This window comes from Microtus pennsylvanicus, chromosome 15, assembly GCF_037038515.1.
Source record: "Microtus pennsylvanicus isolate mMicPen1 chromosome 15, mMicPen1.hap1, whole genome shotgun sequence".
Taxonomy (NCBI): domain Eukaryota; kingdom Metazoa; phylum Chordata; class Mammalia; order Rodentia; family Cricetidae; genus Microtus; species Microtus pennsylvanicus.
The window spans coordinates 36,635,436-36,779,614 of record NC_134593.1 but is presented as its reverse complement, the minus strand read 5'-3'; the positions used below and the strand labels follow the sequence as shown (position 1 = coordinate 36,779,614).

At 42.8% G+C, this 144,179-nt stretch overlaps 1 protein-coding gene across 3 annotated transcripts; it reads right to left on the bottom strand.

Annotated features, from left to right (window-relative positions):
* Window positions 1–35,688: 35,688 nt before the first annotated feature.
* On the bottom strand, window positions 35,689–133,905 carry Epsti1 (epithelial stromal interaction 1). 3 transcript variants are annotated; one of them, XM_075949712.1, is made up of 11 exons: window positions 133,601–133,904; window positions 114,855–114,913; window positions 113,161–113,244; window positions 109,017–109,090; window positions 107,950–108,033; window positions 99,897–99,970; window positions 78,046–78,139; window positions 64,307–64,390; window positions 52,390–52,463; window positions 45,882–45,981; window positions 35,689–36,221 (listed from the first exon to the last, which is right to left on the bottom strand). In XM_075949712.1, exons 1-11 carry the CDS (start codon window positions 133,783–133,785, stop codon window positions 36,213–36,215), a joined length of 921 nt encoding a protein of 306 aa, XP_075805827.1. In that variant the 5' UTR covers window positions 133,786–133,904; the 3' UTR covers window positions 35,689–36,212. The 3 variants fall into 3 exon arrangements, with proteins under 3 accessions (XP_075805827.1, XP_075805828.1, XP_075805830.1); XM_075949713.1 differs by lacking the exon at window positions 64,307–64,390 and having other exon boundaries at window positions 133,601–133,905; XM_075949715.1 differs by lacking the exons at window positions 35,689–36,221; window positions 45,882–45,981; window positions 52,390–52,463 and adding an exon at window positions 57,411–57,491 and having other exon boundaries at window positions 133,601–133,905.
* Between the last annotated feature and the right edge of the window lie 10,274 nt (window positions 133,906–144,179).

Here is a 144,179-nt window from a genome sequence, read left to right as displayed (position 1 = left end):
TAAATCACACATATTTAGAATCAATTTAGCCTACCCTATGAATATGGATATAATTTTATGGCTTTTCATATCCATTCTTTTCTCTATCACAATGATTACTTATCCATGCCTCCTTCTAGTGACAAGATTATGATGGCATTTAAGAATAAATTTTAGTGTGTCTGCTTAAGGATACAGCACAATGCTATAGGATACGATAAGCTAACACGGTTACTATACAATATTCATCATCTCGTATAGCTGGCCCTCTATTTCCTTGAGGCCAAAGCAGATATAATTTAGACTTGAGCAATTTTTGAAGATTTCTAATTATAATATTTAATACCATGCAAATAGTAGCAAGAAAAATCGCACATATTCTGTCCAGATGCAGCCCCTCCTTCTGACCCCACTGCCTTCTTGTCTCTGGTTTCTCTGTCCTTTTTCTCCCGCGGAGATGGCCTCTTCTCCCTTCTCATGTGTTTGTTTGCTTCATCCACCTGTTTTTTAAAGACTCCTTGTTAGAGTTTCTTAAACCCCTTTCTGGTTTTTGGTAGTTTAGCAAATTATCATGTATACCTCTTCCTCGCCCCCTTCTACTACCTACAGTGCATTTCTTCAGGAGGACCATTTGGTTCCCTTTTAGCAATTTAAATTCAGTTAAAATTTTTCATTTACACTCTCTTGTGGATTTTATTGGAATTTCTTTCTTTTTAAATATTTATTTTTATTTATTTGTTGTGTGTGCACATGTGCATACCTTGTGTGTGTGGGTGCCTTAGAGGTTAGCAAAGGGCATTGGATCCTCCTGAACTGGGGTTATAGGTGAATGTGAGCTGCCTGTAGGGGTGCTGGGAGCCCACCTCAGGTGTCTTGAAGAGCAGCAAAGGCTCCAGCTGAAATTTCCTTTATGATGTCTGTGGGTTTGATAAAACCTAACATCTATCAGTTGTTTGTATGAAGACACGAGAACCGACATTTCTGGAGACCAAGGATTTCTGCCTTGGCTCAGAAGCACACAAATCTTGCCAGAGTTTTTAGGTTACCTTAGAGACTTCAGATCCCAGACTATAACTCCTAAGATTCCAAAAGCCCCATGAAGTTTGAAGTTGGCAAGCATTCCTCTGCCATCACGGGAGTCAAGTTCCTGGCATCATTCTTGTTTATTTCCTCTTACTGGTCCTCCCTCAGACTGATACCCTAGGAGATCAGCGATGCGTTAGGAATCCCGTGTCTCATCAGCACCATCCTCCTTCTCAGGATTTGGAAACTGTTAAGGGCTGTTGGCTCTGAAGCCTGTTGGTTTCTTCTACACTGGAAACAGAGTGGAGGGGGATCTCAGCTCCTCTGTCACTAGAAATTGAACTTGACTAATAGAACTTACACCTTGTCCAGACCACCTGCATCGCCAGCCTGGCAAACTCAGTGTCACCTAGACAGGAGTGAATGGGGCTGGTACACACATCACACTCTTCCATCAGTCAGTCTGCCACATCTGTCACAGCTGGCTATACAAAGTGCAGGCATGCGCACCCATTCTGTGTTTATTCTTTATCATAATATCCATAGGTGTTGTGATGGATTTGATACTATCTAAAAATAGACATTCTTCCTTTGTTGAGGTAAAGACAAAAGCTTCCTTTATAGGGGCTGGAGAGATGGCTCTTGGGTTAAAGATCACTGGTTGCTCTTCCAGAGGTCCTGAGTTCTATTCCCAACAACCATATGGAGGCTCACAACCATCTATAGAGGGATCTGATGCTGTCTTCTGACATAAAAATGTACATGCAGATAGAGAACTCATATAAATAAATAAGTCTTAAAAAAAGATTGGGAACTCATAGCAATTATGTGAGAAGAGTGGTCACATTTTCTCTCTACGTAGGACTTTTGTACTGCAGTGTAGACATAAGGTTTGGGCGTCTAACTTGGGACAATTATCACATGATTTTATTTCAATTTATTCTTCATTAAATGGAATTATACATGTCTTCTATTTTACATATGTGTGCATGCCGGTACCCTTTGGTAGAGTAACTTCTTTGGGAAACATTGCCCGAAGTTTCCACGAGTCTAGAATTGATTGAGTAATATGCCTCACTTAATTTCCTATGAGGGGCAAAAAGTCATAGGACACACAGAATTGATAGGTTACCTGACCTGGGCTTGAGGATTAAGGTTAGTTTTGTGTTTTTTTTCTTCTATCTTTTTTTTTAAAATTATTTAGTGCTTATTCATGTGTCTGTGTATGTTTATATGTGAGTGAGTGTGTGTGTGTGTGTGTGTGTGCGCGCGCGCGCGCGCGCGCGCGCATGTGTGTGTGTGTGTATATACCCATGGTGGCCAGAGGGGGCATCAGATCTCCTGGAACTGGAGTTACAAGTAGTTGTGAACTGTCTGCGGTGGGTACTGGCAACTGAACTCAGGTCCTCTGCAAAAAGCAGCAATGCTCTTAACAGCTGAGCCAACTCTTTGCCACAGGAAGGAACATTATTACCCTTCAGCAAAATGAGTCAGACAGAAAAAGACAAATGTCACGTGTTATCTCTCATTAGTAATCTATATTCTGAAAAAGGACATGAAAGTAGAGACCATCTGGAAAGAGGGGGAAGAGGAGGACAAGAGAGAGCAGTGCAATCAAAACATACTACAGCAGTCTATACACATACGGAAATATCATCATTAAACCCATTATTTTGCATAATTAATGCAAACGAATAAAAGTCAACAAAAGGGTCACTGTATTAGAAACTCTTTGTAGCACTGATGAAGCACCATGGTCCTTGTAGCTTATGGAAGAAATGGTTTATTTTGGCACGGTTCCAGAGGGAGAGTGTATAATGGTGGGGGGAGCAGGAGCTATTATCTAGAGTAGCGAGATGAGAGAGCATAACTTCAATCACAAACACAAGGCAGAGAGAAATCTGGAAGTTAGGTAAGACTAAACTCTCAACATAACACCTTGATCCCTGGATTTCCCCCAAGGCTCTTTCTCCTAAAGGCTTTCTAACCTCCGCAAACAGCACCACCCAACTGGGGACCAAGTGTTCAAACGGGTGAGCCTATGGGGGACGTTTCTCCTTCAGTCCACTGTAGTCACAAGACAAATTGTGAATGTCAAGATCTACAGATATTATTTCAATATATTTATTATAAGTTAATAAAATCAATGAAGTCTTTAAATTTGGAAGGCATGTATGGACTTCTATAATATTATAGAAAATATATAATATCATATGCCAAGAAGAACTGTATGGGCTTATATAAACTACCCTCTCCAATTCTTTTCCCTCTTACTTAAAATGAGGATAACCTACATCATAAGTGTTAGTTATGTTCCAGCTTCTTCCATCTTCCTCAGTAGGAAGTGAACTGAATTCAACTGAATTGGGCAATGATTCTTTCCTGCATCCAGGTATTGTGTACACACCCTAACTGACATGGATGAGACTCCACAGGTACAGAGTCAGGAGGCGAGGCTTCCGGTGTTTACAGAAGTGTATGCTGCGTGCACACCACCTCTGGATGGATTCCTTCCACATCAGGCTCATCCCTGGTCTCACAAAACTGCATTTTCAGCAAAACCACTCAGCATCCTGAGCCAACCAGAAAACTGAGGTCTTCCCTGCCCCTCTCGGGCTGCCTAGACAGAATGCAAATACAGCCTAAACATCTCAAAGGCAAAAAGTCAACATAGTCAAAAGAAAAAAAAAACAAACAAAAGAATAAAGCAGTAAAGGAAAGCACTGGCCCTGCTGCTTTGCACAAAGCAGACCTTCAAGCTTTGAGGCTGAGTCACCTCTTCGGCTGTGTCAGAATTGGGCACTTTCTCCATCCAACCCTGGGAAGCAGCAAAGAGCCTTCAGTCCTGCATATGCTAAGCCAAGGTCAGCCCTGGACAACTGAGAAAGACAAAGATAAAAGTTGTGAGGCAGAAATTGCATACCACCCTTTGCCAACTCTTGCTTTTGAAACTCAGAACTGCAAGCCGAGCCATATGGTTCCACACACCTTTTTGACTAATGCTTTTTCTCATGGGAAATGGCGCAATCGGGCATTCATTTGTGTTGCCGGGGATGGCTGAGTTTTTCTAAAAGCCCTCTGCCCTGCCAAGCCTACACGCTTTCTGCTGAAGGAAAACCTTGCAAGAACACATTCAAGAGTCATTAGTAGTCATACGCGTAAGCCTTCACACTTAGCCCCAGCTTTCCGAGCAGGCTTCCCTGTGGCTCCTAAATTTTTCTTCTTGCTGAGATTTCCCAGCATGCTCTAGGATTATCAAGCAAAGCCAAATATTAAGAGGAAAATTTTGAAAATCCTTCAGTGCCTAGGGTGGAATCAAATCAGAGGAGCTCTTCACTCTGGCACCAGGCAGCTGAGCTACAAACACTGACCCAGCCCACGCTGAGACCATCATGAGCAGAAGCCGAGAATGCAGCTTGAATACATTGCAGACTCACAAATGGGGGGAAATGAAATCTATAAAACAGTGGGAACATTTGCAGAAATAAAAGTTAATATTTATTCCGGGCATTCATCTGGACGTGATGTTGAGATGTTTCTCCCTCAGTGTTTCTTTCAGCCCTCAAGGCTTTCTGTTGGATAGAGTCTGAATTCCTCAATCACGGAAGCTTCGCACAGCATCTCACTTGGCAACTCAGCCCAGCTTTTGTCAAGGGGAGTACTGGGCCCGGAAAATAGCTGCCATTAGCGTGAAGCAAACCTAAGCCAAAGACGAAAACATGGACACCTGTATCCCCGGTCAGATGGATTTTATTAGGCCACGTTTTAGTGTCTTCTTTATGGATTCCACTTGGTTGCTCAGATTGTGAAAATGGCAAGATAAAGATTAAGAGGCTGTGTAATGTCTGACTTGTCGATTTTTCCACCTGGCGTTTCTTCCTTTTGCGGCATTTCCTCTTTCTCGCGGGGAGGGGATACATGAAATGGGGAAGGCCACCTGTCCTGCGCAGTGAACCAGAAGGGTAGGGGCAGGAAATCAGGGTGGCCTGGGTTTTCAAACAAGATTGCAGTACTTTATGCTCAGCCCGTGCCCTTAAGCAAAGTCTCATGACTCTCTGAACGCCGCCTATGCATAAGCTCTTAGAGAAAACACCATTCTTACCGAGAAAAACAGACTCTGAGGGTGGGTCAGTGGCTCAGTTGGTAATATACTAGCTGCATAAGAATGAAGACATGAGTTGGATGCTCCACCGCCCATGTGAAAAGCAGTGGGGTAGCAACTGGTGTTTGTAAATTTAGCACTGGGAAGCAGAGACAGGTAGATCTTAGCGCTCATTGGCCATCCGCCCTAGTGAAAATAGTGAGCTCCCAGCCAATGAGGGATTCCTTCTCCACAAACAAGGTGGGTGTTCCTGAGGGAGGACCCTTGAAGTTGTTGAAGCTGTCCTCTCACCTCCACACTCACACACACACACATCCACACGCACGCATGCACACACGCACATGCACGCACGCGCGTGCGCACACGGAACCTCAGGGATCAAGCTTCGAAATACAAAGTTGCACATCTCCCTAAGACCCAGTTTCTGAATAATATTCATTAACTCGAGTTTGTCTGTCCAGACTAACTGTGGGAATGACAAAAACGCCATCGTTGTGCTTTCCTAAATGATGGAGATGCATTGCCTGTACGCCACACACCACCACACAGAACACTTGAAAAGGTGCACATTCGAGCAGCAACATTTAAACAGATTGAGCATTTTGCTGGCGCATCAAGGTTACTCTTAAGGGACATTCCTCTTTTGTTTGCTTTCTGCTGCTGCATAAAGATCAGGACTAAGCCGGTTACCAGCGTCCTTTGCAGCTCTGCCTGGGTTTGCTCGTTTGTGCTAAGATGTCAGCAGTCTGGTGTGTCTTGGCTTTATGTTGTCACTGCAAATGTCAGGGCAGTGAAAAAATGAAAAGAGAATGCCTTTGGCCTCAGGAGCCCCCAGGGGGGTCCCAGAGACTCGCAAAGGTCTGCAGGTAACAATTTCAAAATCACTGCACTAGTATCTTAATATAAAGATATGGACTGCATTAGCCTCCAGAAGAGCAGATATCAAAACAAGGAGAGAACGCGGTTTCATAAAACGATCTAGCAGATGTCAGTATAACCTTATATTTCTCATTTGGTATCATCACCTTTACTTAGGCTAAACTAGTCAACAAAGGTATATGCTATATGTACAGGTTTCCAGCGGCTACCATAATACTTATTTGGCAGCTGACAACAGAAATTTAATCTGTCCCATATCTAAAGGACTTTGAAGTCTAAATTCTGCAGGGTCACAACCTTGAAGGCTCTGGGGAAGAATCCTCCATTGTTTTTCCAATGGCTCCCTGTCATATCACTCCAACTGCTGCTTCCATTACATAAGTTTCCCCTTCATCTCTCCTTCACACACACACACACACACACACACACACACACACACCATCCAGTAGTCTGCAAACTCTTCATTTCCAAATAAGGACATTGATTCCTATGGTAAGATTTGAACATATCTTTCTTTTGGATACGAAAAATAAGGGTACAAATTGCTGCCATTGTAATAATATGGTTTGGTAGGCGTAAGTATCTTTCTTGAAAACACTGCACTCTATACTGAAGAATTAATGTTAATTCTCTTTTGGTCTCCCCATTGTTGGAAATACTGAGCAAAACAGGGTTTTTTGCTATTTTTATACTGAGCTGAGGTATAATTGATAGCGCATATACCTTCCTTATTTACAGTGTATAATGTGGTAAGCTGTGATTTATGTATGACCCCACTAAATCATCACCATGATCAAGACAATAAGAACATCCAGAAAACCCAAAGTTACCTATGTATTCCTTTGCCATCTTTCATTTCCACCTTCCTCTGTTGCCATCCCATATCCCCAAGGCAACCACCGTCCTGCTTTCTCTTACCACGTTTTACAGCATTTTGTAGGTATATACCATGGAATCACAGAGTGTTACGTTTTCATCTGAAATTCTTCACTCAGCACGATTATTCCATGACCCAGTCAGTCCTCATATAAGGTCCAAGAATTCCTCTTCATTGCTCCATAAATTCCATTATATAGATACGCTACAATTTATTTATATTCCAGCTAATACAAATTCAGGTTTCTTTAATAATTGACTGTTATAAGTAAAACTGAATGATCCCAGTAAATCCTGCAAGTGGTGGGGACTTACTCCTATGGTCTGTCACGTATTTTGACTGTGAACCTAATAAACCTAACAAAGCTTTTTTTTTTTCTTTTCTTTTCTTTTCCTTTTTTTTTTTTTTTTTTTTGCTGGAAGTCAACACTTGCACTTTCTGTTTCTGAGAAGGTTGAGGGGCATCTTCTGGTATGAATTGTACAAAACCTTTTGTAAAGAACGATGTAGTATAAATCATGAGTCAAAAATAATAATTTCCTACTCTGAAATCATATTCTTAGAAATTTTGCCTCCTGAGTTAATCCTTTTTTATAAAAAGAAAGCAAAAACAAACTGGTGAATTTATTTATTTTCTACAGATCTGTGAATAATAGTAAAACATTTGAAGCAATCTAAATTATATGTAGGTTCATAAATAATACATATAAGAAAGGAGTTTTTAAACAAAATGCAAGAGTGTGTCAGATAAAACATTTAACCCAAAACCAGCACAATGTGAAATTTGTCTAGACTATGAACTCCTCAGTCATATAAAATTTAGGTATGCTTATGGATGCATTGTTACTTTATTACCATAGTGGGAATACAAATGATATTTCTCTGCTACCATCTTTATAGTTTGCCACAGCATTTATGCAATAATAGCCACACTCTTCTACTCCCACTGCAGCTACAACAACCACCCTCCACGGCCCCTGCATCGCTGGAATGCAGCTGCAATAACCACCCTCCACGGCCCCTGCATCGCTGGAATGCAGCTGCAATAACCACCCTCCACGGTCCCTGCATCGCTGGAATGCAGCTACAAAACCACCCCCACAGTCCCTGCATCGCTGGAATGCAGCTACAAAACCACCCCCACAGTCCCTGCATCGCTGGAATGCAGCTGCAATAACCACCCTCCACGGTCCTTGAATCGCTGGCTTTTCCTTTCTGATGGCGCACAAAGCTGACTGCATCCACTCCATCCCTTCCCTACCATGGATGAAAAAAAGCCTGGATGCAGTTCAGATCAGTCTACCCTGTCCCAACAACTTACTACACTTCAAATAGAACTCAAAGGCTGACATCAAGTAGTCTTAATGTTACAGAAGCCCGTTGCAACACAAAAGTCACGTGATAAAAGAGAAAGTGGGAAAGCTCAAGACTCAAGGCAACAATGCATCTTATCCTCATCTCTCACACACCTGGTGGAGGTGTAAAAACAACTCTGGAAAACTATCTGCAGTTATCTAACAAAGCAAAACACCATGCACACTCTGACACCATAATTCTTTCCCTCATGGGTATACTCAAGAGGGAAAAAAAAGTGTATGTTCAGCAAAGGTGTGTACTAGAACGGTGATAGCTGCCAAAATTGTAATAGCCTAAACTGGAAATCACTTGATATTTATTTTAAAAAAGGGTAAATGCATTATGGTAGAGACATTTGATAGAATACCATACAACTATTAAAATCTATAGTTATACATATGGTTATAAATATCACAAACCCTTAAAGATGCAAGAGTGTACAGTGTATGTCCACTTATAAAAACTAGACAAAATTAATTTGTGCATTTAGTGATCAGGAAACAGTTAGAATTCGGGGCAAAGGGCTGATGCTTACTGAAAGGAACACAAAGAGGCTCCCAGGGTGCTTATAACATACTATTTATCGATACAAGTGCAAATTAAATAAATGTGTTCGGTTTGCAGAACTCTGCAAGCTGCGTACTTTCATGTACTTTTCTGTAACATATATAATATTCCAACAAAAGTTTCTTTTCTGCAAAGTCCATAAGCCTTGTTAGAAGCTGTAAGAGCGTTACCAGGAGCTTTCTCTGCTATGTAGATACTAAAAGAGGGGCAGTTGGCAGTGTTGGTATAGTGTGGGGGATTTACAATGAGCTGGGACATCAGGGTTATATAGCAGGGTGCATCTGGGGAACTTTGTCACCAGCCAGGAATGGTTATTGCTAGTTATAGAGCCGAAAGCTCTCAATAAATTTCGTTTCCTCCATTTCACACTGGCCAGTGGTTGGCAAAGAAATAAAATATAGAATCAAGAAGGCTAGAATGCCCTCTGTGAGAATAAAATGTGCTGCCAATATGGCACGCAGCTGCGCCTCCATCCAGAGCTGTACGGAGCCCACGAGAGGTCCAAGCTGCTAGATGACTTGGAGGGCCAGCCGGCTTCTTCTGCCAGACACACAGCTAGAAAAGGCAAAGAGAAAATGGGCCTCCACTCAAGTCCCTGAGACAGTGGAAAGAAAACTTTTCTCCAATGGGGAGCCGATATCATCTCCCGGCTTCTAAGCAAGCTCTCCATGGGGCAAAGGAGAGACTCTATCCTCCTGGAGAAGCAACACTGTGTGCTAGTCCTTGACCACATTGGGCTGTCAGAGTTTCTACTACAAATTACAGCTCTGCGCTTCTCAGTTTTCAGTCTTATCCTTTCTGCTGATAAGGAAGGGCCATGGAGAGCTTTGTGGACAATGTTATCCTGTCTCTGGTGTGGCTCCGGAGTGAATAGGATCTGTAAAACTATAAGCAAAGTAAATGTGATCAAGGAAAAAGTTAAGTATTTCATGGTACATCCTATAATACAATGGAGCCACAACTTTAGAACTAAAATTATGTCATACACATGTCACTTCCCACTAAAGGAGACCAATCCATCTTACAGCGATGACACAATCTAAATCCAATGTAGAAATACACTGGGTCAACCTAGGCTACCTTATTGTACCAGGAAGTTTGGAAACCACAGCAACCTACCAGAGTCCTGTTGCGAAAGAGTATCTGAGGGGTCCCTGCCTGCCAAGGAATGAGACCATGTGAGCGTCAAACATAGTACCTTAAAACACATGCAATAAGTAAACAGAAATACAAAGACCATATTGATCACCACTAGAGGTTGTCAAAGAGAAGGAAGAGGAAGGGGAGAAGGAGGAGGAGAAGCTGTTGTCAAAGTACCGGTGGGTGCATCCATTATGATGAAACGGCAGGAAGTACATAGCAGTAGCTACTAAGTATTCACGCTGCGAGAATACCAGCTCTAGCCCATCCTCTATATTCAACAGAGAATTAAAGGAATCCCAGAGCAAAAGAATGTGTTCAATTGCACCACGAGGATGCAGCTGGCTAAATGGGAAAGACGGGAGGTTGTAGAAGGAAACTAAATTGGGTCATCAACAAGTAAGTTTCAGAAAGGAAAGGGAAGGGAAAAATTCCTGAGTGTCAGAGAATCCTACGTATGAGTCGGGTGGACCCCACTCACACAAGTCAGGAAGTTTAGAGAAAATCGGGGAGATTAGGATATGTCCTGGAAATTGGATAGTTTAAAGAATTATTATAAATTAGGCTGTAAGTGATATTGGTATAGTGCTATAATTTTGTTTCTACCACTATGTATCTACTTGTTAGTGATGTATACTAAAGAATGATGTTCTGGTTAAAACAACATAAAGTCTGGGTTTACTTTTAGGAAGTCTAGCAAAAATAAATACAAAGCCAGCTTGAGATAACATAATATTAGCAAAATGTCAATAAATATTGAAACAGGGTACCAGGCAATAAGGAACCTGTACATATTGTCACCATCTTTGTTTATGTTTTAAATTACTCTTTTTGAATGAAAATCTATAGAATGAATTGAAACTCTATCAACTGATTTAGAGAACTTTTAGTAGGGTCTCACTGTGTAACCCTGGCTAGCCTGAAACTTCCAATATATCCCAAGCTGGCCTCAAACCCACAGAGATGGAACTTCTAATATAGAAGACCCTGCCTCCAGGGAAGCAGGTGCTCATGGTACTGCTCACATATCCAGTCTCAAAGGCACAATTTCTTGTTGAGTCAAAAACCAAAATGAAGAACAAGTAGATTATATGATCTCCTTTTTAAAAATAAATACCTGGTTTTACAAATATGCATCAAGATTTTTAGGTTATATATAGACATATGTATTTGTCTATGACGTTATGAGCTTGAAGAATTATTTGAAGGTCCTATATTACATTACAAATATGGAAGTGGAGTCAGGAAGTGGTGGTGCACACTTTTAATCTCAGCACTTGGGAGGTAGAGGCAGGCGGATCTCTGTGAGCCTGAGGCCAGCCTGATCTACAAGAGCTAATTCCAAAGTGCTGGGATTAGAGGCGTGTGTCACTACACCCAGATACGGCTCTTAATTTTTAAAAATCATAAAATACGCTCATACTTCTGAAACCTAGTTGGTTTCTTAGTCCTGATGTCTTGGTAGTCACAGTAAACTTCTGATACCTGTATATAAGAGTTGTGAGGGCTTTCAGAACCAGCACGCAGTGAGCTAAAGTGGAGCAAATAGGATTGGGTGTGTGGCAGGGACTTTGGGACGGGGGGCTGACTGGAAATCAATACTTTAGGATGCACTGAAGCAAGCATCACTGTGGTGTGTGAGTGCAGACGGCAAGGAAACAAAATGGAATGTCAGCAGAGCCCACTGCGGACAGCAAACATCTCTTTCCGAGTCCATATGTCCAGCGGAAGGTGCACCAGCATCAGGCAGCCATGGAGCAGAGGACAAGCACTGACCAGGGAGTGGAGGTCTATGGCACCTGTCTTGCCTTAGCATCAATAGACACCAAGTGCAGACCCTGAAAAAGAACCTTGCCTTCCGTTCCTCCACACGTATAATGGGAAAGTAAATAATACTCCATCCACAGTGATCAAATAAGGCCACATGCATCTGCTTTACGAAAAAGGCCAGCTACCAAACACTAGGCATTTGGAAGTGTCAGGAAAAGTGATTGTACTCTTCCACGTATTTGTGTGTTCATGCACACCCTCAACACTCACATATATACACACAATAGGATTATGAGTAATTCATCTATAATTAGGCTCTGTATTTGGCTTCCCACATCTGCGAACAGATACACTAATTGCAGATTAAAAAAGAATGAAAAGTAGTGTCTAGATTGAAGATGTAGGCTTTTCTGCCATTGTTTCCAGAGTGATACAATGTCATCTAAAGATGATGTAACATATATGAGAGAATGTGCATAGGGTATATGCAAGTAGTGCCCTGTCTTACATAAGGAGCTTCAGCATCCACGTGATGGAGGAAGGTCATTGGTTAAATAAAAGAAACTGCTTGGCTCTCATTGGTTAGGAGATAGGTAGGTGGAGTAAACAGAACAGAATGCCGGGAGGAGGAGGAAGTGAGCTCAGACCCGACAGCTCTCCTCTCGGGAGCAGACGCCTCAGGAGAGACGCCATGCGCCCGGCTCCTGGGCAGACACACGTGATGAAGCTCTGAACTAGAATCTTCCCGGTAAGACCGGTGCTCACAGATTGTTAGAGATGGGTTGATTGGGATATCAGAATTAGCCAGTAAGGGCTATAGCTAAGGGCCAAGCAGTGATTAAAAGAATACAGTGTCTGTGTAATTATTTCGGGGCATAAGCTAGCCGAGCAGGCGGCTGGGGTGTTGGGGACGCAGCCCCGCTGTCCCTATTACTACATCCACGGACTTCCGTGGTACCCAGCAACAACTGTATTTGCATAAGTTTTATAACAACACAGGTTTCCTCAAAGATCAAGGACCCTAGATAGCTAACCAGTTACACAATATGGGAGTTAGGGTAATGTTGGAATGTAGCTGAGCCTTCTGTTTTGGAGATAGTCTCATTCACAGTTCTTAAATAACATTTATTATCTAGAGTAGGGTCTACAGTCCAGAAAACTTACAAAGCCAGACGTTATAGACTGAATTATGTCCATCAACTTCACACATTGAAATTCCAAACCCTAAGTGATAGGATTTGGATGTCATCAAGGTTAGGTAAAGTCACGGCCTGGAACTCTTGTAAAAGGGTGGATTAGTACATTTATTAGAAGACATCACGCAGTTATTCTCTAGCCGGGAGCGGCGTGGGAACAGGAAAATTGCCTGCCTATAAGCTGTGTGTGTGTGAGGGAAACCTTACCAGAGACTCAACCCCGCTGGACTTTGATCTCAGACACCCAGACTCCAGGGCTGTCAGAAAACAAGCGATGGTCACTAAATTCACCTAGTCTACCGGCTTTTGTTAGAGCAGCCTCAGTAGCCTGAGACAACAGTGAAAACTCTCTACCCCGTGTTCTCGCGATATCTGAACTCCAGGTAGTACAGCTGCATCATCATGGTGTTCGTTCATTTCCTGACCATAATAAAACCCTGTGCTGATTACTTAGCGTTTCCCTCTGTCTCTTTCCTTCTTCATACGGTGGGGGGAAACAGTGGGAACCTGCTTCGCAGATAGTCCCACGTATTTTGCCATGATTAGGCACATCCTGTTGTAACAATGATGCTACAACATCTGGGATGTAAGCTCTCCTAGAGAAGAGCCCTGCGACTAGAAAACAAAACAGAATGGAAACCACAGCCACCGTGGTTTTTCTATCAGCCTAGCAGACTAAACCGCAGATTCCATAACCACCTAGAGACTTTTATTATCTTCCTTAGAGTTGTCACCCTGAGAAGAAACAGAAGGACGTGACACCTCAATAAATGCCGGCTGAATGAGCAGCTGGATGATAAGCCGGAAAGAGCGGCTCGGCCGGGGAGGAGGGCATTTTCAGATACTGTGTACAGTACCTGTAAGTAAAGAAGAAGGCTAGATTTAAGAGATTCCAGAAATGTTTAAGCTGCAATTGAATTGATTCAACACAAAGCCACAAATGAGGGAAGACTAGGATAGTATACTATTCCTTGAACAACTGTCCTCTGTGTAGTAAGTATCCATTGGAGAAGTGTCAAGGCTGTGCTCCGTTATAAAGCTCGTTAAAGATGCTCGAACAACCGTAGGGCGGGGTTGGAGTCCTCATTTAATTTTAATACAATATTCTTTTGGCGGAAAGTTTGGGTCTATGACACAGCAGTGAGGTCGTCTACTGTGCTGGGTGACATTTCATTTCGTTCCTGGGTACCTGTGAAGAGGACTACACTAATTCCGAGTCTGGGACTACAGGCTGCTGGTCTTCTAGAAATGAAACTGTCATCTCCTAAAATGTACTCTTTATCATTTAATTTCTAACTGCCCGCTCAGCAAATCAGAATGACAAAGACAACCGCCATTTCAGGGCGGGTTGCCACATGAATTACAGAAACCCACCTCACTTGGGACTTTAGCCTTGTTCGTGGCGAAAGATGGATGAAAACGTAAATTTTAAAATACTCCCTCATTGCTTCCAGAACATGGGTGATTATGAGACTTTAATTTTGTTCTGTCTGAAATCGTAAGGCGAGGGCATACATAGATGGATTGCGTAGCTGCAGCCTCACAGCCTACATAAACAATCTGCATTGCTAGGCAAACCTTTTATGGCCTGAATAAGTCTGGAAGACAGTGAGAGCAGTAAGTGAGTTAGATTTAAAGACAGGGGGGTGATGTGTGGCTCCAGGGAGCTGCGGTAGACAGGGAGCCTGTACGTTCCATTACCAGGACCATAGGTGACCATCTTTCAACCTTATCACATGTCTCAAAACATCAGAGCCCAATTTCCACCTTGGATTAAATCATCTGATGAAATTTAGAAACGGTCCACTCCTCCGAGCTGTAAATAAGTCGCCCAGTTCTCTCCTCAAAACAAAGAGGGAAGAAATTCTCTGTTCTAGTCTTGTTAAGAAAACTGACCTTCTCAGAAGTTGGGACATAACTACTGTACTGGGCAATACCTGCTGGTCAGCTGTGACAGAAGCCACTCCAGCTACCTGTGTGGGAAGGGAGGGAAGAAGGAATATTTCTGTGAACCTTCTGTATGTTTATGTGGAGAGACAGAGTCCAGTTAGTGAGGAAGCTGATTCATAGCCGCTACCGCTGGATTTCTATACCTTAAACTCTGACTGGCAGGAGTAATAAACAGAATAGGAATAACAGGAGTCAATACGCTCTTGATGCTGCTGGCAGTGGGAGGCTTCATGGAGGGGCACTGCCTTGTAGGTCTGCCTGGTCCACATTGGGGATTGTTTCTTGAGATGCATCACCATCTTTTTGCCGATGACATTTTCTCATCCCCAAGTTTCCACCCCCTAATGATATGACTTTACATAGTACCTGTATGTAATGACAATCAAGCGTTATCTCCAACAATGACTGTGCTATGAGTTCTAGACTTTTATGTCCAACTTCACAGGTTTTTTTTTAATCCATTTGGGATGAAGAATAGCAATTGTTAAGCCAAAATGTAAAAAAAAAAAAAAACCCTCCACATTTTAGCAAACAGACCCTGTAGCCTAGCTCTCTGCTCTCAGTGACCCCATTGCACTTTATCCTAAACAGCCCATTTCATGAAAGAAAACAGATGCTGTAAATTGTGCTGCTCAACAGGATCACGAGATGCTTGCTCATGCGCCTATACATGACCCTACATCAATGACACTCACCAAGTTTCTTCCTTTAGCTGTTGTACAAAGAGCTCCGATTCCCTCCTCTTAGAATTAATTCACTTGCTCACTGTGTCTCTCTCCCCTCTGCAGCACTATTTTCTTTATTAAATGCTTAATCTCTGTTTTATGAAATACTTCCACAGACATGCTTTTGGCTTATTATTGCCACAACCTGTCAGTGGCCCGTGTGGAGAAGCTTCCCCTTGCCTCTCTCCACTCTCATGATTATGGTATTGGCTATCCAACGGGGTCAGACTCTCCTCATATAAACTCCAGAGCTTACTGCAAAATCTTCCCCAATGAAATCTTGCTGCCTTAGCACCAGCCCCTCACCCTGAGACCTCTCTGCGGTATTCTGGTGTGACGACCTCAGAGCTAGATTACTGCTGTAATGCTCACCACTCTCCCGGTCAGAGGCTGTCTGATTCAAGGGTGCTAGCAGTTTTATGGTGGCAGGACGTAGAGGCAGTAGTGAGCTTCTAACAGACCATAGAATCTTAACACCTTCTAGATAATTCCATAGCATCCCAAATACAGAACTAATCGCCTTCACTAGGACTCTCCATTTGAAAGCAGGCATGAAAGCTTACATTCCCCCCTACCTTCATGCTATATTTTCTATGTAACCAGGTCATGTCGTCATCTAGACAGAAAGAGCTCTCCTCCCTGACCATAATGCCTCAATTGGACTTGCCCCTGAGACTTGGGCACTTCATTTGACTTCCAATCTAGGTGGACACTACAGATGAGAAGGTCCAATCAATATGACCATTTTGACATCCTTCTAGAAAGCAACTGAGCATATTCATAGGCCAAACAGGTAACTAGGCTTCCTTAGTTTCCAACCCCACTCTCCTGTATCATGATATACAGCTAGGGAAACCAAAAGGCTTTCTATCAGGGCTTTATACCACTATCCCCTCTTCCCCAGTGCTGGTAATTATATGTCAACTTGACACAGGTGAGCATTATCTGAAAGCTCAGTTGAGAAAACGCCTCCACGAGTTTGGCTATCAGGCATTTTCTTAAGTAATGATTGATGTAGGAAGGGCACAGCCCATTGTGAGTGGCACCATCCCTGGGCTGGTGGTCCTAGGTTCTATAAGAAAGAAGGCTAAGTAAGCCAGGGAGAGCAAGTCAGTAAGCCGCACCCCTCCGTGGTCCTGTCCTGGTTGAGTTTCTTTCCTGATTCCTTCAATGATGAACAGTGATATGGAGGTGGAAGCCAAATAAAGCCTTTCCTCTTCGAGTTGCTTTAGCCTTGGTGGCTCATCACAGTAATAGGAACCCTGACTAAGATACTCCCTCCCAAAGAGAGATGCTATAAATTTAAGAGAATAAGCTGCGGATCCTTGGATTATCTCAATGGAAGATCCTAGACAATTTTCATCAAGCCAGACACTGGCGGCCAGAACCTTCCAAATTCTACTTGAGCCATTGTTCATGGACACAGAAATGTCCCAGAGATTGCAACCTATTTCTAAACATCAAGCTATGATTTGTCAGGCTAATCCTGAAGAAGCCCTCAAGTCCCTTTCCTTCCCTTGTCTATAGCCCACCCAATTAAGAGGAACTATGCTAGGGAAGATTGGTAAATAAATTCTACATGATTGCAAGCCATGTAGGTCAGTGGCCTCAGATATCTGTAAGTTCTGGTGGAATACCTTCTGTAGGCATATAGAATTCCCTCTGGCACAAAGGCATCTAGAAGGAATCACTGCCCTTATGGAACGTGTTATTCCTTGTTCCAAGCTCTCCAGGTCTTCACAGTCTAATAGCCCAAGTTTTTACTTCTAGTACTACCCTGGAAATGAGTGGCACTCTCAAAATCAAACATTCTCTGCACATTACTTGGCATCTTCAATCTTCTGGAAAGGTTGGGAGAGAATCTAATCCTTACGATATCACTCAGTTCACAATTAAAACCCAACTGCCTTGGCCCACTCCCCTCCAAAGGCACCTTTAAGACTGTGCATGACTCTCAAGTCTGCAGCTGACTTCAGCACCTTTAAATCCATTGCAGTGGGCGCTTCCTCCAGGCAGTACAGCCCCAAGCCTGTCCTCATCATCTTGGGGTGCCCCGCATTAACTCAGGGAATTGATCTGTTTGACAACTTCCCCACAGGACAAAAGACTGCTTCAACCTAGTAAGAGCAGACCAAGAGACTGACATCTCCAACTACAGCCAGGCTATGAAGCCTATTACCATGGGCTCATGTCAGCTACAGTCAGGGCTATGAAGCCTACCATCACCATGGGCTCATGTGTCCAGAGTTAAGATCATTCCAGGCCCAGAACTTCAAATGGCATGAGCCTCTGAGCCTCTTACAGAGCTCCGCCCTCCAACACTTTTAGATGCTAATGAGTAACACACGTTGTTTTTCTAATCTTTCTGAGTCCCACAGTGTGAAGTTACAAGCCCTCTTTTTTTTTTTTTAATTCCCTCAGTATTCTGCAAGATCCAACCCAGTTTAGAGAATGCATCCCAGACCTGTTCCTTCAGGAAGACTTCTTAGACTATTCCTGAACAAAAGCCATCCCTTCCTAGAGTTACCTCCATCTTTACTCGCTTAAATCAGCATCACACTGAGATCCTATGCTAGGGTCTTCTCATCTTCACAATGGCTATTGGCATGCTTCTCACCTGGCTTCCTGAAATGACCTCGTGATGCCAATTTTAACGATTATTGCTTTTGAAAGGTCCGTCTACTCCTTGCTGCTCTAACCTCTACAGCTGCCTCCCTTATCACCATGTATTAAAGCCTCATGATGTCCCCAAAGAACACATCTCAATTCTTGTAAAAGATTTCTGGTTTTTCCTGTCCTCAACTCCTAATGGGTGTTCCTTCAGGCCAGGCTGAATCTCAATCTGCTGTGCCCATGACATGATTATACCACAGCCAAAAGCAGTGCCTGCCTGGGCCTGAGAGAATGCTTCATTTATGTCAGTTGATTGGGGGCAGTCTGAGATCAGCTGGAAGATGAGCAAAGCAGATATCTGATTTAATACAGAGAGCGTGAGAGAGACCACTCCTCCAGTAGAGCACATGGGACTGGTACTTCCAGTTACAACTTCTCCTCGGTCTGCTCGCCAGTATAATTCTCCTCTCCTCCGCCGTTATTTGCTTAATTTTATGGTACATTTGGTATCTTCCAGATTATAGGCCATTAAGTTCCAGATGGCGTTGTCACGGAGATAGTAACCACTGCCGTCAGTATCTGTCTCCTATCACTGAGGATCTATCGGCCTCCAAGTGATGTCACAGTCTAGGCTTCCACCTCTTAGGGTAACGACTCTATGTTCTCTTCCAAATGGCATTCAAGCCTTTTATTCCCTGTGGTCCTACAATCCACACCAGAGTAGCAGTGCCAGCGAGGGCCCGTTGTTATCCCTACTTAGCTTCAAAGACACTCCATCCATTTTCAGTGGTTTCACCTTGTTGATCTTTTCAGGCAGTATAAAGACAAGACCAAAAGAAAAAGCAGGAATTCCTACACTTCAACAAAGAGACACTGACTATTTGGTGACACCTGACTCAGGCTGCTTGTGATGTCCTGATGACACATGGTACCTTATCACAAATGGCCAGTCTCCAGAAAGATAACGAATGCTGTAAATTTTCCTCTTAACAAGATAGTGGGATGCTTACTACTTACATATCCAGATATGGACACACTCCCCTTAATAGCATTTATGTACAAAAACTGTGCCTACTATGTCTATGTCCTCCCTGTGCTGTATTTTGGTTTGGTAAAGACATTTACCTCTGCACCTTAACTTGCTGTTATCAATCTTGGCACTACAGAAATCGCAACGTAAGCATCTTAAAAACAGAAATCCCAATTCTCATCCTTCATTTATTTCTTTGAAAAGTGTCTGCTCACTCGCTGAGTCATCAGATGCAGGATTCACCCTTGGTTATTTCCTTTTATCCACTTCTGGAAGCCCCAGTCCTGACTCCTTCAATAGACAAGTATAAACATGAATCAATCCTATCCATGTGTATTGTACAGACTATGAAACAGGATGTTACAAGGGAGGACAGGGCTCTTCATAGTATGGCTAGGAAGCTCTTTCAGAAAGGCAGAAACTCCTTTATCAGGGTTTTTAGAAGGTCATGCAAAGACCACGACATCTGTCATTTTAGGCAGAAAGAACAAGTTAGAACAACAAATAATCCAAACCACTACTAAAGGCTATTGAGCTCTAAAAAATCAAACAGGAAGTAAATACAAAAGCATCACACAAGAGTACATGTGTTTCATGGGGAGAAATGACCCTAATTTACAGTAAATAATATTATGACCTACACAAAAAATTAAACCACTTGATAGGCAGCTGGCGGATAATAAGAGATCTAACACTGAAAATTCTGGAGTGGTTGACAGGACAACCTAAAAGAGATCATAAAATTAGCACAAAAATGACAATGAAAGCCCTGGGGATCCTGAAAGAAAGAGGTGAAGTGAAAATGAAACCAAAATCATATTACTTTTAAATATTAAAACAAAGTCATTAAGATTTAAAAACTAAACGAGTAGGTGAACGAGCAGATGGGAAGCAGCCCAGGGGAAAATTAGTAAAGCGCAGAATAGATTTGGAGAAACAGCATAAGGCACAGCACAATCATATACAAAGAAATACGACGTTTGCACAAGTGATTAAGAAACAAAGAACTGAAGAAAATGTTGAACATTTATCTCATAGGATAACATGAAGTGTGTAGGGGGGTAACATTTGGGTTAACCAAACTACTTTATTCTCTTGCACATAGGATTGGTACAGATGCATCTGAATCGAGTCTTTCCCCAGGGAAGACATACATAATGAAGGGTAGTTAAGGTATTTGCATGGGATTGCTATCCTGGATTACATCATACAGATTCAGCAAGAGAACCCGTGCTACTGTGAGATCAGGGTGAGCACAGTGTGGAAGGAAAGAACTTTCAAAATCCCTTAGGGTTGGCTCGGTGTCTGTTTTCCTCATTTCTTGGCAGTGGGGAATGGCGGAATGAATTTGACATGACCATAGATGAGCCAGAACATCAGAGGTGGAGAGGGGCTGGGACCAAGCCCTGCTGATGTCTGGTCTACAGCTCTTCCCACTGTGTCTTCCTCCTTTTCAATTCTTCAATGTTGTGTACCAGGTCTGACAATGATTGAGAGCTAAAAAAAACAAAAGGTACTTTAACCTTCTCTCAACCGTGGTTGGAGCTCACAACAAAAGCAAACGCAGCAGCCTCCCTCTGGCGCCTGGGGTTCTAGCTGTGTCGTTTTGGCCTCAGCACCTCATTTGGAACAGAGTGGGCTTCCGGGACTCTGTCAGCCTGGTAGGCAGGAGGTTTCATGTTTTACAATTGGTATGAATAATCCTCTGCTCACACCGTAATGGAAAGTGAAGCCAAATAATCATGTCCAGGACATGCTGGAACCTGAAGCCAGCTGACCCTAAGTGACAGTAGGGTATGCTGAGTGATCAAGGCAACAGGCACCGTGATTAAATGGGAAGGATGCGCTGTGGAAAACACAAAGCATCATGGCATTACAAAAGGGCCACGTATGCAGACAAGAGGGATTAGATAATCTTCTTAAATACCTTTGCATTTTGAGTGCAATCCAAGGGAAGCCAACCAAACCAGCTCCAAAGATTCCTGGATCTTGCCACTCACCTTCCAAGCAAGCAGATTGTTCTTTCTCCATAGAAACAATGTCCGAAAGGGCACAGTAGATGGATGGCTTTTTCCTGTTTTGCTCAGGGGCCCTCTTGGTTACACCTGCTGTGTCAGCGTTTTACCACAAGCCGGCATTTGTCCCTGGTGACACCGAGCAAAGTATTGTCGGCAGGATTAAGAGCTGTATTGAAGTCAGTCAGGATGGGTTCAGCAGACTTCAGGAGGCAGTGCTGTGCCTCCCAAAGCACCTTCCAGAACAGACCTATCCCCAGTCACCAGGTGAGCGCCTGGCAGAAGGTCTCAGTTCTCGGTCTGTCTTATTTACTGTTCTATTGCTGTAACAACACACTATGACCAAGGCAATTCACGAAGAAATTTGGGACTCATGGTTCCAGAGAATGAGTCCATGACCATCATGGTAGGTAGCATGGTAGCAAGAAGGCAGGCAGTCATGGCTCTGAAGCAGTAGCTGATCAGTAGCTGAGAGCTTACATTTGAGACAACAACCACAAGGCAGAGAGAGACAGAGACACAGACATAGACACCACCACAGGACAGGGACAGATAGACAGACAGACAGACAGACACACACACACAGAGAGAGAGAGAGAGAGAGAGAGAGAGAGAGAGAGAGAGAGAGAGAGAGAGGGAGGGAGGGAGGGAGGGAGGGGAGAGAGAGAGAGAGAGAGAGAGAGAGAGAGAGAGAGAGAGAGAGAGAGAGAGAGAGAGAACTAACTGGAAATAGCATGGGCTTTTGAAACCTCAAAGCCCACCCTAGTGACAAACCTCCTCCAACAAGACTCTGCCTCCTAATCCTTCCCAAACAGTCCCACCAACTGTATGTCAGGCATTCAAATATATAACCCCATAGAGACATTTTCATTCAAAACACCACACACCTCTCCTCAGAATTGCTTGGGGTGACAAATTCAAGGTCACACCTTGTTCCAAGATACACATAACCAATGGCCAATTCATAGGAGACATAAACTTCACCAACCTTCCCAGATAACCACAAACTTGACCTTGTCTGAGATGGAATGACAGACCAGTTTTTCCTTCTGTCCAATCCTACAACACATTTCCCCTTCCAGAGGAGCAAATCCCGAGATTAGCATCCCTCAACACATCTGCTAGACTCACATCTCCATCTCGGCATCTCCTTGCTAAACTGCCTGAGCCCATGGCAATCATCAGCCCATGCTTTTTTTCCTACCACGGGTTTGACTGGTACATGTACGATGTGTGCAATGAACTGAATCATTTTAATGTTGGTTAAATCTGAGGATTTCCAGAGATAAACTAGTCGATCTTTGCCAATTTTATGAAAGCGTAGCACAAGAGACCCAAGTGATGTCATGTGCAGTTGCTGCTTCAAAGGCAGACTTGGTGCCTGTCCGTGAGCAGTCCAGAGAATATCCTCTAGCTGTCAGCTCCTTTGGGGTCAGCCTCACCAAGGAATGACCCCACTGAGGGACAAGCCCCTTCTAGGACAGTCCCCTGTTGGCATCTGAGTGAGCTGATGCAAAAAAGCCCAGTTACTTCAGCTCCCTAGGGGACACCTTCATATTTGTTTCCAGCGTAAGGCAAGCCATGATTTTGTCCAACCCATATCACAACTGTGCATCTCCCTTTACCCAGTCTGGCTTTTCCCTCCTTCTCCCTTGCTTCCCATGGTTCCTCTTGGCGTTTGCATCTCAAGACTTCAACCTGCAGCACGACCAACTGTGATTAACAGCTGCTTTCCATGGATAGCTTCTTGGGTGCTTGCTTAACACGTGAAGTGTCCTTGGGCACTGGCTTTCGGGGACAGTCAGGGACAGCTAACTCTTCGTCTGGGAAGAAAAGATCAATACTCTTATGCTCTTAAGCATAACAGGCAATTGTATCGTGACCTTGGGGCCAATTAGAGAGACGTCTGAATCCTGGAGGTCACTATTCTGTGCAGTCAATAGAAAACATGAGGCATTTTTTATCTAAGTGGCTGTGAAGCAGAACCTGAGCATCCTATCAGTTGACATATGAAGAAAGACCCTGTTGGCTCTTGTACAGTGACTGTAACATTAATGCCAGGCTGTATGAATCTAAGGCTGTTAAATGGTTGGTGTTTGATAACACATTTTAAATTTGAAATAAATACTTTGGAGTTAATGGAATTTTGAAAAAAAAAAGATGAAATGGAACAGTTAATAAAAAAAAATCAAATCCTCTGTCCATGAGAGAGTTGGTAAAACTATAAATTCCAAAATGCTTATTGCTGCTCATGTTCCCCCAGGAGACATGACATCGTTGAGCACACACTATCCAGAAGATACAAATCTATTCATATTACAGCACCTACTTCCATCGACTGCGCAGGAACAGTAGAAAGTATAAAACATGCTATTTCATTTTGGTCAAATAATTTTCCCCCTAAATAATTGCAGTTTCTGTTTCTCATGCACGAGAAAGTGAAATCGATAGAATCTAGGCACTACTCCAAGTAGTGGTAACTTGGCACACTGACTGTTCTGAGCTGAAGGAATCTGGGGAAGATCGCAGAAGCAAGAAGGTCACGGCCTCCTTCCACCCTTCTCCTTGATGATTAGCCTTAGCTAAGGTCGAGCAAGGACTTTCCGAGCCCTCCCAGAGGCCCATCGGTGCAAGGCACTTTCCCTTCATTTGGGGAAAAGGAATGCTTCCATCTCTACAGTCACAGACAATCTAACAAACAGACCTTGCAAAATAAATTGTGACAAAATATGTAGACCAGAAAGGATCTTGGAATTTGGTGTGGTTGCAATAGAATTCATTTCCATAATCAAGTAAATAGCGATACTTCATGGGCACCCAAACAGTAGCAGTTGATGAGAAATATATAAACAATGCACACAAACTGACATACTTGTTTTTCGTAAATTCAAATACAAGGCAATAGTATGTCTTCACTCTCCACTGTCTGCCTGACATAGGACTTTGCATTCATTTGAATCTTTGAAGAAATATTTTTTAAAAATCTATCTAAATGTCCTATAATGTTACTGGATGTTTTTGAAAATGAGTTTGGGTCGTGTTTATCCAAATCAGTAAGTAATGTTTTAGGAACATTTTCAATGAGCCAAGGTCCGAATTAGTCAGCTTTCAAGGTGAAAAAATTTCAAGGTGATAATTGAGATTATTAGATAACAAGGTCGAAAAGCAGCAAGACACTAAAACGTATCCCTACTGCCAAAAGGTAAATGAAAACCAATTTAGTAATGGACCTAGTTGGTTTTTATTTGCAGTTTATGAATTGCAATGACAACTCCTCTGGGGCAATGGCTGAACGGTGGGTTTTTATAAGATCGTAACAAGGAAATGGATCACAGGAAATCTGATTGGTTAACTCGGGTTACATTTCTGTAAGCAGCAAAGCAGAGAGGGGTTCCTTCTTTGCAGTGACAGGAATCTGTATTGAGATCTGGCCTGTTTCAGAACCTGCTTCATTGAAGCTTTGGTTTAATTATGCCACACTTAGTGTGAGGGATTCCATCTTGTTGTAGCTCGCTACAAACCTCCCTGTCTTAACATCACGAAACCAAGAAAAGAATTCAATTCATTCACTGTTAAAATTATGTAATTATCGTTGGAGTATCTCAATTTGTGGGCATATTTTTTTTTTCTTTTTAAGCAAAAGGAATTACAAACTGGCCATTGAGGGCTTAAAATACTTCACAAGACATTGTCGGCAATGAATTCAGACCCAGATCTCAGAGAGATTCGTGTTATTCATTCAATTCATTTGCAGAGTAAGTCTAGGTGGGAAGACTGAAGGAAGAAGGTAAAATGCCTTAATCTTATTCCTCTGGGCCAGGGACAGACAGGCTTCATTTAGGAATTACCTGGGGCAGGTCCACAGCCTGCGAGCTAAACTAGATTACCTGACACGACAGCACTCAACACTCCGAACTGTCATTCCTTTCTCATCTGCTTCAAGTGTGTCCTCTGGGAGTCCTGAGTCTGGGTACCTAAAGCCTATATTCCTCTTCTCAGGGCACAGCCACAGGTCTCACTGTCCCAGTATCACAGGAAGTGCCACACCCATCGGATGCTGGAGTAAAACCTACTGCTGTGATTTCTAACTCCCTAAGGGGAAGACAGACATTTGTCTGATGCTCTTATTTTAAATCATGTGGCTGGGGCAGAGTTGACGAAAACTAAGTCTTGCAAAATACAAATTAGGCACACACAAAAAAGAATATACAAAATTAATTTGGCAAGTAAAATATTGTTAGACGTTAAATCCTCCAAGTAGAGACTTAGATATTAGGACCCTTGAAAACAAACTAGAGCAGAGAATACCATGCTTTACCCCAACTGCACTAATTCAATTAAGTGTGGTACCCGAAGCACATTCTCAGACAAGCTCTGGTCTACAGAGAAGGTCAATCGAAGGTTCGTTTCAAATGTATCAGCCGTAAAATACAACTTTGAAGACAATTCAGATTTGGCACAGCAAGATCATATTAAGGGGAAAATCACATTCTTAAGGAAGATACAGTGATGTGATCGCTTGAGACAAATGTGTTTTTAAAAAAAGCTAAAGGAGGCGATAATCCAGATTTTGTTCAATGTTAGGTTTTTTTTAATTTATTTATTTATTAAGGATTTCTGCCTCCTCCCCACCACTGCCTCCCATTTCCCTCCCCCTCCCCCCATCAAGTCCCCCTTCCTCATCAGCTCAAAGAGCAATCAGGGTTCCCTGCCCTCTGGGAAGTCCAAGGACCGCCCACCTCCGTCCAGGTCTAGTAAGGTGAGCATCCAAACTGCCTAGGCTCCCACAAAGCCAGTATGTGCAGTAGGATCAAAAACTCATTGCCATTGTTCTTGAGTTCTCAGTAGTCCTCATTGTCCGCTATGTTCAGCAAGTCCAGTTTTATCCCAGGCTTTTTGAGACCCAGGCCAGCTGGCCTTGGTGAGTTCCCGATAGAACATTCCCATTGTCTCAGTGTCCTGAGTTCCTTGCTCATGCTCTCTCTCCTTCTGCTCCTGATTTGGACCTTGTGATTTCTGTCCAGTGCTCCAATGTGGGTCTCTGTCTCAGTCTCCTTTCATCGCCTGATGAAGGTTAATATTCAGGAGGATGCCTATATGTTTTTCTTTGGTTCTCCTTCTTATTTGGCTTCTCTAGGATCACTAATTATAGGCTCAATGTCCTTTATTTATGGCTAGAAACCAAATATGAGTAAGTACATCCCATGTTCCTCTTTTTGGGTCTGGCTTACCTCACTCAGGCTAGTGTTTTCTATTTCCACAAGGAACTCAGGACCGCGAGGGGTGCACTCACACACTGAGACAATGGGGATGTTCTATCGGGAACTCACCAAGGCCAGCTGGCCTGGGTCTTAAAAAGCCTGGGATTAAACCGGACTTGCTGAACATAGCGGACAATGAGGACTACTGAGAACTCAAGAACAATGGCAATGGGTTTTTGATCCTACTGCACATACTGGCTTTGTGGGAGCCTAGGCAGTTTGGATGCTCACCTTACTAGACCTGGACGGAGGTGGGTGGTCCTTGGACTTCCCACAGGGCAGGGAACCCTGATTGTTCTTTGGGCTGACGAGGGAGGGGGACTTGATTGGGGGAGGGGGAGGAAAATGAGAGGTGGTGGTGGGGAAGAGACAGAAATCTTTAATAAAAAAATAGTAATTTAAAGGTGTGTGTTCGTCTAGAGCTGATCTTCATATCTGGAAGGACCATTGACTAACAGTCATGGAAAAAAAGCTCCTTGTCCTCATGATGGATTTTTAAATGGGGGCAAGAGATGCCAGAGGTTTTTTTTTTTTCTTATCTACCCTTCACCTCTACACACACGCACAAATATAGACATCAAAGCATGCACACACACAAACACATATACATTCAAACAAGACTGAGAATAGAAAAGCAGCCCTGTAAGCAAGGGTTGCAGTCTATGGTTCACAAGCGGTGTGTGCAGACAAGCTAAGGGTGGCGGCTGAGAGCAAGCTTGGTGGAGCCATAACTAGGAATTATACAAGAGAATTGGGGTGGAGGAGAAGGGAAAGGGGCAAGGCAAGGAGAGGGAAAGAAAGGACGCTGTATCGTGTTCATTAAGTGTCCACAGTGCTGGTTTGATAAACAGTGCTTCCTTAATCTTTGCTGATTTTAAAATGTTCATATTTCTTCATCAATTTTCAAAGATACAGCAATCTTGCTTGGTAGTTATTTACTTTCGAAACTTGAAACCTTCCAATGCTTCCTGGCTTTTAGACTTTTGGCGTGTTTGGCTTCCTATAAGATTGGCACTACTTTCTTTATAGCCTTCAGTATTGGCTATTTGTGGATCTTCTCTGGGCATATCTCTTTGGGGGTGTGAGAGCCTCTTGAAACTGATATCCATTTTTTTCACTAGATGTGGTGGGTTCTCTGCTGTAATTTTGCTGAATAGATTCCCTGTGCCTTTGCTTTGCTCTTTCAACTTCTTCTTGAACGCTACAGTTTCCTAGATGTGGTCTCCTGGTCACATCCCAGGGCTCTTTGAGCATTGTGGCCGTGCTTGCTTTATCTTTCTTTCTTTCTTTATTTATTGGTGTTATAATGTAGTATTCTCTTGACCTTATCGTCCGTTCTGGACTTTCTTGCCTTTGCTTGGTCAGGTCTATGCAAAGTAGCCATTTCAAACCCCTCACCCTCAAGATTCAGGCCAAACATCATCATCTTCTTCACTGGAGATGATTTAGCCCTCTCCTTTGGACACCAGTTGTCCCCAGAAAAGCCCAGATTCTCTGTGCTATCTATACCTGCCTTCTTGTATATATTCCTTTTAATAAGGTATGACACTTACTCAGATATGATTCTTATTGTTATTGATTCTCCTCCAACACTGTAAGTTTCATGAAGGCAAAACTTATGTTTTATAAAATATCACATCCCCAGTACTTGGAAGAGTATAAAGATACATAATATAATGGAAAACAAAATTTCCCAGTTTAGAAAAAAAAAACTTCCCTTAGAGGTGGAAGAGGATTTAATGATGCTATTGACTAAGAACTTAACCAGAAAGTGTCACATTACAGAAAATCTGCCTAAAAAGATGCAAAACCCAGAGATGGATCATCTGCTTACAGCTAAGTGGATGTAGCTGCATTGCACAGGTTTACTGATGTGTAGTCCAGACAGAAGACGCTGTCTTCCAACACAGAATTAAAGCCTGTCTTCCTTAATGAGTCATTTCAAAGAGGTTGTTCTTGTGGTCTGAAGGAAGCTCTTCTGAGAGGCAGGCCAGGTGCATAGCTAGAGATTTGTGCACACAGAAAGAGACAGCAAAATAAACTCTGAAAGCAAAAGAGAGAATGGGGGAAGAATCTCCCAGATTTAATAAGGAGGACTATGACTCCCAGTTCTACTTTGAAACTGCTCTCTCCCTGTCTGCCCTTGACGTCTGTTGATTAAACAAATCACTAAACTCACGTGGCAGGCACTCAAGAGCCAAACCTGTGTCTTATTGACTTTCCTATGCGAGACCAGCACAGTGTTCATGGGAAGGGGAGAAAGGAGTGCATGTTTTCAGAGACTGTGAAGCCATCTCTAAACCAGGGACTTCGTGTGTTAAGGATGAGAATAAAATGTACAGTGGATACGCTGAGCTTATTATGAATTCTTAAATATCCATAAAGCATCCAGTTAGAGATACATCAGTGGATCGGGTAAGGGTTGAACTAGGTACCCAGGGTGCTACCCCACTCCGTATTTGCTTGTTCTGAAGTCCCTTGTATCTCTTCCTCTTCCATCAGCTACAGTTCTCCCTGCTCAGTTGGGTAAGCTCAGGCGGCATTTTCCCAGAGGCTCACTCTACAATTCATTCAGAGCCAGAGACATAGGCTCATTTACAGGGGATGCATGCGCTGGCATAATCTCGTCACCCATCTTCAGCTGCAGTTTTCTCTTAACAATGTTCGCTCTAGCCTGTTTGGTCCAGAGATCACTCTCCTTGACAGGGAAGACAGGAGCAAATGGAAGAAAAGGAGTTCTGCTTTCTCTGTGTCATCCATCAACATCACACCGTTTGGCCTCCAGCAGCCGGCCTCTTCTTGTTCCTGCTCTGAACTTAAAAGCCCTCCACTATCCTGAGAAACCTGAGCCTTTCGCCTCCAATGCATCTGTTCATTTTGCCTTTGGGGCCTGATCTACTGCCTGTTCGTTCTCTCTTTCTCTCTCTCTCTCTCTCTCTCTCTCTCTCTCTCTCTCTCTCTCTCTCTCTCTCTCTCTCTCTCTCCAATGGTGTGTTGGGGAAGGTACACACACTTATGTATGTGCCCACAGAGGCCAGCCGAGGCCAGAGGGAGCTTTCAGTCTTTCTGTTCTATCCCTCTCCACCCTTCTCCTTTGTGATAGGCTCTCTCACCGAATCTGGAGCACACCATTTCCCATCTAGGCTAGTTGAGCAGCAAGGCCCAGCAATTTTCTTGTCTCTATGCTCCAGCGCACTGGGAATACAGATTCATGGGGCCACACTCAGTTTTTATATGTGGACTGTGGACTGTGAACTTGGGCTCTTCTGTTTCCACTGTAGGTGCTCATACCTGAGGGCCATCCCCAGCTCCCCTCGGCTTCTCTTTCATACCAGTATTGGAGATAGGTTTCTCCACACTTTTTGGCACATGCCTTTTTACAATAAGAATCTCTTGGTGGGGTGTGTAAGATCCTGGTTCTAAATGTTGTCTTTTCTTGTCTTCCCTGTATATGAAAGGCAAAGGCAGAACGTCAAAGGAAACTGTAGTATATATTCATAATGGGGTTTAGTTCATCCGTAAAGAAAAACAAAATTATGTCATTGAAAGAAAATGGATGCAACTAGAAAATAACTATATAAATTAACTCAAACCCAGAAAGATAAATATTGCATGCATTTCCTCATTTGTGTTTATTAGATGATGTGGGATTTCCCTCTCTATACTGTGAATACCATTGGTTAATAAAGAAACTGTCTTAGGCCTGCACAGAGCAGAATAGAGAGGTAGATAGGCACACACAGGCAATCCCCAGCTACTCCAGGTTGAGACGGGCACTTCAGTGGTGTTCCTGAGTCAGGAACTAGTGTGGATAACTAAGACATTGTCTCAACAACCAAGTGTGTTATTTCCTGAAGAACGCATTCCATTGCCCGGTGGGAGACACTGCTACTGTGTTCTTCTGCTGTAGAGCAAGTGCAGGAGGAGAAAAGACTGTCCTCAGGCCAGGTCCCTGAGAGACTGTGTGAGCGGAGGAGCTCTGCATTTGCATGGTAGCAGTGTCACGGGGACGAGAAACAAAGTATTCATTAAGACACTAGGGAGATAAGGCATTGTTTATTGTGGTCAGATATGGGCATCTTATCCCAAATACTTCACATCCTGAAGAGGACCCAGATAATTTCCTTTTATGCCTTTTTCCTTCATATTTAAAACAGACTAAAATATAAGTATTTTAATGTTGACTTCAGAGTTCTTCATTCAAACTGTTCAATGTCAAATATCCCTTTCCTGTTTCTTCTCTTGGTCATAAGTGTAATCCTGGTTCCTAAAACACAACTGTTAACAATTCTAGCTAGCGCAGACTCTGGTGATGGTCACTGGCTTAGCATTTTGGGAAGAACAGAATGTCACTTGCTCTTTGGGGACTGATGGAAAAAGCGACTCCAGCACCCGGCCAGCGGCTGAGCGGCTGGCAAAGCCAAAGGGCTTTGACAAATTAGCTGACTGGCCGCTGTGTGTGCTGCAGTGCAGGTCTCCCTGCGTCGTCTGTCCCAGCAGATGGCACAATACCATGACAATAAATGTAACAAGAGTGTCTCCCCATTTGCCTTTTACACAAAGTTCTGCTTCTGAGCCTGTGCATCTGTGACCAGAAAGGGAAAATAAATCCTCTCTCTATGATGCTTTTCAACCCCACTATAGAGCAGTGGCATATTTGAAAAAGAAAAGGGCTCCTAAACAGAGCCCATTCCTTTCAAATAAAAAAGCCTGAAGCGCATTTATTCTCTGCAGTCTTTACAGTTATTTGAAAGGTGTCTTTTTTTAGCCTCATGGAAATGTGCTACCCAGCACCCAAGATTGCTTTATGCACGTCAGACCAAAGCTAGCTCCTGCCCGCTTAGTTCGAGTTAGAAACAAAGAGCCTGCAGCCTCCTTACTATTTTCTTCCATCTATGAGCTGTTAATGCAATGCTTATCCCCGCTTTCTGACAGCCAGGCTTCCACAGGTGCCTTTTCTTGGCAATAAAAAGCTATACCTAATCATGACCTATCTGCTTGATGCCTGCAGTTTGCAGGCAGGCACGTAGACGTGGTTTCGGTGGTTATGGGCTTTCAAAACTCAGTTGTTTATTTTAGCATGGATTATCATAAAATTTTGACTTTTGACCCAAATTTTTCATATTTATAAGAGTCAGTGTTTTATTTGGGGGAGTATATCTACACTTAATATACTGATAATATAATTTCTCATAGATAATTTTTGAAAGGCAACCAACGTATAGGCTGCACAGAATGTTTTGTAAAACAAAAATCAATCCAAAGATAAAATTCTGTGTTAGCTAGGAGTGTTGGTGTGTGTGCCTGTAATCCTGGTGTTCAGGGGTAAACTTCAGGAGAATCCTTGGCTCAAGGCAAACCTCAACTACATAGCAAGGACAGCCTCAACTACACAGTACAACCCTGCCTCAAGAAACCAAATAATGGAGGTATAGCACAGTGGTAGAGCACTTGCCAAGAATGCCCAAGACCTTGGCTCAATAACCAGCATAGCTAAAAAGTCTGATGCTTTCTTTCAACCTAAACAGAGAACATAAAGACCATAAGAAATATGTATCTAGTATAAAAAACAGAAAGGAAGAAAGGAAGGAAGGAAGGAGGGAGGGAGGGAGGGAGGGAGGAAGGAAGGAAGGAAGGAAGGAAGGAAGGAAGGAAGGAAGGAAGGTGAGCATCTCATCAGTAATGAGATGATCTATCCTATGTCACTCTGAAATAAATCTACAAGGAAGGTGGAATGCTTTTTTTGGCTTGGGTGGTCACTAGGCCAAGTGTTAATATGCATGTTTTAAAATTGATTGAATAAATGTTAAAAAGAAATAAAAGAATATGCAGGCATTGGTGGCACACACCTTTAATACCAGTACTTGGGAGGCAGAGGCAGGGGGATCTCTGTGAGTTTGAGTTCAGTCTGGTCTACAGGTGAGTTCTAGGATAGGCTCTAAAACTACACAGAGAAACCCTATCTTGAAAAACAAAAATGAAAAGGGAAGGAAAGGAAGGAAGAAGGAAAGGAAGGAAAGGAAAGGAAAGGAAAGGAAAGGAAAGGAAAGGAAAGGAAAGGAAAGGAAAGGAAAGGAAAGGAAAGGAAAGGAAAGGAAAGAAAAGGTTGGTAAATTGAAATACATAAATATTTCAAACTTCAATAATGGACATAAAGCTAAAATCTCCACAAAAATTAGAAGAATATACATGAATCATGTTTCATCACAGACAGATATTTTACAAACCAAGTAGGTACACATACTCACCTAAACATTCCTCTCCACGATGCTGAAGCCACTGAGCAGGAAGCACCATGGGAAGAAAAGGGTCACCTCTCTATTGACATGTTTAACTCGTTCTATAGGCAAAGATTTAAAAGTCACTAATTCTACTAGAGAAGGTACATGTACCAGGGTGCTGTTGCACACTTCTGGCCCTGGAAACTACTGGCAGTGCCTTTTGAAGAGAATGTTTTATCACTTACGTCAAGACTCCTATATTTGTATCTCCACATGATAAGTCAGTATGCCAGAGCTTAAAGTCCCCTAAGAGACAAAGCTCTGTGTGTGTCTGTGATGCTTTAACTCCAGAGAGGTTTAACTGATAGGAGGACCCACACTAAACATGGATGGTAGCATTTCCTGAACTATAGTCCCAGGCTGAATCTAAGGAGAAGTATACGAGCAATAGCATTCATTCCCATCTGCTTCCAACATGAGCAGCTGCCCCAAACTCCTGCCACGATGCCCTCCTCACCATGCTAGAATGCATCCTCCAACCATGAGCCTATATCAATCAATCAATCAATCAATCAATCAATCAATCAATCCTCTCTCCCCCATTCCTCCCTTCCCTGCTCCCTCCTTCCTCCCCTTCCTTCAACTGTTTTTGCCAGGCATTTATCACAGTGATGAGACAAGGAACCAAAGTCCATCCCACCAAAGTCATATATTCAAATCCCAACCAACCCCCACAGTGAGAAGCATCCAGAAATGGAAGCTCCAGGAGGAAGCCATCAGGTCATGGGGATAGACTTCATATGAGTGGGATCAGTGTTTTATAGAAAGGGCTCAGGATAGACCCCATTGCCTCTGCTACTACACGAGAACCTGTCAAGATGTCAGAAAGTGCCATCTCCACAGACGCCAAGTCTATGAGTCCCTCTTTCCTGGACTTTTAATCTTCAAAAATATGAGAAATAAATATGCTATTCATAAACTAACTGGACTCAGGAAGCTTCTTACACAGCCTGAATGGATTAAGATACCCATTAATGTGTATCATTTAAACCACCAGTTCAAACTCTAGGAGCTACACAGTCAACGGTCTACACAGTATCCTATGATACACATGCTGGGAAGGATCCAGAAGGATACACAACAAAGTTTGATTATAAATATCTAGGAACAAAACCTGAAATATTATCAATTTGTTAATTGTTAATCTGTACTAGTCAATATTTAGTTCCATAACACATAATTACTTTACGATAATTTGCTTCTTTCTAAGAAAAAAAGAGAAAGTTTTCTCAAAGCATAGAAATACAAACAGAACTTGTGGGTTTTCCTGTCCAGAGTTACCTGCAAGTCAAAATTTACTCCAGTAGGTTCAACAAGGCTGGTTAAAGAGGAAAGGCATAATTGTAGGCTTAATGAAGTGGTGGTTCACGTTTCTTTCCTAGTAACCTTCATCTACATACTGCAAGAAATTCCCTAAAAAAGAATACACATTTATAATCTCAGCCACGATGTTGTAATTTTCCATACCTGTACTTTAAAAAGAAAAGAGTGGAACCAGACACATGAACAAAATCTGTTGCGGAGTACAGAAAATGTTGTATACTAGAAAGCAGGTTTGGGGCAACTTCCCCAAGAGTCTTCAGAAGAAGAGAGTATCCTTTAACCTGCCCCCAGGTTCACAGTGACAGCCCCCACGCTGGGGGATACTATTCCTTAACACACACACCAAAACCTATCTGTGAGGGAGCCTGGCTGCCAGGCGTGGGGCTAAAGTGGCTGCTTGCCATGGCAGGAAAATGTCTGCTACTGGGGCGCATTTACAAATGGATTGGCAGTGTTTCCAGCACAGGCTGAGAGATTCGGTCTTCTTCATATATGACAGCAGCAAGGGTTTAGAACGGACAAAACATTGCATATTAGCATCAGTAGCAGCCACACAGTTTCTGTTGGCAGAGGACAGGAAAACAAAAATATCTGCATTTGTTTCATTCTAGAGAAATTGCCAGAACACCATTTGTTCTTATCCACCTTCAACCACCCAATATGGAGTTTTCTGCATGGTACCATTGCCCTAGGCATGAGCTATAACCCAAGCTTTCAAATCTCAGTGTTTCCCCGAACACAGAGATTTGCAAAACTAATCTAAATAGGGTATTTTGTAAAATAGATGATCTCTTGATGCTAAAGTCTTAATGTTTGCCAAGCTACCCAAAAACTCTATCATTGATCTGTCTATTTATCAACTACTTGTCTTCTATCATCTATCTATTCAGACATCTATAAATCTTCTATAACTTATCTATCATCCGAGTATCTATATATCTTTATCTATACCTATACACATGTGCATACACACATTTATTCATTCCTCCAACCTTCATTCTATGAAAGACTAAATGCAATGTACCTCGGAGGATGGGAAGGTAGCTGTGGGGCTGACCTACACAGTATAGGGATCAATATTCTTTTACTCTAAGAATGATGAGCGTGTTCAAGGTCATGGAACCTGAACAGGAAAGCCTATTCAGGAAACTAGACACAGAAAAGATAAGTTTCCTTCATACCCACAAATCAGATAAGGGGCTACAGCTGTGTCTAGTTAATTTTTATAAAAACACTGGCTTTCCAATAAACACATTTTTCCACTTTGGAGATCAGGGGCCATTACTAGTGAATGTATAAGGACCAAAGGACTACCCAGGAGTAACTGCTCACAGTATTTCACCTACATGGACTGTAAAAACAATGTTAGAATCAGACACTTTAAGAACTTTGCATTTAAAAGAAATGACCCAAGCCGGGCAGTGGTGGCGCACACCTTTAATCTCAGCACTCGGGAGGCAGAGGCAGGCGGATCTCTGGGAGTTTGAGGCCAGCCTGGTCTACAAGAGCTAGTTCCGGGATGGGCACCAAAGCTACAGAGAAACCCTGTTTCGAAAAACCAAAAAGAAAAAGAAAAAAAGAAAAGAAAAGAAATGACCCATTTATAGAGAATCAGTTTAGAATTTATTTATAAATTTGTCTATAAAAGTATAAGAGATCTCCATTTGCTCACATTTGTATCCTAGATTAAGGAAGTAGCAATTTAAAAAGACCCCAAAGGATCCCCAAACCTGCTGTAAGAATTAGTAAAGAAAAAAAAATAGTCAATTAGGAGACTCAAGCCTTCAGCATCTGCAGCTCTAACTACCCAGAATGTCATGTGATTCCCTTTTATTATTTTGCTAACATTGTTCTAATTATCCTTCTAATAAGAGGCAGGACTAATTAGGAAAACTAAGGTAGCATTGTGCTGGCAGTAGAGATTACACATGAGTCAGTAATGAGCCTCTAAATCCACACATAACTAATGACAGAGGGAAATTGGCCACCCACAACCGCTCAGCTGAGTGGGTGGACAATTGAAGTTAATCTATGAAGACTGGAGTCAAGCAAAATGCATGAGGGAAAATCATCTTATGAGGGCTGTCAGGGTCAGCTGATGAAGGCCAGGCAGAAGTTCCTATTTCTCATAGATCCTAGAATAAAAGGAAGACATAAATTACCACAAACAGCAAAATAAAATCGAGAGCCTGTACAATCCAAAACGGGGTTTCCGCAAACGATACTCCGTGCATCGGGCTCAGGTAAACCTTCTTTGTTTTTTAATGACTGAAGTCCCAGGGAAATGAGTTTAATTTCTAAGCCATGGGTGCATTTAATTCACGACATGGTCTTGGCTGAGAATGTAACGTCTCATCCCATGCCCTCTTAGTGACTGTGCCGCTACATACAGGTCCACGTGGGTCACAAACATTAGAGCCCATAAACGTTGGTACCTCCACAGGAACACAACAAGGACAGAACCTGAGTCAGTGAAATTGGAATGGAAATGTGTAATGAAGTCACACTGGGTCATACCCCAGAAATGTGACTTCTAAAGGGACTTTGAGGGTGACAGAGACAACTGTTGGCTTGTTGGCCCTCTAGGAGACTCAGAGGTCCTGTCAGTTCTTAACTGCCCTTGAAGACAAAGCAGTTAGGGATACAGCCCACAAAGTCTTGCCTATTACTGTAACTGAACCTACCACTGAGAGTGACTTTTAACATATTCAACACTAGGAGCCTCGTGAAAACTAAGGACCTTGAAAAAGAGAAAATGCATTTTTAAACTAGATAAGTAATTTAAAATTGTTGAAGAATAACTATATACAATAAGCAATATCAAACTATAATAAAATTAAGAACATTTAAGAAATAAAGATCAACCCTGTCTGTCATTCCATATGCTTATTGGGGCCTCCTGCCCAATAATCTGTACAACATATCAAGGATCTATACTTTCCATGGATTTTTTTCTACCATAGTTTCTTATTTTTGGCCTTCTTCCTTTTCTTCTCTGCCTTTGGCTTCCTACTGGTTCCTATGCTTCCTTCCAGCCATCATTGGGGGGCATAATTTTTTTCTCACATTCTTTAGCAAAGCTCAGTTGCAATCCATTCACTTCCAAATAAATGACTCATTTGTAATATATGCTACATACTAACTTTATTTGTTTGTTTGTTTGTTTTTTGGTATTTTCAAAATATATCCAGAATAAAAGAGCAGTTTCTGACACTCTCTTCTGACTTTGAGTTGGGGGGTCCTTTGAGGAATGGATAGTTTAAATTTTAATGTAGTTATAGTTATTTTTCTTTTGGGTCTTATAAAAATCCTTTCCTAGCTCAATTTCTACAAATAATGTCTTTAATTTTCTTCTAAAATCTAAAAAGGTTTTGATTTCTTTATACACTTGAATCCCCCTAGAGTTGGTTTGCATAAAAGGTGTCAGGAAGGTATGCACCTAACTTCAGCTGGGAAGTCATGGGTCCCAACAACATGTGTCGCAGAGCCCATGCTCCCCCAGGGGTGTGTTCTCCACTTCTCTGTCATACTTCAAAAGCCCACAAATGTTTGGCCTGCCAATGGCAACTGTGAGTCATCCTAAAAAACTAAGTCCTCGCGTAATATGTCTTTATTGCTTTCACAATTAGTTAAACTATAGACTGGGAACTCATTCCTATCTATTAACAGAGTCTAACTTACCACTTGTTTATTCCCTTTATTCCCTAGTGTCTTTCTGAAATGTTTTACAATTCTTTAAAAGGTTCTCACATTTTTTTGATCAGATGTTTTGGGGTTTGCTTGTTTGTTTGTTTGTTTGTTCTAAATGTGTAGAAATGAATTTAGGTTTAATATAATGGTTCACCCGAGTCTGGGCAGCTGGGAACAAACAAGCATCCTCCGACAACAGTGAGTCCTTATTTACTCTAATATGGATAAATACTCTTCAGGATTTCTGTGCTGGTGGTTGCATCATATGTTATGCAATTTATAGATTTGTTTGCCTTTTCAATATTTATACATAATTCAGTGGAAATGCTTTTACTGAAGTTTTGTTCTGTTACAGAGTTCTGACCTTATTATTAAATAAAGAAACTTGCCCTCTATTCCTCCTTTGATATAACTCTTGACTGCAAATGAGCACTTGAGTTTAACAAATGCTTTCTCTGTAGCTGTAGAAATGATCATACAAAATTTATGAGATATATTGTTTTAGTAGATTTGTTATGGCTACTTTTGTGATAAGCTAGTATCACAGTGAGCATCAGTTGTGAACTTGACACACTTAGGAAGAAGGAGCCTCAATTGAGGATTTGCCTCTATTGGTGGGCATGTCTGAGGGACATTTTCTTGATTGCCAGTTGATATTAGAGGGCCCAATCCACTGCAGGAAGTACCACCCCTAGGCAGGTGGGTCTGCGCTGCCTAAGAAAAGTAGTTGAGCAGATGAAGAGAATCAAGGTATGATCTCTGTTTCAGTTCCTGTTGATTTCCTGTCTTAACGTCCCTTCATGATGGACATAACCCATGAGCTGAAAGAAACCATTTCCTTCCCAAGTTGTTTTTGGTCATGCCATTTGGTACAGCAACAGAAAACCTAACTGGAGCATTACGTTTGCAGTTCTGAGGTAGACATAACTTAGTGAGGTTAGATTATCTAGTATTTTAAAAGGTCTACAAATTTTTATTATTTTTTAAAAATCTATGTTTATGAATAAAAGTCCTTTTTGTATTTTTTGAGAATTGTGTGCATGGCAATGCATTTTCATCATAGCTACTATTTCCTCCCTCTCCTATTTTAATCCATGCTCCCCAACATAGTACATTCTCAAATTCATAAACTCTGCCTCCATAGTTATCGCTATATGTACATACACTCTCTCTCTCTCTCTCTCTCTCTCTCTCTCTCTCTCTCTCTCTCTCTCTCACACACACACACACACACACACACACACACACACACACAGAGGAAGGGAGGGAGGGAGGGAAGGAAAGAGGGGGGAGAGAGAGAGAGAGATATTTATGGAGTTCGATTAGTGCTGCCTGTAGGTACTTTGGTTGACCTATCAAGGAACTTGGAAGAAAACTGACTTTCTCTTCCCCAGAAGCCACTGGCTCTCTTTAGCTCTTCAACGAGGAACAGCACCACCCATCTACGCTGGAATGTTGGCTGATGGGGTCCCCTGAAGGTCTTACGCAGGGGCTTCCATTGTTGGCAGTTCACGGGTATTATACTCTTGTCATGTCCAGAGGAAACTATTCCATACCAGTCCCCTTGGTCCTCTGGCTCTTCCCACCCCTTCTGTGATATTTCCTGAGCTTTAGATGAAGAGGTCCCATTTGGGGATGAACCCTACACAGTCACTCACTCTTTGTACACTTTGGGAAAGCCCAGCTTGTTTCATGGGTACTGGGGTCTGCCCCTCCTGAGTGTACGGCAAGCACTCTTCACTGAGCCTTCTCTCCAGCCCCTTGGCTGTCTTTAGTTGTGTCTTGGTTTTGCTCATTATTCCAAGTCTCGTTCTTAGTTTAGCAAATGCTTCCTGCACAGCTATTTTAAATTCAGTACCTATTCATTTTACTCTATCGGAATGTTCTCCTAAATCTTTTGTTGTGCTCATAATGTGAAATCTCAACAACCTGTTCTCTTGTGTGTGCAGTAGATTCTAGTCCTGGCTTCTTGTTTGGGGTGTATCAGCAAACAAAACAATCCAGGAGACGCATCCTTGTGTTCCGAGAGGTTAAAAACAGTCAGACAAGTGTATAAATAGATGTGTTAGGAAAATATGGCAGAGCAGTCAGGGTGCTGTGGGAAAATAAAGTGGGAAGTGGGAAGGACACTGCAAGTCTTAAAAGAGAACAATGTGGGCAAGCTTTTAAGATGATGGAATCAGAGAAAGCTCTTGAAGGAAACAGACGGCACAGATTCTTTCGAAGAGGCGAATAGAGGGAGACAATGTGTAAGGACCCCAAGTTAAAGCTGCCAGCGTCAGAACATCTTCAAACATCCACAAGGATGCTGATGTAGGTAGAAAGAGCCATGCCAGTAAAGAACCAGCAGCGAGACAGATTCCACTGCATGTAGCACCTGGGGGCCATAGAGAGGATGCTAGCTCTTACTCCAAGTGACAGAGGGAATTTTGTGAGCCCCTGGAAAGTTTTGAAGAAAAAATTGACATGCTGCTTTCTTACTGAAAACAGATTCCAGTTAAGTAATTGTGAGCATAAGAAAACAGCCCAAGTGTTGGGATTTGGGAGTACACTTGGAAGAGACTCCACAGAGGTGGGTGCCAGTGAAGGCGGCAAGAAAGATGGCACTGAAGTTCAGTTCTAGACATATGGAGGCTGAAAGGCCCATTATGTGATCTAGTCAGCACAGCTGGATGTGAAAATCTAGAGGAACGGGATTAGGCTGGGGACAGCAAGGTAAGGGAAGTGAGCAGAGGGGAGGTACTTAATTTCTTCAGGCAGAACAAAGCCACCAAGTTATGAATGAAATAGTCAGGAACGTGGCTTCCCTGGGGTACAGGAGATTTGGGGAAGGTGAATGGAGAGAACTGGCCATGGAGATATGTGGAATCCCAAGATAGGAGCATGACCTAGTGGAATCCCAGGATAGGAGCATGACCTAGAAACCCTTCCAAAGGAGGCAAAGGTTCACCTTGACAAGCTCTAAGAGGACAGAGGTAAAAACTGAAAAGTAGCCATGGGGTTTTGCACTGGGGACATTGTCAGTGGCAATGAAAAGATCATAAAAAAACAAACAGACAAAAAGCCTGCTGGTACAGTGGGCTTACATGAAAAAAAAAAAAAACAGAAATCCAGAGGCAGACACCTGTAATCCTAAGCACTAGGAAAAGACAGGATGACTGGGAATTGCACCCCAGCCTGAGCTACAGAGTAAAGGGCCTTTTTAAAAGTAAGAAGTTAAGACAGCGGCAGCAACATATCAATAAAATGTATGTTTGTTGGTGTTACACTCTTGGAATTGTCCACTCTGATGGAATGTTTGGTGTCTGGGGAGAGAAGGGTGTTAGCAGAACAAAGTGTCCCAGCAGGGAAAAGGGATGCTCTTGCTCTATAGTTAAGCAAAGTCTCAATATTTATAGGTGAGTAAAGACCAGGGTGAGATTGAGGACATTCTCACCTTTCTATCATATAACTTTAAAAAAGAGAAGAATCAAAACCACCTTGGACTTGGAGGTGCCTGTCCTGTTAAAAATGTTGACCCAATCATTGTCCCTATTCATAAGAATATGGCGGTCTTCCCTTTGATTTGTTGAATCTAAGCAACAATTTGTAATCCACTCTCCAACATTCAGCAGCATCACACAGTGAGCCAGCCCTGCGTGTATTACAACACACAATGAGCCAGCCCTGCGTGTATTACATCACACAGTGAGTCAGCCCTGCGTGTATTACATCACACAATGAGCCAGTCCTGCGTGTATTACATCACACAGTGAGTCAGCCCTGCGTGTATTACATCACACAGTGAGTCAGCCCTGCGTGTATTACATCACACAGTGAGTCAGCCCTGCGTGTATTACGTCACACAGTGAGCCAGCCCTGCGTGTATTATATCACACAGTGAGCCAACCCTGCGTGTATTACATCACACAGTGAGCCAGCCCTGCGTGTATTACAACACACAATGAGCCAGCCCTGCGTGTATTACAACACACAATGAGCCAGTCCTGCGTGTATTACATCACACAGTGAGCCAGCCCTGCGTGTATTACAACACACAATGAGCCAGCCCTGCGTGTATTACAACACACAATGAGCCAGTCCTGCGTGTATTACATCACACAGTGAGTCAGCCCTGCGTGTATTACATCACACAGTGAGTCAGCCCTGCGTGTATTACATCACACAGTGAGCCAGCCCTGCGTGTATTACATCACACAATGAGCCAGTCCTGCGTGTATTACATCACACAGTGAGCCAACCCTGCGTGTATTACATCACACAGTGAGCCAGCCCTGCGTGTATTACATCACACAATGAGCCAGTCCTGCGTGTATTACATCACACAGCGAGTCAGCCCTGCGTGTATTACATCACACAGTGAGTCAGCCCTGTGTGTATTACATCACACAGTGAGCCAACCCTGAGTGTATTATATCACACAGTGAGCCAACCCTGAGTGTATTACGTCACACAGTGAGTCAGCCCTGCATGTATTACATCACACAGTGAGTCAGCCCTGTGTGTATTATATCACACAGTGAGTCAGCCCTGCGTGTATTACATCACACAGTGAGTCAGCCCTGCGTGTATTACATCACACAGTGAGTCAGTCCTGCGTGTATTACAACACACAATGAGCCAGTCCTGCGTGTATTACATCACACAGGAGTCAGTCCTGCGTGTATTACATCACACAGTGAGTCAGCCCTGCGTGTATTATATCACACAGTGAGTCAGTCCTGCGTGTATTACATCACACAGTGAGTCAGCCCTGCGTGTATTATATCACACAGTGAGTCAGTCCTGCGTGTATTACATCACACAGTGAGTCAGCCCTGCGTGTATTACATCACACAGTGAGTCAGTCCTGCGTGTATTAAATCACACAGTGAGTCAGCCCTGCGTGTATTACATCACACAGTGAGCCAGCCCTGCGTGTATTACATCACACAGTGAGCCAGCCCTGCGTGTATTACATCACACAGTGAGTCAGCCCTGTGTGTATTACATCACACAATGAGCCAGCCCTGCGTGTATTACATCACACAGTGAGTCAGCCCTGTGTGTATTACATCACACAGTGAGCCAGCCCTGCGTGTATTACATCACACAGTGAGTCAGCCCTGCGTGTATTAAATCACACAGTGAGTCAGCCCTGTGTGTATTATATAACACAGTGAGTCAGCCCTGCGTGTATTACATCACACAGTGAGTCAGCCCTGTGTGTATTACATCACACAGTGAGTCAGCCCTGCGTGTATTACGTCACACAGTGAGTCAGCCCTGCGTGTATTACATCACACAGTGAGCCAGCCCTGCGTGTATTACATCACACAGTGAGCCAGCCCTGCGTGTATTACATCACACAGTGAGCCAGCCCTGCGTGTATTACATCACACAGTGAGCCAGCCCTGCGTGTATTACATCACACAGTGAGTCAGCCCTGCGTGTATTACATCACACAGTGAGTCAGCCCTGCGTGTATTACATCACACAGTGAGTCAGCCCTGTGTGTATTACATCACACAGTGAGCCAGCCCTGCGTGTATTACATCACACAATGAGTCAGCCCTGCGTGTATTACATCACACAGTGAGTCAGCCCTGCGTGTATTACATCACACAGTGAGTCAGCCCTGCGTGTATTACATCACACAGTGAGCCAGCCCTGCGTGTATTACATCACACAGTGAGTCAGCCCTGCGTGTATTACATCACACAGTGAGTCAGCCCTGCGTGTATTACATCACACAGTGAGCCAGCCCTGCGTGTATTACATCACACAGTGAGCCAGCCCTGCGTGTATTACATCACACAGTGAGTCAGCCCTGTGTGTATTACATCACACAATGAGCCAACCCTGAGTGTATTACATCACACAGTGAGTCAGCCCTGCGTGTATTACATCACACAGTGAGTCAGCCCTGTGTGTATTACATCACACAATGAGCCAACCCTGAGTGTATTACATCACACAGTGAGTCAGCCCTGCGTGTATTACATCACACAGTGAGTCAGCCCTGTGTGTATTACATCACACAGTGAGTCAGCTCTACGTGTATTACATCACACAGTGAGTCAGCCCTGCGTGTATTACATCACACAGTGAGTCAGCCCTGTGTGTATTACATCACACAGTGAGTCAGCCCTGAGTGTATTACATCACACAGTGAGTCAGCCCTGAGTGTATTACATCACACAGTGAGTCAGCCCTGAGTGTATTACGTCACACAATGAGTCAGCCCTGCGTGTATTACATCACACAGTGAGTCAGCCCTGTGTGTATTATATAACACAGGGCAGATACTGAGTTTCAAACGCTTTGCCCTCTTTTACGTTGTCCAGATTCTGAATGCTGCAGTACAGCAACATACATTAATCAATAAACACTGTGGATAAAATAGACCTATCCAAGATACACAAAAGTGCTTATGGTCAATCATCTTCAGTATGTATACTTTAATAGAAACTATCAATTTTAACTCCTAGCGGCCTTCTGAGGAGTCCTGCATATAAGCTTGTTAGTGCATTGATTTCTCCACAGTGAGCTTTTGTGCTTCAACTATTTATCAAGTTATTTATTTTCTAGTTTCCAGGTTAGAAAGCACTTGGTTTTTTTAACTGTATGTGTTTCTTTGGAGGTGGGGCACGCCACAGCATGCATGTGGAGGTCAGCTGACAGCTTGTGGGAGAGCACTCTTTCTTCCCATCATGTGGGCTCCAGGGGCCAAACTCAGGTCACCAGGGTTGGTGATGGCTTCATCCACTAAGCCATCTCGCCAACTGAGCTCTTGATTGTTTGGTTGGATTTTGATGATTTAAAAATATCTATCTGTTGTTCTCACTCCAAATACACACACACACACACACACACACACATATATATATATATATCACACTAGTGTGGGAAGTCCTTCTGTCTATGTGTTGATTTTATTGGTTAATGAATGAAGAAACTGCTTTGGGTCTATAGCAGAACTATAGGGAAACAGAGAAAGACGGGGAAAACTAAATGGAATGCTGGAAGAAAGAAGGGTGGAGTCAGAGAGAAACCATGGAGCCACTGGAGACAGATGATGGGAACTTTACCTGGTAAGACACAGCCATATGATGATATACAGACTAATAGAAATGGGTTAAATTAATAGGTAAGCCAATAAGAAGCTAGAGCTAATGGGCCAAGCATTGATTTAAATAATATGCTTTCTGTGTGATTATTTTGGGTCTAAGCTAGCCGGGCAGCCAGAAACCAACAAACAACCTCCCTGAGCAGCCAGGAACAAACAAGTGGCCCTACTCCAACACCACACACATACATACATACATGCACGCACACACACATACACACACACACACACACACACAAATACTCTTAAGTCCTCTTTCACTTGGGATTTAATTAAACTGCGAAACACATTGTGCTCTGTTCTGACCCTGTGCACATTGTAGTTACTCATTTTTTGAAGTTTTGTTGTTGGTTCAAGAATATATTGCACACAAAAACACATTAAACATATAGAATTGCGAGCGTGTTTTTCCCACAGAAATATGTAAGGACATTTCATCTTCTAAAAGTACCTTGGGCTATAGGGCTGTTTTAAAAAAATCATATTGTAGTGAAAAGTTAAATACTAGTTTCTTTGATGTGCTGGTTTCACAGGGAAGCCCCATTACTGGAGAGGAATGCTTAGTGTTTTCATAACCACATTTCACTTCAGATTTCCTTGGGGGGAAGAAATGTTCATTTGTTTTGGTTGCAGGTCTGGGCAAAAGGTAATAAAAAGCCTTCCAGGCCAGGCACATGCTGAGAACAAAAGGCAGGTGTCTTGTTGCTTGGTTTTTTTTTTTTTTAAACTGAAGCCTTCCTTTTCTCCTCCTTTTTCTCTCCTCCTCTTTCTGCTCCCTTTCCCCTTCCTCTCTCTTTCCTCCTCTCTCTTCCCTCTAGGGTATACTAATTACCCTAGCTGCCCCTCACAGTACACAATGATGATGATGATGATGATGATGATGATGATGATGATGATGATAATTGGGGGAAATTTACAATATATTTTTAAGTGCTCACTTATTCTTATTCTTTGACTTGGGAAGATGATTTTTTTTTAAGAAAAAAGAAAAACTCACCCAGTTGTTGGTGCTATTCATATTCCAACAGCCTCCAGACTGCTCGAGACCACCTGGTTGACTTTTGCCTTGGAGACGGTCCAGAAAAGCATTATTTACCCTTTAAGACAATGGAAAACGTGCATGAAAGCCTGCTGCAGGGATAAGAGATTTCTGAGAACCGAACGGGCTATACAAACTGGTGTGGGCTGCATCTTCCCTTCATCTTAGAGAAGATCTATAAAAACCTCGGTCTAGTGACAGCGTGGGGTCTGGTCACAGTCCCTTCCTAAGGCTGATAGAGGTGTGTTTCAAGCCAAAAGAACATCGCCTCACTCACTGAGTGGTCATCATCTTAGCTAGTGCTCTGGTCACTCAAGGAAGCCAAGGGATGAGGCAGGGGCTGGAGATGGAAGAGCCAGAAAGAACTAAGTGGGCGGTGAGGGTGGCAGAGAGCCCTGTGGCGGTGCTGCTGCAAGACAGACAGCTTCCACTTAAGCTCTATGGCGCTGTCAGTCATCGGGAGGAGAATTGCAAGAGGGGCACGTAGCAAGAAAATGAGCAGGCTGCTAGGGGAGAAAAGAAGTTTGAATATCAAAAGACAGAATAAGTACACCTTTCTCTGATTTTTCCGTCACGCTTACAGCCACCGACTTCAAAACTTAAACCTGAATTAATAAGACAATTACTTTCACAAAGGCTGCCAGCACAGTGGTGGTCTAACAAGCCCTCTATACCCATGAGGGGGCCACTCTAGGGCTGTCCGTGGGCACCAAAGGACACTGATGCTCTTGTCTCTTCTGTAAAACGACACAACACTACCACCCTTCGTATGTCCTCCTATACGCTTTAAATAATCTGTGGATTGCTTATAACATTTAATACCGTGTCAGTACTGTGTAAGGAATAAAGGACTTATTATACTGTAATTTTTATATTAAAGAATGTATTTCACTGTATTCTTTAAGGAATAATGCAGGGAAATTGTTACAACACATAGCTCTAGATACAGTATTTTTTTTTTCTGAGTGTTTTCAATTCAATCTCTTCAAGCCATGGCGATTTCTATAGATGGCTAACTGGGGGCTCACTTGATAATTAATCACTATTCTAAATAGTTGTCTTATGGGCATTTTGACACCGTCCTCTAGGTTGCCTCTGCATGGCTGAGTAGAGATGGGGACTGAGGAGCTGGGTCAAGAGCAATGAGTGACTTACAAACATAGGAGACAGACTAGGAAGTTCTTGGGGGCAGAAACAGCACCTAGCAACAGCATCTGTTCAGCGTGGCTCTGTGGAAGGAAGGGAAGGTAGGAACTGAGCACACTAGCCTCCTCTTCATTCATGGAAAGCAGAATTAGGTCCCGGTGGATAACCACAAGTTGCAACTCTCTGAGATGGGGGACCTGCCAGGAAAACAATGGCTGGGTGGCCCAGGCATGTAGGTTGTCTGAGCTCACTCAGCACCAGGCAAGATGGCAACTGTGTTGGGGCTCATTTTGATCTCCGAGGATTGACTAGCTGTTTCCCTACAAGTGGATTCCCAGTAGGCAGTGGCTGCTTCTCAGCTTTCTTGTTGTCACCCTAGAAACCTACGCACATGCCACAGCCTGGCTCCCTGCAGGACCTCACGTCTGAGTCACTGCTCTGACTCGCTCAGCAGGCAGGCTGAGAAAAATCTTACTAAATTACAGCTGGGAAAGCTAATGAGTGGAAAATGCCCTGTGAGCAACACAACCAAAGACATTCTGGAATGTGAACACTCTTGGTGCTGTTTTTATAATGTGTGTGTGTGTGTGTGTGTGTGTGTGTGTGTGTGTGTGTGTGTGCGCGCGCGCGCACATATCTACAGAGGGCAAAGGTCAACACTGGGTGCTTGCCTCAAGTTCTCTATATATTATTTTTTAAGACAATGTCTCTCACTGAACTTTGGGATGCTCAATTTGGCTGGACTGGATCATGCCCCAGTAGTGATCCATCTGTCTTTGTCCCGACCACACCCAACCCCTGGGGTCATAGATAGGTCCATCATTCTACCCAGGTGCTGAGGATCCAAACTCAGGTTTCCAAGATTACAAACACTTCATGGCTGAGCCACCTCCCCAATCCCTTTATCTAGGCTTTTGCTCGGTCATAAGAAGGAGTTTTCCTTAGTTTCCCCAATGCCCTCCCACCCCATAAAAGTCACGAGCTGTCTTAACTGTCTTACTAATCAATGTATTCTGAATTCACTCGTTTCCATGGCCACCATTCCAGTTCCCATCAGTATCACCTCTCTGGGTTACTGTCTCCATCCTATTCTATTTTTCCTCACGTAACAACCTCCACCCCTCCCCAGGTTAGAATAGAGATCTTGCCTCCAATGAAGGTTTGAGTAAGAATGGCCCCCATAGGCTCATATATCTGAAAGCTTAGTCACCAGGGAGTGGCACTATTTGACAGGATTAGCAAGTGTGACCTTGCTGGAGGAAGTGTGTCACTGGAGACGGGCTTTGGGGTTTTAAAGGCCCGTGCCAAGCCCATTGTCCCCCTCTCTGGGTACAGATCAGGATGTAGCTCACACCTACTTCTCCAGCATCACGCCTGCCATGCTTCTTCCCACGGTGATGACAACAGCTCAAACCTCTAAAAACCGTAAGCAAGCTCCAGCTGAGTGCATTCTAAGAGCTGCCTTGGTCACGGTGACTGCACAGCAATAGAACAATGACAAAGACACCTTTTGTCTGCCTAAAAGTCTCCAAGACTTGCTTCTCCCTGGCTTGAGAAGAGTCACTATCTTATGCAGGTTCATACTTCCCCCTTCGCCCTTTGTGCCAGCTTCCATATTCTGCTCTTTTCCTCCAGTGTAACCCAAACTTTGGGATGCAAAGTCCAGCCTTATTCCCACAATGGAGCCTCTGCGCTTGCCGTCCTGCTCCAGGAGGAGTCTCTGTCTCTGAGTTCTGTGTGCCTGCTTCTTCCTCATCCTTTGATGCTAGCTCTTCTGTGAGGCCTTGGGTCACCAGTCACCTCCACTTGTTCACTGTCTGGTGTCACTGTCATGGTATTCACCACCATTCGCAAAGGTCTCACTGTTCATTCATTGACTTCTGGTTCTGTCTTTTTGATTTGTATGTGGTTGGGGACTTTTTCTTTTTTTTGGCTGGTTCACCCCATTGCCTAGGATAGAGCCTTGGTTGAGTTTGCCCTGACAACCTACTCATGGAGTGAGTGAGATTTCTAGGCACGTGCTCCCTACGTCCATGGCTGTAGACAGAGGCTATGCTGTGAAAAACCCACCGGCGCGGAGTCCAAAATATACATGGCTCAGTGCCAAGTGCTCTGACTGGGTTTTCGTAAAGCAAGGTGGACAGGTTCCCTCACAAGCTTGGCTACTAAGAGGAAGAGAGACTGAGTTCTCCATGGTGCTTCAGGAAGGTCCTCGACTGGCTTACCCACTGCGGAATGGTCCATCAAAGACAAAGGCAGTGCACAGCTTGCTTCTCTCCATCAGCAACAAGAATCCAAACGTGGAGGAAAGGCTCCTCTTGCATTTTTGTGGACTAACTAGAGACTATACATTTCATTGCTGTTAAACCTGTGTTCTGCTCCCCACCAGGGGTTAATTTGGATTAAGAATTATTACTGAGAGATGGTTTGAATTTTTGGAAATCAATAGGGCTCATTCTGGCATTCACCTCACAGTCCAGATCCATCCGAGCCTTTGAATTGGTGCTCTGTCCGTTCTCTTTGGGGTTCTCAGGTATCTCTCTTTCTCAGGTGGTTATAGAGGGTCAGGGTCAGGTGCAGTTCCAGGGGTGCACACATTACAGAACTCATTGAAAAGCTCACACGGAATCCCACAAGCTTCCTATCATAAATGTCGGGTTGGGAACACCTCTGAGTCAACTTCTAAATAGGAGAAATCTTGTTGCCTTTTGAATGCTAATGAAATCATGCTCCCAGGGTACACCGAAATGATGTCACCTATGTGCCTACAACATAGTTTGTGTTGTTGCCCTCAGAAGAGGCACCAGTAATTTTGTTCATCGAGGAATTATTGGCTGTGTATCTCCTGATGCCACGGGAATGCACTCTATAAACTTTGAAGGCAGTACAAATGCCAGCTCTTTTCAAAAATTGATCTAGAATATAAAATATGTGCCTAACGGCTTGATTAGTTGTTTCAAACTTGATTACCGAGTTTATTATCCACGAAGATTTCCTGGTGGGTTTAATTTGGATCTACATGTCACCCGAATCAATAAGAGAGGAGACAGGTACAGAAAATAAACAGTACCACCAATATTTATGTATTTTGGCAGAATGGACAATAAATTTAAATAATGAAGGCCAAGAATCCTGTAACAAAGATGCAGCCCTTTCCACCTCTAAACAAACGGCATGAACCTTTATTTGGCACCCATCAAAGTTAATGTATTAGCAATGGGGGCTATTAATGTGACCCACTGCTGTCTTTAAGATGCTTAAGGCTTTTTAATTCAATTAATCCAGAGGAATAATTGACTACTGATAGCAACCACTGTATATATCAAAGTAGTATCAGTACTTTTCTAATCAAAAGTCTTCTAAAGAAAAAGTGAGCAAAACCAATAAAAATACTAGATAATTTATGGCCTACTTTATAAGTAGATGATAATAAAGACCCCTTCCTCACCTCAGTTTACCTAACAAAATGATCTAACCAATGTTTCAAGGTTTTGATCTTTCTCTAAACCAGAGTAAAACATATAAACTCACATTTAACATTTTAAAAGCATTTTGTGGGGACCAGAGAAACAGCATGGTCTACTCAAAGAAACATCAGTACCCACCAGCAGTTACAGACATCCTCAGAAATGGAATATCTGCTGGGCATCTTTCAAAGTCCCTCACCTACAAAATGAAATCATTACACCAATAGACTTCAGTGGGGCTGGAGAGATAAAGTAGCAGTCAGGAGTCCGGGTTGCTCTTCAAGAGGACCCAGGTTAAAGTTCCAGAACCCATATGGTGGCTCAGAGCCATCTGTAACTTCAATCCCAGGGAATTTGATGCCCCTTTTCGGGGTCCCTGTGGGCACCAAACATGTACATACAGACAGGTGAAGTATCCTTACTCATAAAAATAAACAAATAAAATTAAAAAAACTAATTTCAAAACAAGTAAGAAAAGTCATCAACTTGCAAAATGAATGTTTCCTTAAATCCTGAAACCCCTAACACTAAATTCTTCTAAGATGCTCCATCATAGTGTCTCCTAAGAAGAACCTTTCATTATTACAGAGATAGTTCTTACAATGTTATTGGCGATGTCCTAACATGTATATTGAGTCTCGCCAGGTATTCTCAAAACACTTATCTCTGATACCAGGGAGTTTCCTATGAGATTGCATAGGTTAGTAATGTCAGAAGCTACACCCATACAGCCTCTCCAACATGACCACAGAAACATGAACTGAATAAGGGTGGTACTAATAGGCATACAAAGTGGATGGGGATAAGTCCAAGAGGCCTCAGTCCTACACAAAGAACTACAGGCAACCAAGGAATGCCGAGAGCAGGAGAAATAGTCTTTCGCAGGGAAGAACACCCTGAAAACATACATTCAAGCAATATTATACAGACAGAGCAGGTTATATTCAGGGATATGTCTGTGTGTATGTATGTATGTATATATATATATATATGTATGTATAATTCATAATAATTAGTGAAAAAAGAGGGCATAAATTTGAAAGAGAACAAGGAAGGGTACATGGGAGCATTTGGAGGGAGGAAAAGGGAAGGGAGAAATATTGCAATTATATCATAATCTAGCAAATGAAGAGTACCTAATCTACTGAAAATTACTTACTGCTTCTATCTTGAGTCTTTACCTCCACCCTAAAGTATTAGTCATCATCAAATATCTTTAATGAGTTTTTTCCCAAGTGTGTGTTCCTAAGCACTGGGATCTAACCATCTATATCAATCTAGTAACTCCAAAGTCATTTACAAACAGCAACGTGCGGTCTCAGAGGGATGTGATGCTCTGCCGCATGGAAGGGGACAAAATAACAGCCTAAACAAACAACAAGTGTGCTTCAGCCTTCTTTCTTTAAGGCAATGCATGTATGCTCACATGAGCACAGGTGCCTGGGGAAGCCAGGGAGGGTGCCAGATTCCCTGGGAAAGGTGTTGCAGGCAGTTGTGAGTAGCTGGATATGGTCACTGAGAATGCCACTCAAGTCCTTTGTAAGAGCAATAAGCGCCCTTGACCACTAAGCCATCTATTTTCTCCAACCCCGCGATTTAGCCTTCTCAGATGAGTTTGAATGTCCTTAAGCCAAGAAGCGCGGATATTCTGTATGCAGGCATATGTGTATGTACACAAGTGAAGATATGCATAGATGTGTGGCTGTTGGCATAGCATAGCACGCACATACTGTAGAGGTGATCTGAATTCCAGAACATTATTTAATGTTGCTCTAAAGTCTTCCCAAAATGCTGCAAAACTTTATCAGTAATTGATTTTTACCAAGGATGCTTATTTTATTGGCCAGTTATACCTCCAGTGCTCTGCTTGACGGATTTGGGCTCTTTCTTCCTCTTGATGTCGTCCTTTAGTTTCCAGTAATTTATTCTGAGAACAATAAAAGTTTTAAGATATGGTTTTCAATTAACACGGTTGTACGGAAGGCACCCAAATCAATTACACATTTAACCTTAGCCGGTGCAACACATCACTTTTGAAACTTCTACTTAAATCTATTTGGACGTGAAATTATTTTCCCTCTCTAAGTAGGTAGCAAAAATAATTGCAGCTTAGTCTAACAGAATAGCTTCACGGGTACAAAATTGTTAGATTAAAAAGCCGATGAGCATGGTCAAGAAATTAGACCAAGTTGTACAAAGCACAGAGAAGGAAATACAAGCGACTCAAACTCACCTGTGTCTTACAAAGAAAAACAAATCAAAGTGGTTCCTTTAAGAATATCACACAATTTCTTAGCATTTTTTGTAACATTTCTCTCCTAGTAAAATTCCATTGTCACTTAAAAGTAAATTTTGGACTCCATTCTGCAGTGAAGTTCTATTGGTAAAGCGTTTCCAGCCTTGGAGAATAAGCCCAGCCTCACTAACAAACAGTTACATCTGTTGTCTTAAACCAGTTATTTCTCCTGCCACCGTAACTTTAGGCTCCCTGTGGTTGCAGGGCTTCCAAATACATCTCATGACCATGATCTCTAGTTTCTAACATCCTGCTTGTTTTCTTGGAACTATTAAGTCCCGTAGACACAGATAATTCGTTTATAGTCTTATACCATAGGACTAAGTGCCAGGATTTCCCAAATACCTGTCCTCTACCTTCAGGCAGACCAAGTTTTAATCCTATTTTAAAGACAAACAAAAGCAGAAGAAAGAAAATTACTAGGCTGAAGTCATAAGCCAGCCCTTGAGCTAAAGAGATTTTTCTGGTAGAAACTATTTGTCCCATCCTGACAAGCACATACCAATGAATGGGCCTGGCCATGACTGGTGTTTTAGAACCACCACATTTCCTGGTGAAAAGTCTAAAATAAACTAAAAATTCATACTGATTTTTTCTTTTAAATTTCATTCAAATGTCAGCACCAAAGGAAAACACTTCTTTATTATACATTATACTCTAAATTTAATGCCTATTGGTCTATAAAGGCCATTAGACCTTTCTCATTCTTACATTGTAGTAACAAGGGAAATTGGAGAGTTTTCTAAATAGTGACATACTCTCCATCCACTCAAAACTTTCCCTGAACCTAGCTGATGATCTACTGCTGGGGTTCTCACTTTTTCACAATGATATAAAGCCATCTATTTCTTTTAATGTTTTAACCACACCCCCATGGGGGACCAAACCCAGGGCCACTGACATGCTGTGTGGGTGCTCGACCCTTGAACAACATCCTACCCCTTCTTCTTTGTGAGCTTAATATATACACAACGTTTTAACACTCTGTCAAATGGCCAGGCAGAGTGGCCCAGGTCTGTGATCTTAGCCCTTGGACAGTTGAGGCCCAAAGACTGAGCTTGAGAACAGCCTTGGCTACTTATTAAGATCCTGTTTCAAAAAATAAGTCAGAGTATCAGAACTTGCCAGCTACAACATTTTTGCTAAAGATCTACAAGTATTTCGATAAAGATCTAGATTCTATGTAGAACACTTGCATGGCATATCTGTGGTTCTGGGTAGAATCTCACTTAAAAATAAAGAAATAAATAGACTTTCTTTTTTTTTTTAACTTTTTGCTATAGTCCCTTTATCTATTCTTTTGTTCTGGTAAACTTTTTTAAAAAGGCATGTTTTTCTTTCTGTGGGCAAATGAGAATAAGCCAGATATAAACAATAAACAAAACTGCTGTAGAATTTTTTATGGGAAAAAAATCCAAGGATGTAATCATAGCTACAAAAAAATCACGTGAAAGAAAATAAATGAGAAAGAACTAGTTCTGCCAGACATTAGGACGGGTCCTGAAACAGTGATTTAAACAGCTCAAGTCTTAGTAGTTGCTCAAGTCCGGCAAGAGACCCAAAGGCTATGGAGATGTGGTTATGGTAGGCTTGGGCTGAGTCCATCCTAGAGACTGTTGAGTGGAGGCTGGTAGACTGAGCAACTACTAAGAGAAAATTTAAAACTAGTTCCTCCAGTCAATAAACACACATAAATTTTGCAGAGTCTAAAGTTTGAACGTAGAAGGTGAAATCACAAACGTTTTCAAAGGAGGGATAGGTAAATTTATAAACAGCAAAGAGAATCATACAAGGAGAAAAATAAGTTCAACTGAATAAAAATCTATGCTCCCATTTTGATAAAATACCATAAACCAGCTTTGAAATAATCAAAATAGGAACAAGTCCAGGTTCTGGCTATTACAAACAATGCTGCTATGAACATAGTTGAGCATATACTTTTGTTGTATGATAGGGCATCTCTTGGGTATATTCCCAAGAGTGGTATTGCTGGGTCCAGGGGTAGGTTGAACCCGAATTTCCTGAGAAACCGCCTAGGCAGTTTGGATGCCCACCTTACTAGACCTGGATGGAGGTGGGTGGTCCTTGGACTTCCCACAGGGCAGGGAACCCTGATTGCTCTTCTGGCTGATGAGAGAGGGTGACTTGATTGGGGGAGGGGGAGGGAAATGGGAGGTGGTAGCGGGGAAGAGACAGCAATCTTTAATAAATAAATAAATAGGAACAAGTCTTTGTGACACACGTGAGCTAATTCGATGTGTTCCATTCATTCAGTTGAACAAAATATCTGAGTAGCCTGTGGTGAGCCGGGCTCAGACAGATATGACAGCTCTACAGTGGCTCGCGAGACAGATGAGAGCCTTGCTCCGTTACAGCTCCTATGCTAGAGGAAGAACACTTGGGTCCAAGTGAGAACAATGTGCAGCCCTGACCCTACACAGACGATATTAAAGGTGACATGAGACACAGTGGCTTGGAGACTGTTTTAGACTGAGGCCCAGGAAAGCAACTGAAGACCTGAGTCAACGAGCAAGGCAGAGGGAACCACTACACAGAGAAGGTTGAAGGCTAAGCATAGAGAGGTGGTGCACAGAAAAGCTAGAAACATCTGTCGGTTCAATGCTATTCTCATCTCCGCCTAGACAAACAGGGACCACAACAAGGAGACAAAATGTTTCTGTCATGTTGACAACACTCAGGAAAGTCAGACAGACTATTGGGGACATCCAAACTCTATAGGGGGCCAAAATTTAGTCTTTGGAGCACAATATAGCAATAATCACCAAGCGATAAAATGTACCACATCCTCTGAGGAAGTGTTTGAAGATGAGTATGATGTGGATATAGATGTTCACAGTTGTAGCCCACACTGTAAATATTAAGGAGAAAGTCTTAATGTCTATCAAGGAGGAACAATCAATAAGTTGATCGTCCACATAATGAAATTGTATGGAGCAGTTACAGGGAAGCGGTTATAACTGGCGGGGGAGGGGGGCTGGAAGACACATTGACTGATAAAAAGCCAGAGCAGGGACTGGGCTGGATAAAGTCCTTACCACAGAAACATGAGGACTGGAGTTCAGATCTTCAGCACTCACATAAAAGCTGAGTGGGCACGGTGGCCCACCTATAACCCCTGGGTCAGAAGGCCCAGAATCCCCTGGTCAGTGGTGGCTCCTGAGCTCAGTAAGAGACCCTACCTCAGATAATTGAAGTATGAAGTGATCACGGGAAGACAGTCCCCATCAACCCCTGGCCTTCACATGAACACACACATACATACATACACCTGCATTCATGTGTGTCTATACATACGAGAATGTGTATGCACATAGACACACATACTACACATTCATTCATATATATATATACATACATATATACACATACACAAAATACAAAAATTAAAAATAAAATAAAAGCCTAGACAAGCTTTCTTAGTATTCTTACATGCAAATAGAATCTATATACAAATAACTATTTCAACATTTTATTTGCATAAGCATTTTGCATACATGTATATGTGTGTGTATGTGTGTATTTGTGTGTGTACCAAGTGTGCGGCCACCTGTAATGGCCAGAATTAAAGGTGCTGGAGTCCCTGGAACTGGAGTTACACAGTTGTGAGTCACCTTGTGGGTAGTAGGAATTGAACCCACATCCTCTACAAGAACAAGAAATGGTCTAATCTACAGAGCCATTTCTCCAGTGCCCCATGTCAATGTTCACATGCTTGCATGTGACATACATAAAACATTTTCTAGAGCAATGGAAGAAAATGTTCATTGCCGTTGGGAGAAGACTTGAAGGGTAGATGGGTAGAGGGAGGAACCTTAGCGCCTGATAGACTTTGCTTTTATAATCTGTACACACATGTATTATCTCCTTATACTATTTATGGGAATTTTTAATTCATGCAAATGGCCACTTCTGCTTTCTTAAGTTTTTCTTTGTTTAAAGATACAGTTCTAACTTTAATTAAATGTATTAAAATAAGCAAATAAATAAAAAGATTCTAGTAGGCACAGTTTTTAACATTTAGAGACAATAAAACAGGAAGTTGGTCTATTAGGGAGCTAGGAAGTGCTAGCTACTAAGAAGCGAAGAAGCGCTGGACAAGAGGAGGGGAAGAGGGTGATGCACGCCATCGTCTTGCAGAGGCACAGGATGGGGAGAGGAGAAAAAGACTCAGTGGGAAGCAGGGAAAGGGAGCTGATGAGGCATGGCCATGCGAGAACATTGTTCCAGATGGCCGAAGGGGAGGGGCTGGCCACTGTGCTCGGATTATTTTCTGATTATCATCACAGTGTATTCCAAAGAGAGGCTGATTTTTCTTTGGTACCAAGAAAGATAATTTCAGCTAATTAATTTGTTCTGCTGAACTGACAGCCACCGAGGATGTGTCTGCAATGTCTCACAAGCACATTTGAGGTTCGTTTCCTTGGGTTCTCTCACGGAAGGGCAACATCTCGGTGAAATAGTACAAGGTAAGTTGTTCTGGTTCCAGGAGCTGAGACTGTAACATGAAGAAAATCAAAATGCTGCGCTACCCAACACACCAGATGCTCGACCCTCATTCCACTCAGGGTGTGTGGGTTAAGTACCAGCCACGCCCCAGACACCTGCATTTGTGCAGATACAAGTTTGATGCAGTTCTTCCTGGAAGAAAAACAAAATTAAAATGGAAGGCGGGCCCAGAAGGAACCGTGAAATGAAGCAAAAGGAAATGCAGTTTTGAGCATAAGTTCTAACAATAACACAGAAATGCAAAGCAAGAAAGATAAACAAGAGAAATGAGTATTCAAGTGTAGGGCCATTTCATTTGTATTTTAATAAATACAAACCAGAATCAGATCAGGAAGGCAAAACAGCCACACTGGCCATCCTGACAGACCAGGCAGCAATGACACACGCCTTTAATCCCAGTAGCCACACCAGTTTGCCATAGAAACAAGGCAATAGTGGCGCATTCCCTTAATCCCAGAACCAGAGAGGATTATAAAATGGGAGGAGACAGCTCTTAAACTCAGTCTCATTCTGAAGTTTCCTGGAGGCAGGATCACCATTTTTGGACTGAGGTAGAGGTAAGAGCCAGTGGCTGCTGCTTTGCTTTTCTGGTCTTCAGGTTGAATCCCAATATCTGTCTCTGAGTTTTTATTAATCGTGCTACATTCAATGTTTAAAGTATATTCATAAAACCTCTCTACACAGACGCGGGGTGGGACTGGGGATCTTCTCCAGACACTGAGAACTCCAAAGGAAGGGGGCAGTTCCTGGAAGTGGTAAGCGAACAGACCTGCACCGCCCCCCCTCCCCCGCCCTGTTGGTGGCCACACCTGTATGTGAGGAACGTGCTACGAACAGGGGCCTGTCTGGGTTAGGAGGAGGTAGGGAGGACACTGTCCTGGAGAGCCTCGGCACAGCCACAAGCAGCAGTACTGGGGGCCCAGCGGGCATTTCCTGCTAGAAGCAAATCAGCCCTGTGCTTCCTTCCTTTCACTCCCAGCACCCTACACGACCAGAGGAACTCGGTACCACATTCAAGGGTGCACAACGCTGCAGGCCTTGAGAAGTGATGAGACAAGAGCAAAAGCCAGAATCCAAAGCAACTCCTAGAGCACTAATTGAAAACAAAAATAGGGAGGGCTTGAAATCATGTCCGATTCCGACTGTGGTGTTACAGACACGGTTCAGCCTGACTGCTTCATGTAAACACGAAAGCGCCATCGCCTTGGTGGGATGAACTTCTCCCAGGAGACGATGTTCTCTCAGCTCTACTAGGGGAAAAGCACAGTGGAAGGAGGAAGGCCGAGACAGGACTGGAAAAGACTGCTGCCTTTGAATGGTTGCTAGAAAAGACTTTGAGGTCTCAGTAGTCCGGCTTTGTGGGAGCCTAGGCAGTTTGGATGCTCACCTTACTAGACCTGGATGGAGGTGGGTGGTCCTTGGACTTCCCACAGGGCAGGGAACCCTGATTGCTCTTTGGGCTGACAAGGGAGGGGGACTTGATTGAGGGAGGGGAAGGGAAATGGGAGGCGGTGGCGGGGAAGAGACAGAAATCTTTAATAAATAAATAAATAAGAAAAGACTTTGAGGGAATGGAAGAGTCTAGGGTCTGGTTTTGAGGCTCCCTCCTGGAAGGGGTACCTCAACAGAAGGACAGAGATGACCTTGGCCAGCAAGAATGTAGCAGAAAGGTTGAAAGGGCACTGAAAAGGAGGTGCTCAACCAAATCGAAGGAAGTGAGCCCTGATGGGGGAAGTGGGATAGTCAAGGACGTTATACAGGGAGGTGGAAGACTTACGGGAAAATGATACCTAAGTTCCCCCTTGACTAGTGCGTGTGAGCTCTGTCATTCAGTGTCAATATTAACAGAGCCCAGAAACAGTCCCCCATCAACTGTCTTTCTTTCTTTTCTTTTCTTTTTTTCTAGCTTTTCCTTTGTTAAAGGTTTGATTCACTGCAGAAAAGTATAAAGGAAAACAAGTAATTACTCAGAAAACTCTCTGCCCAGAAACAAGCTCTTTTAACAAGCTGCTATATTTTCTTCCTGATTAAACAGACAGATCACAGTCTCTCACCCTGGCTCACATTATGAAGCTTAGCATGCGTGAGGCCTTAGGATCAACTCTCAACCTGCTTCTTCTCTTTTGTTCTTGACAAAAATATCACGAGGCAAATAACAGCGCCATCGAACACAACAGACAAGCTGGGGCGAGGAAGCAATCCCTACAAGGTGCGGGAGCAGGAGGTAGGCTTAACACTCTGTCTGTACTCTATTTTTCATCTATGTTTTTATTTTACCAAATGTGAACATATTCCTGTCATTGAAATGCGCTGGTAGGTACCATATGGACTTACAGAAAAACCTTTCCGTCTTCTGCCAGTGAACAAATTGTTTCAAATTTTCATTAATCATTAAAATAAATATAGTAAATGTGTGTACACTTCCTGTGGGCATCTCTGATTATTTTCTCAAAACAAATGCCTATCTTTGCCAGGCATGGTTGTTAGGGGCTCATCATCCCAGTACTTGGTAGGCCAGGGGTGGGAGGAGATAACATGCTCAAGGCTAGCCTGAGCTGTTACACACTCTGTCAAAAATAAATAAACAAATACTATTTACAACTACTGGGTTTTTTATTCAATAGTGCCCAAGGGCATTTAAAGTTCTATTGTAACAGCATCCTGCTCGTTCACACTGTATTGTCACAACTGCTCTAGGTTCTTACCCCAGCAAACACATGTATCAGTAATCATATTTTTCTACAGTTTCTGCATTATTCTCAGAGTTGAGATCTAGAAATGGACTGTCAAAGTATTTTAAATTTTATTGGAATTAAACTCGAATTAACTTGGATACAACTGTAGCTACTGCAATGTGGAGTTTGTCCGCTCAGGGACAGCTACCGTCTTTGCTCTATTCAAATGGACTTTTATGGATAAAGGAAAGTTGGACTTTGGGGTTTTGTTTGTTTGCTTGCTTAGTTCAAGTTACTCAATGATTTTTTTTACACAGATAAGTTCATGTGCTCCTTTTTATTTCACTAGATTTTCTCTTCAATTGTCACTAATATTTGCGAGAGCTCCCTCTTGATATATCTCTTGTAACCACCTCTCTGATGGACTTCGCTCTGACTGATTTGCTTTAACAGACTCTCTTGGGCTGTGTGGGCGAGTTGCTCTCACCCATAAATGTTAGCTTATTTCCAATAATTAGAAATGTTACTTTAAATTTTCATTTTTTGCCTTATCAAGTTAGCTAAAATAATTCTCAAGGTTTGTTCCATGTGATACTAATAGCTAAAAGAAGGCCTAAAATGTTTAGTCCTTTTCCTTTATCTGGAAAAGTTTCTGAGCATAAGGGGAAAAAAATCTGCCCTGTAAAAAAACTCCGAAGAACTTACTTCTAACGTTAAGCTTAGTCTGTTGGAGTAAGAAACTCCCAGAAAACTTGCTAGATCAAGGTATTTTCCTTTACCTTTGTGCAGTTTTTAGCTCTCTGTCATTTTACATTTTCCCAGAAAGTCATCAACTTCATATAGATTTTCAACTTATTAGTTTAGCCTTAGCTGCAGCAACAGGAGCCTAGTCCTCCCAAAGCTACATCCCTGAGCCCCCAGTTCCAATGCTGTCTGCTTGTGTTTCTTTATTTAATCTCTTCCAAATCATGCTTGCTGCAGATCCCTTCATCCCTACGACTTTATCACAGAATACATGGCTGGAGTTTCAGAACAGCTGCTTTGTCAAGTTTCTAATTATTAAGTTATTAATTTCTGTTCTTATCTTAATTACTTCCTTTAGTTTCATTTATTGTTTCTGCTGTAAATTCCTTGGTACATAATTCATGACTTTTCTTCTTTTTTTTTAAGTATTAAATGGGTTTAACAGTTATAATTCTGTTCTCTGCATGCATTCCCCATAGATGCTGGCAGTACTACTTTTTTATGGCTTCTATAACAATCTTGTCTCCTTATTGCTTAAGTTTCTTCTGGTTTTCTTTGTTATCTTTTCACTTTCTAAATTAAACCAAAAACCACAAAAAACTCAGGAAGTACAATCAGCTTATCAGAGATGCTAAGAAAGGCCAACAAGGTAAAAGGACTGGGAAGTTATGTGGTGGACTACATGAGCAGGATACATTAGAACTGAGTTAGCTGTGGCTCCTTAGGAGCTTCATGAGGGAAGACTGAGGTCTCTGCTGAGAGCACCAGCTGCAGAACAGCATCCAGGGCATTGGTGTTGGTTTCTTTTCTTAAGCAGTCCCACCAAATGGAGGAAGAGAGCATGAGCTTAGAGAAACAGTGGTGTGGGAAGTCCTTCTGTATATGCGTTGCTTTTATTGGTTAATAAAGAAGCAGATTTTGGCCAATGAATTAACAGAGTAAAGCCAGGCTAAAAGAGATATATAGAGAGAGAGTAGGAAGAGTCAAGAGATACCATTCAGCCACCTGCAGAAGACAGATGCACCAGAATCTTGCTGGTAAGCCACTGCCATGTGGCAATACACAGATTAATGGAGATGGGTTCATTTAGGATATAAGAGCTAGCTAGAAATAGCTTAAGCTATTGGCCAAACAGTATTGCAAATATAGTTTCTGTGTGGTTATTTCTTGTCTGAGCAGCTAGGAACAAACAAGCAGCCTCTGCAAACAAAACAGGGCATCATGCCATATACCCGTGACTGCAAAACAAGCTGCCACACATGAGGACAGTAGCTGCTTTTCTCAGGTCCAGACGAACATGAGCAAGAATCACCAAACATTGAGAAAACATTACGAAACAAATGCATGGAAGCTAAGCCAGGAAATACAGTTGGTATATGAAGTAGAAAACTTTACTATTTGGATAGTCACCCTGGGTGGAGAGATGAGGATGTTAGGCTCGCTACAGTAAAGCAAACCAGCGGCTTTGGGAAGCAACTGAATTCAGTACATATCTCAAATAAGCACAGCACAGAGAGTCCTGAGAGACTGCAGGCAGTGGGACGATCTAGTACCTTCTTCAGAATGAGACACAAAGTGAGGAAGCAAAAGAAACAATGAAGATGCGTGGAGAGTTGACCCTGCATGTCTGGAATCCATCTGACAGAAGGCCCGGGAATGGTGAGCGGTGACGCAACAGGGGAAGAAACATTGATAGGAAGCCCGAGAGATGCATGCATTTTCAGATCTGAAGAGACAAGCAGAAGCGGTGTGACAAGATTAAACACAGAAATAGAAGCACTGTACATCTTTTCATAATCTGAAAGGGGAGGGGAGAGAAATGATTAATAAACACAACAGAGAAAATGCAGCCACAGAGCCTAAAAATAAAGAAAATACTGTGACGGAAATGTCAGTTGTGTAACCAGAGCACAGATATGTGCGAATAAATGAACCACCAACCAAGAAAATGCGAACATATCAAACCACAAATGAAAAAAGTCCATGAAACCGCGTGAGAGAAAACCAGACACGTTTATCACTGCACAAGTGTTTTAAACCAGTGGCAGAGTGGAAACTAAGTGATAGGAAAATGCCACATAAACACTAAGAACAATGAGGAACAGGAAATATTGGATAAAATACAGAAAGATAAAAAGGGAAATACACCCAAAAGATAATTAATGAGAAGAGACAATTTCAAATCAGTAAGTAGTCCACACTGAAAGGCAGCCTCCCTTAGCCTCATTGACCAGATCCACAGCCTACGTTTATGCTGAAAAACTGTCACCACCAAAGAGAATGGAAATCCCCGGGACAGTGAGATGAACTAGGACTGAATCCTTGGCCTGGCATGGCCCCTTTATTTTCTGGCACACAGGGCAGGGAAAATAGGGTGGAATCCTCTAGACAAGCCAGGGATGCCGCAGAAGAACAGGCACTTGATCAGCGCTGTGAAGGGACCACGCTGCTGTTCTGTCTTCACATCTGCTTCCCTATTGTACTGGTTACCACACTGTCCTGAATGCCTATAAAATGAAACACATGCTGCTTGCTTTCTCTGCCTCCTTCGAATTCCCTATCTGCACCACGATCAGAGCCCGCCTATCACAAGCGTGTTTGACCCAGGCCAGCTGGCCTTGGTGAGTTCCTGATAGAACATCCCCATTGTCTCAGTGTGTGGGTGCACCCCTCGTGGTCCTGAGTTCCTTGCATGGGATAAAACCAGACTCGCTGAACATAGTGGACAATGAGGACTACTGAGAACTCAAGAACAATGGCAATGGGTTTTTGATCCTACTGCACGTACTGGCTTTGTGGGAGCCTAGGCTGTTTGGATGCTCACCTTACTAGACCTGGATGGAGGTGGGTGGTCCTTGGACTTCCCACAGGGCAGGGAACCCTGATTGTTCTTTGGGCTGACGAGGGAGGGGGACTTGATTAGGGGAGGGGGAGGGATATGGTAGGCGGTGGCGGGGAGGAGGCAGAAATCTTTAATAAATAAATTAATTAATTAAAAAAAAAACTAGCGTGTTTGAGCACCAGGTCGCAGCCCTGAAGAGTTTTAGTTCTCAGACTAGATCCTTGAAGTTGTGAAACTTCAGAAGTTAGGAGGGTCTGCATTTGTCTCACTGATTTCTGTTGCTGAAAGCGTGTAGAATGCTTTGCTTCTGTACACACGCATGTACAGATATGTAAAACAGTTCCATAATGCCTGCTGCATTCAAAGCATGGAAATCTTTTCTGGGTGTCATTTGCCACTTTATTTACCCTTGGTTAAAATGTGGGTCGCTTGTGTTTTGTGTTCACGTGTGTGTGTTCATCTTCTCTGTGAACAGCCAGCACTAACTGTGGCCAGCACAGTACAACCCATGGCAGGATATGTAAAACTTTGGCTGGAAGAAGCCACCTTATAGGAAAAACCCAGAATTCATCTTTTGTTTGCAATGTGTTGTCAAGTTTTTCCAAAATCTTTTGAAGAATCTAAACATGTCTGTTCACCAGGCCTTCAAAAGCACCTGGTTTGAAGCAATCTGCACCAACAAATACCTGTTGCTGTCGGCCATCCCTCATCTTTGGCAACTTTTGGCTCTCTTCTTTCCACAGAGAATCCTTGTGTGTCTGTCTACTGGCCTGTCAAGGTACAAGCAGAGAATCATCAAATCAGTGCATCTATCTTCCTACCAAGGGACCGCTGCTAATAACTCAGCCTCCGTGTGGAGCGTACACTAAGCTTCCCATACACACTTGCTTACTGGGTGATTTATGCACCACATCTGAAGACATCCCCTGGGATATATAAAAAAAGAAGGCCAGTGTAAGCACAATCATCCAGCACATTTTAAAGGATGATTTAAATGTTTGCTTAATTAAGCTGTAAAATTTCTCCTCGGAGATAACTGACATAATTCATCCCTGCTGGTGGCAAGCTAAAAGATATTTTCAAGATTCTTCCGACCGACTGATTGGTCCCCCTCACAGACCAGCAGTAATGGCGCTGGTTTTCCAATCACGGCCATAGCCACTGCTCATTTGTGGTATCCTATTAAACTGTCAATTGGTGATGGATAACATATAACTCCAAAGATGTATTTCTTTCTGAGCCTTTATCTGTACCTGACACACAGTTCTATTCCTGAGAGGAGGCGAGGAAAAGCCTTTTCTGGACCACAGGAGCTTGGAAAGAGCCAGCCCCTTCAACAGAATGTCCTGCTGTCCTTCTAACCCACCATCATAGCACAAACACACCGGCCTACGGACCGACTATTATGAAACGCATGAGATTTCAAGTAGCAATGATCCCTGACTTATGATGGGTCACTTGCAAGGTCTGTTTTTTTCCCAACTTTATGGTTGTGCAAAAGTGATGTGCATGCATTTTGGGTCTTCTCTCGGGCTGGTGATGTGCAGTAACATGTTAGCTCCGGATGCTTGGTGGTGGGAGCAAGCCACACATCCCGTCAGCTGTGCCATCAGGAGGATAAACAACCGAGTCTCCACAGCCTGAGATGATACTAAGCCAGGGTGTTCCCTGGGTTAGATACATTACATACATTCCGACTTGCAATATTTTCAAATTATGATCGGTTTATCTGGGTGTAAACCCCATCATGAGCCCAGATTTATCTATATTCTGTTCAAGCACTATGAACTTTTTCTACTTCAACACTGAACTTGTAGCCCCAGCCTCCAAAAGGCAGGAAGCACAACCTAATAACCTAGTGCCCCAGAAACTCCACTACTCTCATAAAACTCCCAGCAGCAGCGTGTGAGGAAGTCATATATTTCAGGCCTCCTTCTCTGGACTAGTAATCCGGCTAGCCCACGTAGACTGGTTCCCCCTGTTCCCATACTATAATTTTTCTCAAGTACTTCTTAGCTCATCCCCCCATTCTTATAACCATAAAAATGCATCTACCAGCAAGAACCACTCTCCAGGGAGGGAGAGAAACTTCTCGATTTACATCATGCAGAAGCAGCAATGAGACTACTGGAGTTCCCTGTATCCAGAAACCCCTCATATACCCAAAGCCTGCTTTGTCGCACAAGCAACTTACACACAATGACTTTCTCTTCCCTCCTCCCCAAACAATGGAGCTGAGATATGTCCCAGGTGGGGAGTGGCTCTCTCATTCCCTTTCCTTTTATATTAGAGAAAGCTAATCTTAATCACAAATATCCTATGTCAGACCCAGGGAATAAGGAAGAATCTTGAGGTCTCATATAGAAGCCTATCATAACTGAAGGAGTCACATGGTACCTTAGCTACGGAGAGCTCAAAGTTACTTGCTACCCTAATTCATGCTTACCCCACTGGGATCTCTAGGCAGGACTGGAAGTTTCTGTTCAAAGAAATACAGGGGAAAATACACTTTATTTTATATGTTTTTTCTTAGTTCTTAATACTAGCCAACTCTAAAATCACTGCATCCATATAATTTTTGTAGCATTAAATAGTCACTTGATGTAATAATTGACACTAATGTTTTGTCAATCAGGCAAAGCCCACTTTTATCCATTTTTTTCTCAATTTTATCCATTTTTTTTCTCAAAGCTGTACTTACAATGTATTTGTTCATAAACAATACCTGAACCTCGTATGTGCAAGTTTTGGGTCAAAACAAGATGACAGACTTCAGACTTTAATAACCTTGTGTGGAAGTCAGAGACAATGATTACAGTACCAATACATGATAACAGATGAGAATAGAAAAGATGACATTTAATCAAATAGCGTCAAAGACACCTTCTCCAACTGGATGATGCTAAGCTGTATTTCAGAGAGTCAGTAAGAAACTGATTAAGAAAGGAGAATATTTTTGGTGGTGAGCCTAGTCTATAATGGCTGAGCCTTCTCTGATGTCCATGCTTCTTGTTGTCATTGAGGGCCATGCTGATTTCAGGGGTCTGGGCAACCACCTGGAGCCATGCTGTTGTTCAAGGGTCATGCTGCCACTAGGGATGTGCCAATCTGAGTGACCTGCACTGCCACCTGGGGCAATGGTGACATTCAGGCCCAGCTGCTGCCAAAGACGATGTCTGGGTCTGTTTATGGTCCTACCACAGCTGCGGTCTGTGCTGAAGTCAGAGTCTTGTATTGCCACCAAAGGTTGCACAGAAGCTCAGGGTTGGGACAGCAACCTGAAGCCTTGGTGGTGTCTGGGGGCCATGATGCCACCAGAGCCACCCTGATCTGAGTGGCCAGTGTTTCCACCAGGAGCCAGGACGTCACCCAGGCTCGAGCTGCTGCCAAAAGCCATGCCTGGGTCTGTGCTCCAGCTGTAGCTGGGTCTGTGTTGATGTCTGGGGCCTGTGTCACCTCAAGGGCCATAGGAACCAAAAATCAGAGGGACATGCTGCGCCACTCCGCCCTTCACTGGCCTGGGAAAGCCGGTCCTACCTCTTCTTAGACAGTGCAGCAAGAAAGCTGGCACTGACCTCAAGGGAGAGCTGGCTCCTGCACTTGGGAGAGAAGGCCCCACACCTCACCACAGGTGAGGGAGAACTAACCCTGATGGTACAGGCATAGGGGAACTGGCTCTGCCCCTTACCTGAGGTCCCAGTAGCCAGACTAAACATCTCAGTTACCACCCATGCCCACAGCCGGATCTTGGGTTGGCCCACCCTAACATCTAGCCCATCTAGGACCTGCTGGAGCTCAAGGAGGGACTGGTACTGTGGAACAATACCTACAGGATCTCCATGACTCCGGGCGGCCACAGGATATCCCAGAAGAGTTTCGGTGAGGACCCAGGGATGATGGTGTGCCAGAAACCAGAGGCCTTGAACCAGACCAGTGACTCACTGCAGTGAATGTTTGCTAGTAAAGCTGATTGGACAAAAGTGTCTACTGTGTGACAGACCACTCCTAATGCCACCAGGACAAATGACAAAGTGCTGGAGAGGCAGGAAAGAAGGAGAAGTAGAGAGGTTTTTTGAGGTTTTGTTGTTTGTTTATTTGTTTGTTTTGTTCTTGTTTGATTGATTGATTAATTGTCCTGTTTCTGTTTGATGTGTTTAAATTTTTCCTTTGAGGGGTCACTGCAGGGGTGAGGAGAGTTTATAGGGGGAATGGGAGGTGAGCGGAATTAGGGTGCAGGATGTGAAATTCCCAAAGAGTCAATAAAGAAATTGTGCTAAATTAAAAAAAAAGAAAAAGAAAAGAAAAGAAAATCAGGGGAATAAAAAGGAGAATTACACCATATGAACAAATGGGTCATCTTCATTAAAGCCTGAGTCTTCAAGGCTCAGGGATCTATGTGGAAAAGGAGACAGAGAGGTTGTAAGAGTGGGAGGTGGTGGATGATCCCAAGGAAACTATGTCTGCCAGACGCAACAGAGCTGAGGCACCTAACGACCTCACAGAGACTGTGACAGCGCACACAAGACCTGCACAGGTTCAAACCACACAAAATCCCAACACAGATGGACGTGGACACTGGGTCCGCCCTACCCAAGAAGCTATTTGCAGTGAACACCTGACGGGAGAGAAAAAAAAATCTGTTTTCTCCAACAGAGTGTCGCTGGGTGTGTTAGCCACACTTCAGTTCAGGCCTTATGCCCAGGAGTTGTTGGTAAACACAGATGAGTGTCAAGGGGGCTATTTGTGGTGGTTTTGTTTTATTTTAGCAAATTTTTCATCTTATTGGATCTTTGTTTTGATTTCCTTTTTTTAAAAGGCTTTTTCTTTTTTGAAAGAGAGAGAAAAAATACCATGAGTTGGGTGAGTAGGAAGGTAGGAGGAACTGGAAGGTGTTGTGAGAGAAAAAAAAAATCAAAAGTTACTTCACAAAAGAAACATTTAAATAAAAAAAAATATTTTTTAAAGAGTTGGTAGTGCTCCCAGGCCAAATCAGCCCAGAGAGGTATGTCAGAGTACAGAAATCTGCTGTTTCATGATTCTAGACACAATAATAATTCAAAATCAAGGTTATTCCTGACAGCTGTGAGGAAGGGATTTATCTGTCACATCCCTCCTGTCTGGCTTGCAGGGTCATTGTCACCCTGTCTCCCTGTGCCTCCTATCTGGCTTACAATGTGATACTCACCCCTGTCTTCTTGTGACTTCTGTCTGGTTTGCAAGGTCATAGTCACCCCTGTCTCCCTGTGGTTTCAGGGGCTGTATTTACCCTGTCTTTTCCCACCACTTCCTTCTGCATATAACTCTCTCAGTTTCGTGTTGAATTTCATATTGATCACCTCTGTCCCCAGATCAGCTCACATTCTAAAACGGTTGGGCTTAGGTTTCAGCATATCAACCCTGAGAGACCTACTTCATCCCAAGATAAATTTTCATGTCAGATGATGGAGTAAAGATGTTTGTACTTTTAGATATTTTTTCTCAAAGATTACCCTGGAAAGAAAGCAATATAAAACAAACTATTTTCAAAAATCAGGAGAAGTTGTGTCTGGAGAGATGGCTGAGTGGTTAAGCGCACTGGCTGTGATGGACCAGCCTGACTCCATCTTAAGATTAAAAGTCATGTTGTTACAAGGTCAAAATCGGTCCATTCCTCTTTTCTGTAAAATTTGGGGTTGACCATGTTATGAGCCATCTTCTGGAATCTGACATGAAATCTGACACCTTATTCCATGACCTTCACCCTGATAATATGTTCTGCCAGATAATTTTGAGATGTGCTGCCAAGTTCTTACATGAGCAAGACCCCCAGGAGCCCCCTAGCCTTGCAGTTCTTTGGGTTATATAAGCCAAGCACCACATTAGTCCTGTGTTCAACGCTATTTTCCTAAACCCTACTTTAGGAAAATAGCCCTGTATGACAGAAAATAAAGCTTGCTTAATTTGACCAAAGAATTTGGGTGCTGGTCTTTACTCTCTTTTGGAGGGAGAGAGCATAAATTGAAGGAGGAAATGAGGAAGAGGAGGAGCAAGAGAAAAAGGGGAAGAGGACATCAGGGGCCAGACCCCAGCCACCCCACCACCCTGCCACCCCGCCACCCAGCCACCCAGCCACCCCGCCACCCTGCCACCTTGCCACCCAGCCACCCAGCCACCCCACCACCCTGCCACCCCGCCACCCAGCCACCCAGCCACCCCACCACCCTGCCACCCCGCCACCCAGCCACCCCGCCACCCCGCCACCCTGCCACCTTGCCACCCCGCCAGCCACAGAGTAAGGATGAAAGTAAGATATACAGAGGGAAAGCCCAGAGGCATAGTAGTCGGGATAATTGAAGTCAGGAAAAGCTGGCAAGAAACAAGTCAAGCTAAGGCCAAACATTCACAACTTCCTAGTGTGTGTTTATTTGGGAGCTGGGTGGTTGGCCACCCAAAGAAGACAAAGAGGACAGCATCACACAACACCCCTCCGTTTTCTTTTCTTCAGAGCTGCATGCGGACATAGTAAATGAATGCACCAGCTCTTTGGGAAGCCAGATGGGTCACGGGAAGATGAAAGAAAGAAATTACTAGAAAGTCCAAATAGCTATTTGTCCCATCTGCCTGCCCTTGCTCTGAAAATTCTAGTGCCAAATCTCTTAACCCTAACAGAAAATTCAAAGTGTCCTCTCTGGGAGAAACGAGAGCAGATGCACGCACCAAGCACTGAAGGCAGAAATGGTGAACAGGAAAAGGCTGCACAGGACCCTGTATGCTGATGCCCTCCGTTAGGTTTCTCACCTTCCTCCTGCACCGTTGCCACCCCAGTGAAAATGGTGGAGCATTTTTTTCAAAGTATTGGAGACAGATTCCTAGCAAATGAGAAAGATTTCCCTTCTCCACAAAAACAACCAAATCTCTAAAACATTTAGAGGATAGTCAAGAAAAAGTGTCAGTAGGCAGGAGTTAAAAGTACTGGAATATAAATTCAAGGAGAAAAAAAAATGTTTAAAAAGAAGTTAGATAATAAATCCAGGTGGCCTGGGATTAGAGAAATAGGAATTCTATAAAAAGAAAACGAAGAGAAAGAAATAAAAAGAAAATAACACCAGGAAGTTATCTGGGACCAGAAATGAGTTTCCAAATTGAAAATGAATAACAAAAACCCCTTGTACTCAGACCCACCAGTACAGAGTATCAGAAGGAGGAAGGAGGATGCTAAGTTATTCCCAGGGAAAGCAGGTTTACAAAGCTCCTATAAGAAGGATAATCCAGATGCCCATGAATTTTTCAGGAGCCAGGACAGAGCAGGACCATCAAAACTCAGACGCAAACTAAGGGGGGTGGAGAGGGCAGGATATAAAATTAGCTCCAACACAGAAGGACCTGAACACGCTTGTCTTCCCTGTATCTTCTCCAGTGAACTATTAGACGAGGTATTACATCGTAACCAAGGAACAAAACGTGAAAGCATAAGCCAACGGGATCCAGAGGTCAGAGAACTCCCGGTACACAAGGCAATAAAGGCGATTCCCAAGACATCCTCAGAGAGCCCTTCTCCACCTTGGCTGCACTTCACGGCTGCCTTGGGTGCTTTGAAAACACTTCGGTCCAGGTCACATTGCAGTTGGATCTCTGGGGGTGTGACCTAGGCACAGACAAGTTGTAAAGCTCCCCCAGATGAGTTCACTGGGCAGAGGAGGCTCTGACCCATTGTGCTAAAGGAAAGTTCCAGAAGAACCCCTGTGCTGTGGAGTAGAAAAGGAAGCTGCATTCAGAGCAAGAGTGAGGTGGCATCTGAATGGAGAGGACAGAACTGAGGAGCTAGCTAACCGTCACAAGATGGAAACTGTGTGGAACCTTTAATCAAGAAGCACTGGATGGGACAGCTGGAGGGGCTAGAGATGGTTCCCTTTGAACATTTGTTAAAGAAAATGCAAAAATAAAATAGAGTCTTCTCAAGTGTTTACAAGTTGCCAAAGACAGAAAACACAACCAGAGAGCACTAACTAACTGGCTGGGCAGCCAGAGTAATCACTACATTAAGACAGAAGGACCAGCAAACAGTAGGGATCTTGAGGTGGGAGTCAGTGAGCTCCCACTAGCATGAGTCAGCTGTTTTTGTGGGTATCTCCATCATGGTTTTGGCCCCTTTGCTCACAATATCACTCCTCCCTCTCTATGACTAGTATCTCAGAAAGAAAGGATTTCTGCCCCCCTACCTTAACCCCAACAATGCGTGCTTACTAGAGAGAGTGACACCATCTAAGTGGAAGTAAATTCTGCAGATGTCTTTTGCCTGGAGTCCTAAACCTCCAAGAGCTTTATTCTAACACACAAAGGAATTTTCCTGCAGCCCTTTTTTCATCCATATAATTACATAGAATTTATAAAATCCCTGCCTCCCAATGGTGGGTATGTGTTCAACGTAGAAAGGTGTGTAAGGACTCCTGGGGAGCTAACCCATGCCCAGCACTGAGAATTGAGAATTTCCTTTTTTAACTTAGATATTTGGAAGCAACTTTGTTCACCTATGCAGGGTACCTCTGTCCAATCTCTCTCTCTCTCTCTCTCTCTCTCTCTCTCTCTCTCTCTCTCTCTCTCTCTCTCTCTCTCTCTCCCTCCCTCTCTCTTTTCTCGTGTGTGTGTGTGTGTGTGTGTGTGTGTGTGTGTGTGTGTGTGTGTATTTAATTAGCTTATGGAGGGCTATAAGACCCCTTCCTTAGCTGAGGAGCTATTGGCAGTTGATACCTGGTGGGGAAGGGAGAGTCACGTTTCCCAGGGAACGGGACCTCTGGCAGATGACCTGTACCTAAACTTATGGGCAGCGCTTAATAAACTCAGCTGGGCAATGTGAGAGAGTGAGAGACTTTGGAGCCCTCAGCCCTTTGATGTCCTCATCAAAATCTTCCCCTCTGTGTGGATCTATGTGGAAGAGGAGATTTTTAAGAGTCGGAGGTGGTGGATGCCTCCAAGGGAACAGTGCCAAACAGGCACCGATGCACACAGGAACTCGCAGAGACTGTGACGAGAATACACAAGACTTATAGTGGTTTCTCCCAGAGCAGAGAAGGGGAAATGGACACAAAGCCCCACCCCTAACCAGGAAATGTATCTTCTGGGAAAGGAGTGCCATTCGGTGTATCAGCCATATTCCAGATCTACTCCCAGGAAAAGCTGGCCAATGAAGAAAAGATTCCGTGTTTTCTGTTTGCTTTTTTGTTGTTGTTTAGTTTTATTATTTTTGTTTGTTTTGTTTTTGTCTTATTGGGTTTTTTTTTCAGTGTTTGTTTTGATTTTGTTGTTGGTTTTTTTTTTTTTTCATTTTGGAGAGAGAGAAAGAACATAAAATTGGGTGGGGAGAATCTGGGAGGAGTTGAGGGATGGGAAAGATTATCAAAATACATTGTATGAAAAAATTTTAGTAAAACATATTAAACAAAAGAAAAAGAGGCATAAAGTTGGGAGATGTGTTGGAGGAGCCAGGACAAGTTGAAGTGGGGAGAGCAGGGTAGATATGATCAAGATATATTTAATATACATATGAAATGTGATATTTTAGTTTTAAAACAATCTTATTTTACATACCAATCCCAGTTTTCTCTCCCTCCCGTCTTCCCACTCTTCCCCCATCTTCTCCCCACCTCATTCCCATCCACTCCTCAGAGAAGGTAAGGCCTCCCATGGGGATTCAACAAAGCCTATCATATCACTTGAGGCAGGACCAAGGCCCTCTCCCCTGTATCTAGGCTGAGCAAGGTATCCCTACACAGGGAATGGTCTCCAAAGAGCCAGTTCATGCACTAGAGATAAATACTGGCTCCGTTGCTAGTGGCCCCACAAACTGCATAAGTCACACAAATGTCACCCACATTCAGAGGGTCTAGTTCCATCTTATGCTGGTTCCCTAGCTGTCAGTCCAGGGTCAGTGAACTCCCACTAGCTCAAATCAGCTGTTTTTGTGGGTCCGACCACGATCTTGGCCCCTTTGCTCATAATATCATTGCTCCTTCTCTATGACTGGACTCCAGGAGTTAGGCTCAGTGCTTAGGTGTGGATCTCTGCATCTGCTTCCATCAGATGCTGGATGAAGGTTCTATGATGACAATTAAGGTACTCATCAATCTGATTACCAGGAAGGGCAGTTTAGATACCCTCTCCACTATTGCTTGGATTCTTAGCTGGGTTCGTCCTTGTGGTTTCCTGGGAGTTTCCCTAGTGCCTGGTTTCTTGCTAACCCTACAATGGCTTCCTCTTTGATGGCATCTCTTTCCTTGCTCTCCCTCTCTGTCTTTTACCCAACTTGATTTTCTTGATACCTAATGTTCTTCCTGTTCCTCTTCTTCCCTTCCCACTTTGCTACCACCCACCCTCCACACTGCCATTTACTAAGGAGATCTTGTCTACTTCCCCTTTCCTGGGGGATCTATGTATGTTTCTCTTAGGGTTCTCCTTGTTTCCTGTCTTCTCTGTGGTTGTGAACTATAAGCTGACCATCCTTTGCTTTATGTCTAATATCCACTTATGAGTGAATACATATCATGTTTGCCTTTCTGTGTCTGGGTTACCTTACTCAGAAGCAAACATCCATTTGCCTGCAAATTTCAAGATGTCATTGTTTTTTACCGCTGAGTAGTATTTCATTAGGTAAATTTCCATTCTTTTTCCATTCTTCAGTTGAGGAGTATCTTGGTTGTTTTCAGGTTTTGGCTATTACGAATAATGCTGCTATGAACATAGCTGAGAAATTTTCTTTGTGGTATGGGTCTGTATCCTTTGGGTATATGCCCAAGAGTGGTATTGCTGAGTTTTGAGATAGATTGATTCCCAGTTTTTTGAGAAACCGCTATATTGATTTCCTAAGTGGCTGTACAAGTTTGCACTCCCACCAGCAATGGGGGCGTGTTTCCCTTACTCCACATCCTCTCCAGCATAAGCTGTCATCAGTGGTTTTGATCTTAGCCATTCTGACTGGTATAAGATGGAATGTCAGAGTTGTTTTGATTTGCATTTCTCTGATAGCTAAGGATTTTGGGCAGTTCCTTAAGTGACTTTCAGCCATTAGAGATTTCTCTATTGAGAATTCTCTGTTTAGATCTGTACCTCATTTTTAATTGGATTATTTGATATTTTGACATCTAGTTTCTTGAGTTCTTTGTATATTTTGAAGATTGGGCTTTTGTCCAAAGTAGAGTTGGTAAAGATGTTTTCACCATTCTGTAGGTTGCCATTTTGTCCTGTTGTCTGTGTCCTTTGCCTTACAGAAGCTTCTCAGTTTCAGGAGGTCACATTTATTAATTATTGATCTCAGTATCTGTGCTACTGGTGCTATATACAGGAAGTAGTCTCCTGTACCAATACGTTCAAGGCTACTTCCAACTTTCTCTTCTAGGAAGTTCAGTGTGACTGGATTTATGTTGAGGTTTTTGATCCATTGGAACTTGAGTTTTGCGCATGGGGATCTATTTTCATTTTCTACATGTCAACATCCTGTTATGCCAGCACCATCTGTTGGTGTTTTCTTTTATCCCATTGTATATTTTTAGCTTCTTTGTCAAAAATCAGGTGTTCCTAGGTGTGTGGATTAATATCAGGGTCTTTGATTCGATTCCATTGGTCAACCTGTCTGTTTTTATGCCAATATCAAGCTGTTTTCATTACTATAACTCAATAGTAGAGCTTGAAGTCAGGAATGGTGATGCCTCTGGAAATTTCTTTCTTGTACAGGATTGTTTTGGTTATCTTGGATTTTTTGTTTTTCCATATGAAGTTGAGTATTGTTCTTTCAAGGTCTATGGAATGTTATTTTTTAAATGTAGGAAGAAAAAATTTCACAAAAGTTGCTTTGAAGAGTATAATAAAATTAGGAAACAGAAAAACAATAAATTCTTAGAGCTCTCCATACACATATAGAGGAGAGGGACACATTGCTCACAGTCTGAACATGGACTAGGTATTCTCTTAACAGAGAATAAATGTTTTCCACAGAAGTGCAATGTACATATTTGACCTTCCTAAAGCATTGGGAATGGCCGCACGGAGCCTTCTCAGAATCCTATGCATATGGATAGACGGAAGGAGAAAGAGCACACTACGGGTAAAAACTCAGTTAAGTATATCCAACACTGACAACTTATTAATAGTTTGACGTCAAAATCGAGTATCTCTTGCATGTAGCTCAGAAGGAGCCTTCCTGGGGCTGATCCTGCTCCATATTTTCTATCGATAGCTCGAGGGCTGTGCTACACGTGCACTAATCAATCCACAGAATATGCGGTTCCGGGAGACAGGGCCGATGCGTTATAGACAGCACTATTAAAATTCAGGATGGTTTTGTGGAATCCAAGAAATGACTTGAAATCGATAGAGCAAGCAGACACAGTCCTGCTGGGGTTTCATGCCACAGGACCCCCAAAGCTCCCAACTGGAAAGGCAAGACACGCTGGCAAGCAAAACCCTAAGTGTTCCGATTTCAATCCCTCCTCCATCCCTCACAGCCACAAGGCTATCCAGACATGCTCAGAACTTGCCATTCACACGTAATTTAAGCCTGTGACCTGCAGGTTTTCAATTCTCCCCTTCAAGGTCCCGCAGTGAGGGTGGTGAGATGAGGGATTTGGGGTGACGTGATTATAGAGCTTACTCTGACAAGTTTAGAGCATACAACACCATATCAGAAACAGGGAAAAAGCAGAACACTTACAGGATGGGAAGCAAGAGTGATTTTTTTTTCCCCCTGAGAGCAGCATTGTGTTTTCCCTCAGTAAGTGAGCAACAACCAAGTCTGGCCACTTCTACCTTCCAAACGGTTTTCAACTTGCCCCCCCACACACACACACATCCTGTCTCCCTACCAGAACCAGAGTCCTAAAGGCTCTTTGCTCTCAATTCTTTTGCATCTGTCCTTCCTACCATTGTCGGTGTAGTCCCAGGAAAATACAGGAGATCTTGAATCTTCCTTGTTTACAGACTATGAGGCCCATCAGTCCCCACAGGTCTCCAACTTGACTCTCATCTGTTCTCAGTGGCTATTCTACCAAGAGCTTCCCAGCTTCCTGGGGGTGGGGAGCATTTCTAGTTGACTCATTGTCTAGGTCAGAGATTCTCTACCTGTGGACTGTGACCCCTTTGGGGATGTTAAATGATAGTTTCACAGGACCATTGGAAATATCCAATATTGACATTATGCTTCATAACAGGAACAAAGTTACAGTGATGAAGTAGCAGCAAAAATAAGTTTATGCTTGGGGTCACCACAACATGAGGAACTGTATTAAAGGGTTGCAGCATTTCGGAAGGCTGAGAATCACTGGTCTGGGGATGTTACTAGCATTTGGGGGTCGGAGATGTTCCACAAACTGGACAATAATCTGCCCACCCAGTTTGCCACTGACTGCTCATTTGAGTAAAGCTCCTTGGGGCCCCGCTGACGTCTCGAGCCTCCTGGTTTACCTCTCCCTCACATCTGTGAAAGCCATCGTCCCCAGCACCTGCCGTGCTTTCTCGTGCCTGTGTCACCTGGAGCAACTCTCTTCACTTCGCTAACTCACGTTTGTCGGCTTCAGCTCAGCCATCCTCTATAGCAGGAAGAACCTGTGTACAGCCTGACTCACCTGCTCCTCTCTCAAAGAGCAGTGGAGCCTTCTGATGGGGCTAAGCTTCGTGCTCAGCGCACAGCTTCCTAAGTATTGGGTTCTCTCTCTTCGTTAGGGTTATTCAGTGTAGACAGTGTACTAGACCTTATGTAGAAACAAATGTTTTGGTGAGGTGAAGGAATCGACCTCAGCATACAATATACCTGATGGCCTGAGTTTACCTGGCCTCATTTACCATTGCCAAATCATGGAGGCAAGCCTAAGCCCCTGTCTGAGGAGGAAGGGTAAAGAAATGTGGTCGAAATACTACAATAGATTATCTTTCGCCTTAAAGAACAGAACTGTGCTGTTCTCAGGACACTGGGCTGAATGGGAAATTATAATGTTAAGGGAAATAAGCTAGACCTTTAATCAAATGTCAAATTATATTTTCACATGAAGACTCAAGATTAGAAGACAAAAGCATGAAGATGGAAGGACTGCTTGGGAAATGGAAAGGGGACAGGAAGACTAGACAGACGGGGCCTGGGGTGAATGGGGTAGGGGGCTGACATGTATACTGTATCCACACCAAAAAATGTTAGAATGAAACCCATTCTTCTCTGCAAGGCAAGAGATTGGGGGTGGGGTATAGGTGGATGACTGGGGACAATAAAGACTTTTCAGGAGCCTATGTATGTTATGGGAACAAACACAAGCGTTATTTTACACCTCAAGGGGCAGTTGGTGGGTGGCGGCGGGTCAGGGTTTCCAATCACACTACGTTGTACCTGCTACTTTGTGCCCTTAATCTTTGGCCTCTAAACCTTTCTTCAAAAGGTGCCAGGCAGTACCCTGCATGAGTTTCCACTCACCCACGTTGAGGAGGGGGCAGCCCGCGGAGCCATTTGACAGGCACTTCTGTTTCTCAGGTCCGTATCCAGTCTGCTCAGGAACTCAGCGGTTTTGCTGCCAGGGAAATAAACAGGTGTTAGCGTTCCAAAACACTAGAAATAGCACTGTTTACTGAGCCTCTGGATACCAGCCTGGATCGGCACCCTAAATATATCCTGATGCCTAAAAATATCCTGGGGAGAAGAGAAGGTGAGAAAGCAAGGTGCTGCAGAGAATCCAAACCAAGTGGCGTCGCGAGATGGCATCGTGAAGAGCGTGTGTTTTAAAAATATCAAATTAGGTTTGTGAAATATGAACCTGTCATTTCGGGCTTTGCACTTTGTGTTATCGACAGAGATAAATCTTCCCTGTGACTTCACAGGACCTGCTTCATTTCCTCTGTGTGTATCTCGGGTCTGACATCAGACTTCAGTGTGGACCTGGGGAGAACTAATCCCCGACAACATCTCACTCCACTCCAGTTCCACATTAACCCTTAACCCTCCAGGGGTCTTTCTCTTGTCATCTCATCTCCCACACAGCTCTGACTACTCAGAAGACACACTGAGCCCGTAGACCAGCAGTTTGCTCCCGTTTATGAACCACTAACCCTTGAAGATTCTGAAACAGAAATAGACTTTCTATCCACCACCACCACACACATACACACACACACACACACACACACACACACACACACACACATTTGTATTTGATTCCAGAGAAGAGATGAACTTCCTTTCTTAGAGTTCAAAACTGCTGCTTGGACCGAGGAAATGGCTCAGTAACAAAGTTCTTTTTTTTTATGTTTTTTTTTTATTTATTTTTATTTATTTCTTTAGTTGTTGAAAAAAATTTCTGCCTCCTCCCCATTTCCCTCCCCACTTCTTGCTATACAAGCATGAAGACTTAAGGTCAGACTCCCAGGGACCACATAAAAAGTAGGGCATGGTGACACACCCTTGGAGTTCCAGTGATGACAACACAGAAACAAGCGACTCCCTGAGGCTTGCTGACCAGCCAGCCAGTCCAGCCAAATCAGTGAGTGCCAGGTTCAATAAGAGATTATATCTTAAAACATAAAGAGTGATGGCCCATGCCTCTGATCCCAGTACCCCTGAAGCAAAGACAGGTGGATCTCTGTGAGTCAGAGGTTAGCCTAGGCTAGTTCTAGGCTACCTAGTGCTACATAGTGAGACCCTATATCATTAAATTGATTAACTGATTAATTAAGGTAAAGAAATAATAGAATAAACCACCCAAAGTTGACCTCCAGCCTCCACGTGCAGGTACACAGGCATCCATATGCAGATGTCAGCATGCAAAATTATACACATCCATGCGTGTATAGCACATGCCCAAAAGTACTCAGTGCTGCTGACTCCGGCACACATTTCTGGTTATTTCTTTTTAGCTTTGAGAAAGTTGGCCTAGCCTTTGCTTTCTCCTTAATCCAAATTGCCACTCAGGTTTTCTTCTTGCCCATGTCAAGCACAGGACACTGGAATTACTTCCTAGTCCTTACGTCAAGTACTGCTTTACCCTGCCTATCTTTAACGAGCTCTTTTTCCCTTTTCCCTGGGTAACCTCCAGAATTTCTACTTCTTACTCCACATTTCTAATCAAGCACCTCAAAGAAGCCTGATTTCTCTTGCTTCCATCTTCCTACTTCTCTCTACTCATACAGAGATTCAGGTCCTTGAGTACTGAAGACATGGGCATCAGAGGAAACACAGGGGTCTAGTAAGAACCAGTGGCACACGGCTGGGAGAAAAAGACAATCCAAGGCGTTAGAAAGATGCCAGCATTGTGGGTGGAACAGGGCATTTCGGCAAAGTTAGAAGCTTGAGCTGAGAAAGGAAGTGTTCACACTGGAGCAGAGTTCCTGAGACTTCAGCCATGATAGCAAGAGACCCAGCCACTAGTCCTGGATTAAGCACCTCGCCCAGAATAGTCAGAGACCAATGACATCACATAGCCTGACTTCCTGGAAATCAATCATATAAAATAGGATAAAGTTCCACCGTGTAAGCGTAATGCACTTAGCATTCTTACTGAGGGACATTTATGTGACCCTACTGGACATCAGGGAATATGACATAAAAAGGTTAAACTACCAGTTTTAGATTATGTTTAAATTACCGTTGCACTTATGAAGTCACCCTCATTAAAAACCGTAAGTGATAAATGACCCCCAAGTGGTTTTCGTGCTGTTGGGAGGGGACAATTTTACCTTACCTTAAACTCTTTTAGCTAACACACAGACTCAGTTGGCTGCAGAGTCCAGAGCGGTAATACACATGAGTAAAGAAAACAGGAGATTAGACACAGCAATAGGAAGTGTCTACCAGTTGAGTCAAAGACAGGAAGAACACTGATCATGTTGAGGGATTTGACAAACTAGAAATGATTTCCCTTGCAAGTAGGGCAGTTGCTTTTTAACTCCAGACCAAGATGCCAATGGGTAACATGCCAGCAATGCCAGATGGCTCAGGTTTTACTATTGTAGCCAAAATGCTGAAATATTTAATGTGAAATAGTTTGGCAATTAATTTAAAAAGTTTTAAAACTTTGCAGGTTTACACTGCTGGCCCCGAGCAAAACAAAACAAAGCCCTCTGCAAGCCAGATGTGGTCCCAAGGGCTCTTGGCCATGACTAAATCATTGCTTCTGCCTGATCATGATTGTGCTGTTGACACTACATTTATTTTATAACTATGGGCTCTTTATCTTTAGGTTAAAGATATAAGTAAGAAGGGCCAATATACTGCCTTATATCTGCCAGCTAAGAGACATCGCACCGTATTTCATATTTATGCCAAATACTAAGGTTAGCATTTTTATTTACACTTACAGCTCTGTGTATTTGTGTTAATGCATGAAAAGCAAACACTACATATAAAATGAAAAGGGAAACCCACAGAAAATATTTATAACCAAGGAAATATAATAAAAGGGTTATTGGGCAAAATGCATGAAGAACACTGATAAATTTCAAAAAGACAAAGAGCCCAACCTACGAGTGGGTAAGAGATAAAAAAAATGCATGCTTTGCTGAAATAGAAACACAATTATTAACGCAAATGACAACAATGACTTAGAGTGTATATAATATCACTGTGTCGAGCCCTGCTAGGAGATCCTTACAGCTATAACCTCATGACAACCTTGCAAAGATTTCAACACCTTCAATTCACAGAAGCAACTAGCTCAGGACCACACATGAGAAATACCACAACCAAGACTCAGTCCTAGATATCCTGACTGCAGAGGTTATACTTAGAGCTGGCATACTCAACTGCTCCTATGGCGGAATATCCACATGCCCAGGGGCTCCATCTCAGACAGCTGAGAATGGAACATTAAAACAATACTTCCCCATACACGAGCCAAAACAATATTTTTTTTTAAGTATGGAAAATTGCCCCATGCTAGAGAGAATATTTGGCAGAACTTCTCTTATTGAATTGCTGATAGGAAAGCAAATTGGCCTCCTGGAAGAAAGACATTTGACAATCGGAATCCATGTGCAATGTCTAGATGTTTAATAATAAGGAGATCTGGACACAGTAGGAGAACTGAGGAAGGAAATGGAACCCAGCACCACTTGGAAGTATCTCAGGCAGGGAAGGAAGAGAAAGGAAAGGAGGAAAACGTGAGGAAACGGTGGGGACTGGAGAGAAGAAGGAAATGAACTAATTTACATCACCAAGTCTTACAAGTGGCTCTCGTGTCTGAGAACTGATCTGAGGTTCTCACCTAAGAGTTACTGTGGAGTGGTCCCAGTCCTACAAAGGCTCGTTCTGTGCTGGACAGATGCCTCTGATTCTTGCAAAGTAAATCCACATCTCCTCCCAACTCAGTGAAAGACCCCTACTCCTTTATCTGTCAGAGCTCCTTCCTCATGTTGGTATGTCATCCCTACACTGATGATTTATCAATATACCCAATCATAAAATGTTCGTGCACACTTATGCCAACTTCTGTCTATGTAGACTCTTCCCCAAATTACCTGAGTTCAAATCCTATACTCGACTCTTTTGAATGTCCTCCCCCCCCAGTAATTCCCTATTCTCTATAGTATTTGTTTCACTTTGCTTTAACAATAAATACAATTTGTTCACCTACAGCTGAGTCTCTCGTGGTTAGAGAAGCACTATCTACTTTGGAAACAGTATTTTGTATGAGCCCATTTTCTATAACTGGGTATAAACAAAAGATCTTCATACTAACAAAATGGCACATCGGGACAGGATTAATACAGGGAAAAGATACAGGATGAGAGCATTGTAACAGTCACTCTAATACTTCATTTCCCTTGAAAATTAACACAGCAAAAGTAGCTTATCAGAGAAAATGCACAATCACTGGGTAGAGAAAGTTCTAGCAAATTCCATCATAGCTTTCTAGGACAATAGTTTTCCAAATGCCCATAGGATTATAAACCCGAGACTCATCAACTGAGAGTCTTAGAAACCCCTGGGCTCAGGTTAGACAGTCCAGCATGTCTGGGGTAGAATATAGAAACCTGTTTTATTATTATTATTTTATTGAGCTACACATTTTTCTCCACTCCACTCCCTTTCTTCCCTCTTCCCTTATATACTCTCCCGTGGCCCCCATGCTCCCAGTTTACTCAGGAGATCTTGTCTTTTTCACCTTCCTATATAGATCCATGTATGTCTCTCTTAGAGTCCCCTTTGTTGTATAGTTTCTCTGGGGTTGGGGCCTGTAAACTGCTTTTTTTTTTCTTTGCTTTATGTCAAAAGCCACTTAAGAGTTAATACATATTATATTTGTCTTTCTGCTGTTTTGTCTTGTTGACCATATCCTTTGCTTCCCAGCAGAAACCTGTTTCTTAAAAGCACCCACCATGATCTTAAGAGCTACCATAGTACTGCAGATGATATTTAATATACATAATTATCTTAGATCATAAGATTCTGACTTACAAATGAATCATGTTGTGAACACATTTGGGAATAAAACACTGATATATCTTAGAAACTGTCCGTGTAAGTGCTAACAGGACATCCTACCTCTACTTTACCACAGCATCACAAACCTTAACCGTACTATGAAGTTTGGGTGAGTGAGAATTGCTTTTCCATTCACACCGGCAATGTATACATCCTGAGTCTCCACTTGTATTTTGTACAAGCCCATTTTCTATAACTGGGCATAAATAAAAGATCTTCATGCATCTTCTGGCACTAACAAAGCTAGCATAGTAACAATTCGGGAGAAGCTGGGCTATAATAGACATATTAAGCCTTATTTACAAGATCACAAGAAAATGGTCTAGCAATGTTGTGAGAGATAAATTTTGCTAAATTAATCATGTATTTAAAATAATTATTTCTACTTATTTAACAGTTTCTTAATACTTTAATTGTTCATCAGAAAAGCAATCCATTAATATAATAAAAAGAATAGCAAATAGAAATAGAGAAGTTTAAGGAACAAAATAATGATGTCCTATGTAATTCTTTTCTATACATGAACTGTTCCATATGTATCTTTCGGGGCAACTTCCTATTAATGAATAAACATTTGCTTAGGAAGATACTCGGGTGGGGAGTGGTTTCCTTCAGGGGATGGTAATTAGGAGACAGCAGAAAGGCCAGCTCTTCTCAAGTGAGTTTCTCTATGCCTTGGCACAGAGGAGATGACATTTCCTTGTTCTCATGGAACTATGTGCAGCTGTGTCTGAGCTTTGGCCTGAGAACTGAGAGCAGATGGATGGGCCAGGCCTGGAGTGGGGTGTTTATGGCTACCCACATGATTCTGAGTACTCTTCCCTCCTGTTTGATGGTGGCACTCAAAGTAGGCTTGGAAGATGCTTGCTAAGCATGGAAGAGGCTCCATTTGCCCAAGTTTCCCGCTGCCAGAGGACAAGAGCTAACTGCAGAGTCACATACCAGCCCTCACCACTCTGCATGGAAAACACACTCTTCTTCATTATTGATTTAGGTTTCTTTCCACCATAGCTTTTGTTCCTCCCTAAACAGAGACGCTTTCCCCTAAGTGGAATACTGTGATATTCTATGTTATTCTTACTTTTTTCAAATAACATCATCCTTTCTATTTCATTCCATATTAATTCTTACATATCTAACTTACTCCTTTACCAGTTAAATACAGTCCTACCACATTCTTACTGATGAGTGTTTGTTACTCTCATGGTCATCTGTGTACACATGATACTGAACCAAGATATATACCTAGAAATTAATTACTTCCTAGTATGTGCTCACATAGATATGCATATTTAAGTCATGCTTAATGTTGACAATATGCTGTTAATAAATAAATACCACCCCTAAAACTATGTATATTGAAATTAGCAATTTGGAACCACAACCTCCCTCTACTGAGTATCTGTTACTATCTTGCATAATATTTTACTTATCTCGGGCACCTTCAAGTAACCTAGACTTACCCAGTGATAAAGTTGAGATTGTAAATTTTCCCCAAAGGCCCATATGTTAGAAGCGTTGTCCCTGGGGAGATATTATTGACAGGTAGTGGAACCTTTTAGAGGAGATGCCTAAAGGAAAGTCTTCAGGTCTTTGAGGACATGACCTTGAAGATGACTGTGAGACTCTGGTCTTTCCCCCTCTGTCCTTTGGTTCTGCCAGCAGATTGCTAGTTTGGTTCCACCATGTACTTCTATGAGGATGTGGTACATCACCTCAGGCCCAAAGCAACAGAAGCAATGGATTATGGATTATCGTCTCCAAAACTGTGAGTCCAAGGAATTTTTTCATACTTCTAATTTTACTATCTAAATTTTTTACTATGCTAATGAGAAAGTAATACCCCTATCATTTGTTACCATGCAATTTTTCAATCCTATAATTTTCTGGATAGCTGTTCCTCCTCCACTGAGCCTTCAAAAGCTTTCTACCATAAAAACAAAGATCTTCAACTGAAATCCATCAACTGTATAGCTGTAACCTCTCAGAAGATCTTCCTCAAGGGTAAGAGCACCTTCATCGTACATCCACACATACACATGAACATACACCACACCCATACCATATAGACCTAATTTTTAAAAGTTTTCCTCAAATATAAAATAATTGCTAGGCAGATACCAAATAAAAAATAAAATTTTCCTTACATGCTGCACATGTGAATGTTAATAAACTCACTGAACAAAAGTTGGGGCTTGCAGAATATTCATATAATCTTACAATATCTCAGTGAAGGTGCATGTCAGTTACACGTGTAAACAGCACCTTCCCGGTGCAGGCCACCTTAACTAAACAGCCAAAGGAACATCACAAGTGAAAAGGACATGAACATCATGCATCTTCTGATAGGATGTCCCAAGAATGTGTGGCATCACTTCTATAACACTGCTTATTAAAATGTGTGTCTTCAGTCTAATCACAAGACATGTCAGACTGGTCCAAATGGAAGACTGTTCAAATGAGGTCACATCATGAATAGGAGAAAACTAAGGAGTCATGATGACTAGATGTTTTATATGCTCTTAAACCAGGCCCAGAAATAGAAAAGGGACTTGGAGGGAAAAAAATAGCAAATTTTTAACAGTGTGTTTTACATATATACTACTGTACCAATGCTAATTGCCTGATGTTGATAATTATGCTACAGCTACATAAGCTATTAAAGTCTCTTAGATGAAGGTGTTAATGGCAATTATACTATCTTTATATCTTTTCTTTAAGGCGAAAATGATTTCAGAATTAAAGGGGAGAAGGTCTTTTTTAATGTGTTGTTTGAAACTTTCTTTGAAAGAATGTCTTCCCTGAACTTCTGAATTCACTACTGTCTTCATCAATGTTCTACTGGTGTGAAGAGACACCGTGACCACAGCAACTCTTATAAAAGAAAGCATTTAATTGGGGCTGGCTTACAGTTTCAGAAGTTCAGTCCATCATCATCATCATCATGTCAGGGGACACAGTGACATAGATGCACTGGAGTCATAACTGAGAGATACATTTTGATTCACAGTCAGAGAAAGTTGGGGACAAGAGACTGGACCTGGCATGGTCTTTTGAAAACTCAAAGTTGTTCCCCCACCCCCAAAAGTGAAATACTTCTTCCAATAAGGCCACACCTCCAAATATTTCCAATCTTATTCAAGAATTCTACTCCTTGTTGACTAAGCATTCAAATATATGACCCTATAGGAGCTATACTTCTTCAAAATACCACATTTCATCCCCAGGCCCCCATAGGCCTGTAGCCATATATTAATGCAAAAATATACTCATTCCAACTTCAAAAGTCCCCACAATCTACACAGTCTCAACACTAAAAGTCCAAGGTGCAAGTTCTGATGAAGGCAAGAAATCTCTTAACTGTTAAAACATGGTTTTGCTTTTTTTTTTTAAAGCAGATCACATACTTTCAACATACAAAGGCCCTAAATATAATTACCATTCCAAAAGGGAAGAAGAGGAACATAGTGAGGAAATACTGGGCCGAACCAAGAACAAAACCCAAGGGCAAAGCCCAAATTCTACATCTCTATGTCTCATGTCAAAACACTCTTCAGATCACCAACTCCTTTCAGCTTTGTTAACTACAACACATACTTCTCTCTCTTCGGCTGATTCCATACCCAGCCTGCAGCTCTCCCAAAACTCTGACATCTCCAACAATTTGGGGTTCTCAATCAATCCAGGCTTCCCCTCTACATCTTCATGCAGTGGCCGCTCTAGGCCTCAATTCAGAGATAACCCTGCCACGTGCCTGGCATCAGAGGCTTTCCTTAGCTGCAGAGAGAGATTTCACAGTCCACGTGACTGAAGCTGCCAAGTTCTGCTGCTTAATGGGGCTGGAACTTGGCCTCCTTTTCAATTACGTTTGCATCCACCTTCTGTTGTTGACGGCTTCCTTCACTGTTTAAGCTTTTCTTTAATTCCTTCTCAGAAGTTAGAAGTGCACCTGAATGGGGTCTTGCCCTGAGGTCACTACTCCCTTTATTCCACTTAGCGCCAGGTGTTTCTTTAAACTTTTTATCTCCTTGAGCCCTGGACTTAGCAACATTACACTTCCTGGTGCTCTTTTTCTTCTCAAACTATACATTTTACAATTTGCTTTGTCCAGCTTGCTCCTTTTCATTATAGATCCGTGTGAGAATGATTACTAATACTCATATGTCATGGTCAATCCTATGCTGTCTTGAAATCTCTGCCAATGCTGTTCATCTAAGACTCTTCAATTTAGCCCCAGGCAAATGTTTAGGACAATGGTAAAAAGGAGGTTACTCTTTGCCAACATATCACAAGAATGGTCTCTAGGCCACTTACTAATATTCTTCCTCTCTGAAACATCTTCAATGGGGCCATCATATCCTACATTGCTCTCAGCATTGTCTTCTAGGTTCCTACTAGTATAGTCCATTAAATTGGATGCTTAAAGCATCCAATTGTTTTCCTAATCCAAAGTACAAGTTCACATTCTGCTAGCAAGCAGCAGAGTCGAGCCTGTCATGGCAATACCCCACTTCTGGTACCAACTTCTGTCTTAGTCACTATTCTATGCTGTGAAGAGAAACCATGACAATTCTTATAAAAGAAAACATTTAACTGGAGGCTTGTTTACAATTTCAGATGTTTAGTCCATTACCATTGTTATAATAAAATACCTCATAAAAGCAATTTAAGTAGGGAAGGGTCTAGTTTAGCTCACTGTTTAAAGGTACAGTCCAGCAGGGTGTTAGGACCTTGACACAGATGGTAGCTAACACTGCATCCATTTCAGTAAACACAGAAGAAGGGATGGTGTTTTCTACTCTTCCTGAAGCAGTCAAGACTCCTAGCCCATGCAATGGTGCTGCCCATATCAATTAATCTAATCTAGATGATCCTTTACCAACATGCCAAAAGGATTATCTTTATTGAGTCTAGATTCTACCAAGTTGACAGAATTAGCCATCGTACTCCCTAAATGGAGCTATTTCCTTTCTCATGCACACATTTATCAGTCACTGAAAGTGGGCCAGGCATCCTCTTTGCTCCCCATGCTGCTGGTAGACCATTGCTTCTGCCTCACTATTTATAAAAACATCCACTTCTGCAAGACTTACAGCAGTAAGAATATATCATACTCTTTGCCAGTCAGCTTTCTTGTTAAACATTTCTCATTTGTAAAAAAACTCTGTCCTTCCTTCCTCAATGGTTAAGCTCAATGGTCAACTTAATGAGATCTAGAATCACCTAGGATATAGGCCATTAGGCATGCTTGAAAAATTATCTTGATTGGGTTACCTGAGGGGAAAGAACTGCTCATGGTACCATTTTCTAACCTGGGATGCTGAACTGTATAAAGAGGAGAAAGTGAGTTGAGCATAAGCATTCAGTGCCCTCTGCTCTTTGACTGTGGATGCAATGTGACCAACTACTAAGCTCCCATTGCTGTGATTCACCCACCATGCCAGACAACAGCATTGACTTTTAGCCAAAATAAGTCTGTTGTCTCTTAAGTACCTTTTATCAGGCTATTTTAGCACTGCAACAGAAAAAGTACCCTAGACGTTGTGTTATGTCAACTGCTGTCATCAACACAGATACCCTACTTTTCCTCTATGAAGGTCTTTATCCTGCTTTTCCCCTCTTTCCATCCATTATACTTATCTGAGCCATTCTCAGGCCCAGACTGAATTAGATCATATTCTGCCACACCCCACTTCCATGTCTCAACTTTCTCATCTCCAATAGTTCTTCTCCACTTTATGTCAACCACAGACTCCTAGAGTGTACCAGTCAGCTTTCTGCAGAGACAAAATACCCAAGAAAATTCATGCTAAGTAGAAAACATTTATGCTGGCTAATGTTTCAGAAGTTTCTATCCATGATCGCTGTGTCCCATCATAATCAGGACAGGCCATCTGATGGGAAGGGCATGGCAGGACAAACTTGCTTATCTAGTGGCCGTTGACAGTCATGAAGGAGAGAAAAGAAAGAACTCAAGATGAGATAGCCCACAAGGGTAACCCCCACTGGTCCATTCCCTTCACCTTAGGTCCTAGTTCATAAGTTTCTATCACCTCCTAATAGACTATCCTATGATGGCACCATCAGTTGGGTCTCAATTTTACAGTCCAACTACTTCAACAAAGCCCCAGATCTGAATATCACTGCAGTAAAAAAAAAAAAACCAAACCTTATCACGAGAGCTATGAGGGAACATTTCAGACTTAAACAACATAGTTTCACATGATAGACCTTAGTGCCACTGACAAATGTCCTCTCTTCAAACTACCAACAGCCAATCTCATTCTTGGATATAGTTTCTATCATGCCTTGATCTTCCTTCAAATATTGTCACTACAGTAAGTATTTATTCTCTTGGAGGTTTCTAAACCACTGTCGTTCCTCCCCCCAACTCTTTTCTGACCATCAGCTTCCACTTAGCTTCACTTTTTATACAGCTTTTACATCATAACCAATTTTTAAAAAAATAAATAATCTCACTGTTGGGAGCAGTGAGACCCCAGATCCTGAATTTCTTATAATCCCCTGATCTGAGTGCCTACAGCTGCTCTGAGCATGAGACCTTCAGGAGATCCTGATAGCAGGAGAGTGGTTTCTGGTGGGTTTGGCTGGGGCATGGCTATGTCTATATAATCTGCCCCTGAACACAATAAAGGGGGCATTCTTGTGGAATTCAAGGATGACCCGTGTCGCTGTGTCTCTGTCTGTGTCTGGTTGTGTATTTTAACCTCCTGCCCCTTGCCCGAAGCTTGGTAACTGGGTGCCAGTGCACAGAGCGCAGACACGGGGGCGCGGTGCGTGGCATTTGGAGGTCTCCACCGAGGTGGCGACACCTCACAATTGCTTTGAACGTATTTCTTCCTCTCTTTCCTTCCATCTTGTTGTCTGAAAAAGATCACCAGCCCCAGACCAAGTCCACCACAGTCTGGGACTGTACCAGAGGGCATGAGGCAAACCTGGGGAAAGGAACATGCCAGGTATTTGGGGTTAGAAGTAGGAAGGAGAAGCGAATAGCAAAGTAAACCAACCTCACAAGTGCATCGGTATTAGTGTGCATCTATACGCCTCTCTCCTGGGGAACTTTGCTGTATCTTCACACAAACGTAGACAATTTAGGAGCTCTCCCTCGATCCCTCAACCTCCTCCTGTTACAGCATTTCATTGTTCTCTTTCTCAAATTACTCGAGTTGGGCGTCTTTACTGCCATCTCTCTTCAGTCTTACATCTACTCTGACCAAGCTCCGTTCCCACTCTCATCCAAATCTTGAATTCCCGTCAGGATCACAAGCGATTTCCTCACAGTCATAGACACTGGCCTCCTCTCCCTCAGCAGTTCAGCAGCAATGGAGAACTGACAGACCCCTCCTCTCTCAGAACCGTCTCTCCCCCTTGATTCCCATGTCCCCACACTCCAGACGCAGCTCTCAGACATTCTTCTATGTCCACCTGAACCCTAAATGCACTTAGCTCCTGTATTGTTGGCCCTGGGATTCTACTCAAATCCAGTTTATCAAAGAGATTTTATGCATTTCATGATGATCCCTGAGCTGTGAATTTTCCTTCTTGGTCACTGGTGTTGTAGGACCTGACATCCCCTCTCAGCAGCAATGGACAACGGACAGTTTTCTCCTTTTGGAAATGTGTCTCTCCTGATTTCCACGATCATACCACTCTTCTTCTCAGATATTCTTTCACACAAATCTAAACTCTAAATGATAGAACTCCGCTATCCTTGGTCCTTGATCCTCTCTCAGATCTACAATCTTTCTTAAGTGATTTTTTATTCATTTCCATGACTTACAGTAGCATAGCAATTTCTAACAATAAATACCCTACGTATTTGCTCACACATGTGCCCTCAGTTTAAATGCCATCTTCTTAGTGAGTCAGGACTTCCCTATCACACTTGGATTTACCCCTCTGGGTCCCACTTCTCCTGGCCATTGCACGTCTCTCTAACATGTGCTCCTTTAAGGAATGACCTCCGCCTGTGTATGGCTTTGGCAGCATAATCTGAATTTCCACGTTTGGTCATGGAATCACATTCACTTGTTCATACAACATACACAGACCCTAGTACAGTGCTGAACACACACTAACATACTAGATACTCCTCAATCAATGAAAGTGCGCTTTTTAATGGTAGGGACTATCAATACATTGATAGTTTTCATTGAAGTTACGAAATTTGTATTTGTGTTTCTCTGAATATTTCCCACTTAATTGCTTATTCAAATACTTTGTCATTTTTTTCCTAGAGTTTGCTTTTTCATATTGTAGAAGAATTCCTTGTGAATTAGGTCTTTATTCCACTATATCTTAGGCAACATATTCACTTGGACCACAATTTATACACAGTTTTGTTCACTACGCCTTCTTCTATTATAAAGTTAAAAGTGTTGTGCTCTTAAGTCTTTTTTTTTCCCCACTGCTCCTGGGATTTCTATAATGTTCATAATGAAATAAACCCGAATATTATAAAATATCATTACATTCTAACTGTGTTGGTTCAATACAATTTGTCAAATCATCCTGCCGTTTGATTCTGATTTTAAGAATCAGATATCCATAGATAGCTTAAGTTTTAATTACTGAGTTCTCATAAGACTGTGGATCTCCTTGTAGGTTTTCTGTAGCATTTAATGGATCGATTTATCTATTGATTACAATACTACTAACATTTGGTGATACCCATCAGAGTTTTAAAATTCTTATTAATTTATCACAAACTAATTTCAGCTTTTATTTCTAGTTTTCTACACAGGTCATTTTAAAGGATATTTTAAGATCTTCTTAGTGGCTCACATCCAAATTCCCAACACTCAAGATGGAATAGGAGTCCCAGACCAGCATAGGCTACATAGCAAGACTTTGTCTCAAAACCAGGATAAGAGAGGTACTTAAATTCTTGTGACTTTAAAATCTCTGGCTGTAAATTTTTTAGTTTTACTACATTTTTCAAGAGTTGATGTTATCCAGGTTTTGGAGAGACATTTGGAATATACTGACAGTCTCTGAGGTTTTGGTCATGGTCAGTGCTATAGAAGGGAACACAGCATTCACAAGGAATGTTTTTTTCATATTCTGAGTACAGTACTCCATCACAGAGCCTACAAAGCCATATGGAGTAATTATTATTCAATGCTTTTATTCCTTGTCTCACTTTTTTGACTCATATGATTGATTCATTTCTATGGAGAATTAGCTAAATAAAAGAAAAATTCAGCAAATCCATACTGTATATTAGAGACTATAACAGTGTTTTGTCTAATTTTTGTGTCCTACATACATTTCAAATCTGTGTTACTGAAGATTTAAGTTTCATTTTCTTTGGGATTATGTATTTTATCTTCATAAAATATTGAACACTTTTCACCTAGAATTCAATTTGTCTCATATTAATATTGCTACATCTGCTCTCTTTTGCTGGCATTTAGGGATATATTTTCCATGCTTTTGATTTTTAACTCTTTTATAGATGTTACTCACAATACTATAGAGTTAGATATTTATTTTTATGCTACCCAAGAGGATTTTTTAAAATAAATAAACTTGATTTATGCACCTTTACAAGCATTAGCCTGTTCAATTTAATATTTTACTTTCCTATATTTTATTATAAAAATTCAACGTTTTTGCTTTTTGTTATAGTGATCAAATTATCATTTGTCACATTTTCTCATTTTTATATACATATCCTGCTGGCATAAGTAAACACGCACACATCAGTTTTTCTGTTGGCATGAGGCACTCTTCTGCTGAGCCTCTGTCTCTTCTAGTGCATCAATCCTCCACGCTCTTACTTTTATCCTGCTCTTGATTAGGGAAAGAATGGAGGAAGGGGAAAGGAAATGGGGAAAGGAGACAAAAGGAGACCAGTTCCATGTTTGAACCATAAATCTTGTTTTCTTTGACATTTTTCTGCCATCTCAGTCTTCCTTCTTCTTGGTTTCATTATTTATTTGTCTAGAGTTCCTTTTCTGGTGTGTGTGTGTGTGTGTGTGTGTGTGAGAGAGAGAGAGAGAGAGAGAGAGAGAGAGAGAGAGAGAGAGAGAGAGAGAGAGAGAGAGAGATTCTCCCGAAAGGCTTTTCACACAGAAGTGAAAACGTTGGCTTTGCAGAGAACTTGTCTCCAGGATGGACGAACCTTCCCTGAGGTGTGGCATGTTCACCAGGGGCACATTTGGGCCCCCGGGCTGCCTTTGTGAATCTCCTGGATTTAAAAAGCAATTTTCATGGTTTACCACTTGGACAAGGGCTGAGCTCAGCCGCTTTCTGTCTTCCTTCCTCCTGGCTGCACTTGCTTTCTCAGCCCAGGGCGCATTGCCCTGAGCACTGTGTTGGTTTCTCCAGGGGACTGTCTTCATCAGTCCTCCTATGAGTAGCAGCTATCAGCACTCATTCTTTGGTGTAAGTGAGGAAATTGAGAACCAAAGATGTTCTAAAACATTCTCAGGCTGGAGGAAAGAAGTTAGTATTTGAACTAAGGGAGTCAAGGCCCAAATATTCTTCTCTCCCAGGAGGGAACACTAATAGTGGGCTCCAGAGGTGATATAATTAAGTTAGACTGTTCTACAATAAGACACTGATCAAAAATTATCTTTTTTTCAGTTACAGAGAAAAATGGAAATGAACTTAGTGCTAATGTCTAGGCTTTAGTGTTCTCCTACAGAAAGTAAACAATTCCATGGAATATTAACATCAGAAGAGGTTGTTGTACGACCATGATATAAAGTGTAATATAACTCTGCAACATGTCTGTCATAGGGTTTCTATTGCTGCGAGGAGACACCTTGGCCATGGCAACTCTTATAAAGGAAAACATTTCATTGGGGCCGGCTTAACCGTTTAGAGGTTTAGTCTATTGTCAGTGTGGTGGGAAACATGGCTGCACACAAGCAGACACGGTGCTGGAGAGGAGCTGGGAGTTCTACATCTGGATCCGCAGGAAGCAGGAATCTCACTGGGCCCACCCCTAGTGACACCCTTCCTCCAGCAAGGCCACACCTACTGCAACAAGGCCACACCTCCTAATAGTGTCAATCCCTGTGAGCCTATGGGAACCATTTTCTTTCAAACCACCACAATGTCTGAATATCAAGAAGCGTAAACACCTTCTGCAAACTGTAACAATGACCAAACACCTCAACATTCTGGTTCTAAGGAGTGGTTACGGCTGCTTTATTAGTGACCGTGTGGACTGGCTCTGGTCCTCCCCATGACTGAATCTTAAAGTGCTAAGACAATCACATAACAACCCCAGATTCCTAATAACATAAAACTCAGGGCAAAGCCCTGCTTCCTCGGCCTGTTCACCTCACATCGGCCCAAATCCAGTAAGTTCTTTCTGATATTTAACTAAGGTACCTCCTGGTACCCCAAAGTCCAACTATAGAGACTGGAATTTATTTTAAGGCAACAGGAACAGGAAATCAAATCTTTTGGATTGGCACATAACATGACCCAAACTAAGCTTTTTAAAAACTACATTGGGGGACCGTAAAATGGCTCAGTGGATAAGGGTGCCAGGTCTTATCACCTGAGCTCAATCCCTGGGACACAAACAGTAGAGAGAACCAACTCTCTATCTGGCTTCTATACATGCACGCTCCTGCACAATACGCAAAAACACAATAATAAATGTAATTTACAAATTAAAAAAAAAACTAAATGTGACAGAATTTGAGAAAAACAAGAGAAGCAATGGTTGGTACAGATGTTGCCGGAGTCGCTAGGGTCACCAGGGAACACAGACGAAACAGGCATGTGGTAAGTACCAACACGAGAAAATGGTCATGGGAACCAAAGGAAGTGGGTAACAGTTGCTCTGCTAGGTACAGGGGAGAGATCTGACATGTCCCTCCCCCAACAGCACGATGTAACACCCCTCAGTAAGGACTGCCCTCAGACTGGAGTTTCCATAAGCTGTTCCCTGTCATTCCGAACCAAACAGACACAGGGATTTTTATATCTCTACGTTCGCTTCATTAGCATAAGCTAGGAAGTTATGAGCAGGTTGACTTTCCAGTCACCTCACCTAAACTATAAAACTCAAGGCTGGATTGAAGCGGACCACATGGACAAGGGAGCGCTGTAGCCCTTAAGTGTCTTTCAGAAGTTCCCAGGAAGGGCATTAGAAGTTTTGCGAGCAAGATTAGAAGGCAAACGCGGGGCCAAAGTGTGCGTATTCAGCAGACCTGTCTGGATTCTCAGCGCGAGAAAACTAAAACAGCTGCAATGTGCCTCCGAGGAACTTAGCACACATAACTATTCAAGTGGAAGTAAAAGAGAAACATGGCTCCGGTAGTGGAAATAAGGAAAAGTTCTTAATATTACAGTCCTGGGGCAAAGCGGAGGGGGGGGGGGGCGTGGGGGCTTGGGGGGGCACGTGGAGGGGCGTGGGGGCGTGGGTGGGAAGCGTGGGAGTCTAGGAGTAAGGTCCTTCTGGGGACTTGGTTCTGAAAGGTTTCCCAACCAAAGTTTTAAGAATTGAGATCAATGGGCTAGCAAGATGGCTCAGTGGCTAATGGTGCTTTGCCTCGCAAACTTGATAACCTGAGCTGATTCTAGGATTCCAGGGCAGAAGGAGAAAGCTTATATCTGAAAGATGTTCTCTGAGCTCCCCATGTATACCGTACATGTGCGTGCACACACACACACACACACACACACACACACACGCCATATACACTAGTAAATTAATAAACTTTAAATAATTGAACCTCTTGCTCCTGTAAGCACGCTGGAGATTGTACCTTGAGAGAAGAGAGCACCTCAGATAGATTGAGGTGTTCATCCCCTCTAACCTGAAATCACCTACGAATTAACCAGGGATGGACCTAAGGAGTCAGGGGTGTTGCTCGTAGTTGATGACCGGAGAAAACACTAGACTTGTCTTTCCCAGCCTTTCTTTTGCCCGCTCTAGACCAAATTCAGAACTTAGTAGCAAGAGCCACTCTGCCCTCCCCAACAGTCTCATCTCAAGTGCCCATGATGTCACCTCCCACAAGTGACCCTGATAGTCCTGACCCTTGCAGGGCCCTGAGCCCTCAAGTTATCTATTTTCAAAAGTCTCCCACATTTGGGAACCTAAATTTGGCTGAATTAATTACTGTCTCTGCACCTTTGGAAAATTTCAGCTACCCAAGGCTCTATCTGTAAGGGAGTGGGAGGAATCTCTAGTAATTTTTTTTTTTTTTGGAATTTTTCGAGACAGCATTTCTCCGTAGTTTTTGGTTCCTGTCCTGGAACTAGCTCTTGTAGACCAGGCTGGCCTCGAACTCACAGAGATCCGCTTGCCTCTGCCTCCCGAGTGCTGGGATTAAAGGCGTGCGCCACCACCGCCCGGCTTCTAGTAAATATTTAAAGACTCTGTGTCTACCACAAAGCCTGGCTTTTCATCTCTCAACTACATAGCAGTTGCTACTACAAAAGAGCAGGGTATTTCATGCTTCTTAGATGTCGTAAACACATCACCTCCTACAGTAAATAATCGCTGGAGATGAACTACAATTTCAAACCTTTAAAGCATAGCCAGCTCATATGCTCCCAGAAAACTCTTTAGAGAATTCTCTTTTTCCTAAAACCAGGATGCAAATTGCCCGACCCTAGCCTACCCTTACTGTCATTGTTCAGTAGGCTAAAAACCCAGCTAGGTGTGGTGGCGCACACCTTTAATCTCAGCATTCACGGAGGCAGGGGCAGGTGGTTCTTGGTGAGTTCAAGGCCAGCATGATCTATACTGCAAGCTCCAGGACAGCTGGGGCTACTTAGTAAGACCCTGTCTCCAAAAACAAACGACAAAAACCAAAAAGACCATACCTAAATCCATACCAAAATTTATCAAAAAACCCCATAGAATTAAAAAAAATAAAAATTCGCAATTATAAAAGTGAGAACACTCCTAGGATAAATTATCACTAAAATTACAACATGCTGGAGTCAGTGGGTTATTAGACTAAGAAAAGGAGGACACAAGGTCAGGGAGTGGGTAGCAAGAATGGAGGAGTTGGATTTGGAATGAATAGGATCAAAATACATTATGTGAAATTCTCAAAAAATGATTAATTTTTTTTAAAAAAAAGAAAGGAAACCTGAAAAATTCAAATACTGACATTTATTTTACTCCATGTTCTAAATAACAACAGCCCTTCTTTGGTGTTAAAAATGAGAGTCATTTGCTGTCATTTCAGAGCTGGGCGTTCTTCTAGACTATCAGCTAATAGGAAAGCACACACACACACACACACACACACACACACACACACACACCAAAAAAATCACATTTGAATTTTTGTAAGCGGAAAACAGAGACTAAAATATATAGTGAAAATTATGTCAAGGTTAAAGGCTTATCTCTACCCTCTGCTTTTAGGTCGGAGAATCCCAGAACTAGTTCTGAGTTCTGAAATGAGAGTATGTCCCCAGCCAGAGTGGCAAACGTCATGTGCCATTAATTGGGTCTGCTCTCAGCCGACAATTGCCATAGTCACAGCCGTTCGGTTTTTAAGGAAAAGACAGTGCTCCAGAAGCGCATTGTGGAGGTCTTTTCATAAAAACCATCCCGTGTGCTCCATCTGCGTGTGCAATCTGCTTGTGTATTTTCAGCCAGCTTGCATGGGCAGATTAATGCGTACAATTAGAAAGCAACCTCACAGGCATTCGATAAACTGCCTTCATTATTATACTCAGGAGAGTGCCTTTGGTTGTCAATAAAAGCCTAGTTTTCTGCCTGTTAGCTAAATAACTGACAACACTAAAAATAATCAGAAGCAAATGAACAGAGTCAGGAGCAAGGTGTGAAGAAGGAACATACGAAGCTGCTCCTGGGGGGACGTAGGGCGCCCATCGGCAGCGGCCTCTCCTTCATTCCCACTGCCGCTGGATTTACAGTCCGCTCAAGTCCGCGGCGGCCCTTCCCAACAGCAAAACCCCACTGCTGTTTGCACCACCCTTCAGCTTGCTGAAACTGGCAAGGTATCGACTCAGTTTTGGAGGAACTGTTTATTGGGTTTCTATTTTGCGGTCCTTCGCCTGACAGCTTCAAGAGAATCTCAATCGGGAGTAGGAGGCAGAGGGTCCGGGTTGAGGTTTGGTTAAACCTTAGCGCTGTTAGGATTCTGACAACTTTGCTAGATATTTTCCCCCACTATAATATGGTTCTAGGAAAAGGCAATAAAGACTATTCTGTAGAAGAACCACCTTTTTCTAAGAAGTTCTCGTATTTCTAGCTATATAATGGTCATTTGTTTCTTCAGCTATTTGGTCTCCTTAATTTCAAAAGTAATTCAAAACACAATGTTCTTAAAAGAAAAGAAAAACTTACGTATCTATACTTCTTGTGTTCCTCACTAGGCTTTAACAATCAATTTGAGATACTTTTTTTTCTTTTTTGCCAGCCTCCCTTTTTCTAACCAGGACTTTGATGATAAGCAGGAGAAAGAGCGGGAGTGAAATGAGCATGGAATTGAATTCGACTCCGCTGATCCTCTGCGCAGTGGCTGGGAGCAAGGCCTCCTTTTCTTCTTTACATTAAAGGGTGACTGATCTTCAGCATTTAGTAAAACACAAACCCAAGGCGCTGGGGAACTCTGAAAAGACGGGAGGCTGGGTAGAACAGCCTCCAACCTTTGAAAACTCCAAGAATTTCTCCTCCTTCTTGCCCCGTCTCAAACTCAACTTCCCAGCCCCAACCTTAACTTGGTAAGAAGCAGCACGCAGGGCTCGGAGTTCCGTTTCTGTTCTTGCCCGGGATTCTGACCATGGCTCTGCTTGCTCTGCTCAAGAGAGAGGCAGGCTGAGGAGCCCAGTGATCTGAGAACACTAGGGAATGCTAGACTTAGGAAGCACACTCTAAAATGCCACACGGGTGAGCAGTTCAACATCTGAGAGAGCCCTGGGTCTGTGAATGAGGGACAAGGGAAGACGAAGAGAACAGCAAGCGCTCGGGGAAAGCTCTGTATGATGGGGCCAGTCTAGTTTCTAGTTCTGGTGGGAGCAGACATCTACCTTACTGACTCTACCAAATGAATCTGTGTAATTTCATCTAAAGAGGATTCCCGTAAGAAATTCCACCCCAACCCCCAGAATATCCAGGCACTTTTAAGCCATTTAGAAATTTTCTTTAGTCCTTATAATTGGCCCATTAGATAGGTATGATCACCCTTATTCTGAAGATGAAGATCAAACCAACAAAATACTCAAGTTCCAAAAGGTTTAGTATTTGAGCAAATATTATTATTCAGGAATCATACTAGAAAAAACTACTTTGGTTTATAACCATCGATTTGGAGTATCAAAATAATTAATAAAAATATATCAATTATTGACTAGAAAAAACATAATAGAGTAGGGCATAGTGGCACATGCCTTTAATCCCAGCACTTGGGAGGCAGAGGCAGGTAAATCTCTGTGAGTCTGAGGCCAGCTTGATTTTCAGAGTGAGATCCAGAACAGCCAGGGTTACACAGAGAAACCCTGTCTCAAAAAAAAAAAAAAAAGTAAAACATCCCTCAGCCCATGAGATAATATGACTTAGTTTAGATCCTGATTGGATATTTTACCCCAAACCCTACCCTCCTTGCACAATTCCCTGGAGATCAGCATAAGCAGAATTAGCCTGGAATCTAACTTATTTACAGTGACAAATTCCTCAAATTGAGTCAGAATATTGCTCACCATCAGACTGCTACAGAATGCTTTGATGAGATTCCCAGAGATGGTAGAACTCAGCTACATGATTAATACAGTGCCCACAATCCAACCCTCCACATCTAACAAGTCACCATTCCCCAGAGCCCGGACTCTGAACAAGAAACCTATAAAGAAATGGAGCTCTGAGAGCGTACACTTACTGCTGATGGTGCTCTCGCCATGTGTCTCTTCTGAGGTTTTCCTGAAGTTGCCTTTTCTCCTCTAGTTTATTACTCTGAAATTAAAAATATCAAAAAACGATCTGTTGTGGCAGATTTAAAAGGAATCGTGCTATTTAAGTTATCTCAAACCCCAAATCCTTGGATTGCAGTGGCCCCAGAGAGTCCAACATAGTCTCCCCTCTCATAACCCACAAGCACTACAGGGGAGGCTTATGGTGATTCCCACCAAAGCTCCCCTCTCCCAACCTTCCTAGCTAAATTGCAGAATCAAAGTTTCACATTTTTATCTCAGCTCAGATGATAGCAGCATCCATTTTTAAAAGAAGTGAGTTTGCGAAATATTCTGATAGAAACAACAAATTCCATACCAAACATGTTAAGTTAAAAATAATAATACACAATTAAATAGTTTATACAAAGTGTGTGTGCATGCATGTGTGTGTGGCTCACTCTACCAAAAAGATTTGTGTGTGTGTGTGTGTGTCGCTCTTTCCACAAAAAGATTTTCAATAACCCAACCCAACTCCCTTCTGATTTAGACACTTCAAGCTGTTGAGAAATTGAGTAGCATGTGTCTGGAGAAAGCCATGCGCTTCAGTAGAAAGGGTTATTTTTTTAATTACTTGTCTAGGGCGCTTCATAGGACTTCATGTTGATACTACTGTCACCATGGCTCTGGCACATTTAAACCTGATTTAAATAACCCAAACCACTTGCTTTTTGCTCACTGTGACATGACTGTCATTTTTTTTTAACATGCCTAAGAAAAATAGAAAGCATTCTTAGACAAAAATAAAATTTAAGAAAGGGTGGAAGCAAGTTCTACAACACAGGGGAAAAGAAGTTTTCAGCGAGTCTGAAGGAGAGCCAGAAAGCTGCTGGTTTAAAAGAAAGAAATCGGATTTGCCCAAAGGAACAGTCAGGAGGGAGAATACTAGGAACTAGAATACTAGTATTTTAAACTCTGAGTCGGATCTGGCTCTGTCACTCAAAGATCAGGAGCTATTCATAGTCATTTCATAATTGTCTTTATGCACATTGATCTTTCCCACTTTGACAGGCAAAAGAGATGTTTTCCATGTTTACAAAAAATGAACCAAAACCTAGAATCCAGGAATCAGTTATGCATCAGCAATTCGACTGTTAATGAAATGGAATTTTAGGAAGGAAATGAAAGGAGAATTTAGTCCCAAGTAAGCATCAGGTCTAGATAAAGTCCTGACTAGTGAGCCCAAACACGCTCAACTGTGATGATCTCACATCCCTGGGGTGGAGGCACCAAAATGGTGGAAGAATGCAAGCAAGCACAGTGTAAACAAAACATATTGATTAAACCAAGGTCAGGAATCTCCTTAGAGAGCAGAGAGAAAGTCACGCGTAGCATCTAGAAACAAAAGCGGGCTTCCTTCTTGGAGGTCACTCATAATACAGAAACTGCATTTACCCGGTGAAGGTCTGTTAATCCCTTGGCAAAACCTAATTATTTTGTAAAATGGCGGGATGTTTGAGGATTTGAATACAATGTCTACCAATGTAGGAAAAGATTTTTGATATCAGTCCAAATGTTTAGATTTAGTCAGATCACCCAAAAGTATTTGCACAAAGACAAACGCAGAAGAACACTCAGCCACGACACTTCCACTGGCTAAGGGACCTGGATAATATCATTGAATCATATGTATGCAACAAACATTATCCAATTATATGAATATATTATATGAATTATACAATTATATGAATATTATGATATTTATTTATGATATAATATATGATATTTATATATGATATAATATTATGATATAATATTATATTTATTATATGAACAGAGAAATGCCTGTCCTGGAAAAGATATAGCCAAGAGAGAAATGAAATTTGTAGGCTTAAAAACAGCCCAGAAATGATAGATTTCACCCTGGTCCTCTTTCTTCAGCCGTTTCGACTCTGCCTTTTTTTTTTTTTAGGTGATTCACACCCTAGATAAAGTCCTGACTAGTGAGCCCAAACACGCACAACTGTGATGATCTCGCCACATCCCTGGGGCGGAGGCACCAAAATGGTGGAAGATTGCAAGCCAGCAGATTGTAAACAGGACACATTGATTAAACCAAGGTCAGGACTCTCCTTAGAGAGCAGAGAGAAAGTCACACACAGCATCTAGAAACAAAAGCGGGCTTCCTTCATGGAGGTTACTCATACTGTAACTGCATTTCCCCAGTTGTCCTTCTGTTCCCAGCTCACTTGCACTCCTTGGTCTTTACTTTCCAGAAGGCAGGGTGCAGACTTGTAATCCTCCTGCCTCTGCTTCCAAGTGATCACTGGCATCAGCTCTTCTGAGGGGAAGTACTTTGGCTTTTCAGAAGTGCGTGAGAGCTAGAGGCTGTGTCCCTGGCTATTTATGAGGGATGTTTCTAAATCCATAAACCATATAGCTCTGATCTGCAGTTACTCAAACCTTTCTGTTTAACAGGGAGATGCTGGATAATCTAGAATACATCCACAGGAAAACACTGTGTGTTTTCCTTTGTGTCTGGTTTCCTGTTGCCCTAATTGACTTCAAACTTTCCGGTCCTCCTCGCTTTATTTACATCCCAAGCACTGGGATTCTATGCAGGCACCACCATGCCCTCTTTAGGAGAAATTGTTAAAGTATTCAAATTTTTAAAAACTACTTTAAGGAACAAAGTAGTCAGAAAGCTTCCCTAACATGTAATTCCATACCACTGTTTCCTAGATATCTTGTTCGCTGGCCTATAAGGACCTACTTCATGTGTGTATGCTCAGTCCAAATGAAAAAGTGCTATACGAATTTACAGTTTTGTAACTTGAATAGTTGGCCATAATGCTCTCCCTTTTTTCATATTAGAAAAGAAAATACCTTTGAAAGTCTCTTGAAGCTTGGACAAAAAGTGACCATTTTTCTCCCGGATCATTTTGTAGTCTAACGAATTCAGTTGCAAGGGAGACTTCAGCATTCTAGGTCTTATATCATTAACACACACAACATTTTTAATGGTTAATAAGTTAAGAATTGAAGTCTCTAATATATATATTGAGAGCATCATCGTTGTCATGGCTACATCTATACCAGACAAGTACTAGAGACAGAAGCCAAGCTTGGCTCACAAAGAAACAAGTAAAGAAAGGATCCAGAGGACTCATTTCCCTGGTCTGATGGGCACAGCATCAATGCTTTTGAAAGCGAAAACTCTATCTTGTTCAAGTAATTATTAAAAGCAGTCCATGGACTCACATTTCAAATCAAAGACTAAAGAGAAGGATTTCAGGAAACTGTCCATGACGCTTGGGGTGGAGCGGTTGAAAGTAACTGAGAGGAGAACAATGGGATTTTGTTAAGATGAGAAAATTAAGTAAAAGTCTATCCTGAGCATAGAAACAAAACGACAAAATAGAAAAGAAAGAGAGAGGCTTAACCAATGAAAAAACGAGGTCCCCAAAGGGATTAGAGAGAGAAGGAGAGTGCAGAGGGAAGATTCCGCATAGCCTCAAGAAGAGACACTTTCTTATTCCTCTTAAGATGGTTTGGAGACAGGAGTAATAAGAACTGGGCATCGTAATGCAAGCCTATAGTCGAGCAACCAAGAGACTGAGGCAGCAAAATCAACAGTTCAAAGACAGTTTGGGCTATGTAGTAAAACTGTCTAAACAAAACAAAATAAGAAAGGAGAGTGAAGGAAAAAGAAGAGGAGGAAGAGGAAGGAGAGAAAGAGAGGGGGAGGGAGGGAAGAAAGGAGAGAGGCAGGGAGGGAGGGAAGGAGGGAGGGAGGGAGGGAGGGAGGGAGGGAGGGAGGGAGGGAGGGAGGGAGGGAGAGAGGAAAAAGCAGAAAAACAACAAAAAGTAAAGTAATAGAAAAACATAGACACAGCCTGATGTCCCTTAGTTCTATGAAATAGTAGAGGGACAGCCTACTTTGAAATTGAAAAAAAAAAAAGAAAGTGATCAAAGATCTTGGTGATTAGGGCCTAGCATACAAAGAAAAACTACTGGATATTGGTCAATGTTAACATTTTAGCTGAACTAGAAGCCTGGAAATGAGACAAGGGCAAGAATGCCAAGTGTGTTTTCTCTCCAGCAGTTTCACTGTTGTGGGCTTACCAGATGTGAATCATTGGCCCCATCAATCATCTGGTGATAAATAACAGTAAGCCTTTCCTTCCGCGCTTGCAAGAAAGTGACAGACTAAAATCAAATGAGATGAAAGACTATTAGAGCATTTCTATAAACTTATAATTAGGGTAGGGCGCCTTCACGAAAGGCTGAGAGCGAGGGGTGGGGATGGGGGCACATGCCTTTAATCCTAGCACTTGGAAGGCAGAGGCAGCGAGGTCTATAGAGTGAATTCCAGGTCAGTAAGGGCAGCACAGTGAAACAAAAATAAATAGATAGATAGATAGATAGATAGATAGATAGATAGATAGATAGATAGATAGATAAATAAATAAATATAAAAGAGCAAAGAGCTAGTCATTGTGCTGAAGACTTTGTGCATTTACCCTTTGTTTCTCCTATTCTTATTATTGTACCCATTTTATAATGAAGGCAAATGGATCCCAGGGAAGCTAACAGCCTACACCCTTAATGGCTATCTTCCAGGGATGCCATTCTCGCTTCAACATTATGGGATTCATTAATGAAAACATTTCAATATCCAAAGACATAACACCTGTACCAATGCCAGCCCAAAGAAGTGCAGAGTGTAAGAATTGTATTTCTCAGAAACCTGCTGTGGCTTGAAAGTTTACGGAATTTGAAATATTTCCCAGTTAATATCAATGTTGATTTTTGTCCTTAAAGCCATTAGTCCTTGCTGCTATTTGCCTTATGGAACTAGGAAGCAACAAGTATGATGCCCTAAAAATAAGCACATTGAATGCATTTACATCTAATCTGCATAATTTATATTCCACTGCTTTGTTCCTACAGCATTGAGCTGCATTCAAATTAACTATGGTTCTTGGGGTCTCTGCAAAAGCACAATGACTTCACTTGCTACAAGTGACTTTGTAGCCCCAGCTTGAGGATCAAGGAAAGGTTTTAGATGCTGCTTGAATCTCTAGCTGTTTTTAATACTTTCCTAAGTTATGATGATACAGGGAGATGGGAATAACTAGATGGAAGGATCTGGAAAAGATATAGCATTGTAAACTATTTCAAACATAAATAGATAGCAGAGTAAGATGAATTCAAGGGGTATGGAAGGTCTTTGACACGAAGGTGGAAGGTTTGCATTTTTCACTTTTGTGAATATCATGGAAGTATGGAAAAATCAAATGAGCATTTCATAAATATGATTATGTACAGGGTGTGATAGATGCTTATTCTCAGAACATTCAATTTAGCTGGAAAGATTATTGTGGTGCCCTATGAAAACCTATTACTGTAGTATGTAGATATGAAGTTGTCATTCGAAGGCTGATAAATGGAAAGCTTGGTCTCCACGGCAAGCAGTGGTCATTGTTGGGGCTCTGAAGAAGTGACTGGCCCGTGAGAACTTCAATCCATTGATGTACTAACAAGTTACAATAAGAAAGACACCTTGCAGGTATCTTAAGGACTGGCCAGCCTCCTGGTGGTGGTAGCTTCTTGTCTTTGCTTTGGCTCAGACTTCTTGGGCAGTAGCTGCGTGCCGGGGGCGGGGGCGAGCAGGGGAGGCAGAGTTGTGTAGACTGGTGTCCGTGCAGGCATTTGCTGTGCATTTTAAAGACTAAGTGCTCCATAAGCATAGTCATTATTATTCCTTCCAGCCATTATCACACTGGCAATGTGGAATATGTCACTTCTAGATAGCTAATATCCACTCTTCTGTCTGACACGAGCTACTAAACAGGCAGAAATAGCCGTGAACAGCCACAGATTCATATTCAACAGAAATATTTCACCATGTTCAACTGGTGACAGCGAATCAGTCAGATAAATCGAGGCCCATTTAGATCAACATTCCACAGATTTCCATGTTCATGGGAATCAACTCAGGGAATGCCGCAGGAAGCAGCTTGCAGTAGGTCCAAGGTAAGCTCAATAGTGGGCACATGAGCAAAGCCCAAGTAATGCCAGTTCTCACTCCCCTTTCCATGAAAACGGTTAGGAAGCTGGTCCCTCTAATCACTTTCAAATTGATATCATAATTATCAATTTAGAAAGGTTAATGTAACGGATATGTCAGTGTCTAAAGACCACCATGGCTCTACGGTAGTGGCATGACTCGGAAAGCAGAATCAGTGCTTCCACCCAGTGTTAGAGAACAGTTTCACCCACACATGAAGAGCGTGTGCTATTGAGCCGTGAAAAATGAACTGTAAGCAGCCCACAAGCCAGCCGACTATGAGGACTCAATGGCACCAGACATGAGTTAGACGAGAGCCCGCAACAACAACAACAACAACAAAATCTTCAGGTTCCATGAGCTTTTAATCCAGTTTCTGGTGTGTTTGTCTTGATCCCACTTGAACATGCGGGCAGACTGTGTGAGACATGTTCCACCCACTACAATCACAGACCAAAGCGCCAGCTCTTCAAGTTGGGGAGAGGAAGAGAAAGTGATGAAGCGCAGAGGTGTGGTAGAGACAGAAGTACAGGCGAAAGAGGAGGAGAAAAGGCGGCTTCCGTCCAGCTCTTTGTGTAATGGATAGCCACCTGGTAATGGACCAGTGGATCAAAATTTGGAAATAAACTAACTGCGCTTTGTGCGCACGCCCATCATTTTATTACAGTTTTATGTGCAAGTCCTGGCTCGCTGCCGCCTGCATCTCTATGGCAACAAGTTGCTCTTGGACTTCACAGAGGTGGTACTTGTAGAATCATTTCACAGGAAGACTTTTGAGAAAGTTGGGAGCCTACCCAAGGTCAGAAAACAATGCTACTTTCCACAGATGACTAGATTGTTCCCAGGCAAGAAGAGAATTCCTACAGGAAGGAGGAAACCTGTACTCCTGACCAGTGTTCCATAAACCATTTGCTTTTGGCTTCCTTAACTCTAACTGCTTTTAAAAGAATCCATTATAGCTAGGTGTGATGGTGCATGCCTTTAATTATAGCACTCAAGAGGCAAAGGTAGGTCATTTCTATGCGTTTGAGGGTAGGAAGGGCAACATAGTGAGACTTTGTCTCAAAATGAATAAACAAACAAATAAAAAAGTCTAATTGCTTAAAATGAGGTTTAAATTTTAAATGGTATTTAATCTTTAAAAGAACACAGGAGGGGAGAGAAAAGAGGGGAGAAAAAGAAAATTGAAAGGGAGAAAGAGAGAGATGATGAAAGGAAGGGAGGGAGGGGAAGGGAGGAAGAGAGAAAAACAAGCAAGCTACAGTTGTGTTTCTAAGACACATCTGCAACAGATGTCACGCAGGCTTCTCAGAACCAGGAATCAGCTTTCTGCTCCCCAACACTAAGCCTCACCTCTTTTCAGACCTTTGTGGAAGAGGAGGTGCTTATACCATCTCTATTGTTTCTTGTTCTCTAACAAACAAGCCATTGTAACAGCTTTCTCCCAACCTCAGGATGCTACATCAAAACTAAAAGCATGGCTGTCAGGTTGAGAGAGCCCAACATCACTGATCCTAAGAGACCAGCGGATGCTCTTCCTCTCAGGGTAAGAGGGCTGCATTCACCCTCACCGTGCTCACCCTGGAAACTCTACCTTTGGAGAGAAATATAGCAGTGGGCCACTGACTCTCTCTCTCTCTCTCTCTCTCTCTCTCTCTCTCTCTCTCTCTCTCTCTCTCTCTCTCACTTGTTGCTTTGCCGTCAAGAGGTAAGACAGATGGTGGGTGTGGTGACTCAGAAACCCAGCCCTGAGGCCACCATGTTGGGATGTGAAACCCAGTGATTCTAATCAGAGCTGTGGGTTGCTGGGCACCTTCCCTTTCCTCTCTCTGTCATTTCTTCATTTGCGCAATTGGGTAATAGCCACGTTCTCAGATCACAGGGAGGGCTAAATGAGTACTGCCTGCCCAGTGTCTAGAAGAGAGCCTGACCTCAGCAAACGTCAGCTAACCACGCCCCCGCCTGCTTACCTTCTCCCTCTGGATTGCCTTCATTTGTCGGAGCTCAGCTTCCTCAGCTTCCTTCCTAAGTCGAATAGATTCATCTCTCTTTAGCTAAATTGTATTGAGATGACAGAGAAAAAAAAAACAGTTACCATTTTTCAGTCTGAACTCTGGAACACAAAATTATGATGAAAGGCAAATTACAGTATTGTTTGTGTTATACCTCACCATGATTATAGGCTGTTACTTTAAGCCACTCAGAGACTGGCCAGGCCGCATCCTGCCTGAGAATCTCAGTGTTTCTTCATGAGGCTGTCTGTCTGTCTATCTATATCTCGAGTACATTCTCTCTCTCTCTCTCTCTCGCTCTCTTGCTCTGTCTTGCTCTCATTTTCATTCTGTGTGTGTGTATGTGTGTGTATATGTGTGTGTGCGTGTGTGTGTGTTTGTGTGTGTGTATGTGTGTGTGTGTGCGTATGTGTATGTGTGTGTATGTGTGCGTATGTGTGTGTATGTGTGTGAGTGTGTGTGTGTTTGTGTGTGTGTGTATGTATATGTGTATGTATGTGTGTATGTGTGTGTATGTGTGTGTATGTGTGTATGTGTGTATGTGTGTGTATGTGTGTGTATGTGTGTGTCTGTGTGTATGTGTGTGTGTGTGTGTGTGTCTGTACCCATCCATGCACACGGGAGGAGAAAGCTGATAGTTTCCTAATTTTCTGAATTATAAAAATCATAATATTTATTGTAAAAAAATCACTGGCTGTCTTAAATCATTTTTTGTACTGCTTGGAATAAACAAAACCATATTCTGGGCATGAAAACAGTACTCTTAAACTATAATTAATACATAGCTAATTCAAAGGACTACCTTAAAGCAAAGGTCATGCTTAGCATGTGTGACTTGGGTAAGAATTCTAGCTACTTTCCTTTTTATTTCTCTCTTTCCGGCACTTTTTTTTTATTTGGAGAATTATATCTTGCAATTGATTTGAAGGTTTTATATCTTGGGTCCCCGTGTTATTTCATGGTTATGTGGAAATGTTGGTACTGAAATTTGTTGCTGAATTAAACTAGAAGGAATGGATTCTGACCTTTTGCTGGTATTTAGATCGCATCTGTTGGAGCTGTTGTTTCTGCCTGACTTCAGACTCAGTCTGGCTTCCACCTAATGAAAATAAATAATAAATACATAAGCCATGGAGGTAACACAGGAGCATTGAGCTGAAATGCCAGCTGCCGAGTGCTAATTAATGTGTGGGAGTCTAACAGCTTCATACCCCTGGACATGAGAACACAGCCAAAGGTCTCTGAGCTGTGGTCCCTTGAAAGATAACAGATGGGTGGAAAGATGAGGCCTTCTTCTTTAAAGGATGATAATGCTAGGGTTTTCAATCAGTAAATGTTAAAGGTTTTGCCTAGATTGAAACCATATCTGAAGGGCCGCACTAGACATTAAGCAATACGCTTGTACTGAGAATTCCGGAACATTCCTCCTGCTTCAGTATGACCATTCCTTACCTCAGTAAAGACAATGACCAATAATGTGTCATTTCTTTTCTCCTCCTTCCTCTACTGCCCTGTGTTCAAGGAAACCTCTGAAATCCTCAGGATTCTCAACACTGCAGACATATGGACTCTCTCTAAATCACGTTTTTCTCAGTATTTTTGTTAGTTCTTGGAGCGTTTCATACGGTCTGTTTGAGTCATATTCATCCCCCCCCCTTCCCCAACTCTTCACAGATACACCCATCTTCTCTACCCACTCAACATTGCATCCTACTTAATTTTTAAATTCTTCAAGACCAATTTGGGCTGCCCGTATATTCTTGGGTGCGTGGTCTCTCACTAGAGAGCAGTCAACATACTAAAAAGTGCATGCTTAGAGAACACCCCCCCGCCCACCTCCCAGCAGCTAACAATTGCTAGTGGCTCCATGGTTAGGGCAGAATTGTGTGCCTAACTCCCCTCTCCATACTGATACTTGATTGGGTATTGTGAAATATTATTTTAACTACGTAAAGATGTGATTTTTTTTCTGCTGCCTTTGTTAGTGATGTACAGATGTGTTACATTTTCTCATGCTGCATTTGTTTAATCATGTAAACATGTGTTGCATTTATTTCACCTTGCCTGACTAAGGCACCTGGTTGGTCTAATAAAAAGCTGAATGGCCAATAGGGAGGAGAGGGATAGGCAGGACTGGTAGACAGAGAGAATAAATGGGAGAGAAGGAGGAGGAGAGAACAAGGGAGACAGAGAGAGACCTACCCCAGATCAGAAGCCAGGCAGCCACCAGTCAGACTGAGAAATAGGAAAGAGGACAGTAAGAAAGTGGGGGGGGGGTAAAAGTCCCAAAGCAAAGTATAGATAAAGAGAAATAGATTAAAATAAGAGTTAAGATAAGGCTGGGCATTCATAACTACTAATAAGCCTCTGTGTCATGATTTGGGAGCTGGTTGGTGACCCAAAAGAGAAACCCTGGTAGTACAGTCTGGATTGGACTTACAAAGGTCTTGTATATACTGTCCTGACCTCTTTGAGTTTGTGTGTGCAGCTTCACTGCTGTGTCCAGAAAATAATGTTTCCTTGTAGTTATCCACAGACTTCAATTCTTATGCTCCTTTGCCTCCTCTTCTGCAATGATCTCTGAGCCTTGGGAGGAGTGTGGTATATCTTCCCTTTAGGGCAGAGTACTCTGAAATCATTTATTCTAGTCCTTTAGTCTTAAAGTATAATGAAAATATGCTAGCTAGGAATTGCTAGTTCATCATGCCATTTACTGCCTATTTATTTGTTTGTTTGTTTTTGTATTCAAGACAAAAACAAAGACTTCTAATGATTTGTTTGCTCTCACTATTAAACCAGAGTCATCTGGGGCCAGAAAGCATCATTTAGTGATCTCTCAGTGTTTATACAAGGTTGGTCTTTACATTCAAAGGACTCCTTTCACGGGCTAGAGAGATGGCTCAGTAGTTAAGAGCCCTGGCTGTTGCTGCAGAGGATGTGGGTTCTCCTTCAAGTACCCACACCACAGCCAACAGCTGGCAGGCTATAACTCCAATTCCGGGAGATCTGACCACGCACCCAAGAATATAAGGTCTATAAGGCAAGTTCCAAGACAGTCAGGAGTGTCACACAGAGAAACCCCATCTCAAAAAAAAAAAAAAGGCAATGGGCAGGGCGGTGATGGTGCACGCCTTTAATCCCAGCACTTGGGAGGCAGAGGCAGGCGGATCTCTGTGAGTTCGAGGCCAGCCTGGTCTAAAAGAGCTAGTTCCAGGACAGGAACCAAAAAGCTACAGAGAAACCGTCTCGAAAAATCAAAAAAAAAAAAAAGGCAAAACAAAACAAACAAACAAAACCTGGCTGAGTAAGCGGGGGAAGCAAGCCAGTAAGCAGCACCCCTCCATGGCCTCTGCATCAGCTCCTGCCTCCAGGTTCCCACCCTACTTGAGTTCCTGCCCCGACTTCCTTTGGTGAGGAGCAGCAATGTGGAAATGTAAGCTGAATAAATCCTTTCCTCCCCAGCTTGCTTTTTGTTCGGGGTGTTTTTGGGGTTTATTTTGTTTTTGTTTTTTTTTTTTTTTTTTTTTGTAGCATTAGAAACTCTAACTAGAACAACTTCACAGAGCAGACAGGCGCACACTGAGATCTTGCTCATTTTCTGTATAGGCTGCAAAACAACAGGTATCAACCAAGTTCTCCAAATTCCAGAGTGAGGAGGTACCCAGCCCCCGGAGAAAGATCCAGAAGGAAGAATCAGCTCTAGAAACCCCTTCAGGCTGTAAAAGAGTTTGCATAAGGCAGGATGCAAGCCGAGCAAGGATGCCTTTCTACATTCCAACTCCTCTGTGTTTGTGTTTGAGAAAGAAACGTTTTACGCTAAGATGATGGAGATGATGGAGGTGCTTAATGAAAATCACCATCAGCATACAGTACTGGGAGCAAAGAAGACGCTGAGAAACTGAGCCTCGAGGCATAAGTCCACAGTCAGATAGGTCCTCAAGAAGACGCGGCTGATGCTGACCACAGAGTCGCAAGCCTGCAATCCCAATACTAGGGAGATAGGGGCAAGATGTTCATGGGCTGAAGACTAGCCTGGACCACGAGACTCCGTCTCAGAGAAAGAAGCGGCTGCATCTCGGATGGCCTGTCTTCCTGAGCTGGAGGAGAAAGGATGGGACAGTGTTGTCTTCACCTCTACTGTGGATCTCATGAAAGAGTACACAACTAAAGTCATCCTGGAGGTGACCAAGCCTGGCCCGTGCCTAGCACTGAGCACTGATTACTGTGAACAAGACTATCTCAAAAGACAAAGGGGGGGAAAAACGTACAATTTCTTATTTTTCATATAATGGGAAAGACTGCTCAGGAGGATGGGTTTGGACTGGGTTCCTCAAATCTGGCTTATTCTGCTAAAGGTAAATATTCTATTTAGTTCTATAGTTCTATCACTTTCACTCATTAAGAGATTTCCAAATTACATTGCTTTTTTCCTTAAATCTTTAGGGCTATTATGACAGTGGGTGGCTTCGAACTCAAGGTATCTTTATATTAACTGGTACTGTGCCAACTTTATCTTTGGCTGTGAAGAGAAGTCAAGACAGCAAGCAAATGACTCCAATTGGGGGGGTATCCCCTCTAGAGGTCTGTAACCCCATGCTAGGGGTCTTGACAACCCATCACACTGGCAGCACCTGCTCTGCCAACTCAAATACCCCCAACCCTAGCAGGAAAACCCACAGCTGGGTCCCCAGATAGCTCTCATTTTGCTTTCCCGATTGACTCTCCCTTCATTTTCGTCACATTAGCATCTAAGTGCCAGGATGAACGTGCTGTCGTGGCTTCTCCCCGCGTCCAGACTGTGCTGTGACAGGGCCCGCGCAGCGCCCCAGGTAAGCTTTCTTCAGAGCTGATCATCTAAGAAGCTCTAAATTATTTGCCAATTAAGCCATCACTTTATTCTCACACAACTGTGGCAGATGCGTTTGCTCCTTTGCTGAAAGCCAGAAACAACCTCCCTGCACATTTAAATGTCTCCTGTCAGGTGTCTCCCGTCTCTGGGGGTGCACCCACAGAACAAGCCTTCGCGTATGAAGGAAGGCAGATGAGGCGGGCCTTAGCGTATGAAGGAAGGCAGATGAGGCGGGCCTTCACATGTGAAGAAAGGCAGGATCTGCGAGGGACCCTCACTACTGGCTCCTCCGGCTTTCCGGCTTTCCGTTCGCCACTTACCCAGCCGTTGCGGCACCGAGTAGACTGGTTTTGCCCTGTTCTGCTGCTTCCACTTCTCCAGGTCTGCCAGTTCTTTCTCAGCAACTAACCAGGTGAGAAATAGCAAGTCATCGATGTTAGAATTTGCAAAGAAACCTGGTCATTCCAAAACATCAAAACTACTAGCAAAGAGCAATGAGTTTCCAGAATGGGAAGACAAGATGTCCAAGAAAAGATGGTAACTCTCAGCGCCCCCGTCCCCAGGAATGCTGGGCCCACCCCATGGCATTTACCAAGTGTCTGCATAGAAGGAACAAATTTGAACAACAGCTAAACTCCTCCTAACACAGAGAAATATAGTTTTCCCTCTAATGCCGACATCCTTAAAACTTCATGAATTATTTCTAAAGATGTTCTATAGCAAATGTGTACAAAAACTAGAATATTCATATGTCAATAAGATCCAGGTAAATATACATCCCCAAATAATTCTGGTGCCTATATTTGCTTTATTTTTAATGTTTCCCAAGCTGGCTGCAGCTCTGAGGAGGGAGGCTCGGCCCTGGCACCACTGCTCTGAGTCTTGGTATTCTTCATTGACCAAATGTTCAGAGCTTGAGACAGCAGGGGGCGCCCGGGAGGTTTAGTCTGTTGCTCCAGCAAGTAACCTAATCTCTCAGACTGGATTGTCCCAAAAGACCATTAATAAAAAACTTCAAAACAGTCGAAGAAAAGTTCTGAAACACTCCCAAACCCCGGATAATTTTGACTCTTAAATCCCTCTTAGAAATTTGAACTGGACGCCTGAAAGATGTTGGAACCTCGGGGTTCTGTTGGGTAAATGTCTGAGGTACCCATGGTCACGGCAGATCACTGTCATTTGCTATACTGACTCATCAACCGCCAAGGTTGATGCTCGTCTAGTGTGGTCCCTTGAGATAACTACTTTCCTGGCTGTGCCACTGCGCCCTCATTGGTCACTGAATCCCCTACCAATCACCTAATGAAGGAGAGCACAGACTTCCCAGAGCTAGCTGCACAGCCTGCCGTACACAGGAACACAATGTCCTTGTGACCTAAATGAGTGTTCTCTCTCCTGGCGAAGCAGCATTTGTATTTACTGTGCCTCGGCTAAACCTGCGGCTCATGCCCGAAGTACAAAAACACAGCAAAAGCTTAAGATGTGGTCCCTGCCCTCCAGGTTATTGTCTAGAACAAAAAAGTGATGATACAGATAAAACCACGGAGGGCAGATGGACGGTTACAGAGGCTTGGCAATACAGAGGCTAATGAGAAAAGTCCGTTAAGGAAGGATGGGACATATCAGAAAAGGCATAAATTAGCTTACGACCTTTTCCATATATAGCTTGTCTGTTTCAAAAGTATTCTTGGTATTATTAAAATATCACCAACTTGCTTGATAAAGCAGGGACCAGATGCAAATAGTAACAACAGGTGTGACATTCTTTTAAACCCAAGAAAAATCTAAAACTTACACTCACTCTTTCCATGATTTCTGTCACTAATGTAGAGAAACAAATTTAGAAGTGTTAACAATAGAATAATTGCTCAAGTATAATTAAAACTGCTAAAGGTTTTTTTAAGAACTTGGTGAGATCCAATGAATCTCTCTAAATCAGAAAATAAAAATACTTTTAAAAAATTATAAGGCAGATGAGAAGCACTCTGAGTCTTGGTTGAATACGTGTGCATACCTCTCTGCATCTTCTGCCTGCGGCTCTCATTCGGTGCAATCAGGGTGTACATGCCTGCGCTGGGAGGAAGAGGACAACAGGGGTTACGATCATGACAAATTTCTAAGGCGTCTAAGTCACCAGCCCATCTTCCTCCTAACACCATCAGACATCAGCCCATCTTCCTTCTAACACCATCAGACATCAGCCCATCTTCCTTCTAACACCATCAGACAGGTACTGGGGAAGATAGCCTTTCTTAGGCGCTTGCTCTGTCCTCTGGTGCCTTCCAGTCTAGTTGAAGAGCAGGTGGACAAGACCAAATAAAAAAGGAAAAGCAATTGGCAACTGGCTCCTGTGGAACTACAAGACCATTGGTTCTTGGTAGACTGTCCTTGTAGGACATCACTCCTCTAGGTGGCGCTCTAGGAGTCAATCCCTTTAAGATCAATTTTCGTCTTCTTGTAGACCCACTTTAGGAGGAAAAGGAACACAGGGACATCTGCTGCATTCTTTGTGCAGACAAACAAGAGTTCAAGTCTTTGGCCATCCAGCCACATCCTCTTTGTGACTCATGTGTCTAGCCCACTAGTCTGGTTCATGGTTTTAGGTTTTGATTTTTGGGAGCCTCGTTCCCCTGGGCTCCCCATTTCCCTGGGGACACAGGTTGAACATAATCAGGAGCCCAGAGAAACAAGGACACTGTGGACGTGAGACTCGAGGAAAGCTTTCTTATTTTCAGTTCTATCTTTGCTCTTTCTTTAGCAGGTGAGGTGCCGACACGTGTGCACCATTGCCCACACTGGTGCACTTGCCTGGGCGTGCGTGTGTGAGGACCCGAGATTGGCGTTGGTGTCTTCTGCTTCTCGCCACCTTATGTTTTGAGATGGAATGTCTCCCTAAAGCTGGAGTTCTATTTTGACTAGACTGGCTCGCCAGAGCATACACACCCCCATCTCTGTTCCTTCCACACCCCTCCCTTGTAGCTCTGGGGTTAGAGCCACACCCCTCCATGCTGGACTTTTCCCCCTGAGTGCTGGGAATCCAAAACCAGGTCCTCATACTTGCATAGCAAGCTTTTTACCCGCCGAGCCAGCTCCCAAGACTCTTTTGTAAGTGAGACTATTTCTCGTGGAGTTACCAGAAATACCGAGCTATCTAAAACACGGTGAACCTTTAGGAGCAGAGGCAGGCTTCATAGGTATGTGTTCCAGACCTATGCCACAGGGCCTGGTTCATGGGCTAACTGAAGTACAGCGTCACGATTCCCAGCTGTGAGTCTGTGCTCGGGTGGCTCTTTGTGAGCCCATGCACGTGGTCCCTCCAAAGCGTGAAGACTTCAGAAAGCAAAAATATAGTACAGTAACAGACTGCAGCATACAGACGGGGGCAGTTTGGGAGAAAATGGGGTGGATAAACGCAACCATCTTATAAGTACAGGTTTAAAACAAAACAAAACCAAAACCCTAGATGCTCTTACAAGACTCTCTTCCACCTGGGATGCACCATTTCCAGGGGCAAATCAGCAAAGGCGGAACAGTGGAGGCCAAAAGTGCTGAATAACTGAAGCCATTTTTCCTTATCTCATTATTTTCTTAGCTGCGCGCCTGCTTCTTCCTGGATCTTAATTTTAGACTTGTAATGTGAGGTGCACAGCCACCTTTGCATGCAAATGGGGCTGCTGGGTGCCCAATTACCTAATGTGTATCAGCAGATGGTGCATGGGTAGCCTAGCATGCATACAATGTTGTGAATACAGAATTAGAAAGACCGTCGCTGGAAATTAATCCCTTATCTGTTACATAGTCTTTCTTCACCCCGAAAAACATGGTTTTTTTTTTCACTCCTCCAATTGCCAGTACTTCATAGGAGCTTGGGAGCTGCAATTCTATGAGTGGTATCTGGAAGCTTCCATGTGGTGCAATGGTGAAGCCATTCTACAGTCTTAAAGCTGAACTGCAAGGCACCGGATTTAAAGGCCAACTGTGAAATTGCCGCGCCATCCTCTGTGCCGGGACTGTGATGTCCAGTCGAGGCTGGGGATTCGTTCGTGCCGCTCATCTGCAGCTCTTAACCTTTACCAGACATCAGAATCACCTGGAGGGCTTGTTGGCAGGCTTGTTAAAGGGCAGAGTTTCTGATTCAGTGGCTCTGGAGTGAGGCTCGATAACACGCGTTTGTTTAAAAAAAACAAAAAATAAGTTCCCGGTTGATGTTTGCACTGGTTAATCTGCACCTTCATCTTTACAGGATTAGAACCTTCTAGGAGAAATGCCTCCTGGGCCAGTCTATAAGGGCATTTCCGGGAGGGCTAACTATGGAGGGATGACCCACCCTGAGCGTGGGTAGAATGAAAAGGGGAGAGGAGAATTGTGTATACATCTCCTAGTTCTTTCATGTGTTGATGAATATACAAGCTGGTCCAATTTCCTGTAACTTTAGCTCTTAGAAATGCTTCCAAACAATGTGAACACTTCTCTGAGCATCTATTCCAGAATTACTATGCTAGAGACTTAGCAGGGGATGGAAGAGGTGTCAAACACAGACAGATACCAACCCCTTCCACCGACCTTAAGCTTTAGTTAGAAACTATTCAAGAAACTGACATAACGACAAAACTATCTAAACAAGCTCTAGGGTACGATGACCTAGGTAGTCAGAGACCCATGCAGAGGAGACTCACAAAGAAGCCAGAAGAGCAGAAGCCAAAAGAGCAGTATACATCAAGGAGGAAGAATGCGAAGTAGAAGACGTGGCAAATGAGTTTGCTGAGAACATGTCAGAGAATTTCCCAAGCCGGGCGGTCTGTTTGTACAAATTATCACAGAGGGTTAAGGGGGAGCTCTGTTTCTAGAAGATTATAGTTTACAGTATCTAATCTGATTAAGTCTGATGATGGTACAGTAGCCTCTGCCTTCAATCACAGAAGACATGAGGCAACTGAGTCAGAGAAAAAAGGCTTCCTACTCAACGCACTGAAAACGGTGCGACCCAGTAGGATTGTTTATATCTTGCTCTCTCTCTGGCTCCAGGTCTGAGAAACTGTCCAGGGAACAGCACTGCCAGAACCACAAGATGCTGTGTGTGGGTGCTAGGACATAGACACTGTGGAGAGGGGAAAAGAGAGGGGATAAGCTAGCTCTGAAAATAAAGGATTTTAATCAAAAGCATTTCGGCCTAATCCTAACATTGGTCCTGGTAATACACGTTTTCTAGGAGAGAATGCCTCAGCAATATTTATTGGCTGGAAATGCCAAATCAAAAATATATTAATATAAGAAAGCATTGCCAAGTGATTTAGCTTTTAGCTCTCCTTTTTTTTTGCAGTAGGAAGAGGAGCTAAAGTCTGAGGATATGCTTTTTTATTTTTAATATCGTGTGGCAGAGTGCAAGGCCCTGATGGATCAAAAATATTCATCTCTTCTCTCTGAACTTTCTCTGACATGAATAGCAAGTATAATTTATTAATGTTCTCAACCAATTAGTTTCCACCCACAGCGGACCTTTGCCATTTTAGCTTCACAGTGTTCTTCCCACCAGTGGGTTCCAGAGCCGCTGGTCAGAGCAGCTCAAGCTACCTCGATTTAGCATTCTGGTCATTTCCTAATGGAGCAACATCCTGGCTGCTGAAACAAATATATATATTTGCAAATGGGTTTCCCTAATTATCTCATTGAAATTTAATGATATATCTGTTGGTAAGATTGTTTCCCATTTCCAACAGCACGGTTCTGTACGACAGAGCAGAGGAGGGCACAGGAGACAACAGCCTAAAGCAAAGACGATTGTCTTTTCTGTATCGCGTTTAAAAGGGGGAGGGGGGCAGGGGAGATGGCTCGGCGAGTGAAGGGTGAGGCGGTATGCAAGCATGAAGATGTGAGTTCGGATCCCCAGCATCTATGTAAACAGTCCAGAGAGGTAAACCCAGGGCTGAAGGAAGTGTAGACAGACAGATGCCTGAGCCATCAGTGAGCCCCAGGTTCAGTGATAGGCCCTTTCTCAAAACACAAAGTAGAGAAACAATTGAGGAAGACGTGGCCACCCCTGGCCTCCAAATCTGTGTGTGTTCACACACATTCTCTCTCAGCACATGTACACATATTTAAAAAAAAAAAAAGATTTGAGGAAAAAGATGTGAAAGCCATGTTTACATTCTGAGGGCCCTCGGATACTTACACCAGGGCATCTCCTAAGTACCCTTGTGTGCCATTCTCACGACAGCTTATCAATAAGCACTCTAGAAAAAAAAAATGCTCCGTGCAAGCTGTGAAAAATAGATTGGCTAGCAAAGGTATTACACACATCTATCCCCTGGAGTCTACAAACCATGCCAGATGTAATTTAAATTTCTAATTAAGACCAGGATCGGTTTGATTGAAAAAAGCAGTGTAGTGGATAGCAGGAATTCAGGAAGAGATAGATGAGTGAATTCCAGACGGCTTCAGGCTGAAGAGTAGATGTGTGGAGTTTCCTGCCCTGGCAAAACCTGGCTTGATGCCGGGATGGAGAGCGGGAACTAAAAAGGGTCACTCAAGATTCACATGCAAAGAAGCGAAGTCTTAACGTGCCAAGTCTTTGGAGTAAGACTAGAAGCCCTTCCTCTCCATGCATCATCTCATGAGCAGATACTGTGTTAAACAAAGCCTTAAACACACAAGCAGGAAGAGAGGGAGACTGTATATAACCATGCATCCAGTGCCTGGATGGTTTGGGGGCTCTTTCAACAACTCCCTCCCTCACGTCCACTCCCCTGAGTATCTGGGTCCTGTTTTAATAAACTCTCATTTCTATTCCATGCCTAACTTGACAAGCATGACTTCCCCTCCATCCTCCTGGATATTGCCCAGATTTTTATATATCCTGCACTGGTTTTCTCTTAAACTCTGGAAACATTGTCCCTGGGCTTCCTTTGAGTTCATTTCTAAGTTCTTCTACTAATGAGACCAAGAACCCCAAAAGTGAACCTCAGTTTCCCGAGGGACTGTTTTTCATAATTCAAGAAAATCTGTCATCTTGGATACAATTGACAAAGAGGGGAATCACTAAGGGGATGAAAGGCACCAGACAAGGTTATGGACTTCCATGTTGGTTTTGTTGTATGGCCTTCAGTGTGGAGATATGAAGCTTATTATTTTCACTATCGTTTTGCACTTTTATTTTATGTGTGTGGGTGTTTTGCATGCACATAAATACATGGCCTAGGAGTCCTGTGTCTTGACAAGTGATGACCAGTTTACACAAGTTAGAACTACACACCCTACTAGAGGCTCATGGTTTGGTAAAATATTTGACGCCTATAGTATTGCTTTTGCTGAGGCAATCTGGATAGTTAAAATGCACAGCTGCAGAGGGTGGACAAGAGATGTTATGTTGCTTCCCTTAAAAGCATACGCCATAAATACTATACACAAAAAGAAAACTAGCAAGAACAATTGACGCTAAAGATACAAAGAACCACCATGAAAAAAAATAATACTGTACAGAACTTGCATTTCTGAGAAGCCAAAACCAAGATGAGATTGGGACCAACTAATAGGTAAATTTGTAAAATTGCTTTCTCGGGAAAAAAATTAGAAGAAATTTGTGTCTTCAGAACATGGGTATCGGGTCTGGGATTTTGATACAACTATTACAAAGTAGTACACTAGCCTGTTTTTACTTCCCGGACACTCACAGAAGACATGAGATTCCTGGCCAGAGACAAAAGACTTCACTCCTCTGAATACAGCCTGGAGCATGCGCAGCAGCTTTCCCACAACAGCTGTCTAGCCCTGGATCTGATGCAGGGCAGTGTGCTGAGAGCATTGGGCACCTGGTATGTTTGGCTGGCAACTAAAGCATGCTATATTTAGGCTTTTCTGGGTTTTATGAATCAGGGTATCAGGATGCAACTCAGCCTGGCCTCGGCTTCTCAGTTTCCCCGCCACAGCATCTCCCGAGCCCGGATATCAGTTATGTGCCACCATACCCTACTAATCTGCCGTCGGCACAGCGGGTCTTTGTCTTGGAAAGAGTACACCTGTCTGCCAAGGTTCCAGTTAGAGAGGCAACCTCAAGCAGCCCGGATTAGTTGGCCACAGTAGTGTGTGAGTTAAATCTCAGATCCTCAGGAGGCTGGAAGATCACTTCAGACTAGGACTTCGACACTAATTAGGAAATACAGCAAAACTCCCCCTCAAAACAACAACAAAACAATACAGAAAACAAGAAGCTCAGGTTAGGCTGGGCGGTGGTGGTGCATGCCTTTAATCCCCGCACTTGGGAGGCAGAGGCAAGCGGATCTCTGTGAGTTCGAGGCCAGCCTGGTCTACACAGCTAGCTCCAGGACAGGTTCCAAAGCTACAGAGAAACCCTGTCTCAAAAAAAAAAAAAAAAATAGAAGCTCAGGTTAAAGGTTGACGAGAGCAGGAAACTGGGGAAAGGCTTTGCCGAAGATCTAGGTCACGTGACTGGTCTCCACTCTTCTGCCTGATTCGCCTCTGCATTCAAACTAGGAGAAATGTTGGCCCCTGCCAAGGTGCATTTTCCCTTCCTCCTAACGGCAATCCCAAACCATTCAGGTTGACAATGCGCCTGGCTAAAAGCCTGTAGTCTCCGACCTCTATAGCTAAGCGTGACCACACGATTAATTTGGGACAATGGCATATTAGCAGAAGCTTGAGAAAGATTTCTAAGACCATGCTTTTCACTGGAAGTGGACAGACCAAGCTTTGGTTTGCGGTTCCCTTCCCGGAGGGGTTGAGGTGAGTGCGGATGCTCAGATAGCTAGTCTGCCCTCTGACGTCAAAGCTACCATGTTAATGGTCACCTAGTGTCCAATTGCCTGGCTTCGAACCTCATCCCACTACTCCCTAACTAACGACTTTGGGCAAACTACAGAGTTGCTCTATTTCTAAAGTAGAGAAAATTATCCACTTCATAGGTTAAAAACTAGCTTCAAATAATTTTAGGGTCCAAAAAAAAGAAGGATCTGGAGATAAAAGTGCTTGACAGCCTGAGTTTGGTTCCTGTCATCCACCTGCGGAAGAAGAAAACTATCGAAAGTATCCCTGACCTCCAAACATATGCCATGGCATGTGTGTGCCACATCATACACACACGCCATATCCACATAAACATACCACGGTAATAAATATAATTTTTAAAACGATATCAGAAAGTAACGGGAGCCAGAGAAGTGGCTTTGATTCTTGGCCTCCTCACATGCAGTGGCTCCCAATTGCCTGTAATCCCGGTTCCGGGGAATCTGATGCCCTCTTTCATCTTCCAGGGCTATCTATACACATGTGATAGACAGACACCTATACATGCACACATATGGATGAATTCTTTCATTAAAAGAAAGCAACAGTGTTCCACTATAATGACCAAGTATTTGTCTCGGTCCTAGACTAGCTACTTTCTGGTATATTTTGTAGGGAAAACATAAACAAAGCTTTGTTTTAGAATATCTGTGAAGGGGCTATGTTTTGTGTAGTAATATGGGCGGCAGGGGCTGCGTCCCCAAACACCCTAGCTGCCTGCCCTGCCTGGCTAGCTTATGCCCCGAAATAATTACACAGACACTGTATTCTTTTATAAACTGCTTGGCCCTTAGCTCTAGCCCTTACTGGCTAATTCTGATATCCCAATCAACCCATCTCTAACAATCTGTGAGCACCGGTCTTACCGGGAAGATTCTAGCCTAAGTCCATCTTGGGTCAGAGCTTCATAGCGTGCGTCTTCCCTGGAGCAGGTAGCATGGTGTCTCTCTGAATCGTCTGCTCAGGAGGGGAGAGCTGAGGAATCTGACCTCACTTCCTCTTCCTCCTGGCATTCTGTTCTGTCTACTCCTCCCACCTATCTTCTAACCAATGAAATGGGCCGAGGCAGTTCCTTTATTGCTTAGCCAATGAAATCAACAGATTGATATATGACACTCCCACATCAGTTTTGCCCATAGTACTGATACCTACATACAATATATATGACGGCTGTTTTAGGTGCTAGACCCTCCCCCATCACTAGGCTAACTCCTTCTCTTGCTCTGAATGAATCCCTTTTGGTACCTTTCCCATAAATGTATACAGTTTTTTTTTTAAATTCACTGTACAACTGTGGTCCTGACTGGCTCTTCCCCATAACATGTATGTCATGGTTTTTTGATTCTTTTCTATGTATCACAGAAGTAACAAGACCCACGGCTTGAAGCGAAATGGTACTGAGAAAGATATCTTTAAAGATTAGCTGATGCTATTCTCTTGCAAGTGGCAGCACACTCTGAGCCCAGACCTTCGCCGCTCCTTCTCTTATTGAAATATAATAGACCTACAGTGAACTGCAAAACCTTAAGTCCACAGCTCTGTGACAAACTTTTCTTTAAGGCCTCTGGGTTCCAAAAGAGAAAGGGAAAAAAAGAAGTAGAGAAATAAAATGAGCTTTAGGATGTGACCAAGAGTTACTCTAGCCCAACTGTTTATTTTTAAATTCTTTAAAAGCCTTGGGCTAGGGTTGGAGTTCAACTCAGGGGTAGAGTGTTTTCCAGTGTGCACCAGGCATGGGTTTTACTCCTCACCCCACACATACACAAATAAAGCCTAACAAGCAATATTAGTCTAACAAAGACCACCTCTCTCTACCCTAGGCGTCAGTTCTGGAGGCTTTACAAGTTTATTCTTTCACCTCTTCTTTTGTTTTGTGTGTGTGTGTGTGTGTGTGAGTGTATCATAAAATTAAGCTGCAGAGTTATGGTACATAATCCCTAAACACTATAGCATATATCCTCAGGAAAAAATATTATCCTACTTATACATAAAACATTATCATACCCGAGGAATTTACCTAGTTATATTCAGATTTCAAAATTGTGTCATTGAATTCCTCCGTATTTCCACTTCATCTCAGAGTTGGTCACGAATCTCACTGATCTCTGCAGACTATTCCTCTTCCTTTCATGACGGGCACCATTAAGAAGCCTGCGGATATTCTCATATGGAATGTCTCATGGTCTGGAGGAAGTGGTTATTACTATGGAAAGGATTAATACCAGCACATGAGAGGCAGGAGGATCCTGTGTTTGGAGGAGTTCAAGGACAGCCTGGACTATACAAGACCCTATCTCAAAAAAAGCAAAAAAATTAAAATAATAATAATATATTTGTCACTATCACAATAGAACTAAAGAACATACTAGGTCTTTTCTTTCTTCCTTTCTGTCTGTCTGTCTGTCTTTCTTTCTTTACAAGATCTCTTCCTATCTATATAGCCCAGATTGGACTTTAACTAACGGTCCTCTTGCCCCAGTGTTCCCAGTGCTAAGATATGAGCCACCACACCCTGCCCCAGCCTTTGTTTTAATGATGAAAAATATCTTGCATTTTTCCGCATTCCTTTAATAGACTGCTTTTTAATCTTTCCATTTGAGGGAAAACTACAAACATCCCAGAACAAAGGAGCCGTCACGGCTGATTTTTCTGATAGAGAATAGAACCTTCCAAAGCTGTCTGTTCCTTTTGATTACTTTTTTTTTCTCCTAAGCTTTTGTTTCAGATTCAAATACATCCTGAATAGATGCAATTAACCTTAACAATATGCATAACCTCAGTGCACTCTGCTGACTTTGAAGGGGGTCGCCTCACTGTGTAATTGAGCTAAGTTTCATTTTTCTCTCCTTTCTGCAACACTTCCACTGATTATTATAGGTATTATGTGTTTTCAGGCTCTCATCATCCTGTTGATTTACTGTTTCACTGTTGCAGCTGTCAAAGGCTTTTTGAAAAATGTCCATTCATTTTTGATGATACTGTATTTGAACAAAAATGATTGCTCCCCAAGACTTGGCAGATCGCAAACGCATACCACATCGAGGAGCAAGGTCTAGTCCAAAAAAAAAAAAGTTGGAAATTCGTTCTAACAGGAACATAATTTATACCTTCCTCCATAAACAGGAAGGTAAATTTGATCTAATCAAAGTAAAGTGTCTTTTCTTTCCATCCGCTCTAAAACTCCTCTGCACAGAGCTGTCGTTTTCAAACTGTAGGTGGTAGCCCGCTAATGCTTCCTGAAATCCATCATGAAATGAATTTATTTTTAATGAACAAGAATAGAAAATAGGGACTGGAGAGATTACTTAGCGGGGACAAACAGTTGCTCCGCCATCATGAGGACCTTAGTTCAAATCCCCAACACAAATGGAAAAAGCTAGACAGGGTTGCTCTGCCTGCCTGCAATCCCAGCATTGAGGAAGAGGGGGCAGATGCAGAGAGCTCATCGGTTAGCTTGCCTAGGCAAAAATGTGAACTTCTAGTTCAATGAGAGACCCTGTCTCAAGGCGGTAAGAGAGAGTTGGAGAAATAGAGCCAACATCCTCCACTCTGGCTCCCTCATGCATGTGCACGCATCTGCAGACCCCCATGTATGTACCACACAGACAAAGGAACAGAAAATGTCAGCATGTCACATGTAGTGAGAATCGTTTTGCAAAATTTCTTTTTGGTTGTATGTATCTTCATACATATTGACATAGGTCCCAGGTCACAATATCAAATAAATTGTTCACTATAGTTTCTGTCAAAAAATCACCATATAGTTGAAGTTGCTTAGAGACAATGACAACAGCCTGCACCAGTAGGAGGCAACCAAGCTGTGTAGAAGGTATCATAAAAAAGGAGATTTACACACACACACACACACACACACACACTACACACACACACACACACACACACACACACACACACACACACGAGAACATGACCCTTCTAACTACTTTTCTAAATTGTTTAGAAAATAACTTAGAAATAGTGATAAGATTCAGGGCACATTTTTCAAAACTATGGCACCTTGGCATTTGAGAAAATGGAACCGGAAAGTCTGCCTTTCTCCACCCCCCTGAAACAGACCATGAGGGAGTTTTCTAACCTTTAGAGCCGGTAGGTCATCAGGCCCACAATTCAAAGCTCTCTTTTGAAGAATCAGTACAAGCAGGCCTCCTCTGTATCTTCACTTTATTATAGGATTGTTAGATGCTATCTTCGACAAATCACATAGCTACAAACTGTTCACCCTCCACCAAAACTAAGCACAAAAAGACATGTTATGTTTATATAGGAGATGTCCCCAAATACATGTTATGTTTATACAGGAAATGTCCCGGGGGGGGCATGCTTTAAGTGCTTGGTGCAGTATTTTATTTTTAATTTTAGATATTTTATTTTTATTTTATTTTATATGTGTGTGTTGCCTACATATAAGTATGTGCATTGCCTACATATAAGTATGTGCATTGCCTACATATAAGTATGTACACCGCATGCACACCTGATGCCCTTGGAGGTCAGAAGAGAATGTGGGATCCCCTGGAACCGTAGTAACTGATGGTTATGAGCCACCATATAGACACCGGGAATTGAAGTCAGGTCCTCTCCAAGAGCAAGAAGTGCTCTAAACTGCTGAGCCATCTCTCCACTCCTTTGTGGCACTATTTTATAATGTGTAAAGTTTTAAGAGATGAGGCCTAAGTGGTAGGCTAAGCCCCTGCTTAGTCTCTTGTGGCAAACCTTTGAAAGTTATTCCCACTTCTGTTATGATTCTAGGCTGCATTTCCTTTGTCCTGTCTGTGGTCACATTGTACACAAGTCTCTGCCACATACTCCACCTGCCATGAAATTGCCCCACTGTGAACTGTACCTTCGAAATGATGAGGCAAAGTAAATCTTAAGCTGTGTTGCTCTAGCATTGTGTCATAGTAATGAGAAAAGTTGCCAGTATATAAGATTTCTCTGTATCTTTGTGCCATCATTTCTGAAGGCTCGTATGTCACACACAATTTACTAAAGCAATTTGTATTCTTCTCTCTTGTTAATCTGACTTTGTTGTGGATGTCTTGACCATGAACCAAGGGATGGGTGGCTAAAGAAATTGTCTCCCTGAGAAGCTGCTAGTGCATACCACATTACCACATCTGTATTAGTACTCTCTTCGACCTACTGATTTTGTTCTTGATGTGGACATAAAACAATAAGGCAGCAGATAGCTCTGATATCACTTCCTCTCCCAGCTCCTGAGGAGTCTCTACTTCAGCAGGAAGGACTCAGGTTTGAGTCTTAGCCACTGATCAGGGAAAGCAACAGAAACCTGGGAAACTCATTTTATTGCCAAGACTCACATTCCTTATCTGTCAAGGGGAAGTGTTTATTCTGAAGATAAAAATTCAATAATAATGTTCATGTCACTCTGTACAAGATCTAATGCATGGTTTAGCATTTGAGATATTTTAAGCACTTTTATAAACCATTGGTTTTGTTTTTCGGGTGACTCTGGCTTGAACCTAGGGCTGCATGTCTATTAGGTAAGTACATTACTTACCTAGTACACACGAACAACCCAATTGATTGTTTATGTTTGGTGCTTGTCTATTTTGTTTTGGCAGGGTTACTCAGGTTATTTGAGGCTATTTAACTAATTTACAGACTGTTACAACAGTATTGCAATGCTCCAACATATTCATCATTCCAAAAGTAACCGAAGGAAGCCAAGCTCTGCTAATTAGTTTGCTATTAGAATCTGCTAGTAGTTGAGGTACCTACTCAGCTCACTGAACTGCGTCATTATCATTAAGAGTTAAACACTGTCTGTTACATTACAAACTTTCTAAGTGCTTATGGGCCTTGTCTGGGAGCTGAGTTAAATAATCCCCTAATATAATCTATATTGAGCCATCAGGAAGATTGCTCATTAAGACAAGTGTTGAGCTTTCCCAGTGTACTATTATTTTCATAACATTAAAAGAAGCGTCTCACTAGCCAGCTCTCCATCTCGAGAAAGAATGAGCGTAATGCTTTCATGCTGTTTAGCATCTACTGGCAAAAATACTTATTTTCTTCTAATCATATGGAGACAGGAAATTGAAATTTGGAGTACTGTGGTGAGGAGGAAATAGTAGATTAGTTTTTAGAGGCTCTAATAACTACCAATGTGTTGCTTGAAAGCTGAGTAGTGGAACATATCTCTAATCTACCTGCGGAAGCTGAAGCAAAATGACCACACGTTCAAAGTCAGGATGGGCTGCATAGGGAGTTCAGGGTATTCTTGGCTATCTAGAAATAGTCTGTCTCCAAATGCAAAAACAAAACAAAAACAACAACAAAAAAAAAAAAACCCTGATATCTGGGTGTTTTCCTGTCCTTGTGACAAAAGCATCCTGACAAAACAATTTAAAAAACAAAGAGTTTGTTTTGGTTACTTTTCTACTGTTGTGACCATACACCATGACCAAAACAATGTATAAAAGAAAACAAATTTTGTTTGGATGACCATCATGACAGGGAGCATGGCAGCAGGCAGACAGGCATGGCACTGAAGCAGCAGCTCAGAGCTACTTCCTGCTGTGACAGGAGCCACCAGGCAAAGAGAGAGGCCAACTGGAATGTCATGGAATTTTCACACCAAGAAGCCCACCCATATTGATACAGCTACTCCAGTGAGGCCACACCTCTTAATCCTTCCCAAACAATTCCACCAAGCATTCATATGTATGAGTCTATGGGGGCCATTTTCATTCAGAGGTTTATTTTGGCTCCTGGTTCAAGGATACAGTCCATCACGGCAGGGAAATTAAGGCAGCAGGAACTTCAAACAGCTGATAATAATCTTTTAACAGTAAAGAAGATGAAAGTAATGAATGCAGGCACTCAGCTAGTCTTCTCCTTTTTATGCAATCCGACACCCAAGGCCAGAGTATGAAACTACTCTGCCTCCCTCAATTAGCCTTATCAAAGTAATCCCTCATGGGGCTTGCCCAGAGGCTAATTTAATATAAATAATCCTTCCCAGGTGTAACTGCAGACTTGTCTCCTAGATAATTCCAAATCTGCCAAACTGACAATCAAATCTTCACAACCTACAGCATAAACATCTATGTACATGCAACTTCCCATTCTCCTGCAGGTCTGTTTTATATCATGTCTTAGGAAACATTTTCCTGTCCTCACAACTAGCTCAGACGCTGGCTTTCTTTTGTAGCACACACAAAGATTTACTTGTGTAATTATTGCGGAAGTATCTATCCCATCAACTAGATTTTTTTTTTAATCCTTATGAAGTTTGCTAAGTAGATAATTGCACCAACATTTTAAATTGCCCTGAGCTAGGGATGCTCTATTTCTATAAGGTTGTTAGTGTATGTTATTCCCTGCTGCACAGCAAGTACTCCCTAAATATTCACTATTATTGATGCTCAATCTTTAACTCTTTATAGTCCTCCATATACAGTAGACCACAAGTGTGTTATGATAAACTGAATTTGTGTCTAAATTATACTAAACGTTAACCACTGTATAGTAAAGTTTTATATTTCTGGTCAATTTTCAGAACAACTTTTTTATTTTTATTTTCAAACAACATCAGGCTTGTATCAGTACACACAGGCGAGAGCCTATTGCCCACAATCAGGCTGGAAACCTGTACCTTTAATATGCATATAGATGTAAGTAGAGTTTGCTTAGAAGCAAGCAAAATAGCAAAAGAGAGAGTGAAAGATTGTTTTAGATTACAAGTTTATATAAGCTTTTTGTTTGTCTTTAAATCTATGGGAATAGTTTATAATAGTTGAGGAAAAAGTACCTATCAATAGGTAGGAATAACTATAAAAGCCAATATGAAATAGTAAACACTTGCAAAAACTGAAATTCAGATGCAATATAAAAAAAAGTTAACCTATCTGGTATTTGCCATGGTTTAGGAATCATGGATTTTTAAAGAATTTCTTAGATCTTTCCTTTAATAGTTCTTAGTTATTTTTCTAATGCTATAATAAAGACCGTAATAAAAAAGTAAGTTGGAGAAAAAAAGGTTAATTTTGATTACACCTCCATGTCAAAGTCATCAAAGGACATCAGTGCAGGAACTCAAAGAAGAAACTTAGAGTCAGGAACTGAAGCAGAGGCCATTGAGAAATTCAGCTTACTGGATTGTTCCTTGTGACTTGCTCAGCCTGTTTTCTTATAGCACCCCAAACCACCATCCCAGGAGTGACATCACCCGCAGTGAGCTAGGCTCTCCTGCATCAATCATCAATCAAGACATTGTACCACAGGCTTACCCACAGGCCCATCTGTTGGGTTCCTCCTTTGAGGTTCCCTCTTCACAAATGACTATTTTCTGTCACGTTGACACAAAACTCCCAGCACAATTGACATCCTGTCAACTTGGTATGCTAACACATCACTATTAAACCAAAACCCTTCTTGTTGTCCCCCAAGATGTCACCAATATCAATATCACAATATAAGATATATTCCAAACTTTAAAAGTCCCACAAGCGTTACAAATCAAGCACTTTAGACACTAAAATGTCCAGTCTCTCCAAAATACCCAAGTCTCTCTAAAATTCCGGTTTTTCTTAAAATTCAAACGCCTCTTTAAAATTCCAAAATCTCTATAAAATTCCAAAGTCTGTTAGATGTATTTCCTGTGACATAAAAAAAAAAAAGACACAATTTCTTACTCTAAGAAGGGAAAATCAGTGCAGTCACAATTAAATCAAAACAAACCCGAAGTTTAACGGTATTGAAAGTTCAATATTAGCTTCTGAGAGCCCACTCCCAACCCTCCAGACTCCAAGGGGTCTGGACAGCTAGCTCCACTTCTTGGGCCTGCTGTCTGCAGCAGGCCCTGCTTGTCTCTGAGGCTCAGGCCGGCTCTATTCTGCAGCTGCCGTTGTCCTTGGCGTCTCCTGTGGTACTGGTTTCTCCAAAATGCTCAGGGCTTCACTGAAACTGGACTCTCTTCGGGACTCTAACCCTACCACCTAGTGCCAAGTCTCTGCCTCTCTCCATGACACCTTCATGCCTTCAAAGAACGACCTGAATGAATGACTTACACATAAACGAGTTTGGCAGCCAGTACGAGAACAGCACTGGCCACCTCTGAACCCCAGACTCTCTGTTGACTCCGCTGAGATGCTTCTCGGAGGATTTTGCCTCAACAATGCTGGTGTCTTCTTAATCAAAGATGATTCTTCAGGCCCTATGACCCAGTATTGAGTGTCCCAGCAAAGTAAAGATTTCACTTTGGTAGTTTTTAATTCAAAATTGATAGAGCCTTTAAGGGACCTTTAAACTTCCTTCTGACACATCCAAGCCAGGTGTCATCCGACTCTACTGTTCTCAGCATCACCCCCTAAGATCCCGCAACAGCTCATTAAAGCCTGGACACCGGGGGCCTTTTCTAGTCCAAAGTTCCAAAGTTCTTACACACTCCTCCCCAAAACACATGGTCAGGTCTGCCATCGCGATACGCCATGATCTGGAACCATTTCTGTCTCAGTTTTCCATTGCTGAAACTAAAGCACTGTAACAAAAAGCAGCCGGGGAGGCATGGGTTTATTTTAGTTTCCAGCTCTCAGGTCACTCTTGGTCACCAAAGAACCTCAGGGCAAGAGCTCAAGGCAGGAACCTGGCAGCAGGAGCTGATGCAGAGACCAGGAAGGGTTCTTCTCATGGCTTGCTTGGCTGCTTTCTGGTAACACTCAGGTCCACTGGCCCACCCACAGTGAGCTAGGCCCTCCCATGTTAATCCTCAGTCAAGAGGATTAGGCACTGCACCACAGGCTTGCCATAGGCCAATCCGGTAGGAGCACCCTTCTCAACTGGGTTCCCTCTTCTGAAAGAACTCTAACTGGTGTCCAGTTGGCACAAAACGGCCGGCACACATTTGCTTGTTTAGTAGGAAGGCATTTTTAAGTCACTACGGTTTCTCAAGTCACAAGCAATCAAAGGGTGATAGCATCGTCATCAGTAAATGCTTAAATGAAGTCATCGCTATCAGTTCCCAACCTTGACTGAATATTGGCTGAGAGGCTGCTATTAGTTTACTTTTATTAATGAGGAAACTGAGGCGTGCAGTAGCGAAGCATGCTGCTCAGAGAGCAGGGAAGCGTGGAATCAGAAGTTGAACCCATCTACTGGGCATCGAAGCCTGTGCTTGTCATCCCCACATTGGAATCATTGCCCCATGAATTTACCAAAGGTTGAACACAAGTGAGGTTAAATCTACCTTTACCATACAAATGAACTGTTATGGCAATTAGCATCCTCCTTTCTTATTTTTCATCACACGCGTGTGCACACACACACACACACGTCCTCTTAAATTCTCTCTCCAAAATAAGAAAGACCTTCCTAATTCTTTGTTGTTTTTACAGAGACGCCATTGATCATTCAACCATTCCCCCTTGGCTTACCAGTTCCATTAAGGAAACAAATGAGCATGCTGACACAGTGAAGGATGGAGATACAAGATGAATTCAGAGTGGTCCAAACAAGACCTTAGATGTTAAACACCTAAAAGGGAATGCATTCTCTAACACTCTGCTGCCTACCGCCCATGCACATGAAGTCTGGGAGAAGTAATTGAATTCTTTCAGGAATTTCTCTAATGATCTAACAGAAAACTGTTCCTTTCTGAGTGATTTGGTCCAGCAAGGTGCTAGAGTAATTACCATCAAATCAGAAAACAGAAAGACATAACTGATGTGTGCTTATGAGAAGATAGGAGCATACAAATAAGTGGTTATATCTAAATACCTGCTCTCTAATAAGAGGCTTAGAAATAGATTTTTTTATCATTAGCCACTCATAAGCGTGAGGCCAGCATACAGATATGTGTCTCAGAGTCAATGAACTTTTCTTATGGCAAAATGCCAGTTGCTCTGAGAGAAATTCCGCCGTCTCTAATTGATTCCCAGACCATCTGCCCCGACTAAGGGTAGCTCTACACTGAATAGTATTATAACCTTGGTTCTTTCAGAAGCTGGGGAGTGAGAGAAACTCTACTGCTTGTTGGTCATAAGGTTATATAACTGTTCCTTAGCAACCAGCATTTGTCTTTCCTGCAACAAAGAAGTCGTTGCAAAGGGGGAAAACTAAAAATAAAATCGTTTGGACAGTTCTAATTCACAAAGACAGCACTTCAAACCGCAGCGCTGTGTGGGGGAAAAAAAAAACACAAAACAAACAAACGAAAAAAAAGCCCCAAGCCATTCTACCTGGTGCAAAGAGAGGGTGGCTGACCCTCTCTACACAGCATGCTTTCAGGAGGCCATCAGCACAGATCAAGAATAAATGCCTGCTCTCTATTCCTGTTTAGGACCCGTTCCAGCCTTGAGAGGGTGAAGCCCTCACTCCCAGCTCTGCTCCACTGGTCCCAAGAGGCTTGTCTATTTGAGTCTTGGCAGTGATGCAAACTGGCTCCTGAGGTTATCTGGACCTTCTGTATCATATTCTTTTTTGCCTTTTCTCTACCATGGTGGTACCAAATATATAGGCTCACTATCTATCTCTTTTCTCTTTCTCTTGCTCTTTCCCTTGCTCTTGTTCTCTCTCTCTCTCTCTCTCTCTCTCTCTCTCTCTCTCTCTCTCTCTCTCTCTCTCTCTCTCTCCCTTTCTCTCCCCCTCCCTTGCTCTCTGGCTTATTCTCCCACTCTCGCTTTCTTGCGCTCTCCAATAAAGAAAAACTTACTTTCCTAATGACTAAGAAGCCCAGAGCACACCCAGGAGTCAGTCACAAGAATCAATGGAGTGGGTGCCAGATTATGCTGCAAAAATCTCATAATAAAGTAATTCATAGGTGATTTTATTGAGGTAAAATGACACTTAACTCTTTCAAAATCAGTGTTTTGGAGTCTCTATGGTTTCAACCTGCAAAGACTTGGAAAGTGCCTGGGGCCCTGATTATGTTTGGGACCAGGACTTGCTGCATCCAAGGCAGCTTGCTGAATACTTACTTACCTCGTCTGGTCAGTGCGCCCCTGCCTCTCCACCGTAGGGTTCTTGGGAGCTGCCACCTCCAGACTCTGTCTCCGGCTTTGCTGCAAACCCAGTTCCTTGCGCTGCCCATTCCCAGCATGGTCCCCAGAAAAGGAGAAAGCGCCCAGCCCTGGGCCCACCACCCTGCTGCGGGTGTGGGTGTACATGGTCCACAGCCCGCCTGCCCGTTGTGTCCTGGCTTCAGTCTCTTGAGAAAGGGGTGCCGGGGAGGGTTCCCAGGAAGCTCGCGGAGAGGGTTCTGAAGAGCAAGTCAGCGGTTTTAACAGCTGAGTTTCGATTTCTCTCTAACCACAGGCAGGGCCAGCAGGGAACTTCCTCTTCTGTTCCCTACCCAGGTGCCCTCTGACTTTATGACTGATTTACAGCCTGGGTGATAAACCTAACTCTTTCACCCAGCTACAGGGGAGTGGGCCTCAGAACCACTGTGGAGAGAGAGCGCCCAGGATCATGAAGATAAGACATGAGGCAGCCCCGATCTGGTGCAAACTGACCAGAGTCCTGAAAATACTTTAGGAGCTACTTAAACAGGTGTCCCTAATTCGCGGTCACTGTTGGAGGTTTGAGACTGGGAACATATTACCTTGAGTCCCCTAGGTTAGGATAATAACTAAAATCAATGAGACAAAAACAGAACAAAACAAAACGAAAATGCCATTTAGGATTGTGACTGCTGCTTGGCCACCGGAGGACGAGGAAAGTGAAAGCAGAAGAAAGAACTCACTCAACAGAGCTGGCAAGGCAAGCTGAAGGCTAAGTTAGCCTTGTTGAGCAATTGACTAAATGCTCAAGAAATTATGGATTAAATGCCTGCCTTAAGCACAGCTTCCAGCGATCCGGCTCATTTTATTAAAACATAGATTTGCAGGACAAATTCTGTAGTTCTTGGGATATTTGTAGTTGTGGTAGCATTTGTTTGTTATTTGTTTTGTTTGTTTGTTTGTTTAACGCTCCAGATAATTCTGCCGTGATTGTGTGGCTGGGTTCATCACTTGTCACAGTGCTGGCCATGCTAAGATATGTGGCACTCTTTCTGTATTCTTGGAAGCAGGTAAACAAACACTAATGCCCTCTTTGGACAATTGAAATGATAGGCAGATGTGTAAGGTTTCTAGCTCTCTAATTCAGAAAGGGGGACATTTGAGAATAAGTCACAAAGGGCATGGGAGTTCCCCTGGGGTGGGGGATGCATTATGACAGGGCTTTCTGCTGTAAAATCACGTGGTGTGTAGCCATCCAGGTGTTGCCGTACGGCAGAGCCCCTCTGCTTGGCAACTGGCCCCCCAGAAGCTGGACTGTCTTGTTTTATCATTGGCGCTCGGAGCAGGAAGACAAATGTATGTCTGAGAGCTCATGAAAGAATCAAACTGAAAAGCAATTAAGTGTAGGATAAAATAGGAAGGGAGAAGGTCGTGGCCATAGGGGGCAGGATTCCTGTGCATCCCTAACAAGGTATCAGAGCTAGGTGAAGCGAGCCAGAGATTCTCAAAGCTCAGAGCTTTAGAAGCACGTGGTGGGCGTGTTAGAATGGCATGCAGGTGCCCTCCCTAGAGTTCCTGTCATTAGGGGTGGGGCTGAGAAATTGCCTTCCAACAGTTCCCAGTGTAGCGGATCCAGGACCACTCTGTGGACCAGCACCCAAGGCAATGTGGAAGGCAGCAGGGGTTCTCTCCAGACAGCAGATATCGGATAACGTGTCTGAGAAAGCCAAGGTGAAGGGGAGACAGAAAGATGAGCAGTTTAAAATTGCGGAGCAAAACTAAGGGCCCTGTTGTTAAATCTAGGCAAGAGATGCATACCAGCAGTAAGGCAATTATGTGGGAAATACAAAATAGATATTAAAATCCAAGCCTTCCAAGCTAGAGATAGCGCAGGAGACAACAAAGAGGACCCTAAGAAAGACATATATGGATCTAAATAGGAAGGAGAAAAAGACAGGATCTCCTGAGTAGATTGGGAGCGTGGGGGTGAAGGGAGAGGGTAGAAGGGGAGAGGGGAGGAAGGGAGGGAAGTGGAGAAAAATGTATAGCCCATTAAAAACAAAAAAATAATCAAAATGCTAAAAATAAAACAAACAAAAAAACAGAGAGAATTGAGCACCGGGGTCAACAGAGAGAAGAGGGGGCCGCCTTTGCACCACTTTGAGATCAGCAAGGGCACATGCTGGCCCCGTGACAGAGATGTCACCTCATTTCTCGTGGTCCTGGTTTCCTCATCTGCACAATGTGACCTGAAGTCACAGTCTCGACCTTGTAAAGTATTGTGAGGACCACGGAGACATCCATATCGATGGTTGTCAGAGCTGATTTCGCCTCCAGCAGACCATTAACAAAGTCTCCAGACAGTTTTTACTGTGGAAGCCCGGAGGAGAAGGGATGCCTGGCATCAAGCAGGGAGAGACTACTGCTCAATGTAAGACCCTGTGGAGAGAACAACCCCCTCAACAAAGAGTTACCCAACCCCAAAAGCCCATGGTTCAGAGGCTGCCAAGTCCTCTCCTATCTGAAAGTTCCAGCGATGTCAAACTTCAGAAGAGGGCCACCATGGTCCGCCTGGAGGCCATACTTTTCTAAGTCATGTGTGCTTAGGGGAATGCCACGGGAACTCTTGCTTCAAAGAGAAGATCGCTGTTTGGGCAGGCGCATTGGATTTAACATTTGGGTAAGGAACAAGGCAAGTTAGGGGAACCCCAACACACACATACCCCCTCCAAGGTCTAGTGAAGGTGATACTGATTTCAAGAATGTATTTGTTTGACCCGATCATACAACCTGAGCAGGCTCTACACTAAAGTTCTAAACATAAGGCAGAATCAGAGGGCCACAGGTCAAACAGAAACCACCTGCCTACTGTTCTACCATGTTTTCTATTGAGGATCGGCTGTGACTTCCCTGTGTAGTATGGCAATAGGCGTCTCCAGGCTCCTTTAGGATAGGCAGTCCAGGATGGACTATCTACATGCATGTCCTTCATTCTCTCCCCATCCACGCATGTGTTTGTGTGTGTCAGTCAGGCTTTCTACCAGGGTGGCTGACATGTATACTGCTACAGAAATGGTTCGTGAAAAGAAGCAGGACTTGGGCACTTTCGGAAAACTCGGGGTACCCGTCCCCGTTCCAACCAAGTACTTTAATTCCTTATCTCTCCTACATACTGAGATGATGCCTGATTCTCTTACGTGCAAGATTTCTATGGCTTTTAGTGTTTGAGAAAGCAGCATATCACAAAATGGTGAAGGAATATATTTTAGGGGACAGGAGACTGACCCCAAATCTAGTGAAACTGTTATATTGCTTGAAATTGGACCAATTAGGTATTCATTTAAGAAATGACTTTCTTTTAAGATATTGCTGACCTTGGGTTGGGGGGGAACCCATTTACTCATCCCTTTGGGTAAATGAGTTTAATATGAGCAAAAGACTTCTGGAGTTGGGAAGAGAGAGCCAAGTGAAAAAGAGAATTCAAGAAATTATGCAAAGAAAAGTACAGTCAAGTGACTGGAAATTCAGGAGTAAAGTGAGCAATTTTAGCCACCCAATAAGCTTTAAGAGACAAGGTCAAACCAAAAAGAACCTTCCTCGGTTTTGCTTGCATGGCTAATGTATCCACATATGCCTCTCCCTTCCAAGAAAACCAAGGGGTTTGATTTTTAAGTTACTAACTTGTTATTGGTATGTATATGTTTATAAGATACACAAACTCCTAATCTTCTCCTGGTGTGAAATGACTTAATGATAAGTCTTGGTTTCTGAAAATAAATAAATACATACATAACAACTTCCCTAGCATTTTCTACATATATTCATTTATTTTGCTTGTTTATGTATGGATGCATGTACCACCATGCTACAGAGCTTTTGTGGAGGACTAAGGACAACCTGTGGAAATCTCTTCTCTTTCCACCTTCTGCCATCTGGGTTCTGGAAGAAGTGAACTCATATGATCAGGCTTGGCAGCAAGCACCTTTAACCAATGAGCTGTCTGGCCAGTCTTGGTCTCTTAAATTTCATGCTTCACTATGAAGCTGGACTAACACAGTCAGAGCCTGAGAGATGGGCCAGCGGTTAAGAACACTTACTGATCTTGTAGAAGACCTGAGTTCTGTTGCCAAGCACCCACATGGTGGCTCTGGCTCCAGTTCCAGGAGATCTGATAGCCTCTTTTGGACCAGGCATACAGGCAATGGGTGTATTTGTGTATGTGGGCACTCACACACAGGGCTGAGGAGATGGCTCAGTTAGTTAAGAACACTAGCTGCTCTTCCAGAGGATCCAGGTATGATTGCCAGCACCCACATGGCAGCTCGCAACAGACTTTAACTCCATCCCAGGAGATGCTGTCTTCCTTCCTCTGCAATACTGCACACAAGCGGCACACAGATTTCTATGCAGACAAGACACCCATCTATATACAATAAAAGAGAAGTTTAAAAAGTTATTTAAGACACTCGTACACAGAAAATAAATACATTTTCAAATCCACGCTAGCAATTATGTTAAAGTTGTTTTGCAGACTTGGAGCTATGTAAATGTCACATATTCCTTACCACCTTTTCACTTGTGTGCCTGTACATGATTGTATGGTGACAATCTCATATTTTAAAACCTTCTTCAGTCACTGTATAATGGAATGCCACAATTACAGATCACCAAAAGTTCCTGTAAGAAAGGTTTACTGAAGTATATGTGCACACCACTTGTTCTCTCGGGCACTAGAGTCACGGTCAAAAACAGAGCCCTATTATTCTGTCTCCACATTCATCGCCTAACTGTTTCATTTTTCAGAACAAGGAGACAGACGCTCAAGGAGGCCCAGAGACTTTGCATGTAGTGCACAAACCTACAGCAGAAACAGAACTTGAATGCAGGCCTTTCCTATCAAAGTCTGGTTTTTTACATTTTGTAAGACAAGTACCATCAACTATTCTCTCGACAAAATTCACAATTTTAGGTAGTATTTGCTCGGTATAAAATTCCCAGTAATCAACCATGCATTATTTTCCATGGTCAAAGAAGCTGCAACAACGTTTCTAGACCTATCTAAGTCCACACTGTTACTAAATAGAAACCCCTATGATTTTGACCAAATGGTTTCTATGGTGAAAGACTTGTGAACAACTTGCCAAGTTTTCACTAATGGCAAATGTACTGAGTGGGGCTTAAAAGACTCGCACTCAGCAGTGAAAAGCTGCGCGTTTGCTCGCTGCACTTCCAGTGATAACGAATACCACCTCTCAGCAGACCAGGGACTAGAAACGCACTTTTGGTGATTTTCCTCTGGCAGGGGGCTGACTTCTTTGGAAATTCAGACCTGAGGAAAAGACGGCGGCTGCCATCTCTAGGTTCTCACCCTGGGTGCTAGCTCTCACAAGAGCCCTCTAGGCTATGGGGCTTGGAAGAATTTCCCTTAAGAAACTTCTGCAGACTCTGTCAGCTACCTTGGCCTGGAGATTCCCTGATAGGATTTTATTTTTTTAAAAACTAGACATAAGTGATTCAAACAGAAACTATTTGAACACCGTTCAGATTTTACCTAACATCTGTGGGAGAAAAATACTTTTAAGGGAACTACCCATGGGTCTGATGTTCTAACTCTAGTACGGTGGATTTCAAAGTCCTTTGTGAATATACCCAGGCATGTCAGAACACAAGTAACCGAAGGGAAAGAGTGGAAGACACAAATACAGAAAACTCAAGTTGGGACTTGGTGAAATCAACGAAGAGATTCCTGACCTCAGACAACCACTGATCTGAACTCTGGTTGCTGCATCTGTGGAACAGCAGTATAAATCAGAGCCACCTCACCTGGCCCATCCACCTTGTCAGGGCTTGTGAGGGCTGAAGGAGACAACAGATGGGAAATTGGCTCATAGAGGACACCTTGAGGTAGCATAAGTGGACACCTACTTTTACGCTATCAATGCCAAAACGCTTTTTTCTTTCTACTAATACCTAAATTCGTCCTCAAAGGATTTTTAATTTCAATTCTCAAGGCTTTCGGTTTTCAATTTCTAAACCATCCCAGAACATTATCCATAATGTGTTTAAATTTAAACCCCCTTCAGAATAGAAACTAACTAGAATTTGTAGTTTTACTGACCAATGTAGAAATGTCTAGCATAGGGCTGGGGCAGGAGAATGGTGAATTTGAGGTCAGCCGGGACTACCTAATAAAACCTTAGCAAAAAAAGAAAAAAAAAGTCTGGCATAGGAGCATACTTTTTAGCGAATCTAAGACTTTTACCATCGCCGGATGGCATTAGCAACTCTAGACATTTTGGAACATGGTTCTAACCTAGCTACTTCCGGATACTGATGGGAATTCCCTTGCTGCAGATAGTCCCTAGGCTTCTCCTGGATTTCCATAGAGAAGTTACCGTCTTAGGAAGCCCCACAACATTTGGAGGCTTTTGGGCTTGTAGTTTGGGGTAGGATTCTGCCCATAAGATTGTTACTAGAATTGTTAGGGTCAGGCCTAGGCTCTGGCAGCGTTAACAAGCTAGGTTCAGCCTCCCTTCCTCAATGGCCCAATGAAGTTAACAAGTAATAGTGAAAAACAGAGAGAGGAGATTCAGTCAATATAGCCATGTTAAAAAGAAAACAAATACAAAGGTCCAGTAAGCCCCTCCTATGACACCATCTTCTGGGTCCTGAAATGAGGGTTAAGTAGAGGACACGAAGTATGTATGACCAAGCTGTCCTTGGAGGGTGCGGTCCTGCCTATCACTGATGAATCATTGTCTAGGCTCCTGACTCCCTGTCCTGTAGTGTTGTAAGGAGAAGCGGGCTGTGTCCAGCCACCAGCCTAGCTTATCCCCAGAAATAACCACACAGAAGTTGTATTCATTTAAACACTGCCTGGCCCATTATATCTATCCTCTTATTGGCTAACTCTCACATCTTGATTAACCCATTTTTATTAAATTTGTGTATCACCATGTGATTGTGGCTTACCAGCCACATCTGTCTAACCTACATCTGTCTCAGGCAGGAGATTCATGGCATCTGCCACTCTGCCCTTCTTCCCAGAATTCTGTTCTGTCTTCTCCACCTATCTAAGTTCTGCCCTATCAGGCCAAGTAGTTTCTTTATTGATTAACCAATAAAAGCAATACAAATACAAAAGGAACTCCTACACCACTGTAGGATGTCAGCACTCTGTGAAGTCTCTTTCTGCAAGACATTTCCTTCTAGTTGTTAAAAGGGCCCTAGCCTTTTGCTTCCCCAGCATGGGATTCCTTGGTTCCCATATCCCTATTCCACTACCCAAAGGGAGAACCACAGTATGGGATTGGAAGGATGGCTAGGAACTAACTTATAAACAGACCTCAGTTCCATTTCCTTACACCCCTGTAAAAATCCAGGTGCAGTCTCTAAACCCAGCACTGGGAAGGCAAAAGTGGGCCAACCCCTTGAAGGCAGCAAGCCTAGTTTAATGGGTAAGCTTCAGGCCAACAAGAGATCTTGTCTCAAAACACACACACACACACACACACACACACACACAGAAGCAATCGAGGAAGACACCTGATATAAGTTTCTGGCCTTCGTGTGTATATGTGCACATGTATGAACATATACACACGTATTAACTTACACACATACATAACATTTTATAAAAATACCTTTCTAAGGTGAGAATGGTTACAGTCTCAGCACCTGACTTAGTATTCAAGTTTCTTCTTGATGCTCCCTAGCAACCAACCAACCAGATGTTCCCTTTCTTTAAGTTATCAGTGAGACTGTTCCTGGCAACATTAAGTGAGAAGACAAAGGTTGCTGTGGGAACACATTCTGCTCCTTCAGCCAATAGCCTTTAAGATACTAGCCCACGCGAGCGTGGTCTCTTATACTGTACAAGCAGTTGGAAACATGTGCCCACTCTCTTGCTTCTGGCTGCTAGACTCTGTTCCTGTTCGTGCAAAGGGCTGTTGTCTAGGACAGTGATCTGTAAGTTTTCCCCTTAAATAAATAACCCTTTTATTATCCATAATTCTGAACTGGTGTGGGATTGTTTTGTGACTTATGTCATCATCAGGTTAGGTTGAGGTGACACGCAGTCTGCAGGAAGTGTAGGATTCTAGCTTTATCTACCAGTGCAGGACAATTGTCCGGGTGACCAGAACCAGGTCTCTCTTCCTTCTCCCTTACAGTTCTCAGACATGTTCTAAAAGCATGGTGCGGAAAGTTAAGCCCTTCCCTAGATAACTTAGCCTTTCTTCCTGTCTCCCTTCCTCAATTTACACCAGAACTGCCCAAACCAACATAGAATTTCCTCCTCTCTCTTCCAGAAGCAGGGTGTTCTTCAAAGTTTTGCCCAGTGAGTCACATGACCCCTGAAGTAAGTAACCTAGAGGTGGCTGCTTTCAGGGGCCACTTAACTGTGGTGCAAATACAGGGCGTGGGGAATCAAGACTCCATCCATCCTGGGCAGCTTCCTCTGGGGAACCAGCTCATGAGGGAGCTGAGACTTCTGTCCTTGCTGTCTACATAGAAGTAATAAACCTGTTGTACATAACTTGTGGTATGTAAATATGATGAGTGGATTCAGAAAAACAAGTGAACAATACATGATGCACTGAAATAGTGGCCCAGGATACAGTGGGGAGCAGCGTGTAGACCATGGAGGTTGGCACAGTGATGACCTTTGCTCTTCTCACAGGGAGTGGAAGTATGTTGTTTTCCAACACGAGCCCCAGTCCCCAAGCTGCAGTCTACAGGGGCAACAGCCAGGACTCCATGGTGTACTGTCATGCTCAATAGGTTATGGGTATTAATGTCTCTCAATTTAGGACATTTTTAATGAATTATAGGTCTATTGGGGTGTGTGTAGCCCCACCTTAAATTGAGCATCACTTGCCTCGGGTACAGCACCACTGGACTGCCTCGTGCATCTCTTAGTACAAGTGTTCCATAACACTTGCCCAAGGTTATAGTCGATAAATGTAGTCATTGTTATAATCGAAACCCTCAAACACTAAAACGGGTCAGGTGTGGTAGCACAGGCCTAGAACCCTGGTTATGCTGGAAGTTGATAAGAGAGGACCCAAGTGGAAATCTGGCCTGGGATAGAGAGCAAGTTCAAGGTCAACCTGGGCAACGGAGGGAGAAGGGAGACTCTGTCACACATTTTGAAATGAGTTAAAGACTTGGGGACATCTCAAAGGAAGAACACTTGCCCGGGTTAAATAATAAATAAAAAAACATTTTAAAAATCCTTTACAAGAAAAAACACCCAAACAAATAATAAACATAGGAAAAAGAACTCCATTTGGCATGAAGGAAATGTAAATTAAAATCAGACTGATGTATCTCAATACATTCAAGAATATGGCTAAAATTAATAAATACCTACAAGACGGCTTAAAAGATTACAGAAAAGCCTGTAGAACAATAAACTTTTTGTACCGTGCTGGTGGTAGGATAACATGAAGGAATATTTATAACTAAATATTTTCATATCTAGTCATCCCACTGTTAGGTGTACAACATAACTGTGTGACTACATTCATTAAAATCATATGTGAAATGTTCAGATTGGCATTATTCACTAGAGCATGAAATCAGAAACTACCCAAAGGCCTATCTATTGATAACTGCAGAAGTCAGTGGTTAATGCAGGGACGTGAACCTGTCTAAAGTGCTGAGAATAAGGGTTTGGGAGTGTTCAGCTGTAGATGGGACATCTGTATGAGAGGCCTCTCCATCTCAAGTCTCAGGGAATATTGCGGAAGAGAGGTGTGGTGGCCTGAATGAAAATGTCCCCCATAGGCTTACATTTGAAAGCGTGGTCCCCAGTTGTTTAGGATTAGGAGGTGTGACCTTGTAGGAAGAGGTGTGTCACTGGGGGTGGGCTTTGAATTTTCAAAAATCCAGACCAGTCTCTCTGTCTCTCTGTCTTCCTCCCCCTCTCTCTTCTCTCTCTTCCTCCCTCCATATCTCTCTCTCTCTCTCTCTCTCTCTCTCTCTCTGCCTGCTGCTCCTGGATCAGATGTAAGCTCTCAGCTACTGCCCAGTGCCATACCTGCCCACCTGCTGCCTTGCTTCCTGCCATGACGGTCATGGGCTCTCCCTCTGAAACTGTAAGCAAACCCCCGATTAAATGTTTTCTTCTATAAGTTCCCTTATTCACAGTGTCTCTTTACAACACTAGAACAGTAACCAAACAAGAAAGCAGAAAGATGAGGAGGAGGGCTTAGAAATGTTGACCTCTGGATGAGATGTGGTCCTGGGACTCAAGAACAACTCACAGAAACTGTAGGCATTTGCATAAGACCTGCACGAGATCAAGCAGATTTAAAATGCCAGCATCTCCGGAGGAGGGAAGAGCTCCTAATGTCCCAGCCCTCTGAGGAGTTTTGATCATCTTTGCATCTGAGGAAAGAAGAGTCACTTTTCTTTGTGAGGGGTTTCCTTTGAAAGATCGTCCGTGCCCCAGAGAGGACCCTACACCCATGAATATATTGAACTCAGTAGATTACTTTCTAAAAATATTAATAGAACATAAAGTTTGGAGGAAGTTGTATTTAAGTGATAACAGGAGA

Bases quoted from the DNA above. Each gene is read 5' to 3' on its own strand.
- Epsti1 (XM_075949712.1), bottom strand. From the start codon at position 133,785: ATGTACACCCACACCCGCAGCAGGGTGGTGGGCCCAGGGCTGGGCGCT. The intron at 109,091-113,160 runs GTAAGTGGCGAA...TATTTTCATTAG, and splicing joins CTCGGTGCCGCAACGGCTGG to GTGGAAGCCAGACTGAGTCT. The intron at 99,971-107,949 runs GTAAGCAGGCGG...TTTTAATTTCAG, and splicing joins AGGCAATCCAGAGGGAGAAG to AGTAATAAACTAGAGGAGAA.